This window comes from Dermacentor albipictus, unplaced genomic scaffold, assembly GCF_038994185.2.
Source record: "Dermacentor albipictus isolate Rhodes 1998 colony unplaced genomic scaffold, USDA_Dalb.pri_finalv2 scaffold_11, whole genome shotgun sequence".
Classification (NCBI taxonomy): Eukaryota; Metazoa; Arthropoda; class Arachnida; order Ixodida; family Ixodidae; genus Dermacentor; species Dermacentor albipictus.
The window spans coordinates 6,023,323-6,145,218 of NW_027225565.1; the positions used below are offsets into that span (position 1 = coordinate 6,023,323).

General features: G+C 47.5%; 1 protein-coding gene and 37 non-coding genes across 38 annotated transcripts; all 38 read left to right on the forward strand.

Moving 5' to 3' along the window:
• The first annotated feature begins 39,338 nt into the window (after positions 1-39,338).
• Positions 39,339-39,411, forward strand: TRNAV-CAC (transfer RNA valine (anticodon CAC)). The gene has a single exon. It is a non-coding gene; the product is annotated as a tRNA-Val (tRNA).
• A 77-nt stretch (positions 39,412-39,488) lies between these two features.
• TRNAV-CAC (transfer RNA valine (anticodon CAC)) lies at positions 39,489-39,561 on the forward strand. Its single transcript has one exon. It is a non-coding gene; the product is annotated as a tRNA-Val (tRNA).
• Positions 39,562-39,638: 77 nt separating this feature from the next.
• On the forward strand, positions 39,639-39,711 carry TRNAV-UAC (transfer RNA valine (anticodon UAC)). The gene has a single exon. It is a non-coding gene; the product is annotated as a tRNA-Val (tRNA).
• Positions 39,712-39,790: 79 nt separating this feature from the next.
• On the forward strand, positions 39,791-39,863 carry TRNAV-CAC (transfer RNA valine (anticodon CAC)). Its single transcript has one exon. It is a non-coding gene; the product is annotated as a tRNA-Val (tRNA).
• Positions 39,864-39,940: 77 nt separating this feature from the next.
• On the forward strand, positions 39,941-40,013 carry TRNAV-CAC (transfer RNA valine (anticodon CAC)). The gene has a single exon. It is a non-coding gene; the product is annotated as a tRNA-Val (tRNA).
• Positions 40,014-44,330: 4,317 nt separating this feature from the next.
• LOC139051363 (brain acid soluble protein 1-like) lies at positions 44,331-44,843 on the forward strand. The gene has a single exon (XM_070528382.1). The coding sequence runs from the start codon at positions 44,331-44,333 to the stop codon at positions 44,841-44,843; it is 513 nt and encodes a 170-aa protein (XP_070384483.1).
• A 3,578-nt stretch (positions 44,844-48,421) lies between these two features.
• On the forward strand, positions 48,422-48,494 carry TRNAV-CAC (transfer RNA valine (anticodon CAC)). The gene has a single exon. It is a non-coding gene; the product is annotated as a tRNA-Val (tRNA).
• A 77-nt stretch (positions 48,495-48,571) lies between these two features.
• TRNAV-CAC (transfer RNA valine (anticodon CAC)) lies at positions 48,572-48,644 on the forward strand. The gene has a single exon. It is a non-coding gene; the product is annotated as a tRNA-Val (tRNA).
• A 77-nt stretch (positions 48,645-48,721) lies between these two features.
• TRNAV-CAC (transfer RNA valine (anticodon CAC)) lies at positions 48,722-48,794 on the forward strand. Its single transcript has one exon. It is a non-coding gene; the product is annotated as a tRNA-Val (tRNA).
• Positions 48,795-53,738: 4,944 nt separating this feature from the next.
• On the forward strand, positions 53,739-53,811 carry TRNAV-CAC (transfer RNA valine (anticodon CAC)). Its single transcript has one exon. It is a non-coding gene; the product is annotated as a tRNA-Val (tRNA).
• A 79-nt stretch (positions 53,812-53,890) lies between these two features.
• Positions 53,891-53,963, forward strand: TRNAV-CAC (transfer RNA valine (anticodon CAC)). The gene has a single exon. It is a non-coding gene; the product is annotated as a tRNA-Val (tRNA).
• A 77-nt stretch (positions 53,964-54,040) lies between these two features.
• Positions 54,041-54,113, forward strand: TRNAV-CAC (transfer RNA valine (anticodon CAC)). Its single transcript has one exon. It is a non-coding gene; the product is annotated as a tRNA-Val (tRNA).
• A 79-nt stretch (positions 54,114-54,192) lies between these two features.
• TRNAV-CAC (transfer RNA valine (anticodon CAC)) lies at positions 54,193-54,265 on the forward strand. Its single transcript has one exon. It is a non-coding gene; the product is annotated as a tRNA-Val (tRNA).
• Positions 54,266-56,057: 1,792 nt separating this feature from the next.
• TRNAV-CAC (transfer RNA valine (anticodon CAC)) lies at positions 56,058-56,130 on the forward strand. Its single transcript has one exon. It is a non-coding gene; the product is annotated as a tRNA-Val (tRNA).
• Positions 56,131-63,303: 7,173 nt separating this feature from the next.
• On the forward strand, positions 63,304-63,376 carry TRNAV-CAC (transfer RNA valine (anticodon CAC)). The gene has a single exon. It is a non-coding gene; the product is annotated as a tRNA-Val (tRNA).
• Positions 63,377-73,496: 10,120 nt separating this feature from the next.
• On the forward strand, positions 73,497-73,569 carry TRNAV-CAC (transfer RNA valine (anticodon CAC)). Its single transcript has one exon. It is a non-coding gene; the product is annotated as a tRNA-Val (tRNA).
• Positions 73,570-73,651: 82 nt separating this feature from the next.
• Positions 73,652-73,724, forward strand: TRNAV-CAC (transfer RNA valine (anticodon CAC)). The gene has a single exon. It is a non-coding gene; the product is annotated as a tRNA-Val (tRNA).
• An 81-nt stretch (positions 73,725-73,805) lies between these two features.
• Positions 73,806-73,878, forward strand: TRNAV-CAC (transfer RNA valine (anticodon CAC)). The gene has a single exon. It is a non-coding gene; the product is annotated as a tRNA-Val (tRNA).
• An 82-nt stretch (positions 73,879-73,960) lies between these two features.
• TRNAV-CAC (transfer RNA valine (anticodon CAC)) lies at positions 73,961-74,033 on the forward strand. The gene has a single exon. It is a non-coding gene; the product is annotated as a tRNA-Val (tRNA).
• Positions 74,034-74,115: 82 nt separating this feature from the next.
• Positions 74,116-74,188, forward strand: TRNAV-CAC (transfer RNA valine (anticodon CAC)). Its single transcript has one exon. It is a non-coding gene; the product is annotated as a tRNA-Val (tRNA).
• Positions 74,189-74,267: 79 nt separating this feature from the next.
• Positions 74,268-74,340, forward strand: TRNAV-CAC (transfer RNA valine (anticodon CAC)). Its single transcript has one exon. It is a non-coding gene; the product is annotated as a tRNA-Val (tRNA).
• An 82-nt stretch (positions 74,341-74,422) lies between these two features.
• TRNAV-CAC (transfer RNA valine (anticodon CAC)) lies at positions 74,423-74,495 on the forward strand. The gene has a single exon. It is a non-coding gene; the product is annotated as a tRNA-Val (tRNA).
• An 80-nt stretch (positions 74,496-74,575) lies between these two features.
• On the forward strand, positions 74,576-74,648 carry TRNAV-CAC (transfer RNA valine (anticodon CAC)). Its single transcript has one exon. It is a non-coding gene; the product is annotated as a tRNA-Val (tRNA).
• An 82-nt stretch (positions 74,649-74,730) lies between these two features.
• TRNAV-CAC (transfer RNA valine (anticodon CAC)) lies at positions 74,731-74,803 on the forward strand. The gene has a single exon. It is a non-coding gene; the product is annotated as a tRNA-Val (tRNA).
• Positions 74,804-74,883: 80 nt separating this feature from the next.
• Positions 74,884-74,956, forward strand: TRNAV-CAC (transfer RNA valine (anticodon CAC)). The gene has a single exon. It is a non-coding gene; the product is annotated as a tRNA-Val (tRNA).
• Positions 74,957-80,085: 5,129 nt separating this feature from the next.
• TRNAV-CAC (transfer RNA valine (anticodon CAC)) lies at positions 80,086-80,158 on the forward strand. The gene has a single exon. It is a non-coding gene; the product is annotated as a tRNA-Val (tRNA).
• Positions 80,159-80,240: 82 nt separating this feature from the next.
• TRNAV-CAC (transfer RNA valine (anticodon CAC)) lies at positions 80,241-80,313 on the forward strand. Its single transcript has one exon. It is a non-coding gene; the product is annotated as a tRNA-Val (tRNA).
• A 10,728-nt stretch (positions 80,314-91,041) lies between these two features.
• Positions 91,042-91,114, forward strand: TRNAV-CAC (transfer RNA valine (anticodon CAC)). The gene has a single exon. It is a non-coding gene; the product is annotated as a tRNA-Val (tRNA).
• Positions 91,115-91,195: 81 nt separating this feature from the next.
• TRNAV-CAC (transfer RNA valine (anticodon CAC)) lies at positions 91,196-91,268 on the forward strand. The gene has a single exon. It is a non-coding gene; the product is annotated as a tRNA-Val (tRNA).
• An 80-nt stretch (positions 91,269-91,348) lies between these two features.
• TRNAV-CAC (transfer RNA valine (anticodon CAC)) lies at positions 91,349-91,421 on the forward strand. The gene has a single exon. It is a non-coding gene; the product is annotated as a tRNA-Val (tRNA).
• A 2,191-nt stretch (positions 91,422-93,612) lies between these two features.
• TRNAV-CAC (transfer RNA valine (anticodon CAC)) lies at positions 93,613-93,685 on the forward strand. The gene has a single exon. It is a non-coding gene; the product is annotated as a tRNA-Val (tRNA).
• Positions 93,686-95,498: 1,813 nt separating this feature from the next.
• On the forward strand, positions 95,499-95,571 carry TRNAV-CAC (transfer RNA valine (anticodon CAC)). Its single transcript has one exon. It is a non-coding gene; the product is annotated as a tRNA-Val (tRNA).
• Positions 95,572-95,804: 233 nt separating this feature from the next.
• On the forward strand, positions 95,805-95,877 carry TRNAV-CAC (transfer RNA valine (anticodon CAC)). Its single transcript has one exon. It is a non-coding gene; the product is annotated as a tRNA-Val (tRNA).
• Positions 95,878-100,378: 4,501 nt separating this feature from the next.
• TRNAV-CAC (transfer RNA valine (anticodon CAC)) lies at positions 100,379-100,451 on the forward strand. Its single transcript has one exon. It is a non-coding gene; the product is annotated as a tRNA-Val (tRNA).
• Positions 100,452-105,402: 4,951 nt separating this feature from the next.
• TRNAV-CAC (transfer RNA valine (anticodon CAC)) lies at positions 105,403-105,475 on the forward strand. The gene has a single exon. It is a non-coding gene; the product is annotated as a tRNA-Val (tRNA).
• Positions 105,476-105,554: 79 nt separating this feature from the next.
• On the forward strand, positions 105,555-105,627 carry TRNAV-CAC (transfer RNA valine (anticodon CAC)). Its single transcript has one exon. It is a non-coding gene; the product is annotated as a tRNA-Val (tRNA).
• A 5,092-nt stretch (positions 105,628-110,719) lies between these two features.
• TRNAV-CAC (transfer RNA valine (anticodon CAC)) lies at positions 110,720-110,792 on the forward strand. Its single transcript has one exon. It is a non-coding gene; the product is annotated as a tRNA-Val (tRNA).
• Positions 110,793-110,870: 78 nt separating this feature from the next.
• On the forward strand, positions 110,871-110,943 carry TRNAV-CAC (transfer RNA valine (anticodon CAC)). The gene has a single exon. It is a non-coding gene; the product is annotated as a tRNA-Val (tRNA).
• Positions 110,944-121,896: the final 10,953 nt, after the last annotated feature.

Genomic DNA, 121,896 nt, shown 5'->3' on the forward strand with positions numbered 1-121,896 from the left:
CCTCCATCTTTGATTGAATCGACTGTTATTCCACCTCCTGCGGCTGGTTTTCCCCGGGTAGTGTCTTACAAGGCCATTCTAACTTCATCGCCAGTTATGGAACGAGCCTCTGTATCCTATCCTGTTCATGACTACTTCAAGTAAAGGTAGCGTGGCTGCTCTGGGTACTGTACAGGTCCCTATTAAATTATTCTGTTGCTTTTACTTTATCATCGAAATTGCTGATCACACTATCCTACTTATCTTTCAGTGCATACATCTTGTCTTGTCCTAGGCCAAGTTTTCCTCTCATTTGTTTCATGCTGCAGCCATTTTTTTACTGCTTCTTCAACCTTTTCCACGTTATAATTTCAAATATCAGTCACTTTCTTCTTGGTGATCAGTTTTGACATATCAGCGAATTCTATCTGATCTGTTGCGTTAGACACATTTGTATTTTGCAGCTTCTTTATTAGGTCGTTTGTTACTTGGGAGAGCTTACCTACCGATTGCCTTGATGCCTTACCACCAACTTCAACTGTTGCTTCTGAAACCAGCCTAGTTACAGTTTCATTCATTCCCTCTATGTTCATCTTCTGTCAGGCGCTCCGCAGTTGCTGGATACTGAGGGCCATGGGTTAATTGCAAGGGTCATGAGGGAGGTAGTGACCGAATACAGCTCCAGGGAGGCCGATTTATTTTCTGGGTGAGGGCGCGTTTCTGTTGAACCTTAGTGAGCCTTCCTAATTTGGTTCCATCTGGACTAGTATGGTCCCACTGGTTTTCGGTAATTAAATTTTTTTTCCGTTGTCAGGCGCCACTCCATGCCTGAAGATGTAGTGAACAGGAGGAGTATTCCAGCTTACGACTTCAGATTAGAAGCCCAGTGTCACACCCTTTCTCTACGCCCCCAAGAGGAGAACACCGCTTGCCATCTTCGAAGCTTTATAGCCAGATTCTAGAGTCTCTGTTAGATATTTAGAAACAACAAAACGGGAAATTGTTCCAGCCTTTTCCCGCTTTTTTTCGAGTGAATGACGTGGAATCGCAGAAAGGTTTTCTTAGACGTCCAATGAATTTCACGACATCTTCGGTACGCCCCCCCCCCCTTTTATTTAGGACGATCAGGGAGTTGTGGGAAGGAACTAGCCATAAGTATATGTAGATTTTTGGCAGCAACTCCAGCCACCCACCATGGAGACAAGCAAGGGGACGCCGTGGGATGGGTAAAACGTAAAACAGGTGCGGCAAACGCCAGCTGTACGGTACCGCTATAACAGCATATGGTACCCCAAGGTTTGACACACAGGCAAAGTTAACCCTCGGCCCCTGGAAAATCAGAAACAAAAGGAAGATAGGAGAATATAGGAAAGATTGGGAGTGAGGGAGAAAGGCGAAGAATGGAGAGAAGGATAGGAAAAGCGAACTACCGATTTTCCCCGAATGCGTCAGCCGGGGGTGCCGTCTAGATGAAGCGTAGGCCAAAGGGGCGAGTTTCTTCCGTCGAGGGGCCACAAAGAAGGTCCGAACACCAGACTTTCGCTCAACCCCCAGGATCCACTTCTTTCAAACACAATTGATCCGCGCACGGCTACATGTGGAAGGATCCGACCTGCAAGCGCTCTGCTCCGTGGTGTGCTGCTGACGCAAACGCCCCCACAGCAATTTTAATGAAACAGCTGTTTGCTGTAACAAAAGAAAACAAAACGTTTTAAGTTGAGCCCTATCGTTGCAATATTTGGTTGACAGTTATATTTCCCCCTACAGCTATTGGAATGACGCAATGAGGAAAATAGTGGTTTGTCAAGTTTATTGTTCTAACAATCAGAATGCCAGCAAATGGAAATATTTTCACGCGCTGTGGTCGAATAGTCCTCATTAGCATATTTCCCTCTATGAAATCACGTTCTGAGAATGAATAAAAAAATATTATAAAAAATATTTTTAATTTATGTACTTTTATTATACTACATTGATCAGAAACCCTGGTCTGACTCCAAAGGTTAGTGATCAGTGCTTTGAATTATCTTAATATTTCTCTCCTTTGATTTCAATATTTGCGATTTCATGTGGTTCCGATAATTGCTTCCTGTCTGTTGCGCTTATAGAGTATGCTGTTCCCCCATCCATCACTTCAGGTTTCGTGCCCCCTCCTCTACGGCTGTCCACGCAATAAACGTGAGATTTACCTGTTGGCTTTGTAGACTGTCGCATTGGCTATGAAATGCATTGTAAACGTGTTAATAGATAAATATTCTAACGGGTAAATAGAAGAAAAACTCGAAAAAAAGGAGGTCTGTCGATATGAGTTGAAATGTTAGCAAGTCAACTATATTGTAAACTTGCGGCGCCTATGCAGGGGAGCGAATAGAAATAAATTAGATGATGAATCAGAGTTATTTATTATCTCAAATACTTATTGAGTAAGTATCTTGTATCTGTTTCATGATGGAATTTCTAGGTGTCATTTCCCAGCCCTGGTGAGCAATACGGATTTTGTCAATGGCACTTGCTGTTCCAAATGCGTGAATAATTATTCTGTCTTGGTATGTTTTACACGTTCATTAATTGCTATCGCTTCCTTCTCAGACGGGAGCAAAACTGTACATTTTCGCCCCATCCACCAAATGGTCACTATGAGTATATGTCGCACACAAGACACGCAGAACTTCAGGTACCATGCTTTGTAAAAAACAGTTACAGCTTAGCACGTAGAGCCTGCGCATTGCAGTCATTGGCGCGTGAATAATTCCCTTCCACGTAGCAATAATTATCAACTGTATGGATCTTCTGGACTTTGTAGAAACTTCCACCTGCTTCTGAAATTATCTCTACATTTTTTCGGTTTGACTTTGATCCGATGCAATCTTCTATCTGTAGCAAAGAAAAAATAACTATTGGGGTTGTTACTTCTAAAAGTTGTGTCACGGCAACCATAAAAACAAGTATCACATAATTATACAGAACTTTCTTTGAAGAGCTAGCTGCGGCCAGTATTTTAGTGATATTACAGTAAGTTCACTCAGTACACGAGCTCATACATTAAAGCTCTGCCAGAAAGAACATTTTAGTCTCGTTGTGAGTGAGTGCGCTTTGCCTCTCTTAATGAGCGGCACTTTGGAAGCCGGACGCTACACGGCTAACCATGTTGTCCGAAATCAATGCGAATGGCTGCCAACAACACAACGTAGAGTCGGAATTGAAGAGCTGACCTACATAATTACAAACGAACGGCGCCTACGATATGTATGAGTTCGGTTCAGTTCTCTGAAGGCTTGCAAACCTCTCCCTCCGCCAAGAAACTCCGCAAGTTGCCCTCTCTGTCATTTTTCTTCTTCTCCTGCCGCCTTGCCACTGTTCCGCTCTTGTACGTCGTCTTATAAACAATGTGTAGAACGCCAAACGACAGCGCTCATTTCTTTTTAGTCTCTTCCTTTACAGCCAGCCGCCGCCGAGAACGACCGGCACGTGATATCACCCTACTAACATGCAGAGGATGACAAGGCCGCCTTTGACGAAAATAGGTTCTTATATCGAAACGTAGGCCAGCCTTTGTGAGGCATCTTATTCCTGTCAGTGATTTGTATTCACCAGTTTGCTATTTCATCTTTCAGCCCCCTTCTTGATTTTAGATTTCGCCATGGAACAAATTTGATTGCGAGAACTCCAGCGACAGATAGGGACCGGTTCAAAATATATTGGCATGTTGATGAGGCATAACATCAACAACAAAAAAGACAAGAATAAAGATTAGGAAACTAGAGGGAGCCCAGCGGAATGCACAAGTCATGGATATGATACCTATTTTCACGGCCTACTTGCATGCGGGGTGTCCCAACTATAATGCACCAAGACTTAAACACTTGCACTTGCCACGTAGATCCACAAAACCAAAGTAATGTGATTTGCCGTGGCTTGGAGACAATCAGATTGTTTTTTGCATTCTGCCTAATCAGATAATTAGTCTTAATAATTAATCAACGACTGAAATATTATAATTAGATGAAAAGTGTCGATGAGAAAATTGTAGAGCTACGTGAAAAACTCACTATACAGCTGTCCGTTGCTGAATACGTGCTACGTAAAATTAGTTTTCCGAGCCTAAAAGAAGCCCTCCAATACGTGCAAAGTGCCTCGCGTTGCAATTTGAGCTGTCAGAATGATTACACAGTTTTCAACTATGTGTTTCGTCATCACACGTCTAGTTGGAGCTCCGTTGTCGGCCTCTATAAATATGTGTAAGGCCCTAACAGTAAGGGTGCTACCAGTGCGACAAGAAAATACCCTTAAGAGTATAAACATTCTAACAATGCAGTGATAAATTTTTTGTAACTTCATGCAACATTCAAGTGCAAGGCAACTTTTCCTTTCATGAACCTTCCTCCAACTTGTGGGATTCCGCGGAACTGACTTCGTATATCCAGTCTTCCTGTGCTTCAAATTGTGGAATAATTCGCCTCTGCGCTGTCATCTTCTAGCCTCCTAGTTAGCTCAGATGTTAGAACGAGCGGCGCGGAAAGGTGTTGGTCGCAGATTCGAATTATGGATCAGCACAATTTTTTCCTCAACTGCGAAGCTTGCTTTCAGACAAACCGGTCTGGGTTTCCTTTGCAGGTTTCAGCTACATTCGGGTGGACGACAATTATCCCTGTCACGAACCTTCCTTCAGTTTGCGGGATTCCGCCGAACTGATGTGCCAATGAAAATCTCTGATCATCGCTGCTCCCAGGTTACTAAGACCTCGGATTTCTAGAGGTGATTGTGCTCAGGCGAGAGACAGGTGACCCTGAGCCTGAATAGAAGTACTGCTGTGAGTTTGACAGCGGCCCCGCCTCTAATCAAATTGAAGAGCATTAGGGTGGTTGCGAGTGTCGGTGAAGGAAGAATTTCAAGAGTGGCACGATATCAAATGGTCGGACCAAAATGGCGAATTGCTAGAAAAATATTTGCGTTGCAATAACGTTGAAGATATTGGAAACTATTTGATTGGAGGGAGACTGGCTGCGAAAAACAATGTTAGACTGCCTTCAGTTGTCCAAAGTGTACTTCGTATTGCAGCCATAAGACGAATTATTGAAAGTAGTTTCACTGCGGCTAGCTAGATTTTTCCAGGGCAGAGTTTCTGGCAAAATGCAAAGTCGTTTAAAGAATATATTGTTGCTGCACGAAAGTATGTAGATTTTCGGCCGGAGTCATTGATGTGGTGCTTCGCACGGACTTGTACATGATCATTTTAAAAGAAATACAAAAATAAAAGAATTTTCAACAACAGCCTTATGCCGAAACCTAGGTGGTGTGGTCGAGGCTCACCCCACTAAATCGCAAGGCACTCAGTGAAGTTATTTCAATGAATGAAGTTCTTCACGTATTGAAATAAAGTGATATCAAGTAAATTCTCAAATGGCCATCAACAAATAATTTGTGTTAAGGGACAGTGCCAAATCGCAACTGGTTCAGTTATCTTTTTTCACTATTTGTTGGAGTTTAATATTCTGTCGTAGTTTATCCCACAATTTCTTGAACTAATTAAATTTAGACTTTCAAGTGTCGCTAGTCCTTGGATAAACAATTTAAGCTTACACGATGCTGTAGAGGTTTGCGAGTTTGGTCAGAGGGATGTCAAAGACAAAAAAAGAACAGAAAATGCTACTTCCTCAGCGCGTGTTATTCAATGTGATTTTCATACTTTAGGTGGCTAAACGCTCGTGTTCACAGCCTTCTTTATGTTTTTCTAGCACTAGGTTGAGTCTCTGCAAATTTACAGTAAACAGTCATACCATATCCCTTTCTGATGAGGAAAAAAGAAAACTACGTTGCCTACACTATAAATGAACCCTACATTATAAAATAGCAGTAGACAGAGTCCAAATTAGCCTATATTGCAAAAAAAGTATGTATAAATTGTCGACTGAAAAATTTACAGCATTATAATCAAGCTAAATAACGTAATAAAGGTGGCATGTTCCATGTGACAATATGATTGCAAACGCGCGTTACCCTTGCGGGTTGCCTCTTTCTATTTAATGAACAAACGATTCCAATGGCCGGTGATTATGTTATTTACGAAAGCCAATAGACCAGCGTATATAAATTTACGTTGGACCCAATCTTATTTGCCTGAGTCATTTCATTGTACATTGCAATGACAATGTGGAATTCAAAAGTAAGGTGAAATGGCTAGTGGTGGATACGGGAGTGTTCACGTATGCCTTTGCTATAGTTACATCGCCGCACGCACAACTAGTTGGAAAGTCCAGTAGGGCCATTCATACCACACCTTAAAGCATGTGCTCAAAGGATTCAAGTTCAAAGGATTTGCGCCTTTTTAGCAGCAACATTAGCGGAAGATTTGATGCACTGAAACCTGCCTCTTGCAAATAATTTTCAAATTCTTTTTAATGTACCAGCCGTCCTAATCAGTAAAAGTTATAAATAGGCAAAAGGTGCCTCAGAAAGTCTGGCCGACGTTTTTTATTTGAGTAGCTTTCTTCACCAAAGGCGGTCTTGTTACCCTCGGCACCAGATTAGCTTTAACAGGTTAGTAGAGTGACGTCACATGCGGTCGTTGTCGGTGGACGATATAGCACAGTGGCTTCGCAGCACAGTGGTCATCACACACTTTACGTCGTGATCTCAAAACTGATGTTTTTTGCGGTTCCTTACGCCACCAATTTGAATGGGTTTAAACGCTGCGGGTTCTGCAGCGTCGCTAAATGCATTCGACTGGTGGACATTCGCAGATGTAACAGTAAATTAATTACCACTGCAGATGAATAAGACAGATCTACTGTGTATATAAAAGCTAGATATGTCTGAGCGGCTGAGCTAACGCACGCGAATTTGCAGAAATTGCTTCCTTCTCTCGCAGCTTTCAATCAACACTTCTCTGCGGCTTGCAGGTAGATCACAGGCGGAAACGTAGTCTTTCACTTTCATAAAGCTCGGGTGATTATCATCACTGTGTTGACATCATGCTGCCAAGCGGATTTCCCAGAATTTAGTTTTGTCACGGATGGCGAGATCCGGCAAAATTTAGGGATATTGTAGACCAAGCGAATTTCGTGCAAGAAAAAACTACGTTATTTGTGTTTGTGCGAATCGTGTTGTAACCTTGCAATCCTAAGGTAAACACGGAATCTGAGCGGTCGTCATCCGTTATGTACATACATTTTTGACATAAAAGCCATATACACCATTCTGGTAAATTCACTGTTTATCCATCGGCTGCACGCACATTAACATAAAATGTTTAGGTAAATGATGTACTCCAAAAGCAGAAAACAATTATGGGGTTTTACGTGACAAAACCACTTTCTGATTATGAGGCACGCCGCAGTAGGAGACTCCGCAAATTTAGACCACCTGGGGTTCCTTAACGTGCACCGAAATCTAAGTACAAGGGTGTTTTCGCATTTCGCCCCCATCGAAATACAGCCGCCGTGGCCGGGATGTGATCCCGCGACCTCGTTCTCAGCAACCTAACATCATTGCCACTAAGCCACCAGGGCGGGTGAAAATGATTTACTTCGAATTGGCTTATATTATAGCGCTACAAAGTGCCTACGTTATTTGAAATCCATTTTACAGCTCTGGCAAAACATTCGGCGACTTTTTCGTCTCACTTCAGCGACACGCTTCAGCAAAATTTTGCAACAATGAACTGTAGTGGTTCAATGTGTGATGGATTATCAGGTCTGTCAATGGCAAATATAAATCTCGCAGGCACATTTTTCTGCATCTTTTAATGCGATGGCAATCCTCACATCTACTATATACATACATACATACATACATACATACATACATACATACATACATACATACATACATACATACATACATACATACATACATACATACATACATACATACATACATACATACATACATACATACATACATACATACATACATACATACATACATACATACATACATACATACATACATATAATACTCCTAGGGTTAGTTTGTAGTTGATAAACATACATACGTAAATACCTCAGAAATTGGATCAGGGAATCGTGACGCGGTAGCTCAAGTAGTAGGAGCATCGCACGCGTAATGCGAAGACGTGGGTTCATATCCCACCTGCGGCGTGTTCTTTTTTTAATATGTTTGAATTTCCATACATTTATCATTTCTTCTTTTCTATTAAGAATTCCAGGTAATTTCCGCTATGCCATGGTGCTATTGTTTTGTTAGGGTTCTTATGATATGACTAATGCACATCGCACCTCCTGGTTCCCTTCTTCTCAGAAGAAATAAGCAGAGCTGACTCCCCCCCCCCCCCACCCCTTGAAACGTAGTTGGCACGCCAGTGCAAAGCAATGAAGTAGTTTTTGCTCTACAGTATTTCAAAAGTATTCTATTGAAAGTTCAAATGCATTTCTCGAGATCGATATGGGTTTCAGGGCCCTTTTAAAGTGTCCATTATATAACGAAGCACTGCTATTCTTTGTCTTCTACCGCTATACTGGCCTTTCCTTTTTTGTACATTATGTTAATAAGCATTTATCATCCATCAATCAATGGCGTCGCCAGTAGCAGTCGAAACTGCTGAACTGTTTCCGTTTGTGAATGGCATGTTGTGGTCCTGCCACCGACATTGGCTGCAGGTTTCAGCCCTGGCTTGATACGGCATTTTTTTTGTCTCTTCCAGCATAAGGAGAGCTTTCGAGATGGGACTGCAGGAGAGACCGATGCTAGCTTACACCTTCAATGCATCGAAGTGCTACGCCGAAGATACCGATGAAGCTGTTGCTTATCGCATCGAAGACCTTCAAGGAGCATTCGTGTCACTAGTGCTCGGTCTATCCCTTTCCTTGGCCGTCTTCGTTAGCGAGATTGTGGTGAAAAAAGCTGGTCCTGGAGAGCGCACTTGCACAACGGCGAATCGAGGCCAGCCTGAAGTTTCCGATGGCATTTGAAGCTTCGTGTTTTCTCCATATCATGGTCTCGGCCACCTGAATACAAGCGATGCAAATTGTATAAGTTGTTTGTGTAGTGCCACACTGCAATTTCTTTTCTCAAGTCAAAATAAATGACACCTAGAAAGCAGTCGCTAGTTTTGTTATTGTTTTTAGCCCTTTGGAGATGTATTCGTTTCCTTGCGTAAGTTATGAAAGTCACAAGGAGACTTGTTAGCCCAATTAGTCGTGAAATATGCCGCACTCTTCATAAATGCTTAAATAGGCGCAACCTAATTCCAAGGCCTCGGAACTCTACTGCAAGAAAAGCAATATGGTAGGATGTTGGTGTACACAATTTTTGACGAATAATCGTAATTAGAAACAATTGTCTAGTTATTTATCGTGCTGTCAGTAGTACTGTGTTTTTGCAATGAAAAAATTCAGTGACATGCTTGAAACATATGCACAAATTTCGAAATTGACAGCATGCATTCATACTTATGTATAAACGAAAATTATTTTTCATTATTTCTGCGGAACGCGACATGTCAAACGCACCGTCAAATGTGGTAGTACTTTCAGCAAATTGGCAGCCTGTAGTAGTTCAGAGTCCATCGGAAGTGAAATCATGGCACACTTGGCTCCTCTGGGGGTTCAGTTCAGCTGAAACTCAGTGTCTGCTGATTTTATTTGGCGACCACTCCGTAGAACCAGCCAAAACAAGTCGTGTCCACAGATGTAGGGGACCTGCTGTATCAAGGGGACCTGCAATATTGATTTCTCGGGGATTACGCAAGAAATATTGAAAGCGGTGCTGGCAGTCACACATTAATCATCAATCGTGTAATCGGCTATACTGTATACTCTTGCTCATCGAGTTTTCCTTATGCATTGCAAAAGTTATTTTTTTAAGAAAAGTCCGCGTGTCAAAACGTCGCGTGGCTGAGGCTTTTCTTGCGTGCCCACTGTTTGACAAAGCTATTTCTCTTGTAACTCTTGTAACGCAAGAAGGCGAAAGCCTGCTGCACATTTGGTAATGCATTTACATATACAATTGAGGCTAGCCATATTGCAAGACTTAACGAGCCGCAATGAGAAGTACACGTGTGGCACTAAGGCGACCTCCTCACTAAGGCGCAGTGGTACACGCTTCTTCCCCAGTGGCGCACTTGGCGGGCGTCCTAGCGAGCAGCAAGAAAGAGTGCAAGAAAAAACAGCTAAATGGGGTGGCCGTAGTCTTTCAATGTTTGCCCGCGCGACGGTCTGCAACCTGATCGCCGTTGCAAAAGTGTGCTATGTATTGCTCGTTCCGTTTTCTCCCAACGGAAAACGAAGGAGCGCCTTACGACATGTTTATGCCATTAGCTTTGCACAGTCTGTGGCGCACGCGCATGGTCATAAGGCATGCAGATGTACAGGGTCGTCCTCACACGGCTCACCGTGGCCGCGCTCCGCGGGGCGCCAGTGTGTCCGGCACGGCGGCGCATCGAAGCGAAGCGGCGCAGGCGCACACGGACCTCGGGGAGGCACTTCGCGTCGTCTGCTACAGCGCTGGAGCGCGCCGCTCTGGCTTTGCTGCAAAGTATACTTCGCTAAGCCCAGGTGACTGAGCGCCCGAGGCGGCGTTGCGCGAAGGCCCACTTCACTAACTAAAGCATTTCCCAGCTGGTTCGATCTACAGCTTGTGAACAGCCTACTTAATCATATACATAAACAGAAACAAGCTTCTCAACACATAAATCACTTAGCATTTTTTAAAAATAAGTGATGATGGTAAAAATACAGTCATTTTTTCGCGCTCGTTATTATTCTGGGGCCATTTTATTTTACTTTCACAGCACTTACTCAGAAACTCAGAAACGTTTTAGGCGCGCTCTTCTTGGTTAGAGTCATCACGTGATGGGCCTAGCGCGCCGTTTCGCGCATGTCTTGATGCTAGAACAAATTTGCCTAATTGACTTAAGAAAACGACCAAAACCAGCAATAAATTTAGCAGAAAGTTAGAGAGCGATTGTTCAATCACACATCATCATGTTTGCCATGGATTTTACCATTAAGGCGGGAAATAATATTACTTCGACAGCAACAAGTGATGTCCGCTGCTTGGCGACTCTTATTGAAGCGTTAATGTCTCTGATAGGAGGCCATGGAGCGCTTTACGCGATGTAGCAAAGTGCTCTCCCCGGCATAGCAACTGATTTGGCGGAAATTTTACTCACCCTGTCCGGAGCTAGGGATTCTTAGCACCCTCTGCTGCGTCGCAGGTCTGACCGCCGCCATGGTCAGTTGCTTCGCAGCTGCCGGGGACTGAGGGCCGGGATTTGATTGTTGTGTTCATATAGAAGGTTGTGGCCAAGTGCTGCACCAGGGTGGCCAATCCTGCTCTGGTGAGGGAGTGCGTTACCGGTTCTGGTCATCGGGATCATGCCACACACCAGGCCTGTTTATGCAATTTTATCAGCACGCGGAAATTTTTCTTCTTTTTTTTAACCCGGTGGAAAATTGCGCGGCACCGGAATTCGAACCACGGACGTCTTTGCTCACGAGGCGGATCTTCTACCTCTACGCCACCGCTGCACCTGAATGGCGGACAGGCCGCCATTGGAATATGAACCTGGCAACGTTTAACGCTAGAACGTTATCTAGTGAGGTGAGTCTAGCAGTGCTATTGGAGGAATTAGAGGGCAGTAAATGGGAAAAAATAGGGCTCAGTGAAGTTAGGAGGCCAAAAGAAGCACGTACAGTGCTAAAAGGCGGGCGCGTCCTGTGCAACCGGGGCTTAGCGGAGAGACAAGAACAAGACAAGAAATATAGCTGGTAACATACAGGAATTCTATACCATTAACGAGAGGGTGGCAGGTCTTGTTGTGAAACTTAATAAGAGGTACAAAATGAAGGTTGTACAGGTCTACGCCCCTACATCCTGTCATGATGACCAGGAAGTCGAAAGCTTCTATGAAGACGTGGAATCGGCGACGGGTAGAGTGAAAACAAAATACACTATAATTATGGGCGACTTCAGTACGAAGGTAGGCAGAAGCAGGCTGGAGACAAAGCAGTGGGGGAATATGGCGTAGGCACTAGGAATAGAAGGGGAGAGTTATTAGTAGAGTTTGCGGCACAGAATAATATGCGGATAATTAATACCTTCTTCCGCAAGCGGGATAGCCGAAAGTGGACGTGGAGGAGCCCGAACGGCGAGACTAGAAATGTAATAGACGTCATACTCTGCGCTAACCCTGGCATCATACAAGATGTGGACGTGCTCAGCAAGGTGCGCTGCAGTGACCATAGGAAGGTAAGAGCATGAATTAGTGTAGAGCTGAGGAGGGAACGGAAGAAACTGGTACATAAGAAGCCGATCAATGAGTTAGCGATAAGAGGGAAAATAGAGAAATTCAGATCAAGCTACAGAAGAGGTATTCGGCTTTAACTCAGGAAGAGGACCTTAGTGTTGAAGCAAGGAACGACAATCTTGTGGGCGTCATTAAGGAGTGTGATATAGAAGTCGGTGGTAACTCCGTTAGACAGGATACCAGTAAGCTATCGCAGGAGACGAAAGATCTGATCAAGAAACGCCAATGTATGAAAGCCTTTAACCCTACAGCTAGAAGAGAACTGGCGGAACTTTCCAAGTGAATCAACAAGCGTAAGACAGCTGACATAAGGAAGTATAATATGGATAGAATTGAACATGCTCTCAGGAACGGAGGAAGCCTAAAAGCAGTGAAGAAGAAACTTGGAATAGGCAAGAATGAGGTGTATGCGTTAAGAGACAAAGCCGGCAATAACATTACTAATATGAATGAGATAGTTCAAGTGGCTGAGGAGTTCTATACAGATTTCTACAGTACCAGTGGCACCCACGACTATAATGGAAGAGAGAATAGTCTAGAGGAATTCGAAATCTCATAGGTAACGCCGGAAGAAGTAAAGAAAGCCTTGGGAGCTATGCAAAGGGGGAAGGCAGCTGGGGAGGATCAGGTAACAGCAGATTTGTTGAAGGATGGTGGGCAGATTGTTCTAGAGAAACTGCCAACCCTGTATACGCAACTTTTCATGACCTCGAGTATACCGGAATCTTAGAAGAACACTAACATAATCCTAATCCATAAGAAAGGGGACGCCAAAGACTTGAAAAATTATAGACCGATCAGCTTACTGTCAGTTGCCTACAAACTATTTCCTAAGGTAATCGCAAATAGAATCAGGAACACCTTAGACTTCTGTCAAGCAAAGGACCAGGCAGGATTCCGTAAAGGCTACTCAACAATTGACCATATTCACACTATAAATCAGGTGAGAGAGAAATGTGCGGAATATAACCAACCCTTATATATAGCTTGCATTGATTACGAGAAAGCGTTTGATTCTGTCGAAACCTCAGCAGTCATGGAGGCATTACGGTATCAGGGTGTAGATGAGCCATATGTAAAAATACTGAAAGATATCTATAGCGGCTCCACAGCCACCGTAGTCCTCCATAAAGAAGGCAACAAAATCCCAATAAAGAAAGGCGTCAGGCAGGGAGAAACGATCTCTCCAATGCTATTCACAGCATGCTTACAGGAGGTATTCAGAGACCTGGATTGGGAAGAATTGGGGATAAGTAACTTGCGATTTCCTGATGATATTGCCTTGCTTAGTAACTCAGGGGACCAATTGCAATGCATGCTCACTGACCTAGAGAGGCAAAGCAGAAGAGTGGGTCTAAAAATTAATCTGCAAAAAACTAAAGTAATGTTTAACAGTCTCGGAAGAGAACAACAATTTACAATAGGTAGCGAGGCACTGGAAGAGGTAAGGGAATACATCTACTTCGGGCAGGTTAGTGACGGCGGATCCGTTTCATGAGACGGAAATAATCAGAAGAATAAGAATGGGCTGGGGTGCGTTTGGCAGGCATTCTCAATTCATGAACAGCAGGTTGCCATTATCCCTCAAGAGGAAAGTGTATAATAGCTTTGCCTTACCAGTACTCACCTACGGGCAGAAACCTGGAGGCTTACGGAAAGGGTTCTACTGAAATTGAGGACGACGCAACGAGCTATGGAAAGAAAAATGATGGGTGTAACGTTAAGGGATAGGCAAAAAGCAGATTGGGTGAGGGAATGATATCTTAGTTGAAATCAAGAAAAAGAAATGGGCGTGGGCAGGACACGTAATGAGGAGGGAAGATAACCGATTGTCATTAAGAGTTACGGAATGTATTCCAAGGCAAGGGAAGCGTAGCAGAGGGCGGCAGAAAGTTAGGTGGGCGGATGAGATTAAGAAGTTACAGGGACAACATGGCCACAATTAGTACATGACCGGGGTAGTTGGAGAAGTATGGGAGAGGCCTTTGCCCGGCAGTGGGCGTAACCCTGGTGCTGCTGCTGATGATGATGATTACTCCCCCTTTTCATTTTTCTAATCCTATAAAAGAAAATTCATTTTTGTTGTCACAGTTTCGGTAAAATCACCGAAGCGGTGCCGGTCCTTTGACCTGACGCGAGAAGTCGCATTCTCATTTAGAGGAATCGTCGGTCATTATTTTATTACATTGATTAGGTGAAGAAAAACATGTGGCGCGGGCGTTTTTTGGGTTGTTTGTTTTTTTCTCCTTGGAGTCCATGCACGCCGCATGCGAATGCTGTTTGTGTCCATTTTGAATAGGTAATTGGAGTGGAAAATCTATAATCTACATGTCTGTTTTCTAGCCTAAATTACGTCTTGCCGGGTACTTAAGTCATTATTCGCTTATATTTCATTTAAGTACTTCCTCAGAATAGGGCATATACATATTCACACTATCATATAATAATTTGTTAATTGTGCGGTATACGTCCCGAAGCCTCTGCGTTACACCATAGAGGTGGGCATCGCATAAACTTGGAGAGTCGGAGGAATTGATTTCTTTTTTTATAGGGGATGGGGGTGGGGGGGCTGGGCTAAGTGCGCAAAACCTGAATATGAATATGGCACAGGATCCCTTGCCGAGGACTAGCAATGCTGTTGCCATCATGGGGAAGTGGCTGGTCCGTGTGTTGGACGAACGCGGCCACGATAATTTAATCGGCGGTGATGAGGCCGGCCCGGTGTCGTCTGCCGACAGCATGCCGGTGGTCGGCAAACGTGCTCGCCATTTGTAAAAGCCAAGCCCGGCCCAAGCCAAATTGCTGTGGTCAGGCCAGTGTACTTTTTAACTGACCATAGGCGTCAGGCTAATCTATCACTGAGCCCCCCCCCCACCTTTTTTTTTTGTTGCTTAGGTCATACTATCCCATCTTAGCTTAATATGATGATGCGTGCAGACAACGGCTGCGCAACTGAGTTACTGGCAGCTCACGAGTTAAAGATTCTGAGATGGCTCATCAAATCGAAAGACACCAGAGGTGTTTCCATTAAACGCATGTCTGTCGACTTGCATGATGAATTGTATTTTGTTCGGTTGCTGGTTGCCATGGCACTTGGGCGATAAAAACGCTGTAACAGTGTAGGATAATTTCGTTTCCGCGGTGCAATTTCGGAAACTAGCCATGTCGCGGGTACCGGAAAAAGAAATACGACGCATTGTAGATCTGTGTCTACAAAATTATTCTCAACGCATTTTATCGGAGATGACGGAAAGGCCACTGAAAACTGTGGATAGAATCGTCGAGGCTTACAAGAAGGATGGAATAATTGCGGATGCTCCCCGTAAAGCCCGGCAAAGAGTCACCACTGAAGCTGAAGACATGACCATTGTTGCGGCGGCTGCTGCAAACGCGACCTCCACCATTCCAGAAATTAAGAACAGCTTCAGGCTGGGTGACGTCTTTCTCACGACTATCAAGCGTCGCCTCTACGCCCCAGCCTAATAAAGAGCGAAAAAAAATGAGCCCTTGGCTGCCGCCTCAGGAACGAAGCCAGAGACTGCAACATGTGGCGCATGCGTGAAGGCAGCAAGCGCGTCATCGTCACTACCGCAAGAAGTCGGCGAGGAAGCAACGGACGTCGAGATGCTCATGGCCGGAAGCGCCGCCGAAAAGCGTGTTCATGAAGAAACTGGCAATATAGGAACAGCTACTGCGTCAGGCACCGGCGAACCTCCAACGAAGGCATCGACTGCCCGGCAGTCATTGCTTAAACTGAGAGAGAGAGAGAAAAACTTCATTTGCCACTACAGGGTAGGAAGATGCTTAAACCGAAGCCGAACGTGCCGCCTGGCAGCAGAGGGGCCCCTACAACGCCTCCGCCCTAGCGGAGGACTCGTTCAAGCGGCCTTCAACGGTGACCACAAGAACCCCACAGTTGCGATGTGAGTAGGACGCCTGGCCAAGCAACCCCATGAGATGGCGGCTAACTTCAAATCTAGCCTACGCGTTGCGACACTGAATGTGCGAGAAATGCGTTCGCGCAGGTGGCAATGCCAGATTGGTTGCATGCTTTTAGAGAATGACGTTGTCATTCTGGCTGTACAAGAAACAAAAATTGAGAATGAGGAGCAAGCTGAACAAGTGGTTTAAATTTTTCGCTCTAGATACAATGTATGTGTTTGCCATACTGTTGGACGGTCAGAAGGCTGCGTCATTTTTATTCGCAATAGCATTTAGGTTGTTGAAAAAGTGTCCACCTGCGAAAGTGGCCGTATCTACACAGACGTCGATTCGAGCTGTCCGGACTGTAATGAGATCTATTGTTCCTCAGCGCACATGCTCTGGCAATGCCCCGCGTTACCTAACGGCCCTCTCTCCAGCGAAGCCGACTGGGGAGAGGCACTCCGGAGCCCATCGCTCCAGACACAACTAGCGGCAATCCAGGGGGCCCGAGAAAGGGCGGAACATCACGGTATTCCTGCCCCGACTTGGACACGGCCAGCGGCTTCCGCGGGTCCCCGATAGGGGCCTCCACTGAAGCTCCTCAGGATCAATTAAAGTTCATTGTCTGTCTGTCTGTCTGTCTGTCTGTCTGTCTGTCTGTCTGTCTGTCTGTCTGTCTGTCTGTCTGTCTGTCTGTCTGTCTGTCTGTCTGTCTGTCTGTCTGTCTGTCTGTCTGTCTGTCTGTCTGCGAAAGTGGGAGACTTGTCGCATGTGATTTTATTTTTGCTGGACTACTGTGGCGCGCTGTGTGCACCTACGCACCAAACAAAATGCATGAACGTGAGAATTATTTAGGTATGCTGAAGGGTTTTTGAAACAGAACGACATGTTGCGTTTCGTGGGGACTTCAATTGCGTCTGTACAGCTGAAGATAAAACGACGAGCCTCAAAGTACGCGATAGAAGCGCTCAGCTATTGAACGCGATAGTAATCGAGAGCGAGCTTGAGGACATTGGTTATGCAATGACGCGAGATGCCCAAGCACTGTATACGCACTTTCAAGGTGATTCCCTTGCGAGGCTTGATAGAAGATACATATCGGCAAAGTTTGTACCACTATATTCCTCGTATGAAACACAATACCTCAGTTTTAGCGATCAAAGTTTGGTCTCGATTACCATTGGCGAAAAACGAAAGACTTTCAGGTTTAATTGGTTCATGTGGAGCTTCAACAAAAAACTGCTGCAATTTAGATAAAGTTTTTGTCACGAGGGCCAAGGAGTATCTTTCAGCTACCCTGCATACCAATACCAACAGTTTCATATCAGTGTGGGAGCAGTGTATATGCGACATTAAAATTGCTGCCATCGATAGAGCATGTGTATTGCTTCACAACGAAAGGCAACAAGAGCATCAGTTACATAGGGAGCTGGTGTACATGTTAGGGGTAGAACATGAAGTGCCTGGAGCGTTCCAAAAAGAAATAAGAGAGGATAAAGCAAAACTCGAGTTGATCGACGAAGATAAGTAACGTGGCGCAATGATAAGGGCACGCACTGAAAAGTGGTGGCTCGGCGAAACGCCCACTAAGCGTGTTCTTAGTGAAGAAAAGAAGCATGCCGCAAATAAGGAGATAAATGAAATTCTATATCGCAACAAAATTACACGACGAAGCGAAGAGATAGAACGTGCATTCGTGAAATTTTATACCAAACTTCTTCGAGGAAGAATTTATGACCCCGAGTACTTCAAAGCCCACTTTCTGGCCCTTATACCAAGGTTAGAGGACATGGTTAGAGAATCAATGGAATCGGAAATTACCGTGGCCGAAATTCAAGCAGCAATAGATGACCTAAGTAATGGCAAATCACCTGGGCCAGATGGACTGGGTGCAGCCATATGCAAGTTTTTAAAGGCAGAAGTGGCAGTGGCTTTATACCGAGTGATCGCTGAATGCTATGAAAAAAAGCAAGCGCCTCTCTCGTTCAGGACAGCGCACGTAGTAATGATCCCCAAAACTGACGATCCCGCAAAATTACTTTCAGTTGAGTCCTACCATCACATTGGTTTGACCAATACAGATTGTAAAATATACATGAAAATGTTAGATAGAAGGCTCCAAAACGTTATAGGTCCCTTGTTGGCCCGCATCAACCCTGTGGCATTAAAGGAAGAACAATTTTTACAAACATTCACATAGCAAGAAGTATTCTGGAATGTTGTCACGCAGTGCATGATTGCGTAGCTATGATTCAGCTTGACCTGCATAAAGCGTAGGAGAAAGTTGCACATGAAGTTCTGTTTTTATTCCTGGAGCACGTAAATGTTGGATCTGTAATTACTGAAAGGGTTAAATAGTGTATCAAGATTGTACAACCAAATTAGTGATTAACAAAGAATTAAGTATGTCGATTCCTGTGCAGTCGAGCGTGAAACAAGGATATGCGTTGTCCCCTCTACTTTTTGCGATATACTTCGAGCCTTTTTGTTTGCGTTTGCTTTCAACATCATGTAATCGAGGCTACACGTTTTTGAGCAGTGAAATTAAGGTTTTAGCGTGCGCGGACGACACAGCCGTGTTTTGCACTGATGCAATAAGCGTGCAGGAAGTTGACAGTGTAACTAAGGCGTTCTGCGCAGCAACTGGTAGCGCGATCAGTTGGCCGAAATGCCTTGGATTTTGGCATGGTAACTGGCCGAGCACATCCGAAGTGTACTGTAATATGAATTGGACAGTCTCGCCGGGAAAGTGCCTCGGTGTCCCGCTAAATAGTTATTACAATGCTGAGGAATATTGGTCTGAGGAAAATAAACGCGTCAAAAATGCTACAGATAAATGGAGTAGCCATAACTTTTCAATGTTTGCAAGAATTTCCGTTTGCAATATGTTTTTATTTGCAAAAGTGTTCTACGTGTTGCAAGTGATCGATCACTTGCAACATCAAGTGCACGTGATCAACGATCGAGTGCAAGTGCAAGTGATTCGCTTCGTGTGTTGCGTACTCCGTTTTCCATGGAATATCTGTGCTCTGTAACAGGAAAAACGCTGTATAGAGATTTAATCGACACAATGTTGCCAGCACCACTCTACAGGTCTGAAAACTCGGGAGGTCAAGGAGATGATGTGCTAAAACGGGTTAAAAAATGCCGATTAGACCCGCCCTAAAAACGTTTTTTTTTAAGCTACACACAAACATGCTGCCCGCAAAAACATGGCTAGACGCAAAAGAAATTTATGGGCCATGGGCAGTAAACTGCTTACTTTGCAATAAACCGGAGACTATCGAACATGTTTTCGTCGATTGCAGGGATCCAATATTCCATTGCGATGTCTTACAACGCACACTTAAAAAAGAACTATCGATTACACCTCTTGGTGGTATTCGCTATTTGCCAACAGATAACGAAGGAGGAGTTCCATACGATGTGTTCATGCTCCTTGGCTTCCACAGTCTGTGGAAAACTAGAATAGCAGTGCGACACGCAGATGTCGATACCCGACCGGCGAGAATAAATTTCATCGAAAGTGTGGCATATATTCGGGGAATATATCGTGCACAGAGGGAGCCTCCCGAGTGGGTGGCTAGTCTCGATGACTTGATCAAGCTGGAGCAATTTTAATATACAATGTTAGCCAAAGTGTCGTTGACATGTTTTAGCTTTTAGATGTGTGTTTCATTTTTACTGAAAAAAGGAAATAAATAAAACGGTTCCCATGGTGTAGCAAGTTCTGCTTCCGGCAGCCGAGCTGAGCAGACGCAGGATGGCAGGCCCTTCAAGGGTGGCTGCAGCGGTACTTTTTGGCTGCGGTAACAGGTCTTTTGACGTTGAGAATGATTATGAAGTTTTATTGCCGAACCTTCCTACAGGACGAGTTGTTTTGAATACTGTTTTTTTTTTGCATGCTGACGTCCGTTCCCGGCCATATCGAGTGGAAGATTTCCGTGACACACTGGCTCGTCTGACGCTGCTCCCCGAGGTTGTTGCCTTAGGGGCGTATCGTATGAGCCATGTGTGGGCCGTGACGTTCAAGAATATGGATGCTGTGAAAAGGATCCTTGGTGTCGGTGACCTCAAGGTGCAAAATTCTCGCTGCCTCGTCATCGATTCAGCAAACCAAGATGTGCGGATGAATGTACACTGGCTACTTCACAATGTACTAGACGAAGACTTGAAACGTGCGTTAGCGCCGTACGGCCAAGTGACGGAAGTCAGCAGGGAGCGGTGGCGGGTGCACGGCATGGCCGACAAGGGCTCAACGACCCGTCTGGTAACACTCAGGTTGAAGGTGGGCCTTAAAATTGACGACCTTCCTCATCAAGTGAACGTAAGCGGGGAGCAAGCCCTTGTTGTTGTGCCGGGAAGAGCGCCCCTTTGTCTACGCTGCTGAGGAAAAGGGCACATTCGTCGTGACTGCCGAGTGCCGCGTTGTAGTGGCTGCCGGAGGTTCGGTCATGAGCAGCATGAGTGCACGCTATCCTATGCCAGCGTCACCAGGCCCGTGGAGGGGGGCGACGTGTCCGACCTACTCATGGACGAGGCTGACACTGAAGACGCAGCAAGTCCGGGCGACAGAGGGTCCGACAGAGTGCTGGCGACGCCAGACCCGGCCACACTGAAAGGGCCCAACACGACAACAGGGCAAGAGCCCGCAGAACAGCCATCCGAGCTACAACCTGGGAATGCAACGGCCTCAGAGAGGTCAGAATAATGTGTAACTTCTGCCAAGGAAACAGAGTTTACAGCTGGACAGGACAACATGGACGACAGCGAGAGCGCAGTCGGCGGCCTGGCCGGCAAGCGCCCTTGGGACGAAAGTAGAGACGAGACAAGTACTCCCGATGGCGGCGAGGGTGGAGAACCACCGACGAAGACAACGGCGATTAGGCGTCCGTCTTTCAAACCGCGGCCAAAAATTCTGGTCGACCCACGGGCAGAGGCAAAGCCGCCTCTCCCGTCTTCATCGCCTGGGCAGGTGAGACTGTCGTGATTTTTGGAGAGACAGTAATATGTAAGAGAGAAATGTCAAAGTGTTGTACGGGAGCCGAGACGTAAAAACATTAAAAAAAAGCCGAGACGCCCGTAAGTCATGCGATTTCCTTGTTTTCTGGCGAGCAACCACTTGAAGTAAAAACCGTGTGGTAGGCCTATTCATAGCGATAACATGTCCTTTAAATTAGAAAGAGCCTTATGCGTAGCAACGCTCAACATTAGAGGACTTGGGTCTAGGAGGCGACAGTATCAGTTGCGTCGTTTGTTGCTTGAGAATGACGTTGATATTGCTGCCGTGCAGGAAACGAAAGTCGAGTCCCAAGAGCAGACAGACCGCATGCTTTCGCCTTTCCGCTCCCTATACAATGTATGTGTCAGCCATTATCATGGTACATCTGGTGGCTGCTTGCTTTTTATGAAGAACAGCATTGGTATTGTAGTAGAGTGTTTGCATATTGACGATTTGGGACGATTAATTGTGTATGATTTTTCCTTTTCTGGCGCGAATTGGCGCATTGTTTGTGTATATGTACCAAATAGGGCGCAAGAGCGCAAAATATTTTTCGAAAACCCTAAAGTGGACCTGTCGTGTGATAGGACAATTATTCCTCTCGGAGATTTCAACTGTGTTTGCATTCCCGCAGATAGGGCAAGCAAAGTGCCGGTGCGTGATTATAGTGCCTTATTTTTGAATGCACTGGTTCGCGAGCGAGAGTTGGATGACGCAGAACATGTGCTTTCTCAGGGCACGCAGTTCACACATTACCAGCTTAGCAGTCAGGCGAGGCTTGACAGAGCCTACGTGTCTACTGTGCTACTTCCCTTGTGCCGAGATTACAGTGTGAAGCACGTTTCTTTCAGCGACCACAGCCTATAGTCATGTTCACCATCAATAAGAAAGAAAAGCAGAGGTTTAGCTGGGACCTGTGGAAATTAAACGACAAGCTACTCGATGATGACACGTTTGTAGAGCACGTTAAAACTGAATTAGAAGAAGTATTCGAGTGTAACATGGGCAGTTTAATTCATACATGGGAGTCTTTTAAAGAAAAAGTAAAAATGAAAGCTATTGAAAGCATCTTGTATAAAACACCGCCAAATGAAAGAAGAAAATCAGTTGCAGTGCCAGTTAGATTTTTTACTCTGTCAAGAATGTGTGCAACCGGGCATGCGCAGTAAAGAAATTAAAGATGTGAAAAGAAAGTTGGAGACTATAGACGTAGAAAGATACAAGGGAGCTGTGGTGCGCACACGTGCCGACAGGCTTTGGTGTGGCGAGATGCCCATGAAACGTGCGCTGGCAGACGAGAGGAGCTACGCGACTAAAACGAAATCAAGGCGATAGAATATCAAAACGTCGTCACAAGCGATAAAGCAATAATTGAACAAGCGTTTGTGGAACATTATCGCGAATTATTGGGAAGCATAAAACAGGGCAGTAGCACATTCAAGGATGAATTCTTATCACTTATGCCGCAACTCGACGACGACATAAAGACAAGCTTAGAGGCACCTATCACCGTCAAACAAGTTGAAAAATCAATTGAAAAAATTACGTCTGGAAAGACACCTGGTCCACAAGCCTAAGCGCAGCTTTCTATAAGAAATTTAAAAGCCCTGTGGCAGCAGCCTTATGTGAAGTTTTGCACGAGGCATATGAAAAAGAATTACCAGGGTCCTTCCGCAGATCCCACATTGTGTTGATTCCCAAAACCACAGACCCCGCGAAACAGCAATTTATTGGATTGTATCGGCCCATAACCTTGGCCAATGTTGATTATAAACTGTTTATGGGTGTGTTGGCCAGGCGACTTCAAACTGTTATTAAAGAAATCGTAGGGCCCCATCAGACCTGCGGCATCAAAGGTAGATCTATAACTACGAATATTCACGTTGCAAGGAATATTTTAGAATGTTGTGAAGATTTTGAGAGTAGGGTAGCGATGCTACAAATCGATCTCGAGAAAGCCTTTGACCGCGTGAGTCACGAGATCCTTTTGTGCATCCTCGACTACGTAAAATTGGGATCTGTGGTTTCGGAGGGGGTACGAATGGCATACACTGGATGCGCTACGAGGATTGTAGTAAACAAACAGCTAAGCGAAATCATTCAAGTCTTATCAAGCGTAAAACAAGGATGTCCTGCGTCAGCATTACTTTTCGCTCTCTACCTAGAGCCTCTTTGCCAAAAAGTGCTTCAGAATGAACGGGTTCGTGGTTTCCGCTTGATGACCACGGAAGTCAAAGTGCTTAGTTATGCGGATGATATAGCAGTGTTCTGTGATGATCAAGAAAGTGTGAGAGTGGCAGTAAATGATGTGAAGAAATTCTGTGGGTGCACCGGTAGTAGAATTAATTGGAATAAATGCCTCGGTATCTGGCATGGAAATTGGCGAAGTACACCCTCATTGTTTGAAAATGTCACATGGACCACTCCAACACTACCGGGACACAACAGAATAATGGAAGAATGAAACGGAGCAACTACGCGAGAAGACCCAAAAATGGGGTGGCCGAGAATTTTCAATGTTTAAGCGTTCAACTGTGTGCAACCTATTTCTTGTTTCGCGAGTGTGGTATGTTCTTCAAGTGTTATCTATGACCCGTAATGCAGTTCAAAAGCTACACAGAGTGATGGTAGTATTTGTTTGGAGTTCTACGTGGGAAAGAACCAGTCGCACAAATTTGTTTCGATCTGTGCGCAGTGGCGGGCTTGGCCTAGTCCACCTTTTCTTGCGGCAGATCGTGGCTAGGTTTATTTTCTTACGCGATCAAAGCGATTGCTTCTTGAGAACAGTGTTACATGTGCGATTGTCGAATTATTTGCCAGAATTTATTGTTTCAACGGTCAATGTCGAACAAAGACGGCCAAGGGGTTATATGCGTGAAATCATTGGTGCTTTCGAAATCCTAAAAGTACGCTTTTCAATGGAGTATCTCTCTGAGGTGACGCGTAAGAAATTATATAAAGATCTTGTAGAAACCATGTTGCCGCTCCCTGTATACCGATCATTGTACTCAAGAGGTCCAGGGGACGATGTTTTAGGAAGAGTTAAAAGGATGCCTGTACGACCATCAGTAAAAACGTTCTTTTTCAAGCTACATAGTGGCACACTCCCTAAAAAACCTTGGCTGCAAGAAAAGGGCATTTTTGTTGCCTGGTCAGTAGACTGCATCATCTGCAAAAAGCCGGAGACAGTTGAACACATATTTCTGGATTGTAGTGATGCAGTCTTTCTCTAGGACAACCTCCAGAGGACTTTGAAGAAACACTTGCCCATTACCCCGTACGGCATCCGTTTTCTGCCTGTCAAGAACGTAGAGGGTGTGCCCTACGACATGTTCATGGCACTAGTACTCCACAACGTGTGGAGGACGCGGATGGCCATGCGCAACGAGAACCTGAATTCGCGACCGGCACGAGCGTATTTCATTGACAGTGTAGAATACTTGAGAGAAGTGTACACAGTTCACACGGAAAAGCCTGAGTGGTACCCCCTTTTTAGGGGTACTATCTGTGATGAAACAACTGCGTTTTCAACCCCTCACGTGCTGAAAGTGATGTGACAGCACTTTTAAAAGTGACAATGCACTGTATCTACTTTTGTTGTATGCCAAGCAGGCAATAAAAAAAAAGTTCCCATGGTGTAGTGGTTACTACGTGTGCTTCAAACGTGCAAGGCTCCCGGTTCGATCCTGGGAGAGAACAATGAAATCCTTTTTTTGTTTCTCTTGAAATCGCATACATGCTGAACAAAACGCGGAACTAAATAACTCGAGGCGTGTTCAGTTCCTGTGGTGTGATTCTGCTTCCGGCAGCCGAGCTGTGCGGATCGTGGAAGCATGAGCTCCGTTCGAGTGGCGATGGCGGCCCTTGCTAGCCGCTGTAACAGGAACCAAGAAGGAGAAGATTACTCTATTATTTTGCCGAAACTGCCAACAGGATGCATCGTCACCAGTACGGTCTTTCTGTATGGCGACGTGCGAGCACAGCCTTACAGAGTCGAAGACTTAAGGGACGCTCTTGTTCTTGCCGGGGTGCTGCCGGAATTTGTTGCACTCGGTGCCTATAACATTAACCATGTCTGGGCGGTTACCATGTGCAATGCAGACGCTACCAAGAGGCTACTAGCCTTGAAGGAAATGACAGTTAGGGGCGTCGCTGCGTCATACTGGACGCACAGGACCGGCAAGTGAAGTTACGCCTTCATTGGCTTATTCATGGTGTAGCTGACGATGACGTGCGTACAACTCTAGCCGCTTTTGGAGAGGTGGTAGACGTACAGCGTGAGCGTTGGCGCGTTCCGGGAGTCCCTGACAAGAACTAGACCACCCGGATGGTTCTGTTGAAGTTGAAAACTAGGTTGAAGTTGGAGGACCTACCCCACCAGCAACGTGTCACTGGAGAACTTGCACTAGTGGTCGCTCCAGGTAGACCAATGCAGTGCATTCGCTGTCAGGGCTCTGGACATGTCCGGCGTGACTGCAAGGTGCCCCGGTACACGGTATGTCGGCGATATGGACACGAAGACGGTCAGTGCACGCGGTCCTACGCCACAGCTACTAGGCAAGGTGTGAACCAGTACACCGAGAAGCGTAACCGAAGCCGAGGAGGCAGTGAAAGGAAGCGGAGACCTGGAAGCCCATAAGGAGCAGACTAGCGAAAAGACAACGAAAGCCAAGCAAAGCCAGTCGACAACGGAGGCTGCAGGCGTCTAGCGGTACGCTAGACGTGCGAGGTAAGCGTCATGCATCGGGTCCTATCACCTCGATTTAAAAAAACATGGCACACAACGTGTCGTTTAGTTTGGCCACGTTAAACGTTCGAGGGCTGGCCGCAAAGAAAAAGAACCAAGTGTATAGATTGTTGGCGGACCACCACCTCGACATGTTAGCAGTGCAAGAAACAAAAGTTGAAAGGGAGGAGCAGACCCGAAGCATGATGCTTCGCTTCACGTCTCGGTATTACGTGGCAGTGAGTCACGCGGCGGGCAAGCCAGTGGGATGCCAACTACTTTTGAAAAAGTTAACGGGCCTTGTTGCAGAGAATGTTTTTTTTTTATTGCGATGAAGGCTTGCCCTTAAGGCATAATTCTTGGAGCGTATATGTGTACTATATGTGTGCTGTGAGGCCTGTGTTGTGTATGAATTGAAGCAGTGTTTTGTGAAATCTGTTGTCATGTATCCAGCGGTCATAGCTGGTTGTCACACTGTAGCGGAGGCCGGCTTGCAGTAGGAGACGCGAGCGTTCCGATTGTAAACCCGTACATGTCCACATTAGGTGGTATGCATCTGATTCCACCACAGGAACGGAGCAGTATGGACACGTAGCACCCAGTGGTAAATGCGACCAGTTCCACCTTGAGACAACAGCTGGTGTAAGGGCCACGGCGGCCCGAAGCCTCCTAAGCACAACTTCCTCCGCCCTAGTAAGGTGAAGGGGGAGGGAGCAGACACACGGTGGGATAAGAGCGCGTGTGTCCTGCCGGATAACATTTTTACGGGCTCGCAGGGAGTTACGGGGTTGGGGTGGGAGGGGAATAGGTGTAGGATCAGGATAAGGAGGGCAGTGTGCCTGCTGGTCAGCAGCAATGTTGTGAGGGTTCGCTGAATGGCCTTGAATCCAGTGTACCTTGACGCAAGTAGCTGTCTTACTATCCATAGTGTGTATTCTCTCGCAGATTTCCATCGCCTTATCAACCTTCTTGAGTTCCTGAATAGCCGCTAAAGAATCCGTGAAGATATCTAGTTGCTTGATGGTAGGCAGCTTAGATGTCGCATCTTGCACAGCGTCGTGGACAGCTTGAAGTTCCATTTTTAGAGCGATGGCTTCCGTAGATAAATAGCGCTGGTGGCCGCTGATGAAATTATGCGTAGTACTCAGGAATGATGTCCTTCCGGCGTCTGGGAGAATGGCAGCATCCGTATAGACTTTGCAGGTGTTAACGCATGATGCATCGATGATGTTGTGTTCGTCAATAGTACCTGTTGTATCGCTGCGGCGTAACTTCGTTGGCTTATTAGTTGTGATGCTGGTGAATTCCCAGGGAGGCATTGGATAGGGCTGATTGTCAATCCGAGAGCCGCGGTGAAAATGAGCATGCAAGCCAGCGACAGCCGGAATAAGTTGCTTTTTTATTTCACGTGCTTTTTCACGTTGCAAAATTAGCTCTGCAATTGTGTTGAGCTGGGCATGTTCCTGTAAGGTTGGTATCGGAGTGATGCGGGGCAGTGCTGTGATTGTGCGCATAGCATCGCGATTAATCGTCTCCAACTGTGCCAGCTGTGCCAAAGTCAGTCATTGAAATTGTGCTTGATATAAAATTCGTGGCTGCAAGACTGCACTCACCAACCGTCGAGCTACGTCAGTACGAACTCCATCTGCTTTCGCTGCAATGCGACGAATAAGGTGAAGTGCTTTTGTCGAATACTGTCTGGTTTTACGGAGCCAGTGTGAACCACTGCCGGATTGGTGAATATCGAGACCCAGTATGCGGACCTCAGAAGCCTCAGGGATTGTCACTGCGCCGAGTCTAAATGTAAAGGGGTGCTGCGTGATTCTTGTGCGTCCTTTCTTGTTGGCCACCACAACATAGCTTGATTTTTGGGTGGAAATGTCTAATCCTGCTTTCCGAGCGTAGAGAATGTTTTTTCATGCCAAAGTGGCAGATTGGTCGTTGTTGATTTTCATTATAGTGAGGTTAACTGGAGAGTACTATGTGTTTACGCACCGAACGGTACAGATGAGAGGCACAGATTTTTTTCTTAGCATTGAGCAGTATCTGAATAAAGACGGACATGTTCTTATGTTAGGAGATTCTAACTCCATTTTGAACACTCGGGACCGAAGAAACGAGCACGGGTATGAAGATAGAAGTAGTCAGGTATTGTCACGGTTAATTGCAGAATCTGATGTAGATGACGTAGCAGAATGCCTCGAAGAAGCGAGACAAGCGCAGTTTACGCTTATTCAAGGACTGAGTCATGCTCGCCTTGACCGTATTTATGCGTCAGTAGAGATATTGCGCTTGTGCACCCAGTATCATGTAGCACCCGTGTCGTTCTCGGACCACTGTCTAGTTAAATTTCTGATGGGAAGTAAGGGAAAAGAAAACACAATGTCATCGGATTTGTGGAAAGTAAACGTAAAACTTCTGAGCGACGAATGCTTTATTTAAGCTGTGAAAGAGGCGATAAACGAAATGAAAGAAGAACGGATGGCCATTGTTGGCGCGCAATGGGATTTATCAAAGCAATATGTCAAAATGAAAGCCATAGAACAATCTAGCTGCCTTAAGTATGAGGAAAAAGTCAAGGAAAGAAGTTTAGGAACAATGCTCGAAAGGCTGGTTAGGCTTGAGTGTCGAGAGCCGTGCAAGCTTAAAGACGACATCCCTAGTCAAAACAGAAACTCGAAGTAGTAGTAGAAGAACCCTATCGGGGAGCGTTCATGCGGGCCAGAGCCGAGGCTTGGGCTGCCGGGGAGACGCCCACAAAGCAACCGCTGGGAAGCAAAAAGGCGCATGCCCACCGCAAGCACATCGATGTGATAGAGGAAAACGGTGTTGAGATAACAGATACAGAGGGCATAGGCCAAGCGTTTTTTCGATTCTACTAAGGGCTGTTTGCCTATAAATCGGTAGATGTAGAAGGCTTTAAAACAACCTTCTTCGAACGCATGCCGCGGCTGTCAGAAGAAAGAAAAGCAGCTCTCGAAGCATCGGTATCAATAGCAGAAATAGAAAAGGCGATAGATGATCTTAGCCCTGGCAAGTCGCCGGGGCCGGATGCTCTGAGCGTGGCATTCTAGAAAGCATTCGAACATGACCTTTCTTCTGACTTGAAAGATGTCTTTGATGAGGCATTTGAGTTGGGAACGTTGCCTCTGTCATTCTCTCAAGCACACACTGTGCTCATTCCAAAAATAGAACAAAAGGATAAGCTAAGACTTGTGCCCTCATACAGACCAATTTCATTAACTAACTGTGATTACAAAATATTTAGGAAAATATTGGCTTGTAGGCTTCAGACAGTTATGACGCAGATTGTGGGATCCCATGAAACCTGTGGTATTACGGGTCGCTATATTTTTACTAATAATATTTCAATGAGGTGTGTGCTTGTGTGTTGTGATGCTTTTTTTATCGGTCGGCTGTCGCAATCCTTCAGCTTGACCTAGAAAAGGCATTTGATTGTGCACCTCATGCCATTTTGTGTGCCACACTTGAACATGTTAATTTAGGCTCAATCATCACGGAAGGTATATCCATAGCGTTTTGAAACTGCAAAACACACCTCATAGTCAACAACAGATTGGGGGGCTCGTTGAGGTCCAGTGGAGTGTGCGTCAAGGGTGCCCAGCGAGTCCGCTCTTATTTTGTATTTACATTGAAACATTATGCCTAACAATAAATGAAAATGATAGGGTTCACGGCTTTCAATTGTAGGCGTCAGAGGTAAAGCTCTTGGCGTACGCTGATGATATAACAGTGTGCTGTAAGGAAAAAGAGCCTGCTGGAGACCATTGCTGTCGTAAGAAGGTTTGGAGGGGTGACATGGGAGCTTTGTGAATTTAGGGATGTGCCTGGGGTTCCGGCATGGTGAGTGGCCGTCAGCCCCCGACACATTTGTTAACGTGAAATGAGTTGAAACACCAGTAAAGTACCTCGGCGTCCCCCTTGAAAATTATAAGAAAACTGATTTATGGCTAGAAAACGTGACAGAAACATGAGAAAAGGCGGAGAGGTGGAAAGGTGCACAACTCGCAATTTTCGCCATAGCGATAGTGTGCAATTTATTTTTTGTTAGTAAATTATGGTATATTATGCAAGTGTTGTATTGTTCGCGAGTGTATGTGCAGAAGTTGCATCAAGTTCTTGCAGTCTTTATTTGGGCGTCCAACTGGGAACGTTGTAGCCGCACGAAACTTTTTCGGCGATCTAAAGGTGGGGGCCTGGGGTTGGCACATCTTTTCGTGCGACAGCTTGTAATTTGATTGGGTTTCTTTCGTGACGTCAACGACCCGTTCTTAAGAACGGTGTGTGAAGTGAGAATTTGTTATGCATTACCAGAGTTTATCAGCAGTCAAATAATGCCTGGTACTGTATTCGTTTTTTTAAAGAGATAGTAGCGAGTGTCCGTTTTTGTCAGTACGGTTTTCAAGTGATTATCAGTTCTATGTAAAAAAAAATTAATTGACCTGGTGTAATGTTATTTTTCCAGTGCCGATGTACAGAACCATATACAGTAGAGGTCAAGGTAATAACGTTTTAAAACGCGTAAAAAGGATGCACGTGCATCCAGGAGTGAAATCTTTTTTCTTCAAGCTTCATACTGGCACTCTGACAGTCGGAACGTTTTTGGAAGAACCCGAGTTTTACATGCCGTGGGGTTCCAACTGTTTGATTTGCAAAAGACCAGAAACAGTTGACTATGTTTTCCTACATTGTTGGGAGGGGTGTTCTTTTGGAATGTCCTCCAAAAAAACCGTAAAGCATGATTTCCCGTTAGATCCGCACGGCATCAGATTTATGCCGTTAAATAATGAGGATGCGGTCCCATTTCACCTCATCATGCTGACAGGCCTCTGCAGTCTATGGCGAGCCCGAATGGAAGGCTTCTATTGTGACCCAGACGCACGGCCTGCGCGCCAGCACTTCCGTGAACACATGTCACGCTTTATTGAAGTGACAAAAGGAGAATTTGTTGTACCTGAGTGGCTACCGAGGATTGAAGCGTTGGCATTCCTCAAAGAATTTTAATAGACAAAGTCAGCCTAGTTGAGCTGGCCGCTGTATTAGAGAATGTTTCTTTTTCTACATGAAGCGTGGAATAATTTATTTTGCTGTTTTTGGTTGTGTTGCTCATAAGATGTACGAGTATGTGGAAATGCTGAGCACTGGCAATAAAGAAAAAAAAGGTTCCCGGCGTGTAGCGGTTATCACGTGCACCTCCCGCCGCAAGGTCCCCGGTTCGATCCCGGGCGGACACAACGTACATCTTTTTTTTCTATTGCAATCGCATGCATGCAGAAAAAAACGGGGAGCAAACTAGCCTGAGGCGTGCTCGGTTCCCGTGGTGTAATTCTGCTTCCGACAGCCGAGCTGATCGGATCGTTGAATCATGGCCTCAAGCGGGGCGGCGACAGTGGTCACTTTGGGCCGCGGAAACAGGTTCAGCAACGACGACGAAAGGGACTGCCAGTTTATTTTGCCCCAACTGCCAAAAGGACGAATTGTTCTCAACACCGTCTTTTTACACGGTGATGTAAGAGCGAGGCTGTACAAGGTCGAGGATTTTCGGGATGCGCTTACGCCCACAAACCTGCTGCCGGAAGTTGTTTGCCTCGGGGCCTACCAGGTCAATCACGTCTGGGCCATGACCCTCAGTGACGCAGCTGCAACAAAACACCTGCTGGCCCTGAAAGAGCTTCAGGTGAAAGGGCGTCGATGTGTCATCGTCGACCCGCAGGACCAGCAGGTGAAACTCCGGCTTCACTGGCTGCTGTACGGCGTTTCCGACGAGGACGTCCGGGCGGCATTCACAACCTTCGGCAAGGTAGAAGAGGTGAGCAGGGAGCGTTGGCGCGTCCAAGGCATGGGAGACAAGACCTCGACCACCCGGACCATGCTACTGAAGCTGAGAAGCGGCATTAAAGTGGAAGACCTGCCTCACCAGGTCCGCGTCGGCGGAGAGCTGGCATTGGTGGTCGTACCTGGGCGGCCCATGCAGTGCCTGCGCTGCCAAGGGACAGGACATGTACGCCGTGATTGCAATTAGTTCCCCGCTGTTCGAGATGCAGACGGTTCGGCCACGTAGACGCTGACTGCGTCAAATCTTACGCGGCCGTGACAGGACCAGCAGCGAGTGATATTGCTGCAGAGCACGTCATGGACGCAGTCGAGACAGAAGAAGCTGCTAAGGGAGCCGGTGTGCAAGTGCCTTCATTGGCGACAAATGCCACGACGGTACCGGAGGTCGCTCAAGCCAAGGTAGTCGAGGGTGCTGAGCAGGTGACTGGGCCTGCACGTGTCGAGAGGGACGAAGACCCTGTGAAGGCAGGTGCTAATGAAGGCGAACGCGAGGAGACTGAGTCAGCGATGCAACAGGGCGAGGATGCAAACGACGGGGACCGGGCGGCTAGTCTCGGTGCCACCTCCAAGCGCCCCCGTGACGAGGGCGGAGACAAGGACAGCGCGGCATCCAGCACAAGTGACGGGCCACCAGCGAAGACGCCTCTTGGGAGGCGGTCGGTCTTCAAGCCGAAGCCAAATGTTCCGCCCGAGAGAAAGCCTGGTGACAAAGCACAGCAAAAGAATAACGCCGGGAAGACGGGTGGTCCCGGAGGCGGCTAGCCGAGGGCTGGTCGTGAAAGGTAAGCACCATGCTCCGGGTCTATCTCATACTTTAGTTCATAATGGCTCCTAATCCGTCGCTCACTATTGCCACACTAAACGTGAGAGGGTTGGCGGCCAAGCGTAGGCAAAGCCCAGTCCTGCGGTTGGCCGCTGACCAAGACCTAGACGTTCTAGCTGTCCAGGAGACAAAGGTTGAAGGAGAGGAGGAGACCGGGAGCATGGTGCGGCGTTTCATGACTAGATATTATGCGGTCGTGTGCCATGCGGTAGGGACGTCCGCCGGTTGTGTCCTGTTTGTTAAGAAGTTGCCTGGCCTTGTTGTTAAAAATGTATTTTCATGTCAAACCGGAAGGATCGTTTTTTGTGATTTTGTTTTTCGTGAATTGGAATTCAGAGTCATGTGCATATATGCACCGAATGCTGTGGAAGAACGCGCTTCATTTTTTGCGAACCTTTTTCAGTATATTAGCACTGATAAGTGCATGGTTTTGTTGGGGGATTTCAATTGTGTTTTGAGGGCTCGGGATAGAGTCAATAATGCTGGTATTCGCGATAAAAGCAGTAGTGTGTTGACTAAGCTAATTAGTGATAATGAACTGGACGATGTCTGTGAGTGCCTGGAGCGGGAGCGGGAAATCATGTACACACGATTCCAAGGCACACACGATTCCAAGTCATGCGCGGTTAGACCGCATATACGTATCGCAAGACATAATTCCAAAGTGCCATAGTTATTCGGTGGCACCAGTATCGTTTTCAGATCACTGCATTGTGAAATGTCATATAGGCACGGAGAGGAAGAAACAAGATTTTAATTGGGAACTATGGAAAATGAATGCCTTACTACTAAAAGACGAGCCATTTGTAGAGGCAGTACGTGAGACCGTCAGGAAAGTAAGTGAAGAAAACAGTGAAACAATAGCAGAGAAATGGGAATACTTCAAACAAAACGTAAAAATGAAAGATTTAGAAAGATCCAGCTGCTTACGATTTGAGAATGAAATGAAAGAAAGGGGCTTACGAAAGACACTTAAGCAGCTGATAGCGCTGGAGTGCGAAGAGCCTGGGACGTATAAGCAAGATGTAGGAGCCATTAAAGAAAAAATCGAGCAGCTTGACAAGGAACGGTATCAAGGTGCGATTGTTCGAGCAAGAACAAATGCATTAGTAGCTGGAGAGACGCCCACTAAACGGGCGCTGGGACTCGAAAAAGCGCAAGCTCGACGGAATCTTGTCGACAGAATTTTATGGAATGGCACAGTTGCCGACGATAGTAAGAGCATAGGCCGAGCGTTTCTTGAGTATTATCAGTCACTCTTTGCGTTTCAAGAAGTGAATATAGACGAGTTCAGAAGGGCCTTTCTATCTCGGATGCCGCGAGTGAGTGACGATACAAAACAACGATTGGAATGGAAAATAACAGAACGTGAAGTTGAAAAAGCGATTGATCCTGGACCGGACGGTCTGGGCGCGTGTTTATATAAAGCTTTTAAGAAAGAGCTGTCGCCGTTACTAACAGAGCTGTTTAATGATGCGTATGATAACAAAACTTTGCCGCCTTCTTTTGGAAAAGCTCATACCATACTCATCCCTAAGAGTGACCAAGTGGAGAAACTTAGGCTAGTAACAGCTTTAGTGGTGTCCCCGTGTGCTCGTCGAAGGAATTCGGTCCATTCTCGCATGTTGGTCGGGGCTGTATCCGACTCCTCTAGAGCTCTCTGGAGTTTTCTATAACGAGGCCAGTCAGTTAATTTAGTCTTTCCTATTGTTCTCCGTATGTTGGGCGTGGAGAGCGCTACTCGGATTATGTCGTGATCGCTTCCCAAATTTTCATCAAAGGAAACCCATTGTGCGTCTCTGATGTTAATTGTAAAGGCACGGTCGGGCGCCGTGTCTCTACTGACGCTGTTACCCGTGCGCGTCGGTTTTCCGATCTGATTGATTGCCCGTAAGCCCAAGGCCGTTGCGGTGCGCTCGAGTAGGAACCCTTTGGGCGACGTTTTCGCGTATCCCCATAGTGTATCCCCATAGTACAGCGGAGGTGCCGGTGATAGACTCTCACCTGGTCAGCCTATGGGAAGAGAGGCGGAAACTGGCCAAGAGGTGGAAAAGACAACGTCTAAACAAACACCTGAGACAACGCATCGCTCTCTTGGCAGAGCAAGCCCAAGGCCATGCCAACGAGCTCGCTAAAAACGAGTGGGCGACGTTCTGTGGAACCCTGTCAGGAACTCTGGGAACAAGCAGTACGTGGCGAATACTACGAAGCATGCTAGACCCGATGAGCACGCGTACTGAGAATAACAAGAAGCTCCAAATTATAGCAGACAACTTCGAGGGTACAGACCAAGATCTCGTTCATGCGCTTCAGAAAAAGTACATAGGACTCTCACCTGCCACGGGATCCTCCTACGCGAGGAGACAATACGCGGGGCAGGCGAACCCTAAATTAGACGAAGATATAACGTACGCGGAAGTTTATGAGGCGGCACAATCCGCAGTTAAAAACTCGGCACCGGGCCCAGACCCGATCACAAATGCAATGATTCGAAACATGGATTCGGTAGCCCTAGCGAAAATCACGAAGATATTTAATAGCGAGTGCTGGGCCAAGGGAGACTTGCCCCAAGAGTGGAAATTGGCTAAAATAATCATGATCCCCAAACCAAAAAAGAATCCCTCGATTGATACACTACGGCCGGTGTCGCTCACGTCCTGCCTAGGTAAGCTCTATGAAAGGGTTATCCATAGCAGATTGCAGCGATACCTGGAAGAGCGGAGCTGGTTCCCGGACTCCATGATAGGATTTCGCCCGGGTTTATCTTGCCAGGACGCATTCCTCCTACTTAGAGACGAAATTCTAACTAATATACCGTACGGCGACGAGAGACTAGTCCTAGCACTAGACCTTAAAGGAGCCTTTGACAACGTCTCTCACGCCGCAATATTGGAGGAACTCGAACTCGCGGGTTGTGGTGAGCGCACATACAATTACTTAAGAGCGTTTCTTTCCAACCGCGAGGCAAGCATCAGTATTGGCCAAATCACTTCGGATTTATTTAAAATGCCTGACAAAGGAACACCTCAAGGAGCTATATTATCTCCTCTTCTCTTCAACATTGCGATGTGTCGCCTCGCGCGCGATCTGGATCGGATACCCGACCTAGGTTACACGCTCTACGCAGACGACATCACGCTGTGGACGAGCAGAGGTTCACTAGGGGATAAGGAATATACGCTCCAAAGTGCAGTATTAGCGGTGGAGAAATTTTCTAGATGGAGTGGCCTGAAGTGCGCACCCGAAAAATCTGAGGTTATCCGGATACACGCGAAAGGCTACAAATCCAGAGGATCGATTAACATTGTGGTGGAGGGCCAATCAGTCCGAGAGGTACCCACGATGCGAGTCCTGGGTTTGTGGCTTCAGAGCGACGGGAGAGCACTACAGACACTCAAGACCCTCAAATCCACAGCCAACAACATAGCCCAAATGATACGTCGCGTGACGTATCGAAACGCGGGAATGCGAGAAGACGACACCCTAAGGCTGGTACAGGCCTTAGTGGTTAGTCGAATAACGTATGGCTTACCGTACCAAATCCTGAACAGGAAGGAGGAAAAGCAGGCTGACACAATAATCCGAACCGCTTTCAAAGCTGCTCTGGGCCTGCCTAAATGTACTTCAACGGAGCGCATGTTAGCTTTGGGAGTGCACAATACTTTCGACGAACTAAGGCAAGCCACCCTGATGCGACAGAGGGAGCGCCTCAGCTTCACAAAAACTGGTAGGGCAATATTGGCTAGACTCAATATCCCAGCATACCCCATTTATCTCACAGAGCAGGCCGTACCTCTCCCTCCTTCTATGAGATCCAAAATTACAGTAGCCCCAATTCCAAAGAATATGCATCCAGAGTACAACAAAGAAAGGCGCAAAGCACGTGCACAACACATTCAATCAGCCTACTCTAATAACCATAGGTACAACACGTACTACACGGACGCAGCTCTGTATGCAGAGACGACCGGGCAGCGCTACCAAAGGAGGTACGCCCTCGCAGTCGTGAACGCTATCAGCCAACAGCATATTACCGCGTCGGCCACGGCGGGATCCCCAACCTCGGCCGAAATGTTAGCAGTGGCGATCGCACTCGCTCACGCGGAGCGTTCGCAAAGGGACTCGGTCGTGGTCACGGACTCCCAGGAGACATGTCGCATGTTTCTCAAGGGGCACGTGACTGCGGCTAGCCTCGCGATAATCCCCAGATCCTTAAACCACCATCATCGCCTACTCTGGTGCCCGGGCCACGCGGGGGTACAGGGGAACGAAAAGGCTAACGCGTTAGCTCGAGAGTTGACTAACCGAGCGACGGCGTCCTCTTCTAACCCCACCCACCCGCACTACCCCTCACAAAATTCCACCAATTTAAATGCCAAAGACATCCTTGCTCATCAGCGTGGAGTCCGAAGAAAATACCCGCCGCCTCACCCACAACTTAACGGGGAAGAGGCCGCCGATTGGCGTAAAATACAGACCGGGGTGTTCCCCCATTTAAAATTGCTGAACGCCATGTATCCCACTCGTTATAGGGCCAACTGTCCTTGGTGCGGTGGCATACCTACCCTAATGCACATAACCTGGGAGTGCACTAAGCACCCTCATAGGCCAAACACCAGTAGGACAATGGAGCAGTGGGAGGCACAGCCCGCCCGCTCGGACCTGGCAGGACAAAAGTCCTTAATTAGCCAGGTCAGGCAGGCGGCAGAGGCCAGTGGGGCCCTGGACTGAGAGGCTCCGACCACCCCTCCTTCAAATCTTTATAATTACAATAAAGTTTCTCTCTCTCTCTTAGGCTAGTAACATCTTACAGGCCAATATCTTACACCAATGTTGATTATAAAGTTTTTATGAAAGTTCTGGCTGCCAGACTTCAAAGGGTCATAAATGACATAGTGGCAGATCACCAAACGTGTGGTATTAAAGGAAGGTCCATTTTTTCGAATATTCACACGATGCGGTGCGTGCTGGAGTGCTGTGACGCCACCTCGGGTGGAGTCGCGGTGCTCCAGCTGGACCTCGAGAAAGCGTTTGATTGTGTCTCTCATGATATTTTGTTTGCCATTTTGGATTACGTTAATGTTGGTTCCATCATCACTGAGGGAGTGGCGTTGGCGTACAAGAACTGCACAACACGCTTAATTGTGAATAAATCATTGGGGGCCCCCATTAACGTCATGCGTTCTGTGCGTCAGGGCTGCCCTCTCAGTCCTCTTTTGTTTGACATTTACATAGAAACTATGTGTTTGGCAATAACTGAGAATGAGCAAATACGCGGGTATAGCTTGGTAGCCACACAAATCAAGCTCTTGGCATATGCAGATGACATCGCGGTGTGTTGTACAAGCAAAGAAAGTGTGACGGAAACAATAAGGGTAGTGAAAAATTTTTGTGATGTGACGGGCAGTAGAGTGAACTGGGGAAAGTCCCTCGGTTTGTGGCACGGAGAGTGGTCTTCGGCCCCGGACCTTTTTGCAAATGTGAGCTGGATAAAAACCCCGACCAAGTACTTAGGTCTCCCCATGGGCAGTTACAAAAATAGCGACGAATACTGGACGAACCAAGCAAAAGAAACAAAAGAAAAAGGAGACAGGTGGAAAGGCATCAACCTGTCGATTTTCGCAAAAGCAACTGTGTGTTCCATGTTTTTTATCACGAAGTTGTGGTACGTCATGCAAACGTTGTACTGTTCAAGGGTAAAGGTGCAAAGGTTGCACAGAGTGTTCGCGGTTTTTATCTGGGGCTCTACCTGGGAAAGGAGTAGCCGAACCAATCTGTTCCGGCACGTGAAGAAAGGGGGGCTGGGCTTGGCGCATCTTTTTGTACGCCAGCTTGTGAACATGTTTTTGTTTTTTCGGGATGTGCGTGATCCGTTTCTGCGCACTGTATGCCAACTCAGGTTGAGAGGTGCTTTGCCGGCACTTATTGTTAGTACAGATAGTATGCCCGGAACGCTTCGTGGCTATCTTAAAGAAGTTGCAGATAGTGTGCGCTTTCTTTCTGTGCGTTTTTCTTTTGAGTATTTATGTAACGTTAACAAGAAAACATTGTATAAAGATATTTGCGATATTGTATTTCCAGTGCCATTGTACACAGCGCTATACAATGGAAGATCAGGACTGGATGTCCTTAAGCGAGTGAAAAATATGGAGGTGCCTACTGGGGTAAAGACATTCTTTTTTAAATTGCACACAGGAACACTCTCAGTGAAGACATTCATGGAAGAACGTGGCTTTCTTGTACCCTGGGGCTCGCACTGCTTGATTTGCAAGCAACCAGAAACAATAGACCATGTCTTTTTGCATTGCTGGGCCGGAGTGTTCTTCTGGGATGTCCTACAAAGAACAATGAAGAAGGAGTTACCGTTAAATCCGCATGGCATCAGGTACTTATCGGTAACGAATGACGACGGGGTTCCCTTCGACCTAATAATGCTCAAGGGCCTCCATAGTTTATGGCGTGCAAGGATGTCTGGGTACTACAGCGACCCGGACGCTAGGCCTGCGCGTACGTATTTCCGCGAAAGCATGTCTCGTTTCATTGAAACAAAGAAAATACAAGAATGTGTACCCGAATGGCTGTCTAGGATAGAACCTCTGGCAGCATTGAAAGAATTTTAATTCGACAACGCCAGTCCTTATAGGACTGATGGCATGTATATCCTTTCAAAATGTTTTGTATTTGTTAATTGTGTATTGTAATTGTGTTCTGTATTATGTGCTGTGTACAATGTCGAAGACCGGCAATAAAAAAAAAATCGGTTCCCGTGGTGTAGCGGTTATCACGTGCGCCTCACACGCGCAAGGCCCCCGGTTCGATCCCGGGCGGGAGCAATGTACTTCCTTTTTTTCTATTGCAATCGCATACATGCAGAAAAAAACGGGGAGCAAAATAGCCTGAGGCGTGCTTGGTTCCCGTGGTGTAGCGGTTATCACGTGCGCCTCACACGCGCAAGGCCCCCGGTTCGATCCCGGGCGGGAACAATGTACTTCCTTTTTTTCTATTGCAATCGCATACATGCAGAAAAAAACGGGGAGCAAAATAGCCTGAGGCGTGCTTGGTTCCCGTGGTGTAGCGGTTATCACGTGCGCCTTACACGCGCAAGGCCCCCGGTTCGATCCCGGGCGGGAACAATGTACTTCCTTTTTTTCTATTGCAATCGCATACATGCAGAAAAAAAAACGGGGAGCAAAATAGCCTGAGGCGTGCTTGGTTCCCGTGGTGTAGCGGTTATCACGTGCGCCTCACACGCGCAAGGCCCCCGGTTCGATCCCGGGCGGGAACAATGTACTTCCTTTTTTTCTATTGCAATCGCATACATGCAGAAAAAAACGGGGAGCAAAATAGCCTGAGGCGTGCTTGGTTCCCGTGGTGTAGCGGTTATCACGTGCGCCTCACACGCGCAAGGCCCCCGGTTCGATCCCGGGCGGGAACAATGCACAATCGCCCAATTTTTTAACCTGAACGCGCGAGCATCGACCGGCCAGTCGATAAGCGCCGTATAACGGAGTACAGCGGCGAAGTGTGCGAGAATACGCGCGTGCGCGCAATGCACAGTCCAATGCAGCTTCCCTCTGCCAGGCTGTTCCGGCAACCGGACCCCACCCCACCTGCTTTTTTGTCCTTTATCGCCTTTCCTTCTGTTTTCTGCACGCCACTGACAAAGGATTAGAAAAGGCAACGTGGTACCGCCTTCTTTTCTGTAGGAGAGGGAAGTGTGAATTGATAAGTGAAAGAATCCGATCAGATGTCATTGCTATCGCGCTTCACAGTATATAAGGCCTTGCATCCGCTTTCTGGAGTGTTTGCTTCACGCAGCATCAACAGTGCCTCCTCGGGTGCCAGAGGAAAAGAGAGTAGCTGCAGTACGCATGTCTTTGAGCGGCACATCCCAAAGACAGATCGCGATGGCTTTGGATTTACATGTAGCGACAGTGAACAAGATAATTTGCGCGTTTAGAGACGAAGGGCGCATAGGTGATGCAGCAAGGAACTGCGTTCGGAAGACGACAGCAGAAGAGGATGCCGCCTTGGTTCTCGTCGCCGAGACTAATCCCTTCATGACGGCTGGCCAGGTTAGAGATGCGGTTGGCCTCGATGTCAGCGAAGAATTGGTGAGAAAACGGCTTTTGGAAGAAGGCCTGAAGAATCGAAGTGCTGCCCAAAAGCCGCTTCTTTCCGACACAGCGAAAGCAAAAAGACTGGATTTTGCACAGGCCCATCTGCACTGGACAGCAGATGACTGGCACAATGTCGTCTTTACCGACGAGTCCACATTCTGTACGCAGTGGGACCAAAAACGCAAAGTATACAGACCAGATCTAACGAGGTTCGTTTCTTCCTATTATGAATATTTAGTTAGTTTGTGCCTGTTTCTATTTTCACAAATTTATTCCTGTGAGCCTTTTCTTGTTATTGTTAATTTAAGATACGTTTGTGGTGTAAATTGCCGCAATTTTAAATTGACTTATTGTTCTCCTCTCTTGTAGGTATGACCCCCGATACGTCCACCAAGTAAGAGCCAGTGGACGCAAAAGCATCAACGTTTGGGGGATTGTAAGCAAAGAGGGCCTTGGACCACTACACAGAATACAGGGCCGATTTTGTACCGCCTCCTACATTAATATCGTCGAACAGGTGCTCCTGCCTCATGTGCTCGACGGTCCTTTCAATGACGGCTGCTTCATCCTACAGCAGGACTTGTCCCCCGTGCACACGTCTCGCGCTGCCAAAGGCCGCCTGGAAGAACTCGGAATCATGACCATTGACTGGCCGCCACAAGGAGCGGACATGAATGTAATTGAAAACGTGTGGGGCCTAATGAAAAAGAACTTATCAAAAATGGGGCTTCACAACGTGAGCTGCGATGAACTATGGCGCAAAGTTGAAGCCGAATGGGAGCTGTTGAAAATCGACCACGACCTCGTACCAGCGCTGTACGACTCTCTTCCGCGACGCATCGCAACGGTTGTTCAGTCTGGTGGAGCCTTCTCCAAATACTGAAGGGCAACAAGCGAGTTGCGACACCCGGGACCCCACAATTTCTCAAGCAGCTGGAATTACCAAAATCTCTAGTACCCCTTGGTAACCAGTGCGAGCAAAGCTATCCTTATTGAGCGTTGTTTTTCTTCTGTTTTTGCTCTCGAGAAAAGCAATAAATTTATTTCTGGTCAGACATAGGCAAGGCACGCTATTCTTTGCAACATCGAAGTTTCTAAGACAGGACTTCCAGCGGCAGATATCTTTTTGCCGCAGGAATTTGCTGCGTGAGCCGTAGGGAAAATAAAAATAAAAAGAAGTGCTGATTCGCACGTAGTGCAATCAGCCGGTGTATGTCGCATTCCATCGAGCCCAAGCGGTGCCACTTGACCCTTTATTTATAGCGTGATGGCAGCGTTCAGAAAACAAAAGACGAAGACGATAACGGTGCTCGAAAGGGGGTGGGGTCCGGTTGCCGGAACAGCCTGGCAGAGGGAAGCTGCATTGGACTGTGCATTGCGCGCACGCGCGTATTCTCGCACACTTCGCCGCTGTACTCCGTTATACGGCGCTTATCGACTGGCCGGTCGATGCTCGCGCGTTCAGGTTAAAAAATTGGGCGATTGTACTTCCTTTTTTTCTATTGCAATCGCATACATGCAGAAAAAAAACGGGGAGCAAAATAGCCTGAGGCGTGCTTGGTTCCCGTGGTGTCATTCTACTTCCGGCCACCGAGCGTGACGGACGGCGAATCATGAGCTCCAGTGGAGCGGCGACAGCGGCCTTTGTTGGCCGCGGAAACAGGTGGAACACTGAAGATGACGCAGGCTATCAGACTATTTTGCCTTCACTGCCAAAGGGGCGCGTCGTGCTAAACACCGTGTTTTTGCACGGCGACGTGCGAGCTAGACCCTACAAAGTAGAAGATTTCCGGGACGCTCTTGACCTAACAGGATTGTTGCCGGAAGTGCTGGCCCTGGGGGCCTACCAGATTAACCACGTCTGGGCTGTGACCATGAACACCGCGGACGCCACGAAAAGGATGCTAGAAGTCAAGGAGCTGAAGGTAAAGGGGCGGCGCTGTATCGTGGTCGACCCTCAAGACCAGCAGGTGCGGCTGCGTCTTCATTGGTTAATACATGGTGTGGTCGATGAGGATGTAAGAACGGCGTTGGCGGCTTTCGGTAAAGCCGTACAAGTGACCCGAGAGCGATGGCGAGTTCAGGGTATCAGCGACAAGGGGACGACTACACGGTCCGTCTTGCTCAAGCTCAACAGCGGCGTGAAGGTGGAAGATCTTCCGCACCAAATTAGGGTCGCCGGTGAGCTGGCCCTACTCGTCGTTCCTGGCAGGCCAATGCAGTGCTTGCGCTGTCAATGCACCGGTCACGTACGACGAGACTGCAAGGTTCCCCGGTGCTCGCAATGCCGTCGGTTTGGACACGCCGAGGACCAGTGCGTACGTACTATCGGCCAAAAAAGTAAACGGACCACGGCTCAAGTGGCCGGAGCGGCTGCGGGGCCGCACCGGCGCGCTGCTATCGCACTCCGCGCGCTGACGACGAGAGTGCCCCGAGTGACGCCAGACTTCGCCCTCACTCTCACGCGGGGCTTCGTCATGCTTGATAAGTTTCTAGTGCACCGTTCGGTTGCTCTTGTGCTGACGGTCGCAACGAAGGGGACCGTGCATCGCCGGTAGTCCAGCACATGGCGCTGTCGTGCAGTGGCGGGCGGCCGCAGCGCATCAAAGCGCGGCGCTTATAAGGAACGAAGACCCGTTGTGGTGGTTGTTTTGCTTATATTCACCTTGCGTTTCATATTAGTGCATGTCGCCGGCCTCCACCGCTTGTCGATTTTGGGCAGCATAACGCACGTAGCCGCAACGGCGGCTACGGTGACGCGCGCTCTTTTACGTCCGTGCAATAAGTTAGATAGCGGGAAGCGCTGTGCAGACGTCCGAAGCTATAGTGGCGGCGCTCTACGACTCGATGCCAAGGCGAGTAAGCCAAGTCATCGCGGTCGACGGCAACTTTTCATCGCACTGAGGGCCCCTTCAAGCCATGCAATGGTTCTGTGAATAAACTTTCACGGCTAACTAGTTTCTCTGATTCGCCTTCCCAATTATCTTTTCCTGGCCGTACTTTTGTAATGTTACATAACGGCCTACGCATTGTAGTAGCTAACTAAAGCAGTTTTCAGAGGCGTCACTCATGTAAATAGTAAACCCACTGCTGGAGAAACTCCCGGAAAGTACCTTTGACAGAAAAGCCGTGCCCTCAGTAAAGCTTTGCGCCGGTAACTTATCGGGCTGGTGTGAAAAAGCGCGCATCACTATCACCACCGTTGCTGCTACTTGTGTTATGCAGCCTAAAATGGAGCAGCGGTGGACGCCCGCGACATGCACTAATATGAAACACACGGTGAACATAAGCAAAACAATAATCAGACCGGGTCTTCATTCCTTCTGAGTGACGCGCTTCGATGCGCTGCGGCCGCCCGCTACTGCACTACAGCGCCATGTGCTGGACTACCGGCGACGCACGGTCCCCTTCGTCGCGACCGCCAGCAGCAGAGCAACCGAATGGTGCACTAGAAATTTATCAACCGTGACGAGACCCCGCGTGAGAGTGAGGGCGAAGTCTGGCGTCACTCGGGGCACTCTCGTCGTCAGCGCGCGGAGTGCGATAGCAGCGCCCCGGTGTGGCCCCGCAGCCGCTCCGGCCACTTGAGCCGTGGTCCGTTTACTTTTTTGGCCGATAGCACATACGCCTCTATGACTGGGCCAGCCGAAGGCGACGACACGGCAAGGTTGGTGATGGATGCGGCCGAGGCCGAAGACGCGGCGAAAGGGGCAGGAGACCAGGCAACCCCATGTGCTGTAGGCGGTGGGCTTGCACCTGATGCGTGCGCGGGGACACCACCGGACAGGGAAAACGCTACGGAAGATGCGGCACAAGAGCCAGCCGAAGAGACCAAGGAAGAAAGCAAGAGCAGCCTAACGGAAGCCAGCGAGCAAATGGAGACAGCTGAGGACCAGTCGGCGAAGAGTGACCCTACGAGCAGCAATGTCGGAGCCTCGGTCAAACGGCCTCTTGAGAAGGCTACGGACAGCAGCGCAGCGAACCAAGGAAGAGGGGAAGACGGGCCGCCTTCGATGACGCCAACGGGCAGGCGCAGCAGCTACAAGCCACGACCGAACACCGCTAACGCAGACAAGAAGTCCGAGAAGAAGCTGCCACCGCTCTCCAGTGGTACCGGTCCATCGGGTGGCTCCGGGGGCGTCTAGCGGTGTGCTAGGCACAAAAGGTAAACACCATGCTCCGGGCCAAATCTTTTCACTAGACCTATAATCATGGCTCCCAACCCGTCGCTTAGATTGGCCACGCTAAACGTTCGAGGTCTGGCCGCCTAGCGAAAGCAGAGCCAATTGTGTAGGCTGCTGGTGGACTATGACCTTGACGTGTTAGCCGTGCAAGAGACAAAAGTAGATGGTGATGAAGAGACCCGCAGAATGGTGCAGCGGTTTACGCCACGGTACTACGTGGTAGTGAGCCACGCCTTAGGGACGTCGGCGGGCTGCGTGCTGTTTGTTAGAAAATTATCCGGTGTAACGGTGCAAGGTTTTTATTCATGTCCATCCGGTAGATTAGTTTTCTGTGATTTTGCTTTGCATGGAATTGAATGGCGGGTTGTATGTATTTATGCACCAAATGCGTTGGAGGAACGGGCTTTGTTTTTTTCCATGTTAAAAGAGTATATATCTTCCGAAAAGCAGATGGTGCTGTTAGGTGATTTTAATTGTGTTCTCAGCGCCCGAGATCGCTCTAATAGAGCATTAAGGAGCGATAAAAGTAGGGATATTTTGAACGAGATAATTACTGAATACGAATTAGTGGATGTGGCTGAATGTATGATAGGGACGCGAGATGTGCCTTTCACGCACTTCCAAGGAAATAGCCATGCGCGCTTAGATCGAATTTACTTGTCGCTTCAAGCAATACCAATGTGTAATAGTTACAGTGTATGTCCTATTTTCTTCACTGATCATTGTCTGGTTAAATGCGACATAGGAAGGAAGGGAAAAGGCGGCAGCTTCACTTGGGAGCTGTGGAAAATGAATTCAAACTTAACTAGTGACGAAAGTTTCGGAGAATATGTATCGGACTGCATCAAAAAAATTCTAATGAGTGGCGAGGGTGAATTAAAAGATCGATGGGAAGAGTTTAAACAGTGCATTAAAATGAAAGCCATCGATCGTTCCGCCGCAATAATGCATGAAACAAAAAAGAAAGAGAAGGAACTGCGAATAATCTTGGAAAAGCTGACAGAACTGGAGTGCCAAGAAATATACGGAATATTAAACAGAAACTTGAACTGCATGATGAGGAACGCTATCGCGGAGCGATTGTTCGTGCTCGAGCCGAATCCTTTGCGATAGGGGAGGCGCCCACAAAAAGGGCGCTCGGACTGGAAAAATCGCACGCTCGACGAAATCATATTGACGTGATCGAGATGGGTGGTAACGAAGTTACAGATAATGATAGTATCGCACGTGCGTTTTTTGAACACTACGAAGATCTATTCGCATTTAGGCAGGTGGACCTAGAACGGTTTAAGACGAACTTCTCGAAAAGAATGCCTCAACTGACTGAAGAAAGAAAAGTTGCATTAGAAACGCCGATAACTGTTTTTGAAGTGGAACGCGCCATTGACAATTTGAATCCTGGCAAGTCACCTGGCCCTGATGAGCTTTGCGCTCTGTGGTACAAGCGGTTTAAAAAGGAATTGTCAGCGGTACTTGTAGCAATTTTTAACGAAGCGTACGATGGTAAGGCGTTACCGCCATCTTTCGGTCAATCACACACGGTGTTGATCCCGAAGACAGAGGATGTAGATAAGTTGAAAAGTGTAACATCATACAGACCGATAGCACTCACAAATGTAGACTATAAGATACTAATGAAAGTCTTAGCAGCTAGACTTCAGTCAGTTGTTAAAGACATAGTCGGACCACACCAAACGTGTGGAATTAAGGGTCGCACTATAGCGACGAATATTCACAAGATGCGCTCAGTTCTTGAGTGTTGTGACACTCTTGAAGCGTGTGTGGCCATACTTCAGCTGGATCTGGAGAAGGCATTTGATTGCGTAGCGCATGCTATTTTGTTTGCAATGTTGGAACACATTAATATCGGATCCGTCATCACGGATGGTGTAGCTCTGGCGTTTCGGAACTGCTCTACCAGACTAATTATTGACAAAGAATTGGGGGCCCCCATTAAAGTGCAGCGTTCCGTGCGTCAAGGCTGTCCCATCAGTCCACTTTTGTTTTGTATATATATTGAAACCTTATGTTTGTCAATAATTGAAAATAAATATATCCGTGGTTTTTGCTTACAATCTTCAGAGGTAAAACTGCTTGCATATGCCGATGATGTGGCGGTATGTTGTATTGACTACGAAGGCATTGAAGAAACCATTCGAAGTGTTAAATTTTTCAGCGACGTTACAGGAAGCCGAGTAAACTGGGGAAAGTGTCTGGGGTTTTGGCACGGCGTGTGGCCGTTCACCCCGGGCATTTTTGCCAATGTTGTATGGCAGAAAACGCCTGTGAAATACCTTGGTGTCCCCCTTGAGGTCTACAAAAATAATAATGACTACTGGCAGCAACAAGCAGAACTCTTACGTGAAAAGGCGAATGCTTGGAGGGCGAATTATCTCTCCATGTTTGCGAGGGCGACCGTGTGTAACATGTTTTTTGTGGCTAAACTATGGTATGTGTTACAAGTGATGCACTGTTCTAGGGTAAATGTACAGAAACTTCATAGGGTTTTTGCGATCTTTGTGTGGGGATCTACGTGGGAAAGGTGCAGTCGTACAAATTTGTTCAGGAGTGTAAAGTGTGGGGGACTTGGACTGGCACACCTTTTTCTCAAACAATTAGTTAATAGATTTTTCTTTTTTCGCGAGTTCAGCGACCCATTTCTGCAAACGGTGTGCCAGGCCAGATTAGGGCGACTGCTACCTGAATATGTTATTAGCACGGAAGTCCTGACGGGGACGGCACAAGGTTTTTTTCGGGAAGTAGTGGCGAGTGTGCGATTTTTGTGTGCGCGTTTTTCTAATGATTACTTATATTCTGTTAAAAAGAGGAAACTGTATAAAGACTTATGTGATATAGTGTTACCAATACCGTTGTACAGGGCGATATACAGCGCAGGCCTGGGCCAGAACGTGCTCAAACGGGTTAAAAGAATGCAAGTAGCACCAAGTGCAAAAACTTTCTTTTTCAAACTGCATACCGGAACTCTCCCTGTAAGAACCTTCTTAGAGGAGCGTGGGTTTTATATGCCATGGGGGTCTCACTGCATTATTTGCAAAATGCCGGAAACGATCGACCACGTTTTCCTTCACTGTTGGAATGCGGTGTTCTTGTGGGATGTGTTGCAGAGGACAATCAAAAAAGAATTCCCACTAGACGCGCATGGAATTAGGTACCTTGCCATAGACAATGAAGAAGGACTACCTTTCGACCTAATCATGCTGACAGGCCTGCACAGTATATGGCGCTCACGAATGGCTGGCTTCTACTGTGAACCGGACGGAAGACCAGCAAGGCTGTACTTTCGAGAGAGCATTGCTCGGTTATTAGAAGTTGAAAAAACAAAAGAATGTCTTTCTCCCTGGGTAGCCAGGGTAGAACCCTTAGTCACACTAAGGGAATTTTAAGTGACAACGTCAGTCACAACATGACTGATGGCTTTTCGCTCATTGTGTTGACAAAGTATATTGTAACCCTGTCTTGATTTTTCATGTGTTGTAAGTGTATTGTTGTTGCGAAACCGGTAATAAAGAAAAAAAAAAGTTCCCGTGGTGTAGCGGTTATCACGTGCGCCTCACACGCGCAAGGCCCCCGGTTCGATCCCGGGCGGGAACAATGTACTTCCTTTTTTTCTATTGCAATCGCATACATGCAGAAAAAAACGGGGAGCAAAATAGCCTGAGGCGTGCTCGGTTACCGTGGTGTAGCGGTTATCACGTGCGCCCCACACGCGCCAGGCCCCCGGTTCGATCCCGGGCGGGAACAATGTACTTCCTTTTTTTCTATTGCAATCGCATACATGCAGAAAAAAACGGGGAGCAAAATAGCCTGAGGCGTGCTCGGTTCCCGTGGTGTAGCGGTTATCACGTGCGCCCCACACGCGCAAGGCCCCCGATTCGATCCCGGGCGGGAACAATGTACTTCCTTTTTTTCTATTGCAATCGCATACATGCAGAAAAAAAACGGGGAGCAAAATAGCCTGAGGCGTGCTCGGTTCCCGTGGTGATTCTGCTTCCGGCCACCGAGCGTGACGGACGCATGATGACGGGCTCCGTTGGAGCGGCTTCAGCGGCCTTTTCTAGCCGCGGAAACAGGACGATGGAACAGGAGGGCACCTACCAAGTGGTTCTGCCAGGTCTGCCAACAGGTCGTTATGTTTTAAATACAGTTTTTTTGCACGCTGATATTACGGCGCGACCGTACCGGATTGAAGATTTCCGTGACGCATTGGCACCGCATTCGCTTCTTCCGGATGTTATCGCCCTGGGGGCGTATCGCATGAGCCATGTCTGGGCTATCACTTTCAAGGACGCGGACGCGGTGAAGAAGATCTCGAGCATCGGGGAGCTGCGTGTAAAAAACCGGCGCTGCCTGGTGATTGACCCGGCGAACCAGGACGTTCGACTGAAGCTCCACTGGCTTCTACACAATGTGCCTGTTGAGGACGTGCGTGTCGCCTTTGCGCCCTATGGGAAAGTTACCGAAGTAGGCCGGGAGCGCTGGCGTGTGCAAGGTATGACAGAGAAGGGATCAACCACCCGGCTTGTCACCCTCAAGTTGAAAGCGGGCGTGAAGTTGGATGACTTGCCACACCAGCTGAGCGTTGGCGGTGAGTTGGCGCTTGTCGTGGTACCAGGCAGACCCCCGCTGTGCCTTCGGTGTCGCGGTACGGGCCACATCCGCAAGGAATGTCGAGTCCCGCGTTGCGGAACCTGCCGACGCTTCGGGCACGAAGACGACCAGTGTACTCGCACTTACGCGAGCATTACAGGCCCGGGAACCAGCGAGGACTCGTCCGAGATGCTGATGGACGAGGCGGATGCAGAGGAAGCAGCCCGTGTGGGTGGACAACCACAGCGCCAGACTCGGCCATCATTCACGACTCTGGTGAAGCAGAAGGCGGGGCCGTCCGGCGCAACAGATGGTAGTGTACAGGCGCAGCATAAGCCTCAACAGGACGACGATGACAAGGCAAAGGAGGCGGCGAAAGCCGCGGACGCTAAAGAAAGCAGCGTGGAGACCCCCGGCATTGATACCATGGAGACGAACCAGGAAGCGGCGAGTACCATTGCTGGAAAACGTCCGCATGAAGAAAGCGGAGACGTCAAGCTGCAGCCTGGCGGTAGCGGCGATGAGCCTCCGCCGAAGGCAGGGGGACTGAGACGCTCGTCTTTAAAACCGCGGCCGAACATTCCGGCCGACACGCGGAAGGCGGGGAAACCGCCTCCGTAGTAACGCAGTGTCCTGGTCGGTGTCAGCGCCGGTTGTGTTGGTTGACCGGTGTCAAGAGGTCCTGGCAGTCGTGAGGAAGGCTACGTCAACCATGAAGGTAGGCACCATGCGGATAGAGGCGTTTCTTCTTCTAAGACATGGCTTTTAATCTTGTTGCTCCACTTCGAGTTGCGACCTTGAACGTCAGAGGTCTGGGAGCAAGAAGGCGACAATACCAGCTTAATCGCCTTCTTCTGGATAACGATATTGATATAATTGCTTTACAAGAGTCGAAAATAGAGAGCCAAGAGCACACTGACCGCATGGTGTCTTCCTTTCAAGCAAACTTTCATGTTTGCGTTTGTCATTCCGTTGGGACGTCGGGTGGGTGCCTTGTATTCATACGCAAGAGGTTAAGAGTGAACGTAGAGGCTGTATTTGCATGCCCAAGTGGTCGCCTTTTGATTGCTGATTTCACATTTTCGAATTTTTGTTGGCGAATTGTTTGTGTATATGCTCCTAATGTAGAAAGCGAGCGTAAAATTTTCTTTGAATCCCTTGAGCCATGGTTGAATGGCGACAAGTTTTTGCTTGTACTGGGAAACTTCAACTGTGTGTGCGCCGCAGCTGACAGAGTGAAGTTTAGGCTACTGAGAGACAAGAGCTCTGAAGTTTTGAATACTTTTGTGCATGAGTATGGTCTCGAAGATGTTGGCAATGTGTTTTCCACTGGGACCCACCCAGAATACACGCACTTTCAGCGGGAGAGCCATGCGAGACTAGACAGAATGTATGTATCTGTCGATCTTATGCCGCTATGCTCAAGTTATGACGTTAAACCTGTGCCTTTCAGTGATCATTGCCTTGTGAGCATGACTTTAGGAATGAAGGGCAGGAAATCGCGCTTTAACTGGCACTTATGGAAATTAAACACAAGGCTTTTGGAGGATGAAGGGTTCATTACGCAAGTAAAGACCAAGCTAGACAAACTGCTAGACGCGCAGCCAGCTTGCTTTGCAACTGAATGGGAAGGGTTCAAAGAGTGGGTAAAAATGAAAGCAATAGAAAAGAGCAGCGTGGCTCGCTATGAAGAGAAAGAAAAAGAAAAAGAAATGAGCGGGCAACATGAATGGATGCTGAGCATGGAAAATAGCGCGCCGGGAACTTTCACGAAAGAAATACGGGAAGTGAAATGCCAGCTCGAAAGAATCGACGCCGACAGGTATAGGGCCGCCGTCATACGCGCAAGGTCTGAAAAATTGTGGGCTGGCGAAACGCCGACAAAACGAGCGCTATCAGACGAGAAAAGATACGCTTGCCAGAAAGAAATTAGGAGCATCCGATTTGACGGCCGGACTTCGGAAGATGCGAGAGACATTCAGTGTGCTATAGCCGAACATTTCACAGAACTTCTTAGCAATAAGCTCGAGACCATAGAAGGCTTCCATGTATGCCTCTTGAGGCTGGTGCCAAGACTAGATGATGAAATTAAGGAACGTCTTGAACTGCCTATAACTTTACAGGAGATAGAAAAAGCAATAGACGACCTAACATCTGGGAAAGCTCCTGGGCCAGATGGGCTAAGTGCGGCCTTTTATAAAACCTTTCGGCTTCCTGTTGCGCAGTGCATGCTCCATGTGATAACTGAGGCTTATGAGCGCAAACGGGTTCCATTGTGTTTCAATACGTCCCACATCGTTCTAATTCCCAAGACTGATGATCCGGAAGAACGACTGTTGGTGGGGTCATATCGACCGATTAGTCTCACCAACGTCGACTACAAAGTATTTATGAAGGTTCTAGCAAAAACACTGCAGTCTGTGATCACGAAATTGGTAGGGTCTCACCAGACGTGTGGAATTAAAGGCCGTAGCATCGCTACAAATATACATTTCGCACGCAAAGTATTAGAGTGTGTCGATGCAGTTGGCGGTCAGATAGCAATGATGCAGCTCGATTTGGCGAAAGACTTTGACCGCGTCTCCCATGAAATCCTTTTTTCCATCCTGGAACACTCCAAACTAGGGGACATTATAGTAGAGGGCGTAAAAATGGCCTACAAGAACTGTACGACCCGCATTATAGTTAATGGCGATCTCACTGACAAACTTGCTGTACGTTCTTCAGTAAGACCGGGATGCCCGCTTTCCCCCTTGCTTTTCGCAGTGTATTTAGAGCCACTATGCCTGGGAATTATCAACTCTGACCGAATTTCAGGTTACAGACTGCAGTCATCACACGTGAAAGTACTCGCGTATGCTGACGATATAGCGGTGTTTTGCGCTGATAGACAGAGCATCTGTGAAGCGACAATTGTGATTGAAAAATTGTGCGCTCAGACTGGAAGTCAGATCAATTGGGGAAAAAGCTCCGGTTTTTGGCATGGCGAATGGGACGTAACACCGGGTTGTTTTTCTCGGCTTCGATGGTCCACCTTGCCAACGCGGTATCTAGGAGTACCTCTGGATTGTTATCGGGATCCCAGCTCGTACTGGAAAGAAGAAACTTCGAGAATAAAAGAGAAAGCGGTCGCGTGGCAAGGAAGACAGCTATCAATGTTTTCCCGTGCCTCTATCTGTAATGTCTTTTTAATTTCGAAGCTCTGGTATGTCATGAATGTGCTGTGTGCGACCCGAACAGCTATTCAAAAAATGCATCGTGTTTTTGCTGTTTTTATTTGGGCGTCTAACTGGGAAAGAACCAGCCGAACTAACCTGTTTGTTTCCGTTAAAAGCGAAGGCCTTGGCCTGGCGCATCTTTTTTTGCGTCAAGTGGTCTCGCGATTTATGTTTTTGCGTGATCAAAGTGATCCCTTTCTAAGATCTGTTATGCAAGTGCGCCTACAGAGACTGCTCCCTGGAAGGATAGTCTTCTGTGATAACATGTGTGGTGCTGTGACAGGATACTTGCGCGAGGTTGTACTTTCGTGCAAGATGTTGGAAGTACGTTTCAGCGCTGAATACCTATGTAATGTCAATAAGAAAACGCTGTACAAAGCGTTGGTTGACGTGATGTTGCCGGTACCCATTTATCGGACACCTTACTTTGGAGGCCCAGGGCAAGATATTTTAAAATGAGTTAAGAACATGCCGGTTAGACCTGTGGTCAAAACTTTTTTTTTTAAACTGCATTTCGGTACGCTGCCTGTTAAAACCTGGCTGCATGATAAGGGTCTTTTCGTGCCATGGACAACAAACTGCTTGTTATGCAGAAGCCCGAGACAGTGGAACATGTTTTCCTAGAATGTTGGGATCCAATTTTTTATTGGGATGTCCTTCAGAGGACGATTAAAAAGGAACTACCTTTAAGTCCTTACGGCATCCGGTACTTATCAGTTGAAAGTGAAGAAGTACCCTACGATTTAATTATGCTTCTTGGCCTCCACAGTTTGTGGAAAACGCGAATGCAGGTGCGACATGCAGACATAAATACAAGATCCACACGTGAAAACTTCATCGAAAGTGTTGTTTATCTTCGCGAATGTTTCAGGGCTCAGACTGATCCACCAGAGTGGATATCACTGTTTGATGATTTGTCACAAATGAAAAGTTTTTAGCACCACTCGCGTCAGTCCAAGTGTGGCTGAAGTGTTTTATCATGTTACTTTGTGTTATGGGTCCAAAAATGGCAATAAAGAAAAAAAAATCGGTTCCCGTGGTGTAGCGGTTATCACGTGCGCCTCACACGCGCAAGGCCCCCGGTTCGATCCCGGGCGGGAACAATGTACTTCCTTTTTTTTTCTATTGCAATCGCATACATGCAGAAAAAAACGGGGAGCAAAATAGCCTGAGGCGTGCTCGGTTCCCGTGGTGTAGCGGTTATCACGTGCGCCTCACACGCGCAAGGCCCCCGGTTCGATCCCGGGCGGGAACAATGTACTTCCTTTGTTTCTATTGCAATCGCATACATGCAGAAAAAAACGGGGAGGAAAATAGCCTGAGGCGTGCTCGGTTCCCGTGGTGTAGCGGTTATCACGTGCGCCTCACACGCGCAAGGCCCCCGGTTCGATCCCGGGCGGGAACAATGTACTTCCTTTTTTTTCTATTGCAATCGCATACATGCAGAAAAAAAACGGGGAGCAAAATAACCTGAGGCGTGCGCGGTTCCCGTGGTGTAGCGGTTATCACGTGCGCCTCACACGCGCAAGGCCCCCGGTTCGATCCCGGGCGGGAACAATGTACTTCCTTTCTTTTCTATTGCAATCGCATACATGCAGAAAAAAACGGGGAGCAAAATAGCCTGAGGTGTTTGCGATCTTGGATCACGTTAATGTGGGTTCCATCATCACTGAGGGCGTGGCCTTGGCGTACAATAATTGCACAACCAGGTTAATTGTTAATAAGTCACTGGGGGCCCCCATTAATATCATGCGTTCAGTGCGCCAAGGCTGTCCCCTCAGTCCACTTCTGTTTGCTATTTATATAGAGGCCATGTGTGTGGCAATAAATGAAAATGACAAAATACGTGGTTTTAGATTGGCAGCGACAGAAGTGAAGCTACTGGCGTATGCAGACGACATTGCAGTGTGTTGCACAGATAAACCAAGTGTAACCGAAGCAATATCTGTAGTAAATCATTTCTGTGAAGTCACGGGTAGCAGAGTAAATTGGAGCAAATCCCTCGGGCTGTGGCACGGGGACTGGCTTTCCGCACCGGACTATTTCGCGAGTGTGAGCTGGGTGAAAACGCCGATGAGGTATCTCGGTGTTCCCCTAGACAGTTACAATAGCAGTGATGAATATTGGAGGAACCAAACAAGTGACATGAAAGAAAAAGCAGACAAATGGAAAGGTACTAACCTGTCTGTTTTCGCTAGAGCGACAGTGTGTAACATCTTTTTAATTGCCAAGTTATACTATGTTATGCAAGCGTTGTATTGTTCTAGACTAAACGTGCAAAGGCTGCACAGAGTGTTTGCGGTTTTCATATGGGGTTCAACGTGGGAAAGGTGCAGCCGAACAAATTTGTTTAGAAGAGTGAAAGACGGGGGTGTGGGATTAGCCCACCTTTTTGTTCGACAACTGGTCAACCGATTTTTCTTTTTCCGCGATGTGCGCGATCCTTTTCTTCGCACCGTATGTCAGCTCAGATTAAGCAACACATTGCCGGCACATGTTGTCACAACGGCAAGCATGAGTGGAACACTTCGTGGCTATCTTAAGGAAGTTGCCGACAGTGTCCGTTTCCTTACTGTTCGGTTTTCAAATGATTACCTATGTCAAGTGAAATGGAAAACGCTGTATAAAGATGTGTGTGATATTGTATTCCCATTGCCGCTATACAGAGCCATATAAAATGGAGGGCAAGGACAGGACGTTCTTAAACGGGTGAAACGCATGCAGGTGCCACCAGGGGTAAAATCCTTTTTTTTAAGCTCCACACTGGAACCCTGTCAGTGAAGACGTTTATGGAAGAACGAGGCTGTCTCGTACCGTGGGGTTCTCACTGCTTGATCTGCAAGAAGCCCGAAACCATAGATCACGTGTTCTTGCACTGCTGGGCTGCTGTGTTCTTTTGGGATGTCTTGCAGCGAACCCTGAAGAAAGAATTACCTGTAAACCCCCAAGGGATCAGGTATCTACATATTAAGGATGAAGACTGCGTCCCATATGACTTCATTATGTTGAATGCTCTCCACTGTATATGGCGGTCTCGAATGGCTGGGTACCACTGCGATCCCGACGCACGGCCTGTTCACATATATTTCAGAGAATGTATGTCGCGGTTTGTTGACGTACAGAAAATGCAAGAATGTGCACCGGATTGGCCGTGGAGGCTAGAAGCTCTCACAGCCATGAAGGAATTAATTTGATGAAGCCATGAAGGAATATTAATTTGACAACGCCGATCCTATACGGACGAATGGCATTACTGTAATTTTTTTTTCGCTGTTTTGCATTTCTGAGATGTGTGTAATATTTGTATTTTCTGTGTTATGTCAAAGACCGGCATTAAATAAAAAAAAAGGATCCCGTGGTGTAGCGGTTATCACGTGTGCCTCACACGCGCAAGGCCCCCGGTTCGATCCCGGGCGGGAACAATGTACTCCCTTTTTTTTTGCTATTGCAATCGCATGCATACACAAAAAAAAGGGGGGAGCAAAATAGCCTAATGCTATGTTCACACTACGGTCGTAACGCGCGTAACAGCTCTTTTGGCGTATCGAACGTAACGGCTGTAAAAAACGTTACGGCAGTTAAGCCGGCACCTTTGTTCATATTTACTGCTGCTTAAATTACGGCTTTTACAACAGGCCAATCAAATTTGGAGCTGCAGAATGGACGTCACCAGCGGTCCAATATGGCTCCTGCCAACATGCGAGCGCTGGCCGAGATCGAAGAAATTCACGCTCAAAACAAACTTATAGTCATGTATTCAATCGCCCAAAGACGACGAAGGCGACGCAGAAGGGTTTGGGTGCGGCAAGTATTTTTCGACAGGGCCACGGACGGCGATTTTCACAACCTTTTCGCCAAGCTCCGAGTTGGTGACGCTGCGATGTTTCATAACATCATGGGCATGTCGCCCCAGCAGTTCCGCTTCCTTGAAAACCTAATGAGACCACTCATCGAAGTTCGGAGCACGCATCTGCGGCCATCGATTTCCTCGGCGGATAAACCAGATGAACTGAAAACAGTCTCGCAAGGCGCACTGCAAAAATTTTCACGAACACAGCCAATCGTGCGCACGGAATGGCGGAATGGCACTTCCCGCGCCCGGAGCTGTCTGCAGACGGGTGGACGGAAGTGTCGTCACCGGTTGTTGAAAGCCGAAAGCTTATCGGTCATTGGCTGTGTCGCAACGGTCGTAACTTAACAGTCGTAAATGTTGCCGACCCTTCAACACTCTCACCCACGATTTTTGCGAGAATTGCGCACGTTGGTACCTTTACGTTCGCAGTCTAAACTAGACGCATACGCTTGTTGCGCTTCCGCTTACGTATGTTACGAAAAATCGGCGCCTTACGAACGTAGTCTGAACATAGCATAAGGCGTGCTCGGTTCCCGTCGTGTAGATTCTACTTCCGGCCACCGAGCGTGACGGACGGCGAATCATGAGCTCCAGTGGAGCGGCGACAGCGGCCTTTGTTGGCCGCGGAAACAGGTGGAACACCGAAGATGACGCAGGCTATCAGATTATTTTGCTTCCACTGCCAAAGGGGCGCGTCGTGCTAAACACCGTGTTTTTGCACGGCGACGTGTGAGCTAGACCCTACAAAGTAGATTTCCGGGACGCTCTTGGCCTAACAGGATTGTTGCCGGAAGTGCTGGCCCTCGGGGCCTACCTTATTAGCCACGTCTGGGCTGTGACCATGAACACCGCGGATGCCACGAAAAGGATGCTGGAAGTCAAGGAGCTGAAGGTAAAGGGGCGGCGCTGTATCGTGGTCGACCCTCAAGACCAGCAGGTGCGGCTGCGTCTTCATTGGTTAATACATGGTGTGGCCGATGAGGATGTAAGAACGGCGTTGGCGGCTTTCGGTAAAGCCGTACAAGTGACCCGAGAGCGATGGCGAGTTCAGGGTATCAGCGACAAGGGGACGACTACACGGTCCGTCTTGCTCAAGCTCAACAGCGGCGTGAAGGTGGAAGATCTTCCGCACCAAATTAGGGTCACCGGTGAGCTGGCCCTAGTCGTCGTTCCTGGCAGGCCAATGCAGTGCTTGCGCTGTCAATGCACCAGTCACGTACGACGAGACTGCAAGGTTCCCCGGTGCTCGCAATGCCGTCGGTTTGGACACGCCGAGGACCAGTGCGTACGTACATACGCCTCTATGACTGGGCCAGCCGAAGGCGACGACACGGCAAGGTTGGTGATGGATGCGGCCGAGGCCGAAGACGCGGCGAAGGGGCAGGAGACCAGGCAACCCCATGTGCTGTAGGCGGTGTGCTTGCACCTGATGCGTGCGCGGGGACACCACCGGACAGGGAAAACGCTACGGAAGGTGCGGCAAAAGAGCCAGCCGAAGAGACCAAGGAAGAAAGCAAGAGCAGCCTAACGGAAGCCAGCGAGCAAATGGAGACAGCTGAGGACCAGTCGGCGAAGAGTGACCCTACGAGTAGCAATGTCGGAGCCTCGGTCAAACGGCCTCTTGAGAAGGCTACGGAGAGCAGCGCAGCGAACCAAGGAAGAGGGGAAGACGGGCCGCCTTCGATGACGCCAACGGGCAGGCGCAGCAGCTACAAGCCACGACCGAACACCGCTAACGCAGACAATAAGTCCGAGAAGAAGCTGCCACCGCTCTCCAGTGGTACCGGTCCATCGGGTGGCTCCGGGGGCGTCTAGCGGTGTGCTAGGCACAAAAGGTAAACACCATGCTCCGGGCCAAATCTTTTCACTAGACCTATAATCATGGCTCCCAACCCGTCGCTTAGATTGGCCACGCTAAACGTTCGAGGTCTGGCCGCCAAGCGAAAGCAGAGCCAATTGTGTAGGCTGCTGGTGGACTATGACCTTGACGTGTTAGCCGTGCAAGAGACAAAAGTAGATGGTGATGAAGAGACCCGCAGCATGGTGCAGCGGTTTACGCCACGGTACTACGTGGTAGTGAGCCACGCCTTAGGGACGTCGGCGGGCTGCGTGCTGTTTGTTAGAAAATTACCCGGTGTAATGGTGCAAGGTTTTTATTCATGTCCATCCGGTAGATTAGTTTTCTGTGATTTTGCTTTGCATGGAATTGAATGGCGGGTTGTATGTATTTATGCACCAAATGCGTTGGAGGAACGGGCTTTCTTTTTTCCATGTTAAAAGAGCATATATCTTCCAAAAAGGAGATGGTGCTGTTAGGTGATTTTAATTGTCCTCAGTGCCCGAGATCGCTCTAATAGAGCATTAAGGAGCGTTAAAAGTAGGGATGTTTTGAACGAGATAATTACGGAATACGAATTAGTGGATGTGGCTGAATGTATGATAGGGACGCGAGATGTGCGTTTCACGCACTTCCAAGGAAATAGCCATGCGCGCTTAGATCGTATTTACTTGTCGCTTCAAGCAATACCAACGTGTAATAGTTAGTGTATATCCTATTTTCTTCACTGATCATTGTCTGGTTAAATGCGACATAGGAAGGAAGGGAAAAGGCGGCAGCTTCTCTTGGGAGCTGTGGAAAATGAATTCAAACTTAACTAGTGACGAAAGTTTCGGAGAATATGTATCGGACTGCATCAAAAAAATTCTAATGAGTGGCGAGGGTGAATTAAAAGATCGATGGGAAGAGTTTAAACAGTGCATTAAAATGAAAGCCATCGATCGTTCCGCCGCAATAATGCATGAAACAAAAAAGAAAGAGAAGGAACTGCGAATAATCTTGGAAAAGCTGACAGAACTGGAGTGCCAAGAACCCGGAGCATACAAAAGCGACATACGGAATAATAAACAGAAACTTGAACTGCATGATGAGGAACGCTATCGCGGAGCGATTGTTCGTGCTCGAGCCCACAAAAAGGCGCCCACAAAAAGGGCGCTCGGACTGGAAAAATCGCACGCTCGACGAAATCATATTGACGTGATCGAGGTGGGTGGTAACGAAGTTACAGATAATGATAGTATCGCACGTGCGTTTTTTGAACACTGCGAAAATCTGTTCGCATTTAGGCAGGTGGACCTAGAACGGTTTAAGACGAACTTCTTGAGAAGAATGCCTCAACTGACTGAAGAAAGAAAAGTTGCATTAGAAACGCCGATAACTGTTTTTGAAGTGGAACACGCCATTGACAATTTGAATCCTGGCAAGTCACCTGGCCCTGATGGGCTTTGCGCTCTGTGGTACAAGCGGTTTAAAAAGGAATTGTCAGCGGTACTTGTAGCAATTTTTAACGAAGCGTACGATGGTAAGGCGTTACCGCCATCTTTCGGTCAATCACACACGGTGTTGATTCCGAAGACAGAGGATGTAGATAAGTTGAAATGTGTAACATCATACAGACCGATAGCACTCACAAATGTAGACTATAATATACTAATGAAAGTCTTAGCAGCTAGACTTCAGTCGGTTGTTAAAGACATAGTCGGACCACACCAAACGTGTGGAATTAAGGGTCGCACTATAGCGACGAATATTCACAAGATGCGCTCAGTTCTTGAGTGTTGTGACACTCTTGAAGCGTGTGTGGCCATACTTCAGCTGGATCTAGAGAAGGCATTTGATTGCGTAGCGCATGCTATTTTGTTTGCAATGTTGGAACGCATTAATGTCGGATCCGTCATCACGGATGGTGTAGCTCTGGCGTTTCGGAACTGCTCTACCAGACTAATTATTAACAAAGAATTGGGGGCCCCCATTAAAGTGCAGCGTTCCGTGCGTCAAGGCTGTCCCATCAGTCCACTTTTGTTTTGTATATATATTGAAACCTTATGTTTGTCAATAATTGAAAATAATTCTATCCGTGGTTTTTGCTTACAATCTTCAGAGGTAAAACTGCTTGCATATGCCGATGATGTGGCGGTATGTTGTATTGACTACGAAGGCATTGAAGAAACCATTCGAAGTGTTAAATTTTTCAGCGACGTTACAGGAAGCCGAGTAAACTGGGGAAAGTGTCTGGGGTTTTGGCACGGCGTGTGGCCGTTCACCCCGGGCATTTTTGCCAATGTTGTATGGCAGAAAACGCCTGTGAAATACCTTGGTGTCCCACTTGAGGTCTACAAAAATAATGACTACTGGCAGCAACAAACAGAACTCTTACGTGAAAAGGCGAATGCTTGGAGGGCGAATTATCTCTCCATGTTTGCGAGGGCGACCGTGTGTAACATGTTTCTTGTAACCAAACTATGGTATGTGATACAAGTGATGCACTGTTCTAGGGTAAATGTGCAGAAACTTCATAGGGTTTTTGCGATCTTTGTGTGGGGATCTACGTGGGAAAGGTGCAGTCGTACAAATTTGTTCAGGAGTGTAAAGTGTGGAGGACTTGGACTGGCACACCTTTTTCTCAAACAATTAGTTAATAGATTTTTCTTTTTTCGCGAGTTCAGCGACCCATTTCTGCAAACGGTGTGCCAGGCCAGATTAGGGCGACTGCTACCTGAATATGTTATTAGCACGGAAGTCCTGACGGGGACGGCACAAGGTTTTTTTCGGGAAATAGTGGCAAGTGTGCGATTTTTGAGTGCGCGTTTTTCTAATGATTAGTTATATTCTGTTAAAAAGAGGAAACTGTATAAAGATTTATGTGATATAGTGTTCCCAATACCGTTGTACAGGGCGATATACAGTGCAGGCCTGGGTCAGAACGTACTCAAACGGGTTAAAAGAATGCAAGTAGCACCAAGTGCAAAAACTTTCTTTTTCAAACTGCATACCGGAAATCTCCCTGTAAGAACCTTCTTAGAGGAGCGTGGGTTTTATATGCCATGGGGGTCTCACTGCATTATTTGCAAAAAGCCGGAAACGATCGACCACGTTTTCCTTCACTGTTGGGAAGCGGTGTTCTTCTGGGATGTGTTGCAGAGGACAATCAAAAAAGAATTCCCACTAGACACGCATGGAATTAGGTACCTTGCCATAGACAATGAAGAAGGAGTACCTGTTAGGCCGCTCATCTCTCGAACAGGCAGAATGGACGGCGTAGGGCTGCATGATTGTTTTGTATATACTTTTGCAGTGCCGCGAGTTGCCCATGCGTTTTGTGAATGGGGAAGCGTCCACCCCCCCGCGCGTCGGGCAGCAACCGTTTCTGTTTTGGAGGGGTCGGACGGCCGGCGTGGTGTCGGTGACGAGCCGAGGCGCGCGCCGCCGCGGGGGGTGCGGTGCAGAGGCGGAAAACAGATTCGGAGAACATGCTTTTACGCGCGCTGTGTTGACATTCCGCCGATGGTCATAATAGGGCCACGCGGACAAACCTCGAGTGGGACGGTTGTATACGCGACGTTGTGGCGCCGGCTCTTGAGTCCCCTGCTAATTAGAGACGCAGCTGCTAGCAATGTTGACCACGTCTGGCGCGTAGGGAGCGGGGGGTTCACGCCCCTACGCATTCGGGCGGCAGCCACGTGCATCTTGTTTTGAGCGCTGGGGAGAGCCCGCTTGGTGTCGTGTTACAACATGCAGTGCGCGCCGTAGAGAGGGGCGCGGTGCGCATGCGGAGGCCGCGTTCGGAGAACGTCGTTTTAAGAGCACCCGAGTCCGGATGCCGCCAGCGGTCATTATTTTTCTACCAGGAAAAACCTTGAGGGGGACTACGGTACGCGGTGTTGGGACACCAGCGCCCGAGCCCCCTTGCTGGCTAGAAACGCCGCTGAGGTGCGAGATGGCCTCAATAAATCGTGCATGCCTGGCGTGTTTGCCGAGGCCATCACTGACCACGTGGAAATAGGAGGGGGAGAAGAAGATGTGGGAAGAGGGAAAACAGGGTGGTTTTCCAATAGATTCGCTTTTGAGAGTAAGCCCATCCCTTTGGGTTGTGGCTTAAGAAACTGTCAACTCTCATTGGCAATTGCTTCCGTGGGATGGGCTAACGACCCTACCGCCCTTTTTCTTTGTCTCTTTCCCCTATAACAATCGAGACGAGGTGCTTGTTCCTCAGTCTAGGCTGTAATCACTAAACCTGATAGAACAGTAAGACTCCGTACGATGCAACGCTAGTCTGGGCCGTAACCACTTAGTGGTAGAACAGTGAGACTCGGTTGGTCGTATGTAGTGGCAGTTGTCCCAAGCTCTAACTTAAGAGAAAGTAGAAGAGTAAGGCGCTGTTTACTTGTGTGTTTTGTATCAGTGTTCTTTTGCTAACTCTGTATTTGACTGTGTAAATATTTCCGTTGCAATATATCTTCAAGTTTTGTTACCTCCAACCTGCCTCCTGCTTCATCAACGCCGATAATCATCTTGAAGAGACTTTGGTCGACTTCAAGGAGAAAAGAACATCAGAACCTAACTGTACTTTTCGATCTAATCATGCTGGCAGGCCTGCACAGTATATGGCGCTCACGAATGGCTGGCTTCTACTGGGAACCGGACGGAAGACCAGCAAGGCTGTACTTTCGAGAGAGCATTGCTCGGTTATTAGAAGTTGAAAAAACAAAAGAATGTCTTTCTCCCTGGGTAGCCAGGGTAGAACCCTTAGTCACACTAAGGGAATTTTAAGTGACAACGTCAGTCACAACATGACTGATGGCTTTTCGCTCATTGTGTTGACAAAGTATATTGTAACCCTGTCTTTACCTTTCATGTGTTGTAAGTGTATTGTTGTTGCGAAACCGGTAATAAAGAAAAAAAAAGGTTCCCGTGGTGTAGCGGTTATCACGTGCGCCTCACACGCGCAAGGCCTTCGGTTCGATCCCGGGCGGGAACAATGTACTTCCTTTTTTTTTCTATTGCAATCGCATACATGCAGAAAAAAACGGCGAGGAAAATAGCCTGAGGCGTGCTCGGTTCCCGTGGTGTAGCGGTTATCACGTGCGCATTCTGCTTCCGGCAGCCGAGCTGAGCGGTCAGCAGAATCATGGGCTCCAGTGGAGCAGCGACAGCGGCCACTTCTGGCCGCGGAACCAGGCTAAACGATGATAAGGAGTACGCCTTTATTTTGCCGCAACTGCCTAAAGGTCAAGTAGTGATTAATACCGTCTTTTTGCACGGTGATGTGCGTGCGAGACCGTACGAGGTGTAAGATTTCAGGGACGCCCTTTTGCCGACGGGCCTGCTGCCTGATGTGGTATGCATAGGGGCGTACCAGATCAACCACGTCTGGGCAGTGACCCTCAGCGATGCGACTTCCACAAAAAGGCTTCTGGACCTTAAGGAATTCCAAGTGAACGGACGACGGTGCGTCATCGTTAACCCGCAGGATCAACAGGTGAAGCTAAGGCTTCACTGGCTGCTGTACGGCGTTGCCGACGAGGACGTTCGGACGGCATTCGCGGCCTTCGGCAAGGTGGAGGAGGTGAGCCGGGAGCGGTGGCGCGTCGAAGGCATGGGAGCGAAGACCTCAACCACCAGGACCGTCATTCTGAAATTGAAAAGCGGCATGAAAGTGGAGGACCTGCCCCATCAGATCCGCGTCGGCGGCGAGTTGGCCTTGGTCGTCGTGCCCGGTCGACCGATGCAGTGCCTGCGCTGCCACGGCACGGGACACGTCCGCCGTGAGTGCAGAGTCCCCCGCTGTACCTTATGCAGACGTTTCGGCCACGTCGACGCTGACTGCGTAAGATCTTATGCCACCGTAACAGGCCCAGTAACTTGTGACGTTGCGGCAGAGCACGTCATGGACGTGGCCGAGGCGGAGGACGCTGCTAAAGGAACGCTAGACATGGTTCCGCCAGCGACAGCCAGTGGAACGACGAGTTTGGCCGTAGACAGCAAGGTGGCGGAGACTACCCTGAAGCCGAGTGGGACGACACAGATCGCGACCGCTATGGGCCCGTCTACGCGGAGCAGGAGTGAAGACCCGCTCGACAACGGCACGACGGCGATGCAGCAGGACTAGGCCGTCCTTGACGGCGACCGGACTGCGACTCCTGGTGCCCCAGTCAAGCGACCCCACGACCAGACTAAGGACCGCAACGACGGTGGGACCAGCACCAGCGAAGGGCCACCGACAAAGACACCTCTTGGGAGGCGGACGAGCTTGAAACCGAAGCCGAATGTCCCACCTGAGAGAAAGCCTGCCGACAAAGTGCCGTCCACAAGCAACGCCGGGAAACCGGGAGGTCCCGGAGGCGGCTAGCCGAGGGCTAGTCGTGAACGGTAAGCACCATGCTCCGGGCCTACTATTCTCTTTAGCTCAACATGGCTCAGATACCGTCCCTAAATATTGCCACTTTAAACGTGAGAGGGTTGGCGGCTAGTCGTAGGCAAAGTCAGGTCCTACGGTTGGTCACTGACCACGATGTCGACGTAATATCCAAGAAACTAAGGTTGACGGGGAGGAGGAGACCGGGAGCATGGTGCGCCGTTTCACGAATAGGTATTTTGCGGTGGTAAGCCAAGCGTTAGGCACGGCTGGGGGTGCATTCTTTTCGTGAAGAAACTGCCTGGACTGCAAATTCAAAGTGCCTTTTCTTGTCTGTCTGGAAGGATTGTTTTTTGCGATATTGTGTTGTGCGATTTTCAGTTCCGCGTCATATGCGTATATGCACCCAATTCAGTTGAAGAGCGTGCCCGTTTCTTTTCGAACCTTTCGCAGTATGTTCGATGCGATAAACGCGTTATGCTGTTAGGAGACTTCAATTGTGTAATGAGCGCTAGAGACAGAGCCAATAATGCCGGTGTGCGTGACAGAAGCAGTCAAGTCTTGTCAAAACTAATTAGTGAAAATGAACTCGATGACGTATTTGAGTGTCTGGAAGGGGGGCGTGACGTGACTTTTAAACGTTTTCAGGGCAGTAGCCATGCGCGGTTGGACCGAATCTACATTTCGCTGGATACAATTCCAAGATGCCACGGTTATTCTGTAGTGCCCGTATCGTTCTCAGATCATTGTCTCGTAATATGTAATGTCGGTATAGGGAAACGCAAACATGAGTTTAATTGGGAGATGTGGAAAATGAATGCTTTGTTATTAAATGATGAATCTTTTATAAAGGCAGTACGGGATGCCATTAATGAAATACGTGAAGATGCAGCTGAAACAATAGCTGAAAAATGGGAATTGTTTAAACAAAAAGTCAAAATGAAAGCCTTAGAAAGGTCAAGCTGGCTCAAATTTGAGAGGGAATATAAAGAAAAGGGTTTGCGTACACTACTTCAGCAGCTGATAACGCTTGAGTGCAGAGAGCCTGGTCTGTACAAAGACTATGTGCGGAGCGTCAAGGAAAAGCTGGAACAGTTCGATAAAGAACGTTATCAAGGTGCCATCGTGCGAGCACGAGCAGATGCATTAGCGGCGGGGGAGACGCCCACAAAAAGGGCGCTTGGACTCGAGAAGGCGCATGGACGGCGAAACCATGTCGATAAGATTTTAATGAACGGGGTTGTTGTTGAGGACAACGAAAGCATAGGACGCGCCTTCTTTCAGTACTACCAGTCGCACTTTGCATTTCAGCCAGCGAATGTAGAGAGTTTCAAAGCCGATTTTCTTCAGCGGATGCCGAGGCTGGCAGATGACGCTAAAGAACGATTGGAAGGCAACATTACCGAGAACGAAGTTGAAAAGGCAATCGGCGATTTGAACTCGGGCAAGTCACCTGGGCCTGATGGACTCTGTGCGGCGCTATATAAGGCTTTCAAAAGAGAACTGGCCCCACTGTTAGCAGATGTGTTTAATGAAGCGTACGAGAAGAAATTATTGCCCCCATCGTTTGGAAAAGCGCACACTATACTAATCCCTAAGAGCGATCAAACAGACAAACTCAGATTCGTGGCATCCTATAGACCTATATCACTAACAAACATTGATTACAAGATCTTTATGAAGATTTTAGCTGCGAGACTTCAAGGCGTCATCAAGGAAATTGTCGGAGACCACCAAACTTGCGGCATCAAAGGGCGGTCCATTTTTTCTAACATCCATCAGATGCGGTGCGTGCTCGAATGCTGTGACGTCACCGATGGTGGCGTTGCAGTTCTTCAGCTCGATTTGGAGAAAGCATTCGATTGTGTCGCTCACGTTATTTTGTTTGCCATCTTGGATCATGTTAATGTCGGTTCCATCATCAGTGAGGGCGTGGCCTTGGCGTACCAGAATTGCACAACAAGACTAATTGTCAATAAGTCTCTGGGGGCCCCCATTAACATCATGCGTTCAGTACGCCAAGGCTGTCCCCTCAGTCCGCTTTTATTTGCACTCTATATAGAAGCAATGTGCGTAGTCATAAACGGAAATAACAAAATACGCGGTTTCAGATTAGCAGCGACAGAGGTGAAGTTGCTCGCATACGCAGATGACATTGCAGTGTGTTGCACAGACAAACCAAGTGTAACGGAAACAGTACCGGTAGTGAAACATTTCTGTGATGTCACGGGTAGTAGAATAAATTGGGGCAAATCCCTAGGCCTGTGGCACGGGAAATGGGTGTCTGCACCGGACAACTTCGCGAACCTCAAATGGGTCAAAACGCCAACGAGGTATCTGGGTGTTCCTCTCAATAGCTACAATAGTAGCGACGAATATTGGAGGAGCCAAGCCGATGAAATGAAAGAAAAGGCGGACAGATGGAAGGGTGCGAAGCTGTCTATTTTTGCAAGGGTGACAGTATGTAATATGTTTTTGTCACCAAGTTATATTATGTCATGCAAGCGTTGTATTGTTCGAGAGCAAATGTGCAAAGGCTGCACAGAGTGTTTGCTGTTTTCATCTGGGGGTCAACATGGGAAAGGTGCAGCCGAACAAACCTGTTTAGAAGAGTGAAGGACGGGGGTGTGGGTTTGGTTCACCTTTTTGTTAGACAACTTGTAAACCGATTCTTGTTTTTTCGCGATGTGCGCCAACCTTTTCTGCGCACCGTATGCCAGCTCAGGTTGAGCGGCGCTTTGCCGGCACATGTTGTTAGTACGGCAACCGTTACCGGATCACTTCGTGGCTACATTAAGGAAGTGGTCGACAGCGTAAAATTTCTTTCTGGTCGATTTTCAATGGATTACCTTTGCGAAGTGAAAAGGAAAAGATTGTATAAGGATGTGTGCGACATGGTTTTCCCTCTGCCATTATACAGAGCCTTTTACAGTGGAGGGCCAGGACTTGATGTACTTAAACGGGTAAAACGCATGGAGGTGCCACCAGGGGTAAAAACGTTTTTTTTTTTAAGCTTCACACCGGAACGCTCTCCATGAAGACTTTCATGGAAGAGCGAGGATGTATCGTACCATGGGGAACCCATTGCTTGATCTGCAAAAAGCAGGAAACCATAGATCACGTTTTCTTGGAATGTTGGGAGGGCTTTTTTTTCTGGGACGTCTTAAAGCGAACCCTGAAAAAAGGAGTTACCGGTGGACCCCCAAGGGATAAGGTATCTGGCAATTAAGGATGATGACGGGGTTCCATATGATTTTATTATGTTAAACGCTCTCCACTGTATATGGCGGGCTCGTATGGCAGGGTACTATTGTGATCCTGACGCTAGGCCCGCTCGCGTTTATTTCAGAGAATGTATGTCACGATTTATAGAAATACAGAAAATGCAACAATGTGTTCCTGAATGGCTGTGGAGGCTAGAACCTCTGACAGCCATGAAGGAATTTTAAGTTGACAACGCCTGTCCAATAGGGACAGACGGCTTTTGTTGTACGGTGTGACCCTTTTCTTTCCTTTTTGTTTGTATTGCAATTGTAATACTGTAATGTGTTGAAACTGCACGTTCTGCGAAAAACCGGTAATAATAAAAAAAGAAAAAAAAGAAAAAAAAAGAAAAAAAAGCGGTTATCACGTGCGCCTCACACGCGCAAGGCCCCCGGTTCGATCCCGGGCGGGAACAATGTACTTCCTTTTTTTTCTATTGCAATCGCATACATGCAGAAAAAAAACGGGGAGGAAAATAGCCTGAGGCGTGCTCGGTTCCCGTGGTGGTATTCCACTTCCGGCCACCGCAGTGAACGGTCGCGGAATGTTTTGCTCCGAAGGGGCGGTTACAGGGGCCCAGCAGGGCCGCGGTCTCAGGTTGAACGACACACCGAAGGATGACTACCAGGTTATTTTGCCGCAACTACCTACAGGATCGACAGTTACAACGACTGTTTTTTTGCACGGAGACGTGAAGGCGAGGCCCTACCGAGTCGAGCATTTCCGTGAGGTACTTGACTATCTGCAGCTGATGCCCGAAGTGGAGGCCCTCGGCGCCTATCAGATGAACCATGTTTGGGCCATCACTTTCAAGGACGAAAAGGGCAAACGAAAGATTTTGTCTGCTGCAACCTTCAGCGTAAAGGACCACCGATGCATGGTAATAGACCCTCGAAATCAAGACGTAAGGATGAAGCTGTATTGGCTTCTACATACGACTCCGGACGACGAAGTCAGAGGTGCCCTGGCGCCTTTTGGCAAGGTCAGCGAAATTTCGAGGGAAAAGTGGCGCGTTGCAGGCTGCAACGACAAAGGCTCCCACACGCGTCTGGTGTCCCTACGGCTGAAGGTAGGCGTTACCGTGGAGGACCTGCCTCATCAACTCCGCGTCGGGGAAGACTATGCACTCGTGCACGTCCCAGGCAGACCCCCGCTCTGCCTCCGGTGCCATGGCACCGGTCACATACGGCGCGAGTGCCGAGTCCCGCGTTGCAAGCTCTGTCGTCGCTATGGCCACGACGAGAGTCAATGCGCGCGTAGCTACGCCAGTGTGACCGGAACTGGGCGAAGCGACACCGTCGATGAGCACCTCATGGACCAAGTCGACGCAGAGGAGACCGTCAGTGGAGGCGAAAAGCCGACAACGTCGGGTGCCACGCCTTCTGTCCCATCCGAAAACAAGGGACCTATGAAATCTGCGTCTGGCGTAAATGGAAAGAACAACGAACCACAAAATACGCCAGAGGCTGAGAAAACCCCTAGCAACTGTGCTGCCGTTAGCGAAACAGTCGAGACGGAAGAGAGCGGAACCGCAATGGAGGGCATCAACTCGGAAGAAGCAAAAACCAACCCTGGCGTCGCCGTCTCAAAGAGACCACGGGAAATCACCATAGAAGACGACAACCGCGAGAAGGTCAACGCCGGTGAACCGCCCCCAAAGGCAGGGCCCCATCGTAGGGCTCCCCTGAAGGTGAAGCCCAACGTGCCTCCAGACAGGAGGACTACACCGACAGGGCCTCGGCGTTAGCGGAGGGCTGCTGTCCGAGAGACGACTTTACCGCTAGACTGGAGCGGGACGCGCAGCACGAAACGTCGCCATGCCTACCGACAAGGAAAACGCCCCGGCTTCGCCATGCTTGACGAAGCACTCAGAATTAGAGCAATATAACTGTGTAAGTGTGCATCCTGTCAATTCAGCACAATCACCCAGCGGTCCGCTTGCCCTTTCGCTTTCTATGAACTCAACGTCCTTATCGGCATTAAGAATAGGCACGCTGAATGTGCGCGGTCTCACGGCAAGAAAGCGGCAAGTGCAGTTAAGACGTCTGCTAAAAGAAAATACCATCGATATTCTAGCCTTACAGGAATCGAAAATAGACAGCGAGGAGCAAGCGGACCACATGGTCCAAACTTACGCATTAGATTTCAACGTTTGTGTTTGCCATGCCGTTGGAAAGTCTGGCGGTTGTGCTATCTTTCTGAAACGAGGTATCGGAATCGTTGAAGAGGGTGTTATCACCTCTGATGGCGGACGGTTAGCATTGTGCGACTTTTATTTAAACCAAGTACAATGGCGAATTATGTGTGTACGCGCCGAACCAAATTTCAGAAAGAAAAGTTTTTTTTGATTGTGTCGCTGGCTTTCTAAAGTGTGACAGGCAACTCATTTTGCTTGGCGATTTTAATTGTATTTGCATGCCCGAAGACTCAGTTAAGAATGAACCTGTACGAGACAAAAGTGCCCTACAGCTTAAGGCGTTGGTGGATGAATGTGGCCTTGTTGATGTAGGGGATATATTCCGTGGAAATCAAGTGCAATTTACCCACTTTCAGGGCCAAAGCCATGCACGATTAGATCGCGTTTATATCTCTTCGGATGTTATGTCTATGTGCTGTAACTATGCCGTGAAACATGTTAGTTTTAGTGATCATAGCTTCGTAATGTTTGAAATAGGCAGAAAGCGCAAAGTCTCTGCATTCAACTGGGAACTGTGGAAATTAAATGAACAGCTCTTAACCGACGACACATTTGTCCAAATAGTACGCGAGAAATTGGAATTAGTGTCCACGAGTCACACAAATTTCATCGAAGCTTGGGAACAATTCAAGTGCGAAGTTAAACTAAGTGAAATAGACAGATCATGCATACTACGACATAAAGAAAAACAAAAGGAAAAGGAACTACAGTGCACACTTGATTTCCTTTTGAATGCAGAGACTACAATACCGGGTTTGTTTAAAAGTGAAGTCGAAGTTGTTAAAAGACAGATGGAACAGATGGAAGAAGAAAAATATAAAGGCGCTGTTATTAGAGCGCGTTCAGAGAGGCTTTGGTTAGGCGAAAGACCAACTAAGAGGGCGATTGGTGAAGAAAAAAGATATGCAACAAAAAACGAAATAAATGAAATTCGCTACCATAACGAAGTGTCGACAGATAAGAGCGTCATTGAAACAGCATTTGTAGAGCGATACCGTAGTTTGCTCGGCACAGAAGTGCAAGTAAATGACATATTTATAAACAACTATGTTAAGCAAATGCCAAGGCTTGACGAGGATATTAAACTAGAGCTTGAAAGACAAATTACTAGAGATGAAATCAAACAAGCAATTGAAGATTTGAGCAAAGGAAAGACGCCTGGGCCAGACGGCCTCGGATCAGCGTTCTATAAAGTTTTTAAGAATGAAGTAGCAGAAATACTATACCATGTTATAGCAGAAGCCTACGATAGTAAACAAATGCCTCCATCGTTCAAACGAAGTCACGTAGTTCTAATTCCTAAAACCGATGAACCTTCCAAATTGCAGTCGGTAGAATCTTATCGGCCCATAAGTTTGACAAATGTAGATTATAAGATCTTTATGAAAGTAGTAGCAAGAAGACTCCAGTCAGTAATTACAGCTATAGTTGGCCCACATCAAACATGCGGGATTAAAGGACGAAGCATATTCACAAACATACATACCACCAGAAGCATACTAGAAGGTTGTGACGCTTTTTCCGGAAAGATAGCAATGCTTCAACTAGATCTAGAGAAAGCTTTCGACAAAGTCGCACATAGCATACTGTTCGCAGTGCTAGAACAAGTTAACGTAGGCAGCATAATAAGTGAAGGCGTGAAAATGGCATATAAAAACTGTACTACTAAGCTTATCATTAACAAAAAGCTTAGCGAAGGAATACCAGTAAGGTCTAGTGTGCGCCAAGGATGCCCAGCCTCAAGCCTGCTATTCGCCATATATCTTGAACCGTTCTGTTTAAAGATTCTGAACAACAAAACGATATGCGGCTATCGCTTCTTAACGCACGAAATTAAAATCCTCTCATACGCAGACGACATCGCAATCTTTTGCCGAACTCAAAAAAGCATCGAAAGTGCCATTAAGGAAGCAAAAACATTTTGCAGCCTAACTGGAAGCGCCATTAGTTGGCAAAAGTGCCTAGGATTCTGGCACGGCGAATGGGACGATAGGCCGATACAATTAGAAGGTATAAGATTTACTGATACGCCGGGCAAATACCTTGGCATTCCATTGAAACACTATCGCGGAAACAAAGACCAATGGGCGGGTGAAATTGACCGGGTTAAATCCCAAACAACAAAATGGGGCGGACGCGATTTCTCAATCTTTACACGTGCAACTGTGTGTAATATGTTCATGGTAACAAAAGTTTTCTATATGATGCAAGTGCTTTGCATGTCAAGGATGTCTGTGCAAAAGTTACACAGACTGTTTGCTGTTTTTATTTGGGGGTCGAACTGGGAGCGTACTAGTCGTCTGAACTTGTTTCAGTTGGTTAAAAACGGAGGGCTAGGCTTATCGCATTTATTTCTTAAACAAGTTGTTACACGGTTCTTTTTCTTGAGGCAACAGAACGATGCTTTCCTACAGAGTATTTGTCAAGTGTTTTTGAGCCAGGCATTACCCGAATACATAGTGTCATCGTATTCTACTAATCATGTTCCATTGAAAGGGTTTTTGAAAGAAGTCATTGATGCTTTCCGTTTTTTGAAAAGCCACTTTTCGATTGAATATCTCTCGGATGTAACAAAGAAAAAATTGTACAGAGACTTGCTTGATGTGATGTGTCCTGTGCCGATCTATCGTTCCTTATATGTACTAGGACGAGAACGTAATGTTTTGAGTCGCGTTAAAAAGATGCCTGTTAGAGCGTCGACCAAGACGTTTTTCTTCTTTCTTCACACCGGCACGCTCCCTGTAAAACCCTGGCTTAAAGAAAAAGGTATTTTCGTCCCTTGGAGTACTAACTGTACAATATGCAATGAGCCCGAAACCATCGAGCACGTATTTTTAGACTGTTCAGACTCGGTTTTTCTGTGGGACATTTTACAACGGACCCTCAAAAAGCAACTTCCACTTACACCTCACGGGATTCGATTTCTGCCGTTTGATCAGACAGGAGACGTGCCGTGTGATCTCCTGATGTTGTTGACAATGCACAGTGTATGGAAGACACGAATGGATATAAGACACGAGAATGTTAAATCACAACCGTCAAAAGTGTACTTCAGAGAGGCTGTCATGTACGTCCGCGACGTCTACAGGACACTTTCCGATCCTCCAGAATGGCTACCTGTGTTTGACCAGTTGCTAACACAAGAGCCCTACTAACCTAACAACACGAGGCAAAGTACGAGTCTCGTTTTTAATGCAACCTTTGTGTATGTATGTGGAATTCCAGCAAGAATTCCTGTCCATTGTACGAGGAGAAATCCGGCAATAAAGAAAAAAAAAATCGGTTCCCGTGGTGTAGCGGTTATCACGTGCGCCTCACACGCGCAAGGCCCCCGGTTCGATCCCGGGCGGGAACAATGTACTTCTTTCTTTTTTTCTATTGCAATCGCATACATGCAGAAAAAAAAACGGGAAGGAAAATAGCCTGAGGCGTGCTCGGTTCCCGTGGTGTAGCGGTTATCACGTGCGCCTCACACGCGCAAGGTCCCCGGTTCGATCCCGGGCGGGAACAATGTACTTCTTTCTTTTTTTCTATTGCAATCGCATACATGCAGAAAAAAAACGGGAAGGAAAATAGCCTGAGGCGTGCTCGGTTCCCGTGGTGTAGCGGTTATCACGTGCGCCTCACACGCGCAAGGCCCCCGGTTCGATCCCGGGCGGGAACAATGTACTTCTTTCTTTTTTTCTATTGCAATCGCATACATGCAGAAAAAAAAACGGGAAGGAAAATAGCCTGAGGCGTGCTCGGTTCCCGTGGTGTAGCGGTTATCACGTGCGCCTCACACGCGCAAGGCCCCCGGTTCGATCCCGGGCGGGAACAATGTACTTCTTTCTTTTTTTCTATTGCAATCGCATACATGCAGAAAAAAAAACGGGAAGGAAAATAGCCTGAGGCGTGCTCGGTTCCCGTGGTGTAGCGGTTATCACGTGCGCCTCACACGCGCAAGGTCCCCGGTTCGATCCCGGGCGGGAACAATGTACTTCCTTTTTTTTTCTATTGCAATCGCATACATGCAGAAAAAAACGGGAAGGAAAATAGCCTGAGGCGTGCTCGGTTCCCGTGGTGTAGCGGTTATCACGTGCGCCTCACACGCGCAAGGTCCCCGGTTCGATCCCGGGCGGGAACAATGTGCTTCTTTCTTTTTTTCTATTGCAATCGCATACATGCAGAAAAAAAAACGGGAAGGAAAATAGCCTGAGGCGTGCTCGGTTCCCGTGGTGTAGCGGTTATCACGTGCGCCTCACACGCGCAAGGTCCCCGGTTCGATCCCGGGCGGGAACAATGTACTTCCTTTTTTTTTCTATTGCAATCGCATACATGCAGAAAAAAAACGGGAAGGAAAATAGCCTGAGGCGTGCTCGGTTCCCGTGGTGTAGCGGTTATCACGTGCGCCTCACACGCGCAAGGCCCCCGGTTCGATCCCGGGCGGGAACAATGTACTTCTTTCTTTTTTTCTATTGCAATCGCATACATGCAGAAAAAAAAACGGGAAGGAAAATAGCCTGAGGCGTGCTCGGTTCCCGTGGTGTAGCGGTTATCACGTGCGCCTCACACGCGCAAGGTCCCCGGTTCGATCCCGGGCGGGAACAATGTACTTCCTTTTTTTTTCTATTGCAATCGCATACATGCAGAAAAAAAACGGGAAGGAAAATAGCCTGAGGCGTGCTCGGTTCCCGTGGTGTAGCGGTTATCACGTGCGCCTCACACGCGCAAGGTCCCCGGTTCGATCCCGGGCGGGAACAATGTACTTCTTTCTTTTTTTCTATTGCAATCGCATACATGCAGAAAAAAAAAACGGGAAGGAAAATAGCCTGAGGCGTGCTCGGTTCCCGTGGTGTAGCGGTTATCACGTGTGCCTCACACCCATTCTGCTTCCGGCAGCCGAGCTGAGCGGTCAGCAGAATCATGGGCTCCAGTGGAGCAGCGACAGCGGCCACTTTTGGCCGCGGAAACAGGCTCGCCGATGATAAGGATTATTCGTTTATTTTGCCGCAACTGCCTAAAGGACAACTGGTGATTAACACCGTGTTTTTGCACGGTGATGTACGTGCGAGACCGTACAAGGTGGAAGATTTCAGGGACGCCCTTCTTCCGACGGGACTGCTTCCGGACGTGGTATGCATAGGGGCGTACCAAATCAACCACGTCTGGGCAGTGACCCTCTGCGATGCGACTGCAACGAAAAGGCTGCTTGCCCTCAAGGAACTGCAAGTAAAGGGACGACGGTGCCTCATCGTTGACCCGCAGGACCAGCAGGTGAAGATTAGACTTCACTGGTTGCTGTACGGCGTTGCCGACGAGGACGTCCGGACGGCGTTCGCGGCTTTCGGCAAGGTGGAGGAGGTGAGCCGTGAGCGGTGGCGCGTGGAAGGCATGGGGAGCAAGACCTCAACGACCAGGACCGTCCTTCTCAAACTGAAGGGCAACGTGAAGGTTGAGGACATTCCTCATCAGATCCGCGTCGGCGGTGAGTTGGCCTTGGTCGTCGTTCCTGGTCGACCGATGCAGTGCCTTCGCTGTCACGGCACGGGACACGTCCGCCGAGAGTGCAGAGTCCCCCGCTGTTCCCGGTGCAGACGTTTCGGCCACGTCGACGCTGACTGCGTCAAGTCTTATGCCGCTGTGACAGGCCCTCCAGCTATTAACGTGGCGGCAGAGCACGTGATGGACGTGGCCGAGGCGGAGGACGCGGCTAAAGGAACCGGTGACATGGTGTCGACAGCCACAACTAGTGGGACGACGACTCTGGAGGTAGACGAAAAGGCGGCTGAGGCTACCCAGAAACCGAGTAGGGCTGAGCAGGTCACCACGACTGAGGGGCAAGCGACGGGAAGCGTCAGTGAAGACGCACCTGACGACGCGACTGCAATGCAGCAGGACGAGGGCGTCACCGACGACGACCGTACTGGTGCTCTTGCTGCCTCCGTCAAGCGCACCCACGACCAGACTAAGGACCGTGAGGATCGGGCAACCAGCACCAGTGAGGGACCGCCGACGAAGACGCCTCATGGGAGGCGGTTGGGATTCAAGCCAAAGCCCAACATACCGCCTGAAAAGAAGCCTGTCGACAAAGCGCCCACGCCTAAGGACACCAACAAGCCGGGAGGTCCCGGAGGCGGCTAGCCGATGGCTAGTCGTGAGCGGTAAGCACCATGCTCCGGGCCTGCTTTTCTTTTAGATCAAGATGGCTCAAATACCGTCCCTTAGGATTGCCACATTAAACGTGAGAGGGCTGGCGGCTAGTCGTAGGCAAAGTCAGGTCCTACGGTTGGTCACTGACCACGACAAAGACGTACTAGGCGTCCAGGAAACTAAGGTTGAAGAAGAAGAGCAGACCGGGAGCATGGTGCGACGTTTCACGCCTAGGTATTTTGTGGTGGTTAGCCATGCCGTAGGCACGGCTGGAGGGTGCGTTCTTCTTGTGAAAAAGCTGCCTGGACTGCAGATTCAAAGTATTTTTTCGTGTCAGTCAGGAAGGATTGTTCTCTGTGATATTGTTATGTGTGATGCTGAGCTCGGCGTCATATGCGTATATGCGCCGAATTCAGTAGATGAGCGTGTCCGTTTTTTCTCGAACCTTACACAATATGTATGTTGTAATATGCGCGTGTTCCTGTTAGGTGACTTTAATTGTGTGTTGAGTGCTGGAGACAGAGTCAATAATGCAGGTGTGCGTGACCGAAGCAGTGAAGTGTTATCAAATTTAATTAATGAAAATGAACTCGATGATGTTTATGAATGTCTGGAAGGGGGGCGTCAAGTTACTTTTACACGTTTTCAGGGCAGCAGCCATGCGCGTTTAGGCCGAATGTACATTTCATTGGATACAATCCCAAGATGCCATGGTTACTGTGTAGTACCAGTGTCGTTTTCAGATCACTGCCTGGTGAAATGTAACGTAGGTATAATGAAAAGGAGACATGTATTTAACTGGGATATGTGGAAAATGAATGCCTTGTTACTAAATGACCAGCCCTTTTTACAGGTAGTACGGGATGCAATTAATGAAGTTCAATGTGATGCTGCGGGAACAATCGTCGAGAAGTGGGAATGTTTTAAGCAAAAGATTAAAATGAAAGCGATAGAAAGATCCAGTTGTATAAAATTCGAGAAGGAAATGAAAGAAAAGGGTTTAAGAACACTGCTCGGGCAGCTGCTAACGCTTGAGTGCAAAGAGCCTGGTGCGTACAAAGACGATGTGCGAAACGTCAAAGAAAAACTGGAACTATTTGACAAGGAACGCTATCAAGGAGCCATCGTGCGGGCACGAGCAGATGCACTAGCGGCAGGGGAGACGCCCACGAAAAGGGCGCTCGGTTTAGAGAAGGCGTATGGACGACGAAACCATGTCGACCAGATTTTAGTGAATGGGAATGTCGTTGAAGACAGTGATAGCATTCAGCGCGCCTTCTTTGAGTACTATCAGTCGCTCTTCGCATTTCAGGAAGCGAATGTTGAGGGGTTTAAAGCAGGTTTTCTGCATCGCATGCCACGTTTGAGCGATGACGTAAAAAAGCGATTAGAGGAAGAAATAATGGAGAGAGAAGTTGAAAAAGCAATAGACGATTTGAACTTGGGTAAATCGCCGGGACCTGATGGACTCAGCGCGGGTCTATACAAAGCTTTTAAAAGAGAGCTGGCGCCTTTGCTTGCGCATGTATTTAATGACGCATACGAAAAGAAATCATTACCACCTTCCTTTGGAAAAACGCACACCATTTTAATCCCGAAGAGCGACCAAATAGACAAACTTAGATTCGTGTCATCCTACAGACCGATTTCACTAACAAACATCCATTATAAAATATTTATGAAGGTTTTAGCTTGCAGGCTTCAAGGCGTCATCAAGGAAATAGTCGCAGACCATCAAACTTGTGGCATCAAAGGGCGATCTATTTTTTCAAACATCCATAAGATGCGATGTGTGCTCGAGTGCTGTGACGTCACGGGCGGCGGTGTTGCAGTACTTCAGCTCGACCTAGAGAAAGCGTTCGATTGTGTCGCTCACGTTATTTTGTTTGCCATCTTAGATCATGTTAATGTCGGTTCCATCATCACTGAGGGCGTGGCCTTGGCGTACCAGAACTGCACAACAAGATTAATTGTTAACAAGTCTCTGGGGGCCCCCATTAACATCATGCGTTCAGTGCGCCAAGGCTGCCCCCTCAGCCCGCTGTTATTTGCTATCTATGTAGAAGCAATGTGTGTAGCAATTAATGAAAATGACGGAATACGGGGTTTCAGATTGTCAGCGACCGAAGTGAAGTTGCTCGCATATGCGGATGACATTGCAGTGTGTTGCACTGACAAACCGAGTGTAACGGAAACAATATCTGTAGTAAAGCATTTCTGTGCCGTAACGGGTAGCAGAGTAAACTGGGGCAAATCGCTAGGGCTGTGGCACGGGGACTGGTTTGCTGCACCCGACTGTTTCGCGAACGTGAACTGGGTGAAAACTCCGACCAGGTATCTGGGTGTTCCCCTCGACAGGTATAATAGCAGCGACGAATACTGGAGGAATCAAACGAAGGAAATGAAAGAAAAAGTAGACAAATGGAAAGGTACTAACCTGTCCATTTTTGCTAGAGCGACAGTTTGTAACGTGTTTTTTATTACTAAGTTATATTACGTCTTGCAAACACTGTATTGTTCTAGAGTAAATGTGCAAAGGCTGCACAGAGTGTTCGCAGTTTTCATCTGGGGATCAACATGGGAAAGGTGCAGCCGAACAAATCTGTTCAGAAGAGTGAAGGATGGGGGTGTGGGCCTAGCGCATCTTTTTGTTCGTCAAGTTGTAAACCGATTTTTGTTTTTTCGCGATGTTCGCGATCCTTTTCTGCGCGCCGTATGTCAGCTAAGGTTGAGTAACGCTTTGCCGGCACATGTTGTCAGCACGGCAAATTTGCCTGGAACGCTGCGTGGTTATTTCAAGGAAGTGGTTGACAGTGTACGCTTCCTTTCTGTTCGTTTTACAAATGATTACCTTTGTGAAGTGAAAAGGAAAACATTGTATAGAGATGTATGCGACATTGTATTCCCAGTGCCCTTATACAGAGCCATATACAGTGGAGGGCCAGGACAGGATGTACTTAAAAGAGTAAAACACATGCAGGTGCCACCAGGGGTAAAGACCTTCTTCTTTAAGCTACACACAGGAACGCTCTCCGTGAAGACGTTTCTGGAGGAACGGGGTTGTCTCGTACCTTGGGGGTCGCACTGCTTGATATGCAAAAAGCCCGAAAATATAGATCACGTTTTCCTACATTGCTGGGGGGCAGTTTTCTTCTGGGACGTCTTAAAGCGAACCCTGAAGAAAGAGCTACCGGTGGACCCCCAAGGTATCAGGTATCTGGCCATCAAAGATGACGACGGGGTTCCCTATGACTTTGTTATGTTGAATGCTCTACACTGTATATGGCGGGCTCGTATGGCAGGGTATCATTGCGATCCTGACGCTAGGCCAGCTCGTGCTTACTTCAAAGATTGTATGTCGCGATTTATTGAAATGAATAAAACAGAAGAATGTGTACCGGATTGGCTGTCGAGGCTAGAACCCCTGACAGCCATGAAGGAATTTTAGTTTGACAAAGCCAGTCCAATATGGACAGACGGCTCTATTGTGCGGTCTCTTTCCTTACACACCTTCCTTTTTTTTCTAATGGTTGCAATTTGTGATACATTGTGTGCTAACTGTATCGTCTGAGCAATGTCGATGACCGGCAATAAATAAATAAAAAAAAAAACGTGTGCCTCACACGCGCAAGGTCCCCGGTTCGATCCCGGGCGGGAACAATGTACTTCCTTTTTTTTCTATTGCAATCGCATACATGCAGAAAAAAAACGGGAAGGAAAATAGCCTGAGGCGTGCTCGGTTCCCGTGGTGTAGCGGTTATCACGTGCGCCTCACACGCGCAAGGTCCCCGGTTCGATCCCGGGCGGGAACAATGTGCTTCTTTCTTTTTTTCTATTGCAATCGCATACATGCAGAAAAAAAAACGGGAAGGAAAATAGCCTGAGGCGTGCTCGGTTCCCGTGGTGTAGCGGTTATCACGTGCGCCTCACACGCGCAAGGTCCCCGGTTCGATCCCGGGCGGGAACAATGTACTTCCTTTTTTTTTCTATTGCAATCGCATACATGCAGAAAAAAAACGGGAAGGAAAATAGCCTGAGGCGTGCTCGGTTCCCGTGGTGTAGCGGTTATCACGTGCGCATTCTGCTTCCGGCAGCCGAGCTGAGCGGTCAGCAGAATCATGGGCTCCAGTGGAGCAGCGACAGCGGCCACTTTTGGCCGCGGAAACAGGCTCGCCGATGATAAGGATTATGCGTTTATTTTGCCGCAACTGCCTAAAGGACAAGTGGTGATTAACACCGTGTTTTTGCACGGTGATGTACGTGCGAGACCGTACAAGGTGGAAGATTTCAGGGACGCCCTTCTTCCGACGGGACTGCTTCCGGACGTGGTATGCATAGGGGCGTACCAAATCAACCACGTCTGGGCAGTGACCCTCTGCGATGCGACTGCAACGAAAAGGCTGCTTGCCCTCAAGGAACTGCAAGTAAAGGGACGACGATGCCTCATCGTTGACCCGCAGGACCAGCAGGTGAAGATTAGACTTCACTGGTTGCTGTACGGCGTTGCCGACGAGGACGTCCGGATGGCGTTCGCGGCTTTCGGCAAGGTGGAGGAGGTGAGCCGTGAGCGGTGGCGCGTGGAAGGCATGGGGAGCAAGACCTCAACGACCAGGACCGTCCTTCTCAAACTGAAGGGCAACGTGAAGATTGAGGACCTTCCTCATCAGATCCGCGTCGACGGTGAGTTGGCTTTGGTCGTCGTTCCTGGTCGACCGATGCAGTGCCTTCGCTGTCACGGCACGGGACACGTCCGCCGAGAGTGCAGAGTCCCCCGCTGTTCCCGGTGCAGAGGTTTCGGCCACGTCGACGCTGACTGCGTCAAGTCTTATGCCGCTGTGACAGGCCCACCAGCTATTGACGTGGCGGCAGAGCACGTGATGGACGTGGCCGAGGCGGAGGACGCGGCTAAAGGAACCGGTGACATGGTGTCGACAGCCACAACTAGTGGGACGACGACTCTGGAGGTAGACGAAAAGGCGGCTGAGGCTACCCAGAAACCGAGTAGGGCTGAGCAGGTCGCCACGACGGAGGGGCAAGCGACGGGAAGCGTCAGTGAAGACGCACCTGACGACGCGACCGCAATGCAGCAGGACGAGGGCGTCACCGACGACGACCGTACTGGTGCTCTTGCTGCCTCCGTCAAGCGCACCCACGACCAGACGAAGGACCGTGAGGATCGGGCAACCAGCACCAGTGAGGGACCGCCGACGAAGACACCTCATGGGAGGCGGATGGGATTCAAGCCAAAGCCCAACATACCGCCTGAAAAGAAGCCTGGCGACAAAGCGCCCACGCCTAAGGACACCAACAAGCCGGGAGGTCCCGGAGGCGGCTAGCCGATGGCTAGTCGTGAGCGGTAAGCACCATGCTCCGGGCCTACTTTTCTTTTAGATCAAGATGGCTCAAATACCGTCCCTTAGGATTGCCACATTAAACGTGAGAGGGCTGGCGGCTAGTCGTAGGCATAGTCAGGTCCTACGGTTGGTCACTGACCACGACATAGACGTACTAGCCGTCCAGGAAACTAAGGTTGAAGGAGAAGAGCAGACCGGGAGCATGGTGCGACGTTTCACGTCTAGGTATTTTGTGGTGGTTAGCCATGCCGTAGGCACGGCTGGAGGGTGCGTTCTTCTTGTGAAAAAGCTGCCTGGACTGCAGATTCAAAGTATTTTTTTTGTGTCAGTCAGGAAGGATTGTTCTCTGTGATATTGTTATGTGTGATGCTGAGCTCCGCGTCATATGCGTATATGCGCCGAATTCAGTAGATGAGCGTGTCCGTTTTTTCTCGAACCTTACACAATATGTATGTTGTAATATGCGCGTGTTCCTGTTAGGTGACTTTAATTGTGTGTTGAGTGCTGGAGACAGAGTCAATAATGCAGGTGTGCGTGACCGAAGCAGTGAAGTGTTATCAAATTTAATTAATGAAAATGAACTCGATGATGTTTATGAATGTCTGGAAGGGGGGCGTCAAGTTACTTTTACACGTTTTCAGGGCAGCAGCCATGCGCGTTTGGACCGAATGTACATTTCATTGGATACAATCCCAAGATGCCATGGTTACTGTGTAGTACCAGTGTCGTTTTCAGATCACTGCCTGGTGAAATGTAACGTAGGTATAATGAAAAGGAGACATGTATTTAACTGGGATATGTGGAAAAAAAATGCCTTGTTACTAAATGACCAGCCCTTTTTACAGGTAGTACGGGATGCGGTTAATGAAGTTCAATGTGATGCTGCGGGAACAATCGTCGAGAAGTGGGAATGTTTTAAGCAAAAGATTAAAATGAAAGCGATAGAAAGATCCAGTTGTATAAAATTCGAGAAGGAAATGAAAGAAAAGGGTTTAAGAACACTGCTTGGGCAGCTGCTAACGCTTGAGTGCAAAGAGCCTGGTGCGTACAAAGACGATGTGCGAAACGTCAAAGAAAAACTTGAACTATTTGACAAGGAACGCTATCAAGGAGCCATCGTGCGGGCACGAGCAGATGCACTAGCGTCAGGGGAGACGCCCACGAAAAAGGCGCTCGGTTTAGAGAAGGCGTATGGGCGACGAAACCATGTCGACCAGATTTTAGTGAATGGGAATGTCGTTGAAGACAGTGATAGCATTCAGCGCGCCTTCTTTGAGTACTATCAGTCGCTCTTCGCATTTCAGGAAGCGAATGTTGCGGGTTTTAAAGCAGGTTTTCTGCATCGCATGCCACGTTTGAGCGATGACGTAAAAAAAGCGATTAGAGGAAGAAATAATGGAGAGAGAAGTTGAAAAAGCAATAGACGATTTGAACTTGGGTAAATCGCCGGGACCTGATGGACTCAGCGCGGGTCTATACAAAGCTTTTAAAAGAGAGCTGGCGCCTTTGCTTGCGCATGTTTTTAATGACGCATACGAAAAGAAATCATTACCACCTTCCTTTGGAAAAACGCACACCATTTTAATCCCGAAGAGCGACCAAATAGACAAACTCAGATTCGTGTCATCCTACAGACCGATTTCACTAACAAACATCGATTATAAAATATTTATGAAGGTTTTAGCTAGCAGGCTTCAAGGCGTCATCAAGGAAATAGTCGCAGACCATCAAACTTGTGGCATCAAAGGGCGATCTATTTTTTCAAACATCCATAAGATGCGATGTGTGCTCGAGTGCTGTGACGTCACGGGCGGCGGTGTTGCAGTACTTCAGCTCGACCTAGAGAAAGCGTTCGATTGTGTCGCTCACGTTATTTTGTTTGCCATCTTAGATCATGTTAATGTCGGTTCCATCATCACTGAGGGCGTGGCCTTGGCGTACCAGAACTGCACAACAAGATTAATTGTTTAGAAGTCTCTGGGGGCCCCCATTAACATCATGCGTTCAGTGCGCCAAGGCTGCCCCCTCAGCCCGCTGTTATTTGCTATCTATGTAGAAGCAATGTGTGTAGCAATTAATGAAAATGACGGAATACGGGGTTTCAGATTGGCAGCGACCGAAGTGAAGTTGCTCGCATATGCGGATGACATTGCAGTGTGTTGCTCTGACAAACCGAGTGTAACGGAAACAATATCTGTAGTAAAGCATTTCTGTGCCGTAACGGGTAGCAGAGTAAACTGGGGCAAATCGCTAGGGCTGTGGCACGGGGACTGGTTTTCTGCACCCGACTATTTCGCGAACGTGAACTGGGTGAAAACTCAGACCAGGTATCTGGGTGTTCCCCTCGACAGGTATAATAGCAGCGACGAATACTGGAGGAATCAAACGAAAGAAATGAAAGAAAAAGTAGACAAATGGAAAGGTACTAACCTGTCCATTTTTGCTAGAGCGACAGTTTGTAATGTGTTTTTTTATTACTAAGTTATATTACGTCTTGCAAACACTGTATTGTTCTAGAGTAAATGTGCAAAGGCTGCACAGAGTGTTCGCAGTTTTCATCTGGGGATCAACATGGGAAAGGTGCAGCCGAACAAATTTGTTCAGCAGAGTGAAGGATGGGGGTGTGGGCCTGGCGCACCTTTTTGTTCGTCAAGTTGTTAACCGATTTTTGTTTTTTCGCGATTTGCGCGATCCATTTCTGCGCACCGTATGCCAGCTAAGGTTGAGTAACGCTTTGCCGGCACATGTTGTTAGCACGGCAAGCATGACGGGAACGATGCGTGGATATTTCAAGGAAGTGGTCGACAGTGTACGCTTCCTTTCTGTTCGTTTTACAAATGATTACCTTTGTGAAGTGAAAAGAAAAGCATTGTATAAAGATGTATGCGACATTGTGTTCCCAGTGCCCTTATACAAAGCCATATACAGTGGAGGGCCAGGACAAGACGTACTTAAACGAGTAAAACGCATGCAGGTGCCACCAGGTGTAAAGACCTTCTTCTTTAAGCTACACACAGGAACGCTCTCCGTGAAGACGTTTCTGGAGGAAAGGGGTTGTCTCGTACCTTGGGGGTCGCACTGCTTGATATGCAAGAAGCCCGAAAATATAGATCACGTTTTCCTACATTGCTGGGCGGCAGTTTTCTTCTGGGACGTCTTAAAGCGTACCCTGAAGAAAGAGCTACCGGTGGACCCCCAAGGCATTAGGTATCTGGCCATTAATGATGATGACGGGGTTCCCCATGACTTTGTTATGTTGAATGCTCTGCACTGTATATGGCGGGCTCGTATGGCAGGGTACTATTGCGATCCTGACGCTAGGCCAGCTCGTGTTTACTTCAAAGAATCTATGTCGCGATTTATTGAAATGCAGAAAATGGAAGAATGTGTACCGGATTGGCTGTCGAGGCTAGAACACCTGACAGCCATGAAGGAATTTTAGTTTGACAAAGCCAGTCCAATATGGACAGACGGCTCTATTGTGCGGTTTCTTTCCTTACGCACCTTCCCTTGTTGTTTTCCTTTCCTTCAATGTTTGGAATTTGTGATATATAAGTGTGTGCTAACTGTACCGTCTGAGTAATGTCGAAGACCGGCAATAAATAAAAAAAAAACGTGCGCCTCACACGCGCAAGGCCCCTGGTTCGATCCCGGGCGGGAACAATGTACTGCCTTTTTTTTCTATTGCAATCGCATACATGCAGAAAAAAAACGGGGAGGAAAATCGCCTGAGGCGTGCTCGGTTCCGGTTATCACGTGCGCCTCACACGCGCAAGGCCCCCGGTTCGATCCCGGGCGGGAACAATGTACTGCCTTTTTTTTTCTATTGCAATCGCATACATGCAGAAAAAAAACGGGGAGGAAAATCGCCTGAGGCGTGCTCGGTTCCGGTTATCACGTGCGCCTCACACGCGCAAGGCCCCCGGTTCGATCCCGGGCGGGAACAATGTACTGCCTTTTTTTTTCTATTGCAATCGCATACATGCAGAAAAAAAAACGGGGAGCAAAATAGCCTGAGGCGTGCTCGGTTCCGGTTATCACGTACGCCTCACACGCGCAAGGCCCCCGGTTCGATCCCGGGCGGGAACAATGTACTGCCTTTTTTTTTCTATTGCAATCGCATACATGCAGAAAAAAAACGGGGAGCAAAATAGCCTGAGGCGTGCTCGGTTCCGGTTATCACGTGCGCCTCACACGCGCAAGGCCCCCGGTTCGATCCCGGGCGGGAACAATGTACTGCCTTTTTTTTTCTATTGCAATCGCATACATGCAGAAAAAAAACGGGGAGCAAAATAGCTTGAGGCGTGCTCGGTTCCCGTGGTGTAGCGGTTATCACGTGCGCATTCTGCTTCCGGCAGCCGAGCTGTTCGGATCGTAGGGTCATGGCCTCTTCCGGGGCAGCGACAGCGGCCGCTCATGGTCGCGGAAACAGGATCACCGACGACGATAAGGATTATCCGTTTATTTTGCCTCAGCTGCCGAAAGGACGAGTTGCATTTAACACCGTGTTTTTACATGGTGATGTACGCGCCAGACCTTACAAGGTAGAAGATTTTAGAGACGCCCTACAGCCGACGGGACTGCTGCCGGACGTGGTATGCATAGGGGCGTACCAGATAAACCACGTCTGGGCGGTGACCCTGTCTGACGCCACTGCGACGAAGCGCCTCATGGCCCTTAAAGAACTGCAAGTGAAGGGAAGACGGTGTGTCATCGTGGACCCGCAAGACCAGCAGGTGAAGCTTAGGCTTCACTGGCTGCTCTATGGCGTTGCAGACGAGGACATACGGACGGCATTCATGGCTTTCGGCAAGGTGGAGGAGGTAAGCCGGGAAAGGTGGCGCGTCCATGGCCTGGGTGACAAGACGTCGACAACCAGGACTGTGCTTCTAAAGCTGAAAAGCGGCGTGAAAATGGAAGACATTCCTCATCAGGTCCGCGTCGGCGGAGAGCTGGCCCTGGTGGTCGTGCCTGGTCGACCCATGCAGTGTCTGCGCTGCCAAGGTACGGGGCACGTCCGCCGAGAGTGTAAAGTTCCGCGCTGTTCTCGCTGCAGACGGTTCGGTCATGTTGACGCCGACTGGGTCAAATCCTACGCCGCCGTGACAGGCCTAGCAGTGAACGACGTGGCCGCAGAGCACGTCATGGACGTGGTCGAGACGGAGGATGCCGCTACAGGCATCGGAGACCTGGTACCGACAGCGGCAGTCAGCGAGACGTCGACCATCGGCGCAGAAGGCACGGTTGCTCAAGGTACTGAGAAGCGGAGTGGGAATGCGCAGGGCACGACTGCTGTGGGCCCCGCGACGGGAGCCATTAGTGAAGAGCCGCCCGACAATGGCATGACGACAATGCAGCAGGACGAGGCCGTGAAAGACCGCGACCGGACTGAGACTCGTGGCGGCCCGGTCAAACGCCCCCACGACCAGACCAAGGACCAGGGCGAGGGTGCTACCAGCACCACCGAGGGACCACCGACAAAGACGCCCCAGGGGAGGCGGATGGGCTTCAAACCAAAGCCGAATGTGCCACCGGAAAGAAAGCCTGTGCTCAAAGTGTCGACGACAAACAACGCCGGGAAGCCGGATGGCCCCGGAGGCGGCTAGCCAAGGGCTGGTCGTGAAGGGTAAGCACCATGCTCCGGGCCTACTTTTCTCGCTAGATGAAGATGGCTGAAATACCGTCTCTTAGTATTGCCACACTAAATGTGCGAGGGTTGGCGGCTAGTCGTAGGCAATGTCAGGTCCTACGGTTGGTAACGGACCATGACATAGACGTACTAGCCGTCCAGGAAACCAAGGTTGACGGAGAGGAGGAGACCGGGAGCATGGTGCGACGATTCACGACTAGGTATTTTGTGGTGGTCAGTCATGCGGTAGGCACCTCCGGGGGGTGCATTCTATTGGTGAAGAAGCTGCCGGGTTTACATATTCAAAGTGTGTGGTCCTGCCTGGCTGGAAGGATTGTTTTATGTGACTTTACGATCTCTGACTTTGATTTTCACGTCATATGCGTTTATGCGCCGAATGCTGTAGACGAGCGTGTCCTCTTTTTTTCGAACCTTTCACAATATGTTTGCTGTAATAAGCGCGTTGTGTTATTAGGGGACTTCAATTGTGTGTTGAGTGCTAGAGACCGAGTCAACAATGCCGGTGTGCGTGATAGAAGTAGTGACGTTTTGTCAAAATTAGTTGATGAAAATGAACTTGATGATGTTTTTCAATGTCTGGAAGGGGGGCGTCAAGTGACATTTACGCGTTTTCAAGGCAGTAGTCATGCGCGACTGGATCGCATGTACATTTCGTTGGACATGATTCCAAGATGCCATGGTTATTGCGTTGTACCTGTGTCATTTTCGGATCACTGCCTGGTAAAATGTAACATAGGTATAAGGAAAAGGGAACATGCTTTTAATTGGTATCTATGGAAACTCAATGACTTGTTATTAAATGATGCATCTTTTGTAAAGGCAGTACGGGATGCGGTTAATGAAATACGCGAAGATGCGGCTGATACAATAGCAGAAAAGTGGGAATGTCTTAAACAAAAAGTTAAAATGAAAGCCTTAGAAAGGTCAAGCTGCCTCAAATTTGAGAGGGAATCTAAAGAAAAGGGTTTGCGAACACTACTTCAGCAGCTGATAACGCTTGAGTGCAAAGAGCCTGGTCTGTACAAAGACGATGTACGGAGCGTCAAGGAAAAGCTTGAACTGTTTGACAAGGAACGCTATCAAGGTGCCATAGTGCGAGCACGAGCAGATGCACTAGCGGCAGGGGAGACGCCCACTAAAAGGGCGCTTGGTTTAGAGAAGGCACACGGACGACGAAACCATGTCGATCACCTTTTAATGAATGGAGCTGTTGTTGACGACAACGAGAGCATAGCACACGCCTTCTTCCAGTACTATCAGTCGCTCTTTGCATTTCAGGAAACGAATTTAGAGGGTTTCAAAGCAGACTTTCTGCACCGCATGCCGCGTTTGAGTGATGAAGCTATCGATTAGAAGGGAAAATAACGGAGAGGGAAGTCGAAAAGGCAATCGACGATTTAAACTTGGGCAAGTCACCGGGACCAGATGGACTCAGCGCCGCCCTATACAAGACATTGAAAAGAGAACTGGCTCCTTTATTAGTAGAAGTATTTAATGAAGCGTACGAGCAGAAATCATTGCCACCTTCTTTTGGGAAAGCGCACACTATTCTAATTCCGAAGAACGATAAATTAGATAAACTGAGATTCGCATCATCCTATAGGCCCATATCACTAACAAATGTGGATTACAAGATATTTATGAAGATTTTAGCGACCAGACTTCAAAGCGTCATACAGGAAATCGTTGCAGACCATCAGACGTGTGGAATCAAAGGGCGAACAATTTTTTCTAACATCCATAAGATGCGGTGTGTGCTCGAGTGCTGTGACGTCACCGGTGGCGGCGTTGCAGTTCTTCAGCTTGATCTTGAGAAAGCGTTCGATTGCGTCGCTCATGTTATTTCGTTCTCCATATTGGATCATGTTAACGTAGGTACCATCATCACTGAGGGTGTGGCCTTGGCGTACCAGAAGTGCACTACAAGGTTAATTGTTAATAAGTCTCTGGGGGCCCCCATTAAAATCATGCGGTCAGTGCGCCAAGGCTGTCCCCTCAGTCCTCTGTTATTTGCTATATACATAGAAGCAATGTGTGTGGCCATTACCGCAAATAACAACATACGTGGTTTTAGAGTAGCAGAATCCGAAGTGAAGCTGCTAGCGTACGCTGATGACGTTGCAGTGTGTTGCACAGAGGAACCAAGTGTGACTGAAACAATTGCTGTAGTTAAACATTTCTGTGACGTCACGGGCAGCAAAGTCAATTGGGGCAAATCCCTCGGGCTGTGGCACGGGGAGTGGTTTTCGGCACCGGAATACTTCGCCAATGTCAACTGGGTGAAAACTCCGACGAAGTATCTGGGTGTTCCCCTCGACAGGTACAAAAGCAGCGATGAGTACTGGAGGAACCGAACTAATGAAACGAAAGAAAAAGCGGACAGATGGACAAGCACTAACCAGTCTATTTTTTCAAGGGCAACAATTTGTAATATGTTTTTTGCAGCGAAGTTATATTATGTTATGCAAGTGTTGCATTGTTCCAGGGCAAATGTGCAAAGGCTGCACAGAGTTTTTGCGGTCTGCATCTGGGGATCAGCATGGGAGAGGGCTAGCCGAACCAATTTGTTTAGAAGAGTGAAGGACGGGGGTGTTGGCCTGGCACATCTTTTTGTTCGTCAACTTGTCAATCGCTTTCTGTTTTTTCGAGATGTGCGCGATCCTTTTCTGCGCACCGTATGTCAACTCAGGTTGAGCGACGCGTTGCCGGCGTATGATGTTAGTACGGCAAGCATGACCGGAAAACTTCGAGGTTATCTTAAGGAAGTGGTCGACAGCGTGCGTTTCCTGTCAGTTCGTTTTTCAAATGATTTTCTGTTTGAAGTGAAAAGGAAAAAACGGTATAATGATGTGTGCGACATTGTGTTCCCAGTGCCCTTATACAGAGCCATATACAGTGGAGGGCCAGGACAAGACGTCCTTAAACGGGTGAAACGCATGCAGGTGCCACCAGGGGTTAAAACCTTCTTTTTTAAGCTCCACATTGGAACACTTTCCGTGAAGACATTTATGGAAGAGCGAGGCTGTCTTGTGCCGTGGGGATCACACTGCTTGATCTGCAAGAAGCCCGAAACCATCGATCACGTGTTCTTACACTGCTGGGCGGCTGTGTTCTTCTGGGACGTCCTGAAGCGAACACTGAAGAAAGAATTACCTGTAGACCCCCAAGGTATACGGTATCTGCCAATTAAGGACGAAGAGGGAGTTCCATACGACTTTATTATGTTGAATGCACTCCACTGTATATGGCGGGCTCGAATGGCTGGGTACCATTGCGATGCCGACGCCCACCCGGTTCACATATATTTTAGAGAATGTATGTCGCGGTACGTTGATATACAGAAATTGCAAGAATGTCCACCGGATTGGCTGTCGAGGCTTGAAGCTCTCACAGCCATGAAGGAATTTTAATTCGACAACGGCGGTCCCATACGGACAGTCGGCATTATCGCTAATTTTTTTCTCTTTTTTTCTTCCCCGCAAGCTTGTATTACTGACATGTGTGTAGTATTTGTATGTTGAGTATTGTGTCGAAAACCGGCATTAAATAAAAAAAAAATCACGTGCGCCTCACACGCGCAAGGCCCCCGGTTCGATCCCGGGCGGGAACAATGTACTGCCTTTTTTTTTCTATTGCAATCGCATACATGCAGAAAAAAAAACGGGGAGGAAAATAGCCTGAGGGGTGCTCGGTTCCCGTGGTGTAGCGGTTATCACGTGCGCCTCACACGCGCAAGGCCCCCGGTTCGATCCCGGGCGGGAACAATGTACTTCCTTTTTTTTTTCTATTGCAATCGCATACATGCAGAAAAAAAACGGGGAGGAAAATAGCCTGAGGCGTGCTCGGTTCCCGTGGTGTAGCGGTTATCACGTGCGCCTCACACGCGCAAGGCCCCCGGTTCGATCCCGGGCGGGAACAATGTACTTCCTTATTTTTTCTATTGCAATCGCATACATGCAGAAAAAAAACGGGGAGGAAAATAGCCTGAGGCGTGCTCGGTTCCCGTGGTGTAGCGGTTATCACGTGCGCCTCACACGCGCAAGGCCCCCGGTTCGATCCCGGGCGGGAACAATGTACTTCCTTATTTTTTCTATTGCAATCGCATACATGCAGAAAAAAAAAACGGGGAGGAAAATAGCCTGAGGCGTGCTCGGTTCCCGTGGTGTTCTAATTCGTTCTAATTCCCAAGACTGATGATCCGGAAGAACGACTGTTGGTGGGGTCATATCGACCGATTAGTCTCACCAACGTCGACTACAAAGTATTTATGAAGGTTCTAGCAAAAAGACTGCAGTCTGTGATCACGAAATTGGTAGGGTCTCACCGGACGTGTGGAATTAAAGGCCGTAGCATCGCTACAAATATACATGTCGCACGCAACGTATTAGAGTGTGTCGATGCAGTTGGCGGTCAGATAGCAATGATGCAGCTCGATTTGGCGAAAGCCTTTGACCGCGTCTCCCATGAAATCCTTTTTTCCATCCTGGAACACTCCAAACTAGGGGACATTATAGTAGAGGGCGTAAAAATGGCCTACAAGAACTGTACGACCCGCATTATAGTTAATGGCGATCTCACTGACAAACTTGCTGTACGTTCTTCAGTAAGACAGGGATGCCCGCTTTCGCCCTTGCTTTTCGCAGTGTATTTAGAGCCACTATGCCTGGCAATTATCAACTCTGACCGAATTTCAGGTTACAGACTGCAGTCATCACACATGAAAGTACTCGCGTATGCTGACGATATAGCGGTGTTTTGCGCTGATAGAGCATCTGTGAAGCGACAATTGTGATTGAAAAATTCTGCGCTCAGACTGGAAGTCAGATCAATTGGGGAAAAAGCTCCGGTTTTTGGCATGGCGAATGGGACGTAACACCGGGTTGTTTTTCTCGGCTTCGATGGTCCACCTTGCCAACGCGGTATCTAGGAGTACCTCTGGATTGTTATCGGGATCCCAGCTCGTACTGGAAAGAAGAAACTTCGAGAATAAAAGAGAAAGCGGTCGCGTGGCAAGGAAGACAGCTATCAATGTTTTCCCGTGCCTCTATCTGTAATGTCTTTTTAATTTCGAAGCTCTGGTATGTCATGAATGTGCTGTGTGCGACCCGAACAGCTGTTCAAAAAATGCATCGTGTTTTTGCTGTTTTTATTTGGGCGTCTAACTGGGAAAGAACCAGCCGAACTAACCTGTTCGTTTCCGTTAAAAGCGGAGGCCTTGGCCTGGCGCATCTTTTTTTGCGTCAAGTGGTCTCGCGATTTATGTTTTTGCGTGATCAAAGTGATCCCTTTCTAAGATCTGTTATGCAAGTGCGCCTACAGAGACTTCTCCCTGGAAGGATAGTCTCCTGTGATAACATGTGTGGTGCTGTGACAGGATACTTGCGCGAGGTTGTACTTTCGTGCAAGATGTTGGAAGTACGTTTCAGCCCTGAATACCTATGTAATGTCAATAAGAAAAAGCTGTACAAAGCGTTGGTTGACGTGATGTTGCCGGTACCCATTTATCGGACACCTTACTTTGGAGGCCCAGGGCAAGATATTTTAAAAAGAGTTAAGAACATGCCCGTTAGACCTGTGGTCAAAACCTTTTTTTTTAAACTGCATTCCGGTACGCTGCCTGTTAAAACCTGGCTGCATGATAAGGGTCTTTTCGTGCCATGGACAACAAACTGCTTGTTATGCAGGAAGCCCGAGACAGTGGAACATGTTTTCCTAGAATGTTGGGATCCAATTTTTTATTGGGATGTCCTTCAGAGGACGATTAAAAAGGAACTACCTTTAAGTCCTTACGGCATCCGGTACTTATCAGTTGAAAGTGAAGAAGTACCCTACGATTTAATTATGCTTCTTGGCCTCCACAGTTTGTGGAAAACGCGAATGCAGGTGCGACATGCAGACATAAATACAAGATCCACACGTGAAAACTTCATCGAAAGTGTTGTTTATCTTCGCGAATGTTTCAGGGCTCAGACTGATCCACCAGAGTGGATATCACTGTTTGATGATTTGTCACAAATGAAAAGTTTTTAGCACCACTCGCGTCAGTCCAAGTGTGGCTGAAGTGTTTTATCATGTTACTTTGTGTTATGGGTCCAAAAATGGCAATAAAGAAAAAAAAATGTAGCGGTTATCACGTGCGCCTCACACGCGCAAGGCCCCCGGTTCGATCCCGGGCGGGAACAATGTACTTCCTTTTTTTTTATATTGCAATCGCATACATGCAGAAAAAAAACGGGGAGGAAAATAGCCTGATGAGTGCTCGGTTCCCGTGGTGTAGCGGTTATCATGTGCGCCTCACACGCGCAAGTCCCCCGGTTCGATCCCGGGCGGGAACAATGTACTGCCTTTTTTTTTTCTATTGCAATCGCATACATGCAGAAAAAAAACGGGGAGCAAAATAGCCTGAGGCGTGCTCGGTTGCCGTGGTGTAGCGGTTATCACGTGCGCCTCACACGCTCCCCTCAGTCCACTTCTGTTTGCTATTTATATAGAGGCCATGTGTGTGGCAATAAATGAAAATGACAAAATACGTGGTTTTAGATTAGCAGCGACAGAAGTCAAACTACTTGCGTATGCAGATGACATCGCAGTGTGTTGCATAGATAAACCAAGTGTAACCGAAGCAATATCTATAGTCAAACACTTCTGTGAAGTCACGGGTGGCAGAATAAATTGGGGCAAATCTCTTGGGCTGTGGCATGGGGATTGGCTGTCCGCACCAGACTATTTTGCGAATGTGACCTGGGTGGAAACTCCCAAGACGTATCTCGGAATTCCCTTAGACAGTTACAATAGCAGTGATGAATATTGGAGGAACCAAACAAGTGAAATTAAAGAAAAAGTTGACAAATGGAAAGCTACTAACCTGTCTGTTTTTGCAAGAGCGACAGTTCGTAACATCTTTTTAGTCGCCAAGTTATACTACGTTATACAAGCGTTATATTGTTCTAGAGTAAATGTGCAAAAGCTGCACAGAGTGTTTGCGGTGTTCATCTGGGGTTCAACCTGGGAAAGGGGCAGACGAACAAATCTGTTCAGAAGAGTGAAGGACGGGGGTGTGGGTTTGGCGCATGTTTTTGTTCGACAACTATTAAACCGATTTTTGTTTTTCCGCGATGTGCGCAATCCTTTTCTGCGCACAGCATGTCAACTCAGATTGACCGACGCATTGCCGGCACATGTTGCCAGTACGGCCGGCTTGACCGGAAGACTTCGTGGCTATTTTAAGGAAGTGGTAGACAGTGTGCGTTTTCTTACTGTTCGTTTTTCAAGTGATTACCTGTGTCAAGTGAAAAGGAAAACGCTGTATAAAGATGTGTGTGACATTGTTTTCCCAGTGCCGTTATACAGAGCCATGTACAGTGGAGGGCAAGGACAGGACGTCCTTAAACGGGTTAAACGCATGCAGGTGCTACCAGGGGTAAAATCCTTCTTTTTTAGGCTCCACACTGGAACCCTGTCAGTGAAGACGTTTATGGAAGAACGAGGCTGTCTCGTACCGTGGGGTTCTCAGTGCTTGATCTGCAAGAAGCCGGAAACCATAGGTCATGTGTTCTTGCACTGTTGGGCTGCTGTGTTCTTCTGGGACGTCTTGAAGCGAACCCTGAAGAAAGAATTACCTGTAAGCCCCCAAGATATCACGTATCTGCCTATTAAGGATGAAGACGGGGTCCCATATGACTTCATTATATTGAATGCTCTCCACTGTATATGGCGGGCGCGAATGGCTGGGCACCACTGCGATCCCGACGCGCGGCCGGTTCATATATATTTCAGAGAATCTATGTCGCGGTTTGTTGATATACAGAAAATGCAAGAATGTCCACCGGATTGGCTGTCGAGGCTAGAAGCTCTCACAGCCATGAAGGAATTTTAATTTGACAACGCCGGTCCTATACGGACGGATGGCATTATTGTAATTTTTTTCCGCCTTTTTGGATTTCTGTGATGCGTGTAATATTTGTATTTTCTGTGTTATGTCAAAGACCGGCATTAAATTTAAAAAAATAATAATAAAAAAACGTGCGCCTCACACGCGCAAAGCCCCCGGTTCGATCCCGGGCGGGAACAATGTACTTCCTTTTTTTTCTATTGCAATCGCATACATGCCGAAAAGAACGAGGAGAAAAATAGCCTGAGGCGTGCTCGGTTCCCGTGGTGTAGCGGTTATCACGTGCGCCTCACACGCGCAAGGCCCCCGGTTCGATCCCTGGCGGGAACAACGTACTGCATTTTTTTTTTCTATTGCAATCGCATACACGCAGAAAAAAACGGGGAGGAAAATAGCCTGAGGCGTGCTCGGTTCCCGTGGTTTAGCGGTTATCACGTGCGCCTCACACGCGCAAGGCTGCCGGTTCGATCCCTGACGGGAACAACGTACTGCATTTTTTTTTTCTATTGCAATCGCATACACGCAGAAAAAAACGGGGAGGAAAATAGCCTGAGGCGTGCTCGGTTCCCGTGGTGTAGCGGTTATCACGTGCGCCTCACACGCGCAAGGCCCCCGGTTCGATCCCGGGCGGGAACAATGTACTTCCTTTTTTTTTCTATTGCAATCGTATACATGCAGAAAAAAAAAACGGGGAGGAAAATAGCCAGAGGCGTGCTCGGTTCCCGTGGTGTAGCGGAAGTGATGGTGGCCGGAAGTGGTGGTTCCCGTGGTGGCCGGAAGTGATTCCACTTCCGGCCACCGTAGTGTACGGTCGTGTAATGTCGAGCTCCCTTGGAGCGGCGAATGCGGCCCGGCCAGCAGGGCCGCGGTAACAGGACAGATGCACAGGATTCTACGGAATATGACGTTATTTTGCCACAACTGCCATCAGGTTCGTCTGTTTTAAATACTGCTTTTCTTCGCGGCAGCGTTAAAGCCAGGCCGTTTCGAGCTGAGGACCTCCGAGATACATTGGATCGTCTGGAACTGCTCCCCAAGGTAGTTGCCTTGGGGGCGTTTCAGATGAATCACGTGTGGGCGGTCACCTTCAAGACTGCGGAAGGAATGAAGAAGTTGCTCGCCGTCACTGATGTGACTGTGAAGAATCACCGCTGCCTCGTGATAGATCCGAGCACCCATACTGTCCGCCTAAGGCTCTATTGGCTGCTTTACCACATACAAGATGAAGACGTGCGCGCTGCTCTTGCACCGTACGGAAAAGTGACGGACGTTTGCAGAGAGCAATGGCGTGTACCAGGAGTCGGCGATAAGGGCTCCTCGACACGGACGGTTAATCGGCAGCTCAAGGGTGGCGTGACTTTGGATGACCTGCCACACCAGCTACGAGTGTGTGGCATTACGGCCCTTGTGGTGGTACTGGGGAGACCGCCGCTTTGCCTGCGGTGTCAGCGAACAGGGCACATTCGCCGAGACTGCCGCGTCCCACGGTGTAAGCTCTGTCGTCGGTTCGGACATGACGATAGCCAGTGCGCTAAAACCTACGCAAGCGTAGCGAGCCTAAGGAGCCATGGCAGGATGAATGGGTTCACTTGAACTAGTATGCTTGTTTTTCTTCTTCTTAAAAAAAAATGGAGATGGCTTCAAAATCTGTAATAGCGCTACGCATTGGTACGCTCAATGTCCGAGGCCTGGGCGCGAAAAGGCGGCAGTACCAGGTCAGCCGGTTACTGCAAGAAAATGATTTAGACATAGTCGCTCTACAGGAAACAAAAATTGAAAGTGAAGAGCGCACCGACCGAATGGTTCAAACATTTAGAGCGCGGTACAGTGCGTGCGTTTCCCATGCTGTCGGGTGTTCCGGTGGGTGTGTTTTGTTGTTGCGCAAATCTTTAGAAATTGTACCGCAATCCGTATTTGTTTGTGATGAAGGTCGAATGATTGTGTGTGACTTTTCGCTTTGGGATTCGGAATGGCGGGTAATTTGCATATACGCCCCAAATAATGAAAGAGAACGCCGTGACTTTTTTGGAAAACTTGATGTCTATTTGAAATCTGAGCGCTATATTATCTTGCTGGGAGACTTCAATTGTGTTTGTTTTTCTGACGACCGCAATAACAACTTGCTTGTACGCGATCAAAGTGCAGGTTTCTTGCTCGCAGCAACCCGAGAGCGTGAATTAGAAGATGTTGGTACGGTGTTTTGCAGTGGAAAGCAGACTGTGTTCACGCATTTCCAACGGGGCAGTCACGCGAGATTAGATCGAGCTTATATTTCAGCGAGACTGGTTCCGTTGTGTAGAAGCTATGACGTGAGGCATGTATCCTTCAGCGACCACAGTCTTGTAATGTTCTCGCTCGGCAAGAGAAAAGAAAACCGCCCTTTTAATTGGTGCTTATGGAAATTCAACGTCAAACTTCTGGACGACGCAACCTTTCTCGCGTTTATAAAAGAACATATACGAGAGATGCTTGCTAGTGAATCCGCGGGGTTTATAGCGATGTGGGAAGAGTTTAGACAGGAATTTAAAATAACAGCCATTGAAAGAGCCTCTGTGTTACGCTACAATGAAAAAAGAAAAGAAAATGAATTGCGAAATAAGCTTAACGTATTGTTGTCGATAAAATGCCCACAGCCAGAAGAGTTGTCAACAGAGATAAGGAATGTAAAAAATGAGCTTGAAATCATTGATGTCAAGAGATATAGGGGGTCAGTGATACGTGCGCGCTCAGAGCATTTGTGGCTCGGGGAAACGCCCACAAGGCGCGCTTTGGGCGAAGAGAAGAGATACGCATCGCAAAATGAAATAAAAGAAATTGAATACGGCAACGTGCGTAGTACCGATAGTAATACAATACAGCGTGCCTTCTTCGAACACTACCGAGAGTTGTTAAGCTGCAAAGGAGCGGTAGAAGCTGGCTTTGATAGCGAATACTTGCCTTTAATGCCGAGGCTAGATGATGACGTCAAGACAGTCCTCGAGGAACCGATTACGTTGAATGAGATCGAAACCGCCATTGATGAACTCAAACCTGGAAAGGCGCCCGGACCTGATGGCCTAGGCGCAGCTTTCTACAAGGCATTTAAGCATGAACTAGCAGTCATTTTACACCGTGTTCTAGCCGAGGCTTATAAAGTAAAATACATGCCGCCTTCTTTCAGAAAAACCTATACAGTGCTGATCCCGAAATGCGAAGACCCTGTAAAGCTGCTCTCAGTGCGGTCGTATCGCCCCATAACTTTATCCAATGTAGATTATAAGATATTCATGAAGGTGTTAGCAAGAAGGTTGCAATCAGTGATGACATCAATAGTAGGCCCACACCAAACTTGTGGCATAAAAGGCCGCTCGATACTTAATAACATACATGTGGCAAGAAGTATTCTGGAGTGTTGCGATGCCTGGGAAGGAAGAGTTGCTATGATGCAACTAGACATGGAGAAGGCCTTCGACCGTGTTGTGCACAGTGTGATCTTTTCTATTCTAGAGCACGTGAATGTTGGAAACATTATATTAGAAGGCTTAAAACTGTCTTACGAAGGGTGTAGCACCAACTTATTAGTGAATAAACAACTCTCTGGTAATATTACCTTTTGTAGAAGCATAAAACAAGGATGCCCAGCTTCGTCACTTCTCTTCGCAATTTATTTGGAGCCTTTTTGCTTAAAAGTTATACACAATGAGAAAATACGCGGTTTCCGTTTAATGGGCAGTGAAGTTAAAATTCTCTCCTATGCGGATGATGCAGCCGTCTTTTGTGGGGATAAAGAAAGTGTCCGTGAAACCGTTAAACAAGCTCGAACGTATTGCAAAATGTCTGGAAGCGCTGTTAACTGGGAGAAGTGTGCCGGTTTTTGGCATGGCAGCTGGGATGAGAAGCCCAATGTCTTTGAAAATTTACAGTGGACAGTCTCTCCTACAAAATATCTAGGAGCACCTTTAAACTGGTATGACGAGCCTACAGAATACTGGAGAGAAGAAGCTGAGAGAATGCGCCAGAAAACTACGAAATGGGGAGGAAAAAATTTATCCATATTTACCAGGTCAACTATTTGCAATACGTTCCTTGTTGCGCGGATTTGGTATGTGTTGCAGGTGCTCGCTATGTCACGAACTAGTGCGCAGAAATTGCATAGAATTCTTGCAACGTTTGTATGGAATTCCCCATGGGAACGCACAAGTCGTCTCAACTTATTTCACTCACTAAAAGCAGGAGGGCTCGGCTTAGCTCATCTTTTTCTGAGGCAGATTGTCTCAAGGTTTATTTTCTTGCGGGACCAGCATGACCCATTTTTGCGAGCAGTGCTTCAAGTGAGACTGCAGAATGCTCTCCCCGAGTTTATTGTGTCATCGTGTGGCGATACTGGAAGCGGCTTGTGCGGGTATCTACGCGAAGTTGTAAGTGCCTTCAAGATTCTTCGAGTACGTTTCTCTTTTGATTATCTCATTATAGTATCAAAGAAACAATTGTACAAAGATCTCCGTGACGTGATGCTTCCAGTACCTTTATATCAAGCCATTTTTTCTGTCGGTCCGGGTAAGGATGTTTTAAAGAGAGTTAAAAAAATGCCGGTTCGGTCGTCTGTGAAAACTTTCTTTTTTCAACTCCATAGTGGCACGCTCCCAGTCAAACCCTGGCTGCAGGAAAAGGGCTTTTTTCTTCCCTGGTCAGTTGATTGCATTTTATGCCGCAAGCCAGAAACAGTAGCACATATATTCCTAGACTGTTTAGATTCAATTTTTCATTGGGACGTCCTCCAGAGAACGCTGAAAAAAGATTTGCCCCTCACACCATATGGAATTAACTTTCTTGCGGTTAACAATGACGGGGGCGTGCCCTATGACATGTTCATGGTATTAAGCATGCATAGCATGTGGAAAACCAGAATGGCTGTCAGACATGCAGATCCTATTGTAAGATCGGTAAGAGAAAACTTCATTGAAAGCATTGCCTATATCCGAGATGTGTACCAGTCCCAGGACGAACAGCCAACATGGTATCGTGTACTTAATGACCTAGTGTCATTAAAACGTTTTTAGCAATGTCGCGTCAACAAGCTACTGGTTGGCGCTTTTAAAATTTTTGTGTTGGTTTCTCTGTTTTGTGTTGTCACATTGGAAATAAAGAAAAAAAAAAGGTTCCCGTGGTGTAGCGGTTATCACGTGCGCCTCACACGCGCAAGGCCCGCGGTTCGATCCCGGGCGGGAACAATGTACTTCATTTTTTTTTTCTATTGCAATCGCATACATGCCAAAAAAAAAAAACGGGGAGGAAAATAGCCTGAGGCGTGCTTGGTTCCCTAGGTGTAGATTCTACTTCCGGCCACCGAGCGTGACGGACGCTGAATCATGAGCTCCGTTGGAGCGGCGATTGCGGCCCTTGCTAGCCGCGGTAACAGGAACCAAGAAGGAGAAGATTACCCTTTTGTTTTGCCACAACTGCCAACAGGACGCATCATCACCAATACGGTATTTCTGCATGGCGACGTGCGAGCACGGCCTTACAGAGTCGAAGATTTCAGGGACGCTCTTGCTCTGGCCGGTATGCTGCCGGAAGTTGTTGCACTCGGTGCCTACCAGATTAACCACGTCTGGGCGGTTACCATGTCCAATGCAGACGCTACCAAGAAGCTACTAGCCTTGAAGGAAATGACAGTAAAGGGGCGTCACTGCGTCGTAGTGGACCCACAGGATCGGCAAGTGAAGTTACGCCTTCATTGGCTTATTCATGGTGTAGCTGATGATGACGTGCGTACAGCGCTTGCCGCTTTTGGAAAGGTGGTAGACGTGCAGCGTGAGCGTTGGCGCGTTCCGGGAGTCCACGACAAGAACTCGACCACCCGGACGGTGCTGTTGAAGTTGAAAACTGGGTTGAAGTTGGAGGATCTACCCCACCAGGCACGGGTCGCTGGAGAACTTGCACTAGTGGTTGCTCCGGGTCGCCCAATGCAGTGCCCTCGCTGTCAGGGCTCTGGACATGTCCGGCGAGACTGCAAAGTACCCCGGTGCACGATATGACGGCGATATGGACACGAAGACGGGCAGTGCACGCGGTCCTACGCCACAGCTACTGGGCAAGGTGTGAACCAGTACACCGAGAAGCATCTGATGGATGTGACCGAAGCCGAGGAGGCAGCGAAAGGATGCGGAGACCTGGAAGCCCATAAGGAGCAGACCAGCGAAAAGACACCAGAAGGCAAGCAAAGCCAGTCAACAATGGAGGCTACAGCCAAGCAGCCAGCAGCAGAGACCGGTCCCTCAACATCACCTGCGCCCGCGCACGAGGACACAATGGAAATCATTCAAACAGAAGGCTTCGACGCTGAGTCAACTAAGACGGGTATACCAAACAGCTAGGCCTCCAACCCCAGAATTAGCCCGGCCGTCAAACGGCCGCTTGAAGGAACTGCCGACCAGCAGCCGCCCACGGGGAGACGCCCCAGCCTTAAACCGCGGCCAAATGTCAAAACGGAGAGGAAGGCCACTCCCGAGCTGCCGAAGCAGCACCAAGACACTGGGCAACCGGGCGGATCCGAAGGCGTCTAGCTGTACGCTAGACGTGCGAGGTAAGCGTCATGCTTCGGGTCCTACAACCTCGATTGAAAAAACATGGCACACAAGATGTCGTTTAGTTTGGCAACGTTAAATGTTCGAGGCCTGGCCGCAAAGAAAAAGCAGAACCAAGTGTATAGATTGTTAGCGGACCACGACCTCGACATTTTGGCCGTGCAAGAAACAAAAGTTGAAGGGGAGGAGGAGACCCGAAGCATGATGCTTCGCTTTACGTCTCGTTATTATGTGGCAGTGAGTCATGCGGTGGGCAAGTCAGCGGGATGCCTAGTATTTTTGAAAAAGTTAGCGGGCCTTGTTGTAGATAATGTTCATTCATGCCAAAGTGGCAGATTGGTCGTTGTTGATTTTCATTATAGTGAGGTCAATTGGAGGGTAATATGTGTTTACGCGCCGAACGGTACAGAAGAGAGGCACAGATTTTTTCTTGGCATTGCGCAGTATCTGAGTAATAACAAACATGTTCTTATGCTGGGAGATTTTAACTGCGTTTTGAACACTCGAGACCGAAGCAACGAGCACGGGTATAAAGATAGAAGCAGCCAGCTATTGTCACGGTTAATTGCAGAACATGATGTAGATGATGTAGCAGAATGCCTTGAAGGAGCGAGAGAAGTGCAGTTTACGCATTTTCAAGGACTGAGTCACGCTCGCCTTGACCATATTTATGTGTCGATCGAGATACTACCATTGTGCACCCAGTATCATGTAGAACCCGTGTCGTTCTCGGACCACTGTCTAGTTAAATGACTGATGGGAAGCAAGGAAAAACAAAACACATTTTCATGGGATTTGTGGAAAATAAACGTAAAGCTCCTGAGCGACGAATGTTTTATTCAAGCTGTGAAAGAGGCGATAGACGATATGAAAACAGAACAGATGCCCAGTGTTGGCGCACAATGGGACTTATTAAAGCAACATGTCAAAATGAAAGCCATAGAGCGATCTAGCTGCCTTAAGTATGAGGAAAAAGTCCAAGAAAGAAATTTAAGAACGATGCTCGAAAGGCTCGTTAAGCTTGAGTGTCGAGAGCCGGGCAAGTTTAAAGACATCTGTAGCATAAAACAGAAACTCGAAGTGATGGACGAAGAACGCTGTCGGGGAGCGCTCGTGCGGGCCAGAGCCGAGGCTTGGGCTGCCGGGGAGACGCCCACAAAGCGAGCGCTGGGAATCGAAAAGGCCCATGCTCGCCGCAAGCACATCGACGTGATAGAGGAAAACGGTGTTGAGATAACAGTTACAGAGGGCATAGGCGAAGCGTTTTTTCGATTCTATGAAAGGCTGTTTGCCCATAAATCAGTAGATGTGGAAGGTTTTAAAACAACATTCTTAGAACGCATGCCGCGGCTGTCAGAAGAAAGAAAAGCAGTTCTCGAAGCACCGATATCAATAGCAGAAATAGAAAAGGCGATAGATGATCTTAACCCTGGCAAGTCGTCCGGGCCTGATGGTCTGAGCGCGGCATTTTACAAAGCATTCAAACATGACCTTTCCTCTGAGTTGAAAGATGTCTTTGATGAGGCATTTGAGTTGGGAACGTTGCCTCTGTCATTCTCCCAAGCACATACTGTGCTCATTCCAAAAACAGAGCAAAAGGATAAGCTAAGACTTGTGACCTCATACAGACCAATTTTACTAACTAACTGTGATTATAAAATATTTATGAAAATATTGGCTGGCAGACTTCAGACAGTTATAACGCAGATTGTACGATCCCATCAAACCTGTGGTATTAAGGGTCGCTCTATCTTTACTAATATTCATTCTATGAGGTGTGTACTTGAGTGTTGTGATGCCTATCGGTCGGCTGTCGCAATCCTTCAGCTTGACCTAGAAAAGGCATTCGATTGTGTACCTCATGCCATTTTGTTTGCCATACTTGAACATGTTAATTTTGGCTCAATCATCACAGACGGTATATCCATAGCGTATCGAAACTGCAAAACGCGCCTCATAGTCAACAACAGATTGGGGGGCCCAGTTGAGGTCCAGCGGAGTGTGCGTCAAGGGTGCCCAGCGAGTCCGCTCTTATTTTCTATTTATATTGAAACGTTATGTCTAGCAATTATTGAAAATGACCGGGTTCATGGCTTCCGATTACATGCGTCGGAGGTAAAGCTCTTGGCGTATGCTGATGATATAGCTGTGTGTTGTACGGAAAAAGAGAGTCTTCTGGAGGCTGTTGCGGTAGTAAGAAGGTTTGGGGAAGTGACGGGGAGCCTTGTGAATTGGGAAAAGTGCCTGGGGTTCTGGCATGGCGAGTGGCCGTCACCCCCCAACAGATTTGCTAACGTGAAATGGGTTGAAACACCAGTAAAGTACCTCGGCGTTCCACTTGAAAATTATAAGAAAACAGATGATTTATGGTTAGAAAACGTGAAAGAAACACGAGAAAAGGCGGAGAGGTGGAAAGGGGCTCATCTCTCAATTTTCGCCAGAGCGACAGTGTGCAATTTATTTTTTGTTAGTAAAGATGGTATATTATGCAAGTGTTGTATTGTTCGCGAGTGTATGTGCAGAAGTTCCATCGAGTTTTTGCTGTCTTTATTTGGGCGTCCAGCTGGGAACGCTGCAGCCGTACGAATCTTTTTCGGCGAGTGAAAGATGGGGGCTTGGGTCTGGCACATCTTTTCGTGCGACAGCTTGTAAATAGATTTTTTTTCTTTCGTGACGTCAACGACCCGTTCTTAAGAGCGGTGTGTCAAGTGCGACTTTGTAATGCGTTACCAGAGTTTGTTATCAGCAGTCAAATAATGCCTGGTACTCTATTAGGTTTTTTTAAAGAGATAGTAGCGAGTGTCCGCTTTTTGACAGTACGGTTCTGGAATGACTATCTGTTCAGTGTAAAAAGAAAGAAATTGTACAGTGACCTGTGTGATGTTATTTTTCCGGTGCCTATGTACAGATCCATATACAGTGGAGGTCAAGGTAACAATGTTTTAAAACGCGTAAAAAGAATGGATGTGAAGCCAGAAGTGAAATCTTTTTTTCTTCAAGCTTCACACGGGCACTCTGACAGTGAGAACGTTTTTGGAAGAACGCGGTTTTTACATGCCGTGGGGTTCCAACTGCCTGATTTGCAAAAAACCAGAAGCAGTAGACCATGTGTTCCTGCATTGTTGGGCGGGGGTGTTCTTTTGGGTGGTCCTCCAAAGAACCATAATGAAAGATTTTCCGTTGGAGCCGTACGGCATCAGATTTCTGCCATTAGACAATGAGGACGGCGTCCCATTTGACCTCATCATGCTCACAGGCCTCTACTGTATATGGCGAGCCCGAATGGAGGGCTTCTATTGTGACCCAGACGCACGGCCTGCGCGCCTGCATTTCCGTGAACACATGTCACGCTTTATTGAAGTAAAAAAAGGCGAAGTTGTACCTGACTGGCTACCCAGGATTGAAGTATTGGCATTCCTCAAAGAATTTTAATAGACAAAGTCAGCCAAGTTGTGCTGGTCGCTTTATTACAGAATGTTTCATTTTCTACATGAAGCATGGAATATTTTATTTATTTTGTTTGTTTTGGTTGTGTTGCTCATAAGATGTACGAGTATGTGAAAGCTTTGATAACTGGCAATAAAGAAAAAAAAAGGTTCCCGTGGTGTAGCGGTTATCACGTGCGCCTCACACGCGCAAGGCCCCCGGTTCGATCCCGGGCGGGAACAATGTACTTCCTTTTTTTTCTATTGCAATCGCATACATGCCGAAAAAAAACGGGGAGGAAAACAGCCTGAGGCGTGCTCGGTTCCCGTGGTGTAGCGGTTACCACGTGCGCCTCACACGCGCAAGGCCCCCGGTTCGATCCCGGGCGGGAACAATGTACTTCATTTTTTTTTCTATTGCAATCGCATACATGCCGAAAAAAACGGGGAGGAAAATAGCCTGAGGCGTGCTCGGTTCCCGTGGTGTACGGATTCTACTTCCGGCTACCGTTCGGTGCGGACGCAGAATGACTTGCTCCGGTGGGGCGGTGTTTGCGGCTCAGCCGAGCCGCGGAAACAGGTTTATTGGCGATGAAGACAAAGAATACCAAGTTGTTTTGCCGCAATTGCCTACAGGACCCTGCGTTTTGAATACTGTATTCCTTCACGGGGACGTGACGGCAAGACCTTTTCGTGCCGAAGATTTCCGGGACATGCGGGCTCGTCTGGGACTACTGCCCGAGGTTGTCACCTTGGGTGCGTTCCAGATGAACCACGTTTGGGCGGTTACGTTCAGGAACTCGGAATCTACAAAAAAAATGTTGCCGTGCGGCGAAGCTGAGGTGAAAGAAAGAAGGTGCCTAGTGTTGGACCCGGCTAACCAGGAGATACGCGTGAAGGTTTTCTGGCTCCTTCACCATGTTCCAGACGAAGACGTACGCGCGGCACTCGCAGCATATGGAAAAGCCGGAGACGTGACCAGACAACGCTGGCGTGTGCAAGGCATCACGGACAAAGGTTCGACAACGCGCACCGTAACCTTGAAGCTGAAGGCGGGCGTGACCATTGAGGATCTGCCACATCAGTTTCGAGTAGCCGGTATGTTGGCACTTCTCGTAGCCCCTGGCAGGGCTCCCTTATGCTTGAGGTGCAACCGCACGGGACATATCAGGAGGGATTGTCGCGTACCACGCTGCGCTATTTGCCGGCGCTTTGGCCACGACGACAGCCAGTGTGTGCGGACGTATGCGAACATCGCAGGCCCCGCAAAGTCTGACGAGGTGTTACAAGAGCACGTCATGGATGCCGCTGATGCCGAGGAAGCGGCTGGTGGGTCCGACGTTACGCAAGGCTCAAAGGCAAAAGTCCTCGCTAAGCCTGACGGGGCCAGCAGCACTGTCAAGCATGGAAAGGACGATAAAGTGCAAAGAACAGAGGCGGACGCGGAAAAGTCTGCCAAGGACACGGTGACTAAGGTCGCCACAAAGGACAGCAGCAAAGACAAAAAGAAGACGGAAGCGGAGAAGGCAACCCCTATGGACACCAGTGGCCCAAGTGGTACGGCGCCGAAGAGGTCCCTTGAGGAGAGCAATGACGGCGAACCAGGAAAAATCAAAGCGGTTCAAAGCGAGCCGCCTTTGAAGACGACCAACGTCCGGCGACCGACTTTGAAGCCGGCGCCGAATGTGCCGCCCGATAGGAAACCGTCGGCGTCAACGCTGACATAGCATGAGAATGTGCCTACAGACGCTTTCCGTTTTCCTTTTATTTATTTTTTTGTGGGGTGGGGGGAGGGGGGCGTGGCGGGGAATGGTGGGGTAGCGGGTGACTGCAACAAGACGCAAGTTTCGCGATGGAAATTCAGATATGGCATCCAACAACGACAGTCCAGAGGATGGTTTTCGCTGCGCTATGCCAGTAAACGTGAGTGTGCAGCGAGTTATGTGCAGTGAATGTAGGCCATGACCGGTCTTTTCCTTCTTCATAACAAAATGAATTCCACCAATGTCGCGTTACGTGTTGGAAGTATAAATGTAAGGAGCCTTGGTTCTAAACGTAAACAGTACCAGCTAAGCAGGCTGTTCATGGAAACCGATCTTGACATTATCGCAGTGCAAGAAACTAAAATCGAAAGTGAAGAACGAACGGAACGTATGGTAGCGACTTTTCGTCCGCGGTATTATGTTTGTGTGTCACATTGTGTCGGGAGGTCTGGTGGGTGCGCCCTTTTTGTTCGCGTTTCTCTGGACGTAGTTATTGAAAGCGTGGTTTGTGATGTTAATGGACGACAAATAGTGTGCGACTTTGTTATTGGAGCAGTGAAGTGGCGAGCGATGTGTGTATGCACCTAACAAGGAATGTGAACGCAAGGTTTTCTTTCAATGCCTTAAAAGCCAATTGAATTTTCAAACCAACATTTTATTGATGGGGGATTTCAACTGTGTGTGTTACGCTGAGGACAGAGTTCTAAGCCCGCCGGTGCACGACGCAAGCGCGCAATTTTTAGCCGAAATTGTTGGCGAAGTGAATCTGGTAGATGTGGGCCATGTCATGGGAAATGGTACGAATACAAGTTTCACGCATTTGCAAGGAGTCAGCCACGCACGATTAGACCGAGTGTATATGTCTGCTGATTTGATTCCAATGTGTAGCAACTATGAGGTAAAATCTGTGTCATATAGTGACCACTGTTTAGTTATGTTTGCGTTAGGCCTTAGAAAACCAAAATTTAATTGGGCGTTGTGGAAATTAAACTCTAAACTACTAGATGATGATGTTTTTGTTCAGAAAATTAAAGATCATATTCATAACCTATTAGAAAAGGACCATCAAAGTATTGCAGAAGCATGGGAATGGTTCAAGCAGGAAACGAAGTTAATGGCAATGGAAAGATCATGCACCTTACGACGGGAGGAACAAAGAAAAGAAAAAGAGTTGCAGTGTCAACTTAACTTCTACTTAACAATGGAAGGTGCTTGCCCAGGTAGCTTTGCGAAGGGAATAAAAGAAGTAAAAGCTCAGTTAGAAAGCGGCGATCAAGAGAAATATCGTGGTGCGGTTATACGTGCGCGCGCAGAAAGATTATGGTGCGGTGAAGTACTGACCAAAAGAGCTCTGTCGGACGAAAAAGGCTACGCTTCACGAAAGGAGATAAGGGCCATCACATATGGAAACGCAATTGTACATGAAAACCAACACATTCAACAGGCCTTTTATGAATATTACAGCGAGTTGTTAGGCAGTAAACGCAAGCACTCGAAAGGTTTCGATAGTGAATTTTTAACGCTGCTTCCAAAGTTGGATGAGGACGCAAGGCTGAACCTTGAGCAGCCAATTACTATCGCAGAAATAGAACAAGCAATAAAAGAGTTAGATGTAGGTAAAGCGCCAGGGCCTGACGGATTAGGCGCCGCATTTTATAAGGCGTTTAAAAAGGAAATGGCAATAATTTTGCATCAGGTTATTAATGAGGCATATGAGAAACAAGTTCTACCACCTTCGTTTCGTGAGAGTCATGTGGTATTAATACCAAAGAGTCAAGACCCTCAAACTCTACTCTCGGTGCGGGCATATCGTCCCATTAGCCTTACAAATACAGACTACAAGATATACACGAAAGTTCTCGGGAGGCGACTACAGTCGGTCATACAGAAGTTAGTTGGACCACACCAAACGTGTGGAATAAAAGGACGTTCCATTATGACAAACATTCATGTGGTACGCACGGTCCTTGAGTGTTGTGATGCCTTTTCAGAGAAGGTGGCAATATTACAGTTGGACCTTGAAAAGGCATTCGATAGGGTGGCGCATAAAATCCTTTTTCTTATACTTGAACATGTGAACGTTGGATGTATGTTACTAGAAGGTGTTAAAATGTGTTATGATCAAACAGTTTCTAAGATTATAATTAATAATACATTATCAGAAAATATACAAATCCAATCTTCTTTGAGACAAGGTTGCTGTTTGTCACCTTTGCTTTTTGCATTATATTTAGAGCCATTTTGTTTAAAGGTACTTTTGTGTAGTGAAATCGTAGGTTATAGGGTAGGCACGAGTGAAATAAAGATACTAGCATACGCAGATGACGTAGCAGTGTTCTGCCGGGATAAAGGAAGCGTTAATAAAGCGGTTGATGTGGCCAAAAGTTTTTGTAAAATGTCAGGAAGTGTCATTAATTGGGGAAAATCAGTAGGCATATTGCATGGGGGTTGGGAACATTTTCCCAGTGAAATGGAAAGTGTACAGTGGACGACTACCCCTATGAAGTACCTCGGTGTACCACTACAGCATTTTCGGGACACGAAAGATTACTGGAAAGAGCAATGCGCAGAAGTGAAGGAAAAGACAAAACAATTTGGTGGGAGGGACCTGTCCATGTTCGCGAGAGCAACCGTATGCAACCTCTTTCTCGTCGCCAAGATTTGGTACGTGCTGCAGGCCATATGCGCATCAAGAACGAGCATACAAAAACTGCACCGGGAATTTGCCGTATTTATCTGGGGATCTGTGTGGGAACGTACCAGCCGCACCAATTTGTTCACATCGGTTAAACGAGGCGGCCTGGGCCTAGCTCACTTGTTTTTGAGGCAAGTGGTTTCACGTTTTATGTTCTTGCGCGATCAACAAAATGTATTTTATTAACTGTGTTTCAGGAGCGTCTGAGTGACGCTTTACCAAATTATATTGTGTCAACACGACCAGCGAGAACAACTATCAAGGGCTTCCTGCGTGAAGTTGTATGGGCGTACCAATTCTTGTGCACGCGTTTTTCTTTAGAGTATTTAAGCAGTGTTAAGCGACAGAAACTCTACAAAGATGTTGTCGACACTTTGCTGCCTACACCTATATATAGGACGAAGTTTTGTATAGAAAATGGAGGAAATGTGTTAAAAAGGGTAAAGTGGATGCCGGTGCGCTCGTCAGCCAAGTCCTTTTTCTTTCAACTTCACAGTGAAACGTTTCCGGTTAAGCCATGGCTCGAACAAAAAGGCTTGTTTGTAGCATGGTCAGTAAACTGTTTAATATGCAGAAAACTAGAAACCATAGAGCACATGTTTCTGGACTGCCCAGACGCAGTATTCTTGTGGGACATTTTGCAACGAACATTAAAAAAGGAGCTACCGGTGACGCCGTACGGAATCCGTTTTCTCCCTACATCAAATGACGATGGAGTCCCTCAAGATATGTTGATGTTATTGTGTCTACACAGTCTATGGAAAACACGAATGGCGATACGTCATGAGCATATTAATATTCAGTCTTCAAGGGAAAACTTTATTGAGAGCATGGTCCTCATGCGGGAAGTGTACAAGGCCAGAAACGAGGACAATGACTGGATTTCAGTATTAGATGAGTTGGCATCTATGAAGTGCTTTTAAATGCCTCGCGTCAGCCTCAGAGTGGCAGACGCTTTTAACATTTTTTCTCGCAGTGTTTTGTTCATATTTGTATGTATTGCAAACCGGCAATAAAGAAAAAAAAAAGGTTCCCGTGGTGTAGCGGTTATCACGTGCACCTCACACGCGCAAGGCCTCCGGTTCGATCCCGGGCGGGAACAATGTGCTTCATTTTTTTTCTATTGCAATCGCATACATGCCGAAAAAAACGGGGAGGAAAATAGCCTGAGGTGTGCTCGGTTCCCGTGGTGTAGCGGTTACCACGTGCGCCTCACACGCGCAAGGCCCCCGGTTCGATCCCGGGCGGGAACAATGTACTTCATTTTTTTTTTCTATTGCAATCGCATACATGCCGAAAAAAACGGGGAGGAAAATAGCCTGAGGCGTGCTTGGTTCCCGTGGTATGCGCATTCTGCTTCCGAGCTGAACGGATCGCGGTATCATGGGCTCCAATGGAGCGAGTTCGAGAGCTGCCAGAATCGCATTCGTTTTACCAGAAGCCACGAAGTGTCTGCGGACTCTCACAACTGTCAGCAGATCTTTGTTCGGACGTACGCAAGTAGCTAGCAGACGACGGCAGTCTTAAAAAGATGCGCATGGGCTTGATGCTGTGTTTTAAAAGAAGCTGTGCGTTTCTGTGTGTTTCCGTGTACTTTGCGCGTTCCAGACGGCAAATATGGTGCGCTCAGCTATCACTTCCGTTACATTGGTGCTTCCTGTGCCATCATGCGAGTTTTTCACGAGTGGGCTAATTAGAGAGTTTTAGAATAGGGGCCCCAAAGAAATAGCGTCGACACCACTGCGTATGCGCGAGATGCAAACAGCGTTTGGGTTTTGCATCAGGCACGTTATTTCACTGATTTAGCGGGAGTCCCAAACGTTGTCCCAAAAGCTTTGTGACAACAAACGTGGCGGCGCCAATCGAAGCGATCGCTCTAACCTAGCAACAAACTGGGTTTGATTCATGGTAACGCGTGAAGATCCCAAGCTAGGAGGAGTGACTACGGTTATCGCTTTCTCTCAACTAGTGTGTGTTATGAAGATTGATTCATTAGACCCCGTTGATTCCGAATTCAGTTGTCGATTGCATTCGTCGTAGGCCTAACACGGCTTAAACTTGGCTGGTGAAGGAATGTAAAGTTGGCTACTCAAAACTAAACGCAACGAAATGCTAGATGCTAATAGAATAACCTCTAAATTGGAATTAAACGCGTAAACACGAATTTCCAAATTACTCTTCTTTTCATAAAATGGTAAATTTTATTTAATTGCTTATGATAGCTTATCTTTGACGCCACCCACCGCGGTTGCTCAGTGGCTATGGTGTTAGGCTGCTGAGCACCACGTCGTGGGATTGAACCCTGGCCACGGCGGCCGCATTTCGATGGGGGTGAAATGCGAAAACACCCGTGTACTTAGATTTAGGTGACCGCTAAAAAACCTTAGGTGGTCGAAATTTCTGGAGTCTTCCACTACAGCGTGCCTTATAATCAGAAAGTGGTTTTGGCACGTAAAACCCCATAATTTAATTTTTAATCTTTGACGCCGTAGTGGCGCCGCAAGCGCAAGACGCTATCTGCAAACAGACAGCTTCTTAAAACACTTCACTCCTTCATTCCCCAACGCGAACACTCGCAAAGCTCTTTGGGGCCCCAATCTTTTGGGGCCCCTATTCTAAATTCTCTATTGCTGCAGTTTTAGTCCTTGTGTTTTTTAAGAGCGAAGCACAGCGATCAGGCTCAAATGCTTGCTTTTCTTGATGTGTTTCGTGACATCTCTCATGCTTATTGCTATATGCGTAGTACAGAGGTAGACTTCGTTTATCAGATGAGTGAAGCTGGTGTGCGAGGAAACATATGGTATTGCATATGGCGATTTAATGCTGGTAGTTGGGGTGGTATACAGGTGTCCCACGTAACTTGAGCCAAACATTAAAAATATGCAAATGCCACATAGCTGGACACTACCAAGGTAATATTGTTTGCCGTCGCTTAGAGATACTCAGATATTTTTTATTGCACCTGATTAGATAATTATTCTTAATAAGTGAACTTCTCAAATATTATAATTAGATGTAAAGTGTCAATGAGAAAATTGTAGAGCAACATGAAAAACTTCCGGTACAGCTTTCTGTAGCTCCAATACGTGCTGTATGAAAGTGTTTTTTTCGAGCGTGTAAGAAGCCCGCAAATACATGCGGTGCGACTTGCCACACGCGGCACTTTGCGTGTATTCGCTGGCTTCTTTCACGCTCGGTAAAACACTTATATGCAGCACGTTTCGAACAAAAAGCGTATGCGGAGTTTTTTATGTTGCTCTACAATTTTCTTATGGGTACTTCGAACCTAAATATAATATTGCAAAATTTGAATAATTAAGGAAGACGGATGATTTAATTGGGCGGAATGAAAAAATATAACTACCTCAAAGTCAAGGCAAACAACATTACCCTGGGCTTTTGTCCAGCTATGTGGCATTTCCATATCTTTAATGTTTCGCTTAAGTTACGTGGGACAACCTGTATAATCAGTGTCGCTGATTGCTGTTGACATGTATGTTGACCCCTTCTGTTACCAAGTTCGAGCGTTTGCTTTTGTACGTGCAGGATTAGTAGACTGTGTAGACGTGCTCTTTCTTAAACACACGTCGGGCCTTTAGTAGACGGTTTCATGAGCTTTCATGATATCGGCGTGTGGCTTTTGGGTGAAGAGTGATGTGGAACTACCGCGATATTGCTTATATTAGTGTGGCAGGGCCACTTAAATTTCGCAGGCATTGAATGAGCTGGCTTAAATACAGCGGTTAGAGGCACGAAGAGCGAGAGCACGATGCAACCTGAACTTTGTGAACATGTTCAATGTGCTCAGGCTGCGATTCAGTTAAGCAAGCTGTATGGTTGTGTCGGTTACGTGGCCTCTGAGACTGCACCACTTTGGGGGCCACGCTACTGAATTCGCTGGGTACGGCGCTGGGTCACTAACAGCAGGCGACGGCAGCCAGGAGAGAGACTTCCGATCACGTTGCTTTCAACAAAACCTCGGACAGTCCCAGACAGCTGGATCACGTGACTGTGATGCGCTCTTCTTTCAGTGCTAGCCAGACCGAAAGCTACAGGCGGTTTCTGGACAGTCTGGGACTACATAATCGGAGAGGCCCGGTGCTCTGAAATGCATTATGTCCACTGCTGGACGAAGGCCTTTCCTAGTAATCTGCAAACTTCAACTTCAAACTTCAGAAATCTACTTGCTTCAACCGATTCCATTCTTCGCTTGAATATTTACTAATTTTGTCATGGAGCCTATTTCTTACCACCCTGAACACCATCTTTTTTATTTATCATGCACATCATTTTTTGTCGTTCCATTGCTTGTTCAAAAAGCCTTGAATTCCCAAGCCTCCTTTTTATCATGCTAGGTTTCAGACTCGTAGGATAGTCTTAGCACAACGCAATGATGGTACTTTTTTAAGAATAATGGTAAGCTCTCCATCGTGACTCAGTAATGTGTGACATAAGTGTTTCGACCAATTTTCAGTCTTTAAATTTTCTTCTACTGATCAAGGACTCCTGTGACTAATTTCCTTAAGTAACATATTCCATTGCCTTCTTGCCATGGAAAATTTAACTGGTGCCTTCTAGCAGGCTTTTAAAGTGGCAACATCTGCACTGCCGACAGTAGGACATGTTCAGACAAATTCAACTGGACAAGTCTGGCGACAACTTTTAATTTTCATTAAACATTTTTGTTTTGGTGCCTGAGCCTGACGACACTGAAATCAACCTGAGTTTTGCAAGAAAAAAATGGAGTCCTTGCAAAAAACATATATAAGATCACCTGTTTAGTAAGAAGCATCTTATTACATTACATTACTTATTACATAAACTTTCTTTCTTGAATTTAGACATGGATGTATTAAAATGGCTAGAAACGTTCTTCACTAACCGCGAGCAATTCGTTACTATCAACGACGAGTCCTCCGTCAGCCTCCCGGTATCATCAGGTGTCCCTCAGGGGTCTGTTCTTGGACCACTTATATTCTTAATATACATCAATGACTTACCCCTTCATGTAACTTGCAAAATTCGGATGTTCGCTGATGACTGCGTGCTTTATCATACCATTAACAATGACATTGATGGAGACAATTTGCAACAAAATCTCAACCATGTACAGTCTTGGTGTGCCCATTGGCTAATGACTCTTAATCCCAAGAAATGTAAACATATGTCATTTACTCGTAGTCGTACACCCTTCTTGCCATCTTACACAATAGCCAACAATCGGATTGAAACAGTAAAATCATTCAAGTACCTAGGCGTCATAATTTCCTGTGATCTTAGCTGGGGCACGCAAATCAACACCATAGTGAACAATACACTCGGATTTATGAGGCGCCACTTGCGTCATGCGCCTCAGGATGTCAGACTTGCGGCGTGCAAATCACTTATCAGGCCTAAAGTCGAATATGCGTCACCAATCTGGAACCCATATCAAAAATATCTCGTTAAGGCACTTTAGCGCTTCCAAAATCGTGCGGTAAGATACATTCATTCATCCTACTCATATGTCGCAAGCATATCATCTTTAAAAGAGAAATCTGAGTTGGAGACTCTCTCGCACCGCCGTAAAAAGCCAGCGTTGGTCTCTTTCATAAGTTATCTACAGTTCCCTTAATCGTGTGCCATACATCATCCCACCCGCAAGAATATCGCAACGCGCTCGTTATCCACTCCAAGTTTTAAAACCACGCTCACACACAACTACCTCCTCTGCTTCTTTTATTTCGCGAACAGCAGCTGATTGGAATGCCATTCCCCAGCATGTTGTATATACAAATAATCACCATGTGTTCATTGCTGAGGTTGCTTCTATTTTGTCAAATTAATTACCTTTTTGTACAAATTCATCATCTGCCTTACGGTTTTGATTGTATGCAATGTATCTGCCTTTTTTCAAATATTCCACTAGTTGCTAAAATGATTTGTCCTTTGCCACTGTTTCTTCTTTTCTGCCAAATTAACTGTTGCTTTTTTATTCAAATTGAGAATTTGACACGAGTATGCACCTATTTATACAAAGTATCTACCACTTTTCAAATGTTTCGTTTGTTATCATGTTCAATTTTTGTTACAAGATGTACCCCACCCCTTATCTAACACCCCTGATAAAGGGGCCTTTAAGGAAATAAACTGACCTGACCTGACCTGACCCTGGTTTTTATCGAATCTTCATTTTGGTTAGATCCCAAAGAAAAAATGTTGTGTCTCGGGCTCAAAAATATTTTGTCCCAGACCGCAGGCATTAATTCAAACTACGATATAAAGAACGAAATATTTGGAAACGCAACACTGCACATATTAGTCAGTTTCTTTTCTTTGCATTTACTAACAGTACAGAATTTGGCCATCCTGTTGCCATGAAAGTCGTAGAAATTTGGGCAAATAACTCTGTCTTCATTGACTCTCAAAATCCACGGTAAGTGCTCATGTTTGGGCATGTTAATTAATTACTCTACTTTAAATTTTTTAGGAGAGGCTTGATTTATTTCAGAAATATTCCGAGTTAAGCGCATTCACATGGACCAACGGAATCTGGATAAACATGTCGCATCATTTGTTTAGTTGTGGAATTGCAAATCAAGGATCGGACTTAATAAACAGTACAGCCTGCAGAAGCCATGGATGGGGTCCAGGAATAGTTGCAGGTTCCCTTACGTCACGAAAATGCCACAGGTTGCTTCGAAAAGCATGCATTAAAAAAGGGGCAATACTTTGAGTGAACACAGTGCAATATTAAAACTATTTAAGAAGGTAGGGAGGGTATGCTGATGCATTCACCAGCTCGACTTTCAATTTTCACTGCCTGAGTAAAAAGGATACTATGCACTGATACTTCTTTCATGACACAACAAACCATCTCTGAAAGCGGCTGACAGCTGTTGTGACACAGTTGTGGTGCAAGCATGGTTTCTTTGTATTGTTGCCATCCCACCAGCTTGTCAGCTGGACAGTATTTTTGGCTTGGTTCTTCAGTGTCGGAAGTAAATAACATGCGTGGTTTGAGCTTGTTTCAAGAGTGCTTCGTTGTTTTGGGAAACAGTAAAATCTGCAAGGTTGTTTAATGGAGCATTTAAAGTTGAAAGCCATGGTCTGCAGTATGTGGCCATGGCACCTCTACGTAAATGCGGGAAGTGTAATCTCTGAAAGTCGTAATGTGAACTTGACATCTTTGCCTATTCCAAGCAAACCATCAATTGACTTGGATCTTTCCCATCTGAAGTTTTTGATGCTATGAGTCTACAAATTAATATATATCAACGAGGCTGAGTCTGAACCATTTATTTTGACAAGAGCACTTGTAATGGTAGTTGTCAATTTGCAATCATTTGTTGTTTATCTGAGGAACAATGGTTGTCCCACAACAATGTTCCACGAGAGGTTTGTTTTTCGATCTTTCATTCCTATTGTGAAGGCAACCAAACTGTGGCCATTAAAAGAGACTTGCTTGTTCTTGTACGTTTTACATAATGGCACCAGTTCCAGTGACACTGAACCTTTATCCAGCCTAGCATGGCTAAGTCCTTGAAACTAAGTAAACCACGAAACACTTTGATCGTAAAACAGATAGCCGGCATCTTCCGGGTTGCATTCACTAACAGGATTAATCAATAGCAGTGTACTATATACGATCATTCATCCGCAATTTTTTCACACAATCCTCCGGAAAATAAACACAATTGAAATCACCCAGTGAAACCAAAAACCTATCGGTCTTTAAGTAATGCTCAACTCGTTCAAAAAAAAAAAACACTGTCTCTCGCTCTCCATATTAGGTGCGTAAATACAAATAACTCACCAGAAAATTTTACTGAAGTTAAACTCTAAACAAACAGGCGTCCCGTTTCACACACTGTTATTGCTTCCACAATTGCATTCAGGCTATTGCGCAAAAAGAATTGTGCAGCCCCCCAGTGTGCCTGCCGCATGACAGACGCATACAACAACGCAGTACTAATAGTTGCACCATGCGATCCGTTTACCTGGAATAACTGTGTTGGTTTTCTGAACAGCGATTATGCCATGATCGCTTTCCAGAAACGTACAACTCAGTTGATATTGCCGTCGCCTTGTGCTTAGTCCTCGGAGATTAAGCGTGGCAATACAGATCGCGATGTTTAAAGTGGCCTCCATTATGAGCAAGAACAATCGGGTCGCTTAGCGCTTACATTGAGAGACGCATGTACTATGCATAAAGTTGTGTCCTCTATTCTGTATTGCACGGCTGCGCCAGTCTAGCTGGCGGTATCACACGTAGTAGTCGTAGCAAAAATGAACAACCTAATCAAAACCGCTACTGTTGCGTGCCCGTCTCGGGTCTCCGCTCCACTTGGACATTGCGCCTAGGCCTGAAGGACGTGCGTCGCAGCTGAGCCGCCTTTGTGGGTGGCTCACTGAATGTCATCGCTCCAGAGGTCCCGGTTCCACCAATCGTTTCCTCGTGTGCCCGCTTCGCAGGCACGTTAGTGGCTGCTGCAATGTCGACGTCAGTCGTAGCAGACATTTCCGCACATGTCAGCACATAGGGGCAGACGACGGGTTCGAGGAGACGTTCCTCTGTTCTGTCGCGGAACTATCGTTTTCAGTCACACTGTTTTCAGTCTTTTTCTGAGAACAAGCCTCGCCGTTGGTTTTCTTGTCTGGGCACAAGTTTTTAGGGCGAAGATATGGCTGTGTGTCCACGTTGCCAATCTTGTCACTCTTTAACCGGTGAAATATCTTCTACTTAAACCTAGTCCAAGAGGTGTTCAGATACTTCGTCTTCTCTTCTCGTTGGTCCTGCGACTACGGCGCATGTGTTGACGCACTGAGAAGGGTCATGGCTGAAGCGTCGGCAAAACTCGCTGCGTGGAACTCGACAGTCGCGGCGATTATGACCGGTTGCATGGCACCGTAGGCAAAGAAGAGCTCGACGTGGAATGAGGGCAAGGATGAGCTCCGATGCTATAAGTAGCCGGTGCGCGATATCATCGACTGTAGTACCTGCCTTCAGCTGAAACGTCACCGACCGCGTCGTTGAGCCCTTCTACAGAATCCCTTGAACACGCTACCGTTCTTTCGCTGCACCTGTCACCATTTCGTATTGGGCAAGAGCTTGTCGGATGCTTCATCTGACATGTTTGTCAGCATCCAGCGTAACTTCATGCGGACGCCTTGATTGCTGGGGCCCAGACAATACAGCGCCGTTCCTTGACGATGCTTCAGGTAGCGAGCAGTTTCATAGCAGCTTCGTCGTCTTCATCATGACCGCCCACACGTGGTTCATCTGATACACCCTCAAGCCAACTACTTCGGCGAGTGGTTCCAGACGTACCAGAGCGTTACTGAAATCCTCAACCTTGTACGGTCTTCCACGGACAGTATTAAGTAGTAAAACTGTATTAAAGACCATTCGTCCGGTAGGCAAGTGCAGCGAAATCAACTGATAATCCTGGTCGTCAAAACAGCATTTCTGTTACTGTGACCGTCCACGGCCGCCAGCACCGCTCCGTCGAAGCACGTTATAACACGTCCGTTCATTACGGTGCACGGAAGTAGAATCCTACACCACGGAATCCCAGCAAGGCATGGGTTAATTCACTCCCCCCTTTTGTTCTGCGTGTATGCGATCCAACCAAGGACCTTGGAACCAAGGACCTTGCGGAGATGTAACCAAGGACCTTGCGTGGTTAAGGCGCACGTGACAAGCACTACACCACTGGAAGCCAGCACCATGTAGTTCAATTCGCTCCTCCTTTTGTTCTTAATGTATGCGATTGCAACAAAAACAAGAAGAAAAACGCAGTTCCCGCCCGATATTGACCAAGGGACCTTGCGCGTGTAGGGCTCGCGTGATAACCGCGACAACACTCAAACTCCCCTTTTTTTATTCGCTGAATAGCACATCATGTGCAAAGAACAAAAGAACAAAACGCATTACAGAAAAAATAACACTGAATAATCTTTAAAAACGTCAAACACACTTTATTTGGCGTGCGATTATTATAATGAAATGAGATAATTCACAACAAGTAGCCATTGCGGCTGATTTTCGCCTGCACAACACGCTTCCCTGGTGTGAGCTGTACTTTCTATGATGTATCCTCTGGCTGGGCGTGCGTTTACATCCGCATGCCTCACTGCCATACGCGTCTTCCAAATTGCGTGCATACTCAACAACATAAACATATCATAAGGTATGTCACTTTCACACTGAACCAGCAGAAAACAAATACGGTATGGTGTTTAAACGTCGCTGAAGGATGTCCCAGTGAAGTACGGCATCTCAACAGTCCAAAAACATGTGATCAATACTTTCCGGCTTACGGCACAAGAGGCAATTACTACTCCACGAAACAAATCGGCCCTTTTACTCTAGCCATGGTTTCCTGGGCAACGTTCGAATGTGTAGCTGAAAAAAAGACGGTCTTGGCTGATGGGCGTAATACCATTCTTTTGACTCTTTTAAAGACATCTTTTCCGGGCCCAATTGCATACATGGTGCGATACGAGGGTACTGGCATCATTACGTCGATAAGATATTTATACAGCCGTTTCTTTCTTAACTTCGCACAAGTATTGCAGAGAAAAACGAACCTTTAATATACTGAACGCCGATACTACGCGCAGATAACCACGTATACCCGGTCGACTGCACAAGAAGACAATACGATGAATTCAGGTAAATAACAGCATAATCTATCTTGTAAGATGGTGCGCAAGAATGGGTGACTCTGATCTCGTAGAAAAATAAACCTCGACACAATCTGTCTTAAAAACAAATGGGCCAATCCCATCCCACCAGCTTTCATTGATAGAAAAAGATTTGTGGGACTCGCACGTTCCCATTGGGAGCCCCAAACAAAAGTGGCAATGACCCTGTGTATCTTCTGAACGTTTAGCCTATTCATGACAGCACCTGAAGCACGTACCCAACTTTCGCTGCTAAGAAGATATTGCAGACTGTTGACCGGCCGAATATCGAGAAGTTTTTCCCTTCCCACTTATTTACTTTCTCTCTCAACATTTCTTTTTCGTCCTTCCAATATTCATCTGGATCTTTATATCCATCTAGTGGCACACCGAAATACTTTGTGGGCACGTCCCTCCCTTTTACATTTTCGAAACTCTGGCATTGCCTCCCAGGTGCCATGCCGCAGACCTACACACTTATCCTAGTTTATTGCACTACCGGACCACTTGCACTACTTATCGGCTACTTTCGCAGCTTCGCTAATACTTTCTCTGTTTTCACAGAAAACAGCAATGTCATCAGCATTAGATAGTAATATTACCACCGATATCATAAGCTTAAAGCCACGTTCTTTTTTATATTGAAATATGCTAAAACAAAAGGTCTCTAAGTAAATAGCAAACAACAAAGGAGAAGTTGGACGCGCCTGGCGGACGCTCCTGGCAATTTGAATACTTTGAGTGACTTCTTTGTTAATGACAATGTTAGCCTCACAATTTTTATACGACATTTTCACGCCTTCTAAGATAACATTCCAGACTTTTAGATGTATTAATACTATAAAAAGTACGTCATGCACTACACAATCGGAAGCTTTTTCGAGGTCTCATTGTAACATCACGACTTGCCTGCCCCATGTATCACAGAATTTGAGGATGCTCCTCGCTGTGCGAATGTTGGTTCCTATTGTTCGGCCCTTTCTGCCGCATGCTCGGTGAGGTCCAACAATTAACTGTATTACACTCTGCAGACTTTTGGCTAGCACCTTCATGAACACCTTATAATTCACATTGGTGAGGCTTATAGGAAAGCAATCATTTGCCGATAAAAGCTTCACTGGATCGTCACTTTTGGGTATCAGTACAATATGCGAACTTCTAAAGGATGGCGGCGCATCCTTTATTTCGTACGCCTCAGCGACGAGCCGCGAAAGAGCCTTCGAGAGGTCATGCTTAAAAGCCTTGTAGAAAGGAGCACCAAGTCCATCTGGACCCGGCGTTTTCCCTTCACTTTGATCGTCTATTGCTCTATTTCAGTTACGCCAATTGGCATTTCAAGGCATACTTTGGTTTCTTCACCTAATGACGCTAATGCAGGTATTAGCGTCAAAAATCTACCGTCTAAAGAGGCCTCGCTTTTACCGCTGCATCCCAGCAATCCTTTGTAATATTCGACAAACGCTTGTTGGATCATCAATTTGTCTCTTGTAATCTCTTCACCATACGTTATCTGTGTTATTTCCTTACGTGAAGCGTGC

Bases quoted from the DNA above. Each gene is read 5' to 3' on its own strand.
- LOC139051363 (XM_070528382.1), top strand. From the start codon at position 44,331: ATGACTGGGCCAGCCGAAGGCGACGACACGGCAAGGTTGGTGATGGAT.